This window comes from Lissotriton vulgaris, chromosome 7 (genome assembly GCF_964263255.1).
Source record: "Lissotriton vulgaris chromosome 7, aLisVul1.2, whole genome shotgun sequence".
In the NCBI taxonomy this organism is placed as follows: Eukaryota; Metazoa; Chordata; class Amphibia; order Caudata; family Salamandridae; genus Lissotriton; species Lissotriton vulgaris.
This window is the reverse complement of record NC_141695.1, coordinates 1,060,962,621-1,061,106,799: the sequence shown is the minus strand read 5'-3', so window position 1 is coordinate 1,061,106,799 and position 144,179 is coordinate 1,060,962,621.

Sequence of the window (144,179 nt, the reverse complement as noted above, 5' to 3'; positions counted from 1 at the left end):
GGCCCGCTGAACAAGAGTATCTCAAATCTTGGTTGTGGAGCATTGTGAGGTCATGCGTTAAGGATGAGTCATGCAGCTGAGGAGTTTCAAGGTCCTGGAGATGAGATGCATCACGTAGCAACAATTTTAGGAAACTGCGTGGCTGCAATGTGTGGGCCTGCATTGTCGTCTAGGATACCGTCTATGAGGGACTTGCGATGTGACATCCTCTGTTGAAGATGTGTAGCATACAGTTGAAGATGTGTAGCATACCGGCTGGTTCCAAAAAGCTGTTGGACTTGTTAAACATGGACCTGCATCCTCAGCAAGGATGCAATCGATGAGGGGAGTGCAATGTCCTGTGTCGAAGATACATCACTGGTTCTGAAGAAGCGGCGGGACTTGTGATGCAGAGACCAGTGTCGAGGATGCATTGCACAGTGGCTGTTCTGAGGCAACTGCAGACTACGATGAGCAGTCCTGCATTGGATCGCACAGTGGTTCCGATATTGAGTTTGGTAAGGGAATGCGGCATGCAGCAGTTCTGATAGGGATGTTCTGGGAGGTGATGCATCAGTTCTGCTGGCACCAAAGATGAGCTGGCAGGGAACCTTCAGACCCCCTTTCAAGGGTCCAGGACTGGAATGACACCACAGGGAGGTAGGAGTTTCAGCAGGCAGAGGCCAGATGCTGCGGTTAAGGTGGTTGGAGCAATCAGATACAGAGGCTCTTGTCAAGAGGCCAGCCAACTGGAAAGTCATTCTGGTGGTCCTGAGTTCAAGAAGAAAGTCCAGTCCTTCTCACATAGGCAAGAAGGCAGCAGAGTGGCAGCCCTTGCAGCAAAGCAGCACAGCAGTCCTTCTTCTGAGTCTTTCACAGGTCCAGATGTGTACTGCAGAGTTGAAGTCTGGGGTCCAATATTAATACCTTTGATGTAGGAAAAGTTTAAGGGGCTTCTCCCCTCCCCCCTGAGGTGTCAGGCATCCTCTTGCTCCTTGTCCTGGCCAGCATATCTCAGGGCACAAAACTGACAAAAGACTATTGCCAAACATTTTCGGGAGAGTGCTTTAGCACAGCCTTTGTGATGTGCAAGTGTGATAGGAGACAGCTCCTCCCATTCATGAAGCCAGAGACGTGCCATTTTGTTAACACTAATTGATTGGTCTTTGTCCAATGCACAAAGACCTTAAGCCAGCTACACCTAGTCATTTGATCCAGGAAAAGGCTGCAGGCACAAAATGGTTAGGACAATACATTTCTAAAAGTGGCATTTCCAGAATTGTGAGTTAAATCAGACTGTTCAATTAAAAATGACATTTAATTGCTATTCTTTAGATACCAGACTCAACTTATCCACCTGCTCCCAATTGAAAGTTATCACGTATTAAATATAAGAAGGAGACCCAATGTTATTCTATGGGAGAGGTAGGCCTTGCAGTAGTGAAAAACTACAGCGACATGTAAAACTTAAAAGTGCATGTCCAACTTGTTAAATACATTGCACCCTGCTCTCTCCCCTACCCTAGAGGGGGTTTTATAAGTATTAAAAAGAAAATGTTGGCCCTGGCAAAAGCTTTATTTTGGTGTGTCGAACTGGCAGCCGAAATCTACACACACAGGCTGCAGTGGCAGGCCTGAGAAATGTTAAGTAGCTTCTTAAGTGGGTGGAACAAAAAGCGCTGCAGTCCCAATAGTAGCATTTAATTTACAGGCCCTAGGTGCATGTAGTACCACGTTACTAAGGACATACAAGTAAATTAGAGAGAGCAGAAGCACTTGAAGAACTGGTTAGCAGTTATAAAGTGCAGAGAGTCCTAAGGCCAACAAAAGAGAGTTTCGAAAGCAGGATGGTGAAGGCCAAAAGTCTGCAGAAAGAGCCAAGTCCTACACTCACTGAACAGATTCCCTCAAATGATTGACAAGCAGACATGTGCCTTGGGTAATGTTGCAAAATGTTACCAAGTCATGACAAAGATACTCCACAAACATAATATAATGTATAGGGAAGAGAGTGCAGGACATAATGCCTTGGCCATGAACAGGATAGAGACAACAGGCAAAAGATGCCGATGTCAATCTTCATTTGTTTGGGGGATTATACATAGACACCTGCACACTCACCTGCAACCACAGCACCTTAACCTGTACCCTTACACCCCACCTGCACCCCCTGAATCCTCACCTGCACTCCTGTACCCCTTGCACTCTGACCTGCATCAACTGCACACCCACATGCACCAAGCAAAGTACAACCTACACAACCAGAATGCAATCACAGACACAAAGACTCTCACCACTAGCACTGAGTAGATGGAGTATTAGGAGATATAAGGGTATTTCCATCATTTTCTCACCTTTTTGTTAAAATAGAATTGTGAGCACCTTTAGAACCACAAACCTGTGTCAACATTTCATCTGTGGTGAATGCATTTAGCTTCAGTTTCTACATATGACATTTGTATTAGGCCTTGGCTGTAAATTTTGTTCCGCTCGCAGAATTTGGGCAAATTTGCGTTCCTTGGAGAATGCAGAATTGCCAAAATTTAAGCAATCCACTTCTACACGGAATTTAAGGCTTGTTCGCGCTTTCAAAATGCGTGTTTGCGAGATATTTCTCCCGAGCGGGCAAATAGCGTTTGCGAACAGTAAAAAAGGATTGCGAACGGGTGGAACAAGTAATTCCGCGTGTTCGCAGAACTTTTGCGTGCTCGCAGAGATTTTTTACCTTTTTGCAGAGCTTTGCATAGTGCGACTATGCAAATTCCGCCCACCCCTAATTTGTATGCATGTTTTTTCACTATTTCGAAGCAACCTATTTTGCATTTGAACAAACATATTAAAATTATTTTTCTAAGAACCAGACATTTTCATGAACTGAAGAATTCATAATACATTGTGTGTAGTACATTAAAGAAAGAGAATGTGTTTGTTTTTACATTTTGGATATATCCTTGAAACATCAACAGTTCTTGGAAAAGGAGAAAAACAAAATAAAAACAAACAGAGTTTCGAAGGGAAATACTAACTTGGAGGATGTTGGGCAAATTAAAAAAAGTCAGGATCCATCAAAGGAAACCAATTTATATACAAAGTTGAAAAAACAGTCCAAAGTCCAAAAATAGTCCAAACTGAATAACCATGTGTCAAACGGAAATACATAAATCTTGGCTTGGGACAAAATTCACTGGCCATTGTCACTGACTGTTTTAAATAGAATGTTATGAAGACTCTTCTAATGCAAACGTGTTAAGTAGCTGGCGTGGCAGGACTGGACACCCGTGGGAATAAGGAACACAAGAGTTCCATGGCAAAAAAAGTGGACAGATGAGCAGCTGCGTTGCTGGGTTGGAGACAGCAGGCACATGCTCACCGTGTCTCTGGGAGCACAAATTCACAGCACTCAGGCAAATCCTGATGCTGCTTACAAGCATGAGAGCCGCACCAGGATTGGCTGCAAGGGACACTGGGCGCCTGTGTGCTGCAGCAAGGACACATACCAGTAGATCGTCGGGAGGCTCATGCGTACTTTTTTCCATAATTGTTTTGTTTTCTTCATTGTCTGTTTCCCCCACCTCGCCATCGTCCGCCTTTTTCCCCTCCCCCACCCCGCAATTCCTCCCGCACACCTGCTGCTACTGTTTTTTCTCCTATTACTTTACGCAGAGTATTTGCCTATGGCTTCATAACTTAACATAAGGGTTGACCCGATACACTGATCAGGTAGCAAGGGCAATTAAAGTGATACAGAGAAACAATGGATTACTGAATCATAAATTCAGCAGAATGCAAATGAATAATTCACCCAACAGAAAGAACAAATCTTGAGAACATAATGTCCAACCAACGGAAATCAAATTAGTGTAAGTGTATTTATTATCATATATGATATGTATCAGCAATCAAGTGTTCGGACAAATGATCACACTGTTCAACAAATATGAGGGAGTTACATGTGTGTATACAGAAGAGAACCCTGAAGACCCTTTGCACGCAGGACATTCATCACCAATATATTATACATTAGCCCACATATAAGAGAAGGCTCGTTTGGGAAGAGACTGATACTTAAAATGTAAAAACTGTGACCTGGCCAGATGGGTGTGTGATTTCATCAATTGTCTTTTCATATACAGGGAGCATTTTAAAGTTGATATTTTCTGTGGTATGCATGCCTCTACTGCTACAAATAGTTTATACAGATACATTATTCAGTATGACGCTTTTAGAAATAGAGTTCAATTCCTCCGACTTTGCCCAAAGCTTCTCCAATCTCAGCTTACTTACGGTAGTTCTAATGTGCATGAGCCATGGCATTATGAGGGCATGAGGTGTAGCCAAAAGGTCCTACAGGGGTTCCCTATATGCTTCCAAAGCAGACAATGTCCAAAGTCTATGCCAGTAAAGCAAAGGCCTATACTCAGTTTTCTGGGAGATTTCCCTAAATGCCATATTGAAATTTGAGCGAAGAGGGACCTAATAAAACAAATTCTGCTAGTGTTAGAATGTTACAGTTGGTGTGATCCCAAACTCGGAATCATACACGATGGCTCCCAGTGCCTTAGCATTGTAGATCTCAATGGCACGGGCAGCTCTCTTTGAGCTGGTTTCTTATGGATACTAGGGAAGGTTATTGGATAGTAAATTAACCTATTCACTAGCCATTCCCTAAGTCAGATAGCCTCAAAGCGCTATGCGTTGTAACGGTATGCGTTGTAACAGATGCGTGGAAATGGTAGTGCGTGCTAAAAGATGCGTGCTAAAGGTTGTATACCACTCTTTTCGAATAGTAAAGCAAACCTCTCGCCCCGTTCCATCGCCGCTGTATTGCCGTTTGCTTGGAGGGCAGGGAGGGGGGTTCTCAGCTTACTCTGTTCCACTTTGTTTATGCTCTGGCATTTCCAGTGGGGTGCGCATTCTAGTCACCGCACCCTACTGCTTACTTAAACCATAGCAGAGCAGATGCACAGTGGGCTCGCCGAAGGCAAGCCTAAGGCAAGCCATCTGCGCCCATCAGCGCCCTTGAGGCGGCTGGCGCAGGTCATGCTGCCGCTTCCAGCTCAGGTTTGAACCATATGTTACATCATAAACGTGAAGAACTACTGAACTTGAATTCTCTCCAAGTCTACCAATGTCTAGCCACCAATATTGAGACACGGGCTAATTTTAAACGCCCCATGTGAAAGTCGACTCCTCCCAGGTTTATAGAGGTTTCTCCTTACACTCCCTCTTCAATTCAGATAGCTAAACACCAAAAGTACTTCAGAGCTATAACACTGAGTACACGCTCGCTGAAAAAGCATGTAGCTCAAATCTATGATCTGAAGGCAGATGATGGTCCAGATCTCCTATTTCTTACTGAAACCTGGTTATCCGGGTCCTCCAATCCCTCTATTGCAGCAGCCATTACCTAAGGGTATAAAATCCTAAGGAAAGACTGTTCAAACGTGTAGAGAGGTGCATCGCTATTATCTTTAAATTAGAGTTAGACTGCACCATCTCTTGTTAGACCAGCGCCAGAGGAGCAGACTGCAGCATCACACTTCAGCATCAGGAACGGAGCTAATCGGAGCTAAAAAGCCGGAAACATTTTACCATTAATTTCCCGCATTCGTACCTACCAGCTCTGAAGCTACAAAAGCTGCAAAAGAAAAAGGCAAAGGCGGCGGCTGCACCTGGTTCGAGCGCAGGGGGTTTGCCTGCGTTCCACTGTACTGGTGGCGGCCACCTTCCCTGATGACACCTTCTCTGATGACACTGCAGCAACAATAGCTGGGGGTTGGGCGCGGGTTCTGTCTCCTTGACTGTCTGGTTGCCCGGTTGTGCATGAGCCCGTTTACCTTCTCCTGCTCCTGCCCTCCCCCCCGGAGTAATATCCACAGCAAGTCTCGCAGTGGTGGTGAAGAGGCCCGCAAGGTGTTACAATGGCAGCTCAGAAGTGGAGGCTGAAAAAAAACCGGGAGAAAACATTTATTTATTTATTTATTTATTACTGGCATTTATAGAGCGCAACCAAATACCCTTGGGTGTCTCGGCGCTAGACTGCAGTAATGTCTCTCCTTAGAAGTAGGTACAGTGGGCTGAATGTCTGTGTTACTGGTCGAATAACCACGTTTTCAGTCTTTTCCTAAACTGTAGGAGTGAGGGGCTGGATTTAACGTAGTAAGGTAGGGTGTTCCAGATCTTGGAAGCTGCAGCAAGGAAGCGACGGTCGCCCCATGTGACTGTTCTACTACGTGGAGTGATTAGTTGGTTAAGTGTAGAGGAGCGGAGTGTTCTGACTGGATTGTAAGGTTTTAATTGCTCTTTAGGGAAACGAGGCCTCTGATCCTGCATTACCTTGTAGACTATACACATGGCTTTAAACTTTATCCTGTTTTGGATAGAAAGCCAGTGATAGGTTCTCAGAGTGTCTGAGATGGGGCGAATTTGGGTTTTTTGGATAGCAGGCATGCGGCCGCGTTTTGTACCGTCTGAAGCTTTTTTGTGACTCTTTTTTGTGCATTCAGAAGGAGTCCGTTGCAATAATCTAGGGAGGTAAGAACCAGTGATGTGACCAGGGTCTTAGCGGCCGTGTCAGGTAGAAAAGGCAGGATTTTCCTAATCATCCTGAGTTTAAAATGGGCCGTGGAAGCTACCTTGTTGGCATGGGCCATAAAGTTGAGCTGGTCATCAAACATAACTCCCAGATTTCTGACCTTGGAGGTGGGACAAGGTGGGGTGCCAAAAGTTAATGGCCACCAAGATGTCGGCCAGGATGGCGAGAGATTGCCGAAGATGACCACCTCCGTTTTGTCGGAGTTTAGCTTCAGGCAGTTACCTGCCATCCACTCACCTATGGCTGTCATGCCTGATTGGAACCATTCGGCCACCTCCTGACATGGAGATACAGCAGGCAATGAACAAGACATCAATGTGATACTGAGGTACTGGGTCGTTTGAAAAAAATAGTGCTCCTACACACTTTGCAATCGTATTTCTTCCTCCTTTTCACCTACCTGCTGTTAGTGCCACTACCTTTCCCCCGACGGCTGCTGCTCATGGTTGTCTATCACTGTCTGCCTGTCACCATTGTGCCTTGCTAAGCTGTGCATCTGAGGATTGACTGAGGCTCGCACTGAGGTCATATTGCCACGCTGGTTGGTCTCGGTGCGTGGTGCTATTGGCGGCTGCGGAACGAACTTGAGTAGACAGGCTGGGGAGGCAGTTGGTCTACAGCTTGGATTGATGAGATAAGGGGAGACAAGGAGCCGGAAAGACTCATCTGCCCTACGCTTGGACAGGTTGGCAAATAAGGCAGTTCAAAGTACCTATTCCAATACTTTCTGTTGAACGCGTGCTGGAAAAACCCTACATTTTATTGTAATCTAATCTTGAAAAGTACATCATTGTTTATTGCAGTAAGTATCATACAAGGTATATATGGTATCACTGACGGGTTGAATTACACACAGTTTTTCTACCAGGGAGTTTGATCGGTCCTAAATCATACTACATCGACATCACTGTACTACATAAATAACAATGCGTTCTGGGAGGGAACGGCTATCTGCCCCACCGGCACGAAGATCACGTAAATCTAAAGCTCCAAATACCATAAAGAATTCCAAGGCACAACCTAAGGAGCTGAGACAAACACTCATCTCACCAATTGCGAGAATGTTTGAAAAATCCTCTAAAATACCCCAAAAATGTGACTTTCTAAAGGATCCAACAGGAATCTTATTGTCAATGCAAGGCGACCAAGCAATAGGTAATCTACAAACACCTATTATACCTACTAATGTTATACGACACAATAACCAAGAAAGCCAGAGTAAACAACTTGGAATAAATGAGGCAAATATGGTGATCACACAATCTAACACCTCAGTGAACTCTGTAAATCAAATATTAATGGAAGCCTCGGACCAGGATGATTTACATTTAGTGAGCTCACAGGAATCTGTTATTAAAGAGAATATCAAGGACGGGATAAAAACTGGAGACTCCTTTGTTGTTGATCTCAATGAGGATTCAGGAATAGTATCCATGCCATCTAGGTTACCTATGGAAGTCAATGTTGAAATAAGGAAAAATACAGCACAAATAGGGATACTAACAGCCAATAATCAAACCATTTTAAATATGTCAGATAGTTGCATGCTCAAGAGTCAACTAAGTAAAGAGAAAATGGTCTCATTGGATATCGAAAATGCCAGACTATCATTAAGAAAGGTAAGTAGAGAACAAGGTACTCAAATAAAAGATTCATTAAACCCCAAATACGCCGAACCATCGAAACAAGCAATTAATGCAAACTCGGATAGGGAGGTAACACAACTTGCGGAAGTTAAAAGAAGACGAATCTCTAAACCGGAACAATCATTAGACTTTGAAGACAATACTAGTAACAATGCAAAAGTCTTTATTAATAATGATCTTAAACTGCAGGGGAGTGAAAAAAACAAAACCATTGATAATCAGGACTTGGCCTCGGTTTGGGATATAACTTCAACACTTACTATCGAAGCATTATCACTTCAGGCTAATAAAATGGACATCCAAATTGATATTCTAAGCACAATGGCTAAAGCAGTAACAGGAATAGATCTCAAATTAGCTAACCTCAACTCCCTGATAACCAGAGTACAGGCAGACAAATCGATATCCTATGTAGAATGTTCACACACGCCAATAATTAACAAACTTGAAACTATACCAGAGGTTATAAGTACGATGCTAGAAGATGTTAAAACAACGCTTAATAGGGGCCTAAACTGGTCAGCAGATGGGAATGAAGATATGATTTGTGCATCTGGAAGTAAAGAAATTAAAAAAGAGAACAATGCATGCCAAATTGAATTTCAAACTGATAATCGACTGACAGACCAACTAATTCCAAATACTCGAGAGATTGTTAAAAATACTGAAACTGAGAAAGTAATTGTACAAGAAATGGAAATAAGCAAAGGATATACTGAAGTGGAGGAAAAAAGTGACACAGAACTGAACCCATTTATTATGTCAAAAAGGAATAAGAAAAAGTTGCGCAAAGCCCGAAATAAAGCAAAACTAGTGGAACAAGTAAGACTAGTCCCTCTAGAGGAATCATTACAAAGTAGACCATTGAAAGGAAATATAGAAAATCAACCTAATAGGGAATTAATCAGGCAAATAAGTAACAATTCGCCAATACAGACAAATGGAAAAATTAAATATTTTGATATATTTACGCAAAAAGGAAATAATACTAATATGGATAAAAATATGGAGAATGCCAACTCCGGAGAAAAGAAACCTAAGCAATATACATCAAACCACGTAAGTGCCAATAGTTACCTTTCAAGGGTTAAAGCCGAAAAAAATCAAGACTTAAATAGTACTCAATTGTTGCAATACAAATGGGCCAATAACACGAGAAATAGGTAACACTGTACAGGAAGAAAATAATGCCAGTACAATGTGCCAAAGGACCAACATCCAGCGACTTATGCTCAAAATGAAGAAACAAATAGGAATGAACTTTTGTCAACTGATTTGGTAAAAGAAAAACAAAAATCGCCTAATAAAACTATCACAGACAAAAGACAACCCCATTGGATTGTACCAGCAAAACCCTCGGAACCTTTGGCACTGACAGATATTGTGATTGAAGCAACAAAAAAAGGATCAAATACAAATTATAAAAAGTGCTAACAGGGAAAGAGTTATAAATATCGTCAAAGGGGAGTCAAATTTCTATAATACAGGGAATACAAAAGACCATAAGAGGGAACAACCAGTATATGAGTCCAGAGGTCGACATGATACACTAAAAAGAGGCAACTTATTGTGCCTTTTTTCATCAGTTCCGTCTCTGAAAACAGTGACAACTAAAGATATTGATAGTGTTGGTTTTGAGGTAATATGAATTTTATGGTCAATTGTGTCCCCTAACGTAGACCCCAACGGCTCCATGTACGTGCTTCAAGTACATGTATGTTCCCTCCACAACCCGCTATGAAGACGCAAATACATTTGCGTCCAACGTTAACATGTCCTCTTTCAGATCCACCATGAATGGGTCGAAAATTCAGTTCCTAAGTATGCCGTGCCACCGTCTTTACATGGTGCACTTTCACGTTTTCCTGGCTCTGGCGAGCTAGGCCCTGTTTCCTGCCATCGAGCCCTTTCTGCCTTCCTGTCTTCTGTCTCTGAAAGCTGCAGCCTGGATCTGCATCCATGACCCTTGCCTTACTCCCTGTGCGGCGAGCGGTGCCTGGCTCGGCCTGCTTGCCTGCAAAGACAATTCAGCCTTCAAGTTATCTGCTCCGCTCCTCGAAAATACATTCCTGTCTAGTGATTTAGGAAAACATCTCCCCAGCTGCAGAGCAAAGGGCCCGGCCTTTCTGTCTCCGTGCAAGTAATTCATTGCTCCTGTTACCATGGTAGGCCCATGGCCCCTCGCATTACACGTAGACACGTAGACACATAGACACATATGCACGCACTAGCAGTCAGTATAGAATAGCCTCTGCCCGAGAGACCTTTCCTTCTAGATAATACAGTTCCTCAAACACAAGATATCAGATATGATTTGGGTTTAGGTTGTTCTGACACGCCAGACTTCTGTCTCCACGTATAGTGCTAAATGTCAAGTCCCCTTCACCCTCCAGTTCCACGTCAATCACACGTCATAATGCTGCGCGCGCATCTCTGCCATATATTTCTGCTGACACTGCAGGATTCCTCTATGGATCCACCTACCTGTGACACTTTCATGTGACGTTTCTAGCACACACCTCCGTGTACGCCCTCATGCACGCCTTCTGTTACGTACATGTGTTCTTATCTCTTTTCTCTCAGCTGTTACGCCTTCTGTATCCATCACCATTATATGCATTTACTATATATATTACACTCTGTTAATAAAGTATTGTCTATCTCTTCCTGAACCTTCGTGGTGATGGAACATGATGCCTGGTTCGAACCAATTCCGTTTGACGGAATAAAACCCTTATAAACTCAGATGCCACGGACTCTGCCTCTCATTTCTGATTGAGTTATTCTTATTGAACTTTACCGCATAGAAATTCCGCATAGGTAAATTTTATTTACCACATAATTTGGCGCCCGAATAGGGCCCAAGGCGACCCCGGAAATACCGAAAAATCTGCCCCCTCCACTGGTTCCGACTAAATTACGTCACAAGACCGCAGCAGATATTTTTATTTCATCCTATTTGGATGATGTAGCTCCTGCATATGCTAGTATGCCAGTCCGTGTGCAACCTGCTGACGGCAACCCGCCCCCTGATCATCGGCCCCCAGGTCCGCAACAGCTTACCCCTCCCGGTCTGCTTCCTCCACCCTTCCCTGCACCCCCTATTAATCCACTTAATCCTTTTGGGCCTGACACGGCCCTACCGACAAGTGATGCTCAGGCCTCCGCTTCAGGAGGTGCATCAGGAGGTTACCATACCCCGCCACCAGTACAGCGATTAACTATTAGAGAACTAGCGATGCAACGTACCCCGAGAGCAGTCCCAATTGAAAAGCTTAAAGAGTATCTTACAGACTGTAGATATGATCCAGTACCAGGCAAAGACGGTTGCATGATATTAGCCTCAATACGTATAAGACGTGCTGCAAATTTTTTAGTTCTATTTCCGGGAATGAAAAATTATCTAGACAGGATATATTATTTTGTTCAGACTGGGGAGGGTCAGGAATGTATTCACGAGGCCATGGCACATCAGAAAGTAGACATTCAAAGTATGATTTTAAGATTCCTCATAAACTGTTTCATAAGAGAACGAGACCGGCCTGGTGTTAATAAAGACGAGATGGAGGTATTAACTACATGGGGTCAGAATATTGCAGACGGAAAACATGATAGACAGAAAAGTATAGAGGCCATGTACAGAAAAATACGTAAAGAAATAACAGTATTTCATGAAAGACAGAAAGCTGAAAATGAAGCAGATAATGACAAGAATGAATCCTCAGAGGAGGAGGAGCCAGAACATACAGACACGATAGCTTATGTAGGAAAGGGTAAACCCTTTAATAAAACGTTACGTCCGGAAAGCAAGAGACTTTTTCATTCTGCTATGTCAAATCCGAAGACTCCTGAACATCTATTTCAGGCTACCGATAGAATACTTCAAGAGCGAATGGGGTACCATGTACTCGATTCCATGGATGAACAAGAATTAGCCAGGTCAGCAGTACAATGGGCTGACAATTCAGATAAATATAATGATGACGCATTGGCGCAAACATTTTTGAATCTTTCCCCAGACGAACAGCGACTAGCTGGTATATACATGATACAGCACCTCCTTACGTTGTATAAGAGCCAACATTCTGATCCGGGTCCCCTACCTGATGTATTAATAGAGTTACTCACGAATAAATGGAGAGGCCTGGGTACCGATTTAATTAAAATAATTTTAGAACATCGACACAGATATAGTGCCTTCCTGAATCCACAGTTTGTTTCAGCTCTACCCCCAGAAAGAAAAATGTTCTACATGGACAGACAGAATCCTTTACGAGAAGTACATCCAGTCAGGAATGCTGATGATACCCTTACACGTGTGTATGTATACACGCCTATAACTAAAATGGAATTGTTAGAAATGAAGAAAATAGTGCCCAGTCATGATAAAGACCCTGCAGGTTTTCACCGTGAAATAAAAGACATGTTACTCATGGGAGATTATACCTATCCCGATATTATGAAAATATTGAAAGTGTTATTGCCTGCCGGTATTTACGAGAAACTCAAAGAAAAAGAGTGGGAGGTGGGAGATAAAAAGATTGATTGGGCTGCATTAGAAAATGAAGAAGCGACCCGAACCCCAGGGTTGGGTCTTGGGGACAAAACTAAAGCATTACCAGGATTGTTAGTACAGGTCTTGCCAAGATTATTAGCAACTAAAAAGGAGGACTGGGATGCAATCTCAGCCTGCAAACAGAAACCCGATGAAGACACTAGTGATTTTTATTCCCGATTTGAGAAATGTTTTATTATTAATAGTGGCCTGAAAGCAAGTAGCGAGTCATACCCACACCTTTTTGTATCCAAATTAGTCGAGAATTCATTGCCCCAAGTTAAGAATCGTGTATTGAAAGTCGAGAGCACATGGCAAGCAAACACGCCTTCCCAAATGTTACAGATGTTACAGTACCACCAGAACAGAATAAGGGAAGAACATGATCACGAACAAAGACGTATGAAAGACACGAAAATGAAAATGCTCGTCGCTCAGTCAGTTCCAGCTGACGGTCAGAAAAAGGGCATGACACAGTCCAATAATTCGGCAGCTCCTGTTAAAGGGACATGCAACTATTGTAAACAGCCTGGTCACTATGTAAACGATTGTGCAGTTTTGAAACATAATATATCTACAGGTAAAACTAAAGAGAGACTACGTCCACCTAGACAAGACCAGGCCCAACAACACGTTCCACAGAATGTACAGCCTATGCATGCTCCACAACAGACAGTACAGACCGTAGCGGTACCACAGCCACAACCGATTGCCGCAACACAACATGCAACACAACAGATGTACCAGTATGCACAAACTGACTATCCCGACTATCAGCGATACACATGAAACAGCCTAGAGAGGGAGGTTGGCTTGCCTCTTATTGAGGTTCCTGTAGATCAAGAGGGTCCTTATGTACATAGTCAGGTATTAGGAAAGGATAGAAAGTTTTTGATTGACACAGGGGCAAGCAGGACAACAATCAGTCACGACGAGGTTCCAGGGGCACCCCTCTCAGGCTTACAGAATGTTTCCCTTAGTTTTTCAGGAAAGCCTATTGTAAATGAAGTATCGAAACCAGTTCCTCCTTCAGTTGGTCCGTTGTCACGAACTACAGATTTATTGCTCACGAAATCATGTCCAGAAAACTTGTTAGGTATCAAGACACTGAAACCTCTAGGAGCTGTAATTTGTTGTTCTCCTGAAGGAGTAAGATTGTTTTTGCGTGACTTTAAAGGTCACTATGTGTTGAGAGATATTGATTCCCGATTACAGAATGTTCCTGCACATTTATGGGCACAAGGCCCCACTGATGTAGGTTGTATGCACATTACACCATACCGAGTTACACTGAAACAAGGTGTTGTTTTACCACGAATCCGACAATACAAGTTACCCCCAGATGCTGTAGTGGCTTTACTGAAAATAATTGACGAGCTCATTGCACAAGGAGTGGTTGTAGAAACCGACTCGAATCTATGTAATTCCCCTATCATTCCGATTCTTAAACGCACTGATCCAAATGCACCTCCAGTTTATCGATTAGTGATCGATTTACGAGAATTGAATAAATGCATTGTACCGCAGTATCCTGTGGTTCCAGACATCTCTTCATTATTGACAGCTATTGATTCAGAGGCAACGTTCTTTACTGTAATTGATCTGAAGAACGCCTTCTTTAGTGTACCTATTGATCCGGAAAGCCAATATCTTTTCGGATTCTGTTTAAATGGCCGAAGCTTCAAATTTGCACGCGCACCTCAAGGATTCACAGAAAGCCCCAGCATCTATAGCCAAGCATTAAAAAGACAACTTGACAGTATTCACATGCCTGACAACACTGCCCTACTCCAGTATGTCGATTATCTACTGATCACCGCCCGTAGTGAACCAGAATGTGAACAAGCATCACTGACAGTCTTGTATTTCCTGGCTAACAAGGGGCACAAGGTGTCTCCTTCGAAGCTGCAATTCTGTGTTCAGCAAGTGGTATACCTTGGGCACTTGCTGTCCAAAGGGGGGAGACAGCTAACACCTGACCATATCCAGTTAATTGTAAACATGTCACAGCCCAAGACACAAAAGGAGGTACGGGCCTTTATAGGCCTCACTTCTTACTGTAGACAATGGATTCCCCAGTATGCATTTCTAGCCAAGCCACTCATACAGTTGACAACCCAGGAGGCAGCGACATCGACTGTCCTCCCTTGGACTCAGGAACATACACAAGCTTTTGACGATCTGAAGAAAGCCCTATGTCAAGCACCAGTTTTAGCAACACCATGTTACAGTAAGCCCTTTACACTTTTTGTCACAGAACGCGAAGGTACTGCATTATCAGTACTCACTCAGGATCAAGCAGGTTCACACAAACCGTGTGCTTATTTCTCTAGTACATTAGATCCAGTAGCCCAGGCTCTGCCTGCGTGCTTGAAATCTGTAGCAGCAACAGCTCTAGCAATCAGACAAAGTGATTCCATAGTGTTAGGACACCAATTGACAGTGCAAGTTCCACATTCCGTGGAAGTTCTCTTAAACCAAACCCAGACTCAACACTTGACTATAGCACGACTGACAGGTTATGAATTGACATTGTTTCAGCCACACATAGAAATCAGACGTTGCAATACATTGAATCCAGCTACACTTTTGCCACTAAGTGAGACAGACCCTTTGGCACATGATTGTGTTGAAGTCATTACCATTACGACGAAACCCAGACAAGACTTGACAGACATTGCATTACCAGATCCAGACCTGACACTTTATGTGGATGGTTCATGTATGAGAACAAGTACAGGAGAGTTAGTGGCCGCATATGCAGTGACGACAGAAACTGAAGTCATAGAAACGAATCGTATTGACACCCTGTCAGCCCAAGCAGCAGAGCTCATCGCTCTGACTCAAGCCTGCATACAAGCAAAGAACAAGAGAGTTAACATATACACAGATTCACGTTATGCATTCGGAGTCGTACACGACTTCGGTGTACTCTGGCGAGAGAGAGGTTTCTTGACCTCTCACGGAGCCAAGATCCAGCACGGTCCCCTCATTCAAGCTCTGTTAGACGCAATACATCTGCCTACCGCGATATCCATCATGAAGTGCAAAGCACATACGAAAATTACAGATACCATTTCCCAGGGAAACGACCTGGCAGATCGAACAGCCAAGCATACAGCTCAGACTCAGACTCACGCAACTGACCTGACAAAGACAATAGTTCCGACACTGACACATTGCATGACAGTTAGGGATCCCGCCCTAGATGTAATTGACATACAGACACATGCTACACCAGACGAAATCAAGAAATGGATTGAACTAGGAGGGATCCAGACAGAACAGGGATGGATGACGAAGGGGAAAGCCACATGGTTTCTCCCCGACTCAATGGTTCAAGTTATCATTAACACAGTACACAGTCCTGCACATTTAGGAGAAAAAGCCATGTTAGACAGTATCCAAAACCTTTGGTTCAATAAGCATTTACGAGCAGCCGCAAAACAGAAAGTACGTACCTGCATGATCTGTTGTCAGTTCAACCCAGGAAAAGGCATTCCCGTAGAGCAAGGTGGATTTCATCCTCCCGATCACCCTTTTGAAGTCCTCCAGATGGATTATATTCAGATGGAACGTTGTCGAGGATTCAAATATGTCCTCGTAGTTGTATGTGCACTTTCCCGTTGGACAGAAGCATATCCAGTCCCAGATTACACTGCTCCGACCACTGCCAAGCAGCTGGTACGTGAATTTTTCCCTAGGTATGGTTTGCCCCGTATCGTGTATTCAGATAATGGTCAGCCATTCTCGTCCGAGCTTATGAAGCAGGTATCACTCCTGCTAGGTTATCAGTGGAAGTTCTACTGTGTCCGACATCCCGAGGCAGCAGGTCTCGTGGAGCGACATAATCAGACCCTGAAAATACGTCTTGCCAAGATTTGTAGAGAGAAAGGCGTTGACTGGATAGTAGCTTTACCAGTTGCACTCTTTTACATGAGAATGATTGCACACTCAAGAACAGGGCTATCCCCGTACGATGTGGTCTTTGGTAGGCCACCGAATATGTGGGGGACGCCTCTGCCTCGTAAAATAACAGATGTTGACTGTAATATGCTGACAGATTACCTTGCTTCCTTGATGTCTGCACTACAATCATGTCGTTCACAGGTAGCTGCAGCCTTTCCCGACAACACCGAGGTGAAGCCACACGAGATCGTCCATGGAGAACACGTTTTTATCCGGAATTTCGACAGGAGGAGTCCGCTGGAACCCCGTTGGCAGGCGCCGAAGCTTGTGTTATTAACAACAAGGACAGCAGTGAAAGTGGAGGGCCGCAAGGGCTGGCTCCACTCGAGTCACGTGAAAAGACACTATGGACTACCGCCAAATCCAGACTCCAAGCCCTGCCCCCTTCCAGAGACTGATACTAAATTCCCTTTGGTAGAGAAAACTTCTTCCCAAGAACTTCGCTTGAAGTTGAGGTCTAGCAAGTCAGACAGTTTAATTGTTTAAGTCCTCCCCTAGGTGAATCGGTTAGACAAGTTCCTGACATGTACCCGCCAGACCCCAATAGAGAGAGAGATAGACAGAAACAGATCAAGAAACATGAATATTGTACATCTCTCCGCAGTCACTGCATTGTGACATTATTGATTATGTTTTTTCTGAGTCTTATTATTATTGCTGCAAGCATATTGCTACACATGTACTTTCCTATTTTCACACGTGCACATTCTTCTTCAAATTATACTGTCGAGCATATTTTCAGTGAATTGCCCCCGCATGAGTTATCTTACCGACTTGCGCTGCGCAACAATACATTCATCAATATGTTACATCATTCCCATCAGACCAGCAATGCTACCAATTGTTGGATATGTGGCCGACTCCCTCCCTATCAGAAGTACAAGGGAGTTCTGCCCCTCTTTCCGTACCCGTTCACACATAATGGTTCCTGTGGTGCATGGTTTAGTTTAATGAATTCTTTAGATTCTGATTCCATAGTTCCAGGGCAATTGGGTATGGGGAAACCTGAACACAGTTTTGCATAAAGTTTGTTTCCCTGACAAGGAGGGTCTTCCCCAAAGGACAGGGACCGATCTAGAAAACGAAGTATATGGATTAGGTAATTTTACACTCAACCTCATGATTCTGAATGTCCAGTCTGAAGCCGAACCAGTCTTGCCCGCTATGTCAGTATTACCAGTCAAAGGTGAATTATGTGTCAGAAAGAATGGTTCAGTACACCTAGGTCATAGTCAATGTACCACTGTGATCGAATTCAGTGATAAGGGCAAGTCTACATTTAAAGCTTCCCGTCATTCCTATTTCATTTGTGGTCATACAGCATACATACGTTTACCTCTAGATTGGGATGGTACTTGTTACATTGCATTCCTTCTGCCACCTGTTTTCCTAGCCCCTCCTGATTATCATAGGGACTCCCATCTAGTACACAATAGATCCAAGAGAGATCTCCCGATTGTCGACTACACTGAAACGGCATGGGAGCAGTATACAGACTTCAATAAAGGTTTCTTTCCCTATTTAGGTACTGTCTTTAATAGTAAACTGATACGTAAATTAACCAGAACCCTCGAAGCAGTAGTGAATGAAACTACTTCCGCCCTAGGTAACTTAACAGAGGAACAGTCTGCTATGAGACTTGTTGTCCTTCAAAATCGTCTCGTTCTTGACGTCATCCTGGCCGATAGGGGCGGAGCTTGTAGAGTCATCGGATCGAGTTGCTGTGTTTTCATTCCAGAAAACGCACCCTCAGTATATAGAGCCATAACCCGTCTCCACAAGATTGCGAGTCAGATACACCAGAATCCAGGCACCTGGACTTGGTCCGGTTGGTTCTGGAGCGTGTTATCAGCCTGGGGATGGAAAGTCCTATCCTTCCTCGGAATAGTGCTTCTCATAGTATTCAGTTGTTGCCTATGTTTACAATGTGGGCCAGCGATCTGTGGCTTGTGTGCCACATCGTGTATTCCCCATTCAAGTCCACGTTCAAAATCCCGCCAGAAAAAGGAAGAGCAAATTATGTTATATGAACAAATAGATGGACTAATGAAGATCGATATATCATGAAGGGTCCGTAGGGGACAAGGAGGGAATGAGGTAATATGAATTTTATGGTCAATTGTGTCCCCTAACGTAGACCCCAACGGCTCCATGTATGTGCTTCAAGTACATGTATGTTCCCTCCACAACCCGCTATGAAGACGCAAATACATTTGCATCCAACGTTAACATGTCCTCTTTCAGATCCACTATGAATGGGTCGAAAATTCAGTTCCTAAGTATGCCGTGCCACCGTCTTTACATGGTGCACTTTCACGTTTTCCTGGCTCTGGCGAGCTAGGCCCTGTTTCCTGCCATCGAGCCCTTTCTGCCTTCCTGTCTTCTGTCTCTGAAAGCTGCAGCCTGGATCTGCATCCATGACCCTTGCCTTACTCCCTGTGCGGCGAGCGGTGCCCGGCTCGGCCTGCTTGCCTGCCAAGACAATTCAGCCTTCAAGTTATCTGCTCCGCTCCTCGAAAATACATTCCTGTCTAGTGATTTAGGAAAACATCTCCCCAGCTGCAGAGCAAAGGGCCCGGCCTTTCTGTCTCCGTGCAAGTAATTCATTGCTCCTGTTACCATGGTAGGCCCATGGCCCCTCGCATTACACGTAGACACATAGACACATATGCACGCACTAGCAGTCAGTATAGAATAGCCTCTGCCCGAGAGACCTTTCCTTCTAGATAATACAGTTCCTCAAACACAAGATATCAGATATGATTTGGGTTTAGGTTGTTCTGACGCGCCAGACTTCTGTCTCCACGTATAGTGCTAAATGTCAAGTCCCCTTCACCCTCCAGTTCCACGTCAATCACACTTCATGCTGCTGCGCGCTCATCTCTGCCATATATTTCTGCTGATACTGCAGGATTCCTCTATGGATCCACCTACCTGTGACACTTTCATGTGACGTTTCTAGCACACACCTCCGTGTACGCCCTCATGCACGCCTTCTGTTACGTACATGTGTTCTTATCTCTTTTCTCTCAGCTGTTACGCCTTCTGTATCCATCACCATTATATGCATTTACTATATATATTACACTCTGTTAATAAAGTATTGTCTATCTCTTCCTGAACCTTCGTGGTGATGGAACATGATGCCTGGTTCGAACCAATTCCGTTTGACAGAATAAAACCCTTATAAACTCAGATGCCACGGACTCTGCCTCTCATTTCTGATTGAGTTATTCTTATTGAACTTTACCGCATAGAAATTCCGCATAGGTAAATTTTATTTACCACAGTTTCTTAGAAAACCCAGATGGTCAATTACCAACAACAATAATAACACTCGCCTCCCCTGTTATAGCTGAGCAAATTATAAGGCAAGAAGACACCTTCCGTAAATGGGGAATACTGGTCAATAGAAGTATGCCAAAAGAATATCCCACATCGCTTTTAAAAGCATTGAATCTGAATGGTCCAGAAAAAGGCGTAAAGGGCCTCCCAACTTATTCGGTTCTTAGAAATCCAAATCAACCTTGGAAAAAATACCCATTGACAAGCAAAAGATGAACAAACAATTAAAAATACAAATAAATTCATTACGGAAATAACGATTTGTTCTTGGAACGTAAATGGTATAACTAACAAATTAGACAAAATAATTGAGCTACTCAAGCACTATCAAATAATTTTGCTACAAGAGACCTGGGCAATAACCCCGTTTAAAATACATGGTTATAAAGGATAGTACATACCTGCTATCAAGGAAAGCACTTATGGACGCCCCTCAGGCGGGCTCGCAATTTTCGTCTCAATCGATCTCAATGCGGAACATTCTGAAATATTTACAAATAGTACGAAACTTCAGTCTATTTTAGTGAGGAATTGGATGTATGGACAAAAAATATCATTGAGGCTGGTTAATATATATATCCCTCCTACATCCATTTCCTGGAAAACTATGTACGTAGAACTTTCCACGTACCTGCTTGAGCAAAAGATTGAGGACCCCTTCATGGATTTTATTATTTCAGGAGATTTCAATCTCAATCTTTTAATACCATTTACAAGGGACGAAGTAACGCAATCGCAAGACCACCAATGGCCAATCCCGGTTCAGGTAACAAACCCTTTGAATAAACAAGGTCTTCGACAATTGGGTACAAATTTTATAAAGGATATGGAAGCCTTGGAGTTACGAATACTCAATGGAAGATTTCCAACAGACTCACCACCGGCATGGTCCTATTATACCCACAGTACTAAATCCTGCATAGGTTATACTATGGTATCACTGAATATCTTTGGCAATTGTACATCATACCATCTAAAGAAAGTCTTGGAGAGTGATCATAGTCAGCAAATCATTACTACAACATTCAAAAATAAAAATCACCAAATCTATCTAACAACTGAAGGTTAAATTGGAACCACTAATTACAAAAAGTTAATTTGGGAAACAGAATCTCGACATAACAAACTAACAAGCGATCTGGCATTAAAACAGCTACGGGAATGCAGTGAAGAGGCACCATTCGCATCAGCAATCGAACAATGGGCCAGTTTCACCTCCAGATTGCCTACTAGTAAAGGTAATTCCAATATCTTTAGAGATAGCCAAATGACTCAGACAATAAAAAGGGTAACCAATATTAACCTCACACACGCCGTGCAGAAAATGAAACTAACCAGAAATAGATTAAGGAAAGAGCTGACTAAATTCCCAGATAAAGAAGAAACTAGAACTGCCCTGAAAGTGGCAAATAAAAATTTAAAGAAGATAATATAGAATGAAAAAACTGAGGCCAATAACGCTCTTTGGACTCGTATTTTTTTATGCAAGTAACCTAGGAAATTCGAGGGAGTTCTGGAAGATGGTTAACACCTTAAATAGGCCGGATAAAGCGGTAGACTCATCAATATTGACAGAAACTGAATGGGTAAAGTTTTTAAGCCATCATCTAAATCCACATCCAGCAGTACAGGGATTTGAGGACCATAGCCCATGGAAGGAAACTGCGATAACAAATCAAGAACTAGTCATAGAAATAACACAGGAGCAGATTGTTAAACTAATAAAGAAGCAGAAAGATGGAGCACCAGGACCGAACGGGATACCCTTTTCCGTATATAAAGATGATCCGGAAATATGGTCCGAAGTACTTGCAAAGGTCTTTAAAGAAATAGTTAGTAAAGGGGAGATACCTGAAAGCTGGCGAGGTTCCTTAATATCCCCAATTTTTAAAAAAGGAGACTGGGCGCTTCCTGAAAATTATCGTTTAATAACGCTACAGGACACTGATGCAAAACTCTTTGCAGCCAATCTGCTAACAATCTTATCCGACTTGGTGAAAAATAATAACATTCTTCCGCCAAACCAAACCGGCTTCATTAAAGGACTTGGTACATCCTCCAATATCCTGGCACTATCTATTTTAATGGAAAAGGCAATCTTAAACGGCGAATCACTGTTTCTATGTTTTGTTGATTTTAAATCAGCTTTTGATGTGTCAACAGAGATCTTTTATGGAAAAAGTTACAAGCTCAAGGGATTCCTCAGCCTTTATTATACTTGATCAGTCTCTTGTACACAAAAACTTGGGCCAAAGTTCGCATTGGGAACGGCAGATCATTAACTAAGGAAATACCAACGTTTGACGGTGTGAAGCAAGGCTGCGTATTGGCACCTTTATTATTTAATCTGTTTTTAACTGATCTAACTGAAGCATTGAACAAGATAAATGCCCACCCACCAAAACTTGCAGATAAGCACATATCAAATTTGCTATATGCAAATGATGTTATTCTTTTAGGCAGAACAAACGTAGGCTTGCAAAGGTTAATTACATGTACACAGGAGTACGCAATAAAAAATAAAATGGTAATAAATGAATCAAAATCTAAAGTTATGGTTGTCTCAAAAAATCCAAGAAGGAAATATAATATGAAATGGTTCTTAGGTAAAGAAAAACTGGAGCAAACTAAAACCTACAGATACCTAGGACTGGTTTTTGATGACAATGGTAGCTTCAAACCCCAGAAATTGGACATCGCCCGGAAGGCAAGCTCCCTAACAGGTGCATTTGGTATGATAAAAAAGTCCACCAGCAACTTAACCTACCAGCCACTACTCAAAGTCATATCTGCAAAATTGTTATCCTCCTTAACCTATGGCAGTGAGGCATTAAACGGAAAGGACGCAATAACAATAAACAAAGAAATCTCGAAAACCATCCGATCCCTTTTCTGTTTACCTAAAAATGCCTCACAGTCCCAAATTAGACTAGAATTTGGCTTGAACAACCAACTGCATGCACGGATGGGTAACACAATTAAAGTATGGTATAGGGTAAAAAATGACAAGGACAATCTAATCTCAGAGCTTTTATGGAAAGAAGTAGAAGGCAATAATAAATTATCTGTTTGGAACTATCCCGAGAAGGCTTTGGATGAATTTGGGCTTAAGGAGACTTGGATGACCACTATTCCACAGGAATCTTTAAAAAAAATTGTAAATAAAGCAACTGATATTCTATCTGTGATAAGTGACAAAGAGTCCCTGGTCAAAAGAAAACATGCTTGGTCTATAATAAACAGTTACAAAAAAAGAGTCCTCAACAATATTTGAATATAGCTTGGACTTGGAAATATAAAAATATATTCATGAAAGCTCGATTCGGAATCCTGCCCGGAGAATCTCATGCACTGCCATGGAAAAAGCTTGAAAATATTATATCATGTCGGCTTTGTAACACAGGAGAGGAAAATATTATACATCTATTGTGCCTCTGCCCAGAACTAAAAAATGAAAGATTAACACTTTTAAAGAGGCACTTCAATAAAAGATCAATAAGGACATGTAGACAAGCACTAATCCAGTGTCTTTGCCTGGAAGATATACATATTAACTCTGCCCTCTCAAAATTCTTAACAAGTGCATGGAAAAAACCTGAATTTTTATAACATTAACTATTATATTGTTTTCATTTCTAAATTTTTAATCTTATGAAATTATCGCTTATTTTTTTTAAAGAAAGTCACTGCCCTTTTACTGTATTATTATAATTGAAATGTTATATTGTGTATTCTCAATTGGTAAAGATTTTGAATAATCAATCAATAAACATTATCTATCTATGCCCCCAACAATGCTTAGCTGGGATACAAATATACAGAGTGCCAGGAGCAGTTGACATTTTCATGCCCTCATTGAATGAAGTTATTACCCCCCTCGCTATAAAATATGATCAGTTCCTCCTTCTGGGTGATTTTAATTTATAGATGGATAAGGCAATGGATCCAGGCATAATTTCCTTGTCTGAAATTACAGCGGCTTGTAATTTGATTCCGTCCATCTCCGCTCCAACAAATAATTTTGGCCACACTCTTGACCAGATATTCTGTAGTACAGAATTAGTGACTGACCTTTCGTCCCACATCACCTGGTCCTACCACTTTCTTATCAATTATCAATTTTTAAATTACTGAGTCTTGGTTCGCGCCCCCAGCCCTTGTCCATTATGACAGAACACAAATTTAGAGCCTTCCATAAAATTCCGTCCCCACTCTGATGGAGGCTCTGGAATTGTCTGACCAATGCCTTCTGGTGATCTTGACCTTGACGCCACTGCATTGGAACACTGGCTGGGATTCAATCTGGAAGCCGCATCCCCGATATCCTTTTGTACCTTAAGGAGGATCCACTTGTCAGCTCCATGGTTTAATGAACTCCTGAGAGTAAGCAAGAGGATATACAGAGGAAAGGAAATGGTGCACAAGTTATTCTCTAGAAGATAGGAAGAACTATAGGACTGTCCAGAAATCCTACTACCTTCAGGTGAAAGAAGCTAAAAGGAATAATCTACAGGCAAATATAGAAATTGTCCAAAATAAGGGAATGGAAATTTTCAACATTGTTAAATCGTTCACCTCCCCTTCGGCTATGAAGAAAGAATCCCCCAACTCAGCGGACTGGACTAAGCAAGTGGCACTATCCTTTCTATAATAAGATTGCTTTAATTCAACAATCTTTCTTGGATAAGACGGAAGAACATCAAGTGATAGAGCAACTTTTGTTCAGAAAGGTTGACGTTCCGCTGACTCCGATCTTATCACAGCTCCCAAAAATGCTATTAGCCGACCCGCTCACTTACCTTAAAGGTCTCAGGTCCGGCTCTCCAATAGACGCCTGCCCCGCTAAATTACTGGCTTGCCTTGCCCCCACGATTAATTTTACAGTAAATAAGGTACTGAATTCTTCTCTCTCTGCTGGTAAAGTGCCATGTATTTGGAAGCAGGCTAAAATCTTACCACTTTTAAAAAAAACCTTCTACAGATCACAATGATCCTCCCATTTATAGACCGATAGCTCTCCTTCCAGCTCTCGCTAAAGTCTTAGAAAAACATGTGAACAAAGCCATTTCAGATCACGCAGAAAGGTATAATCTGCTGCATCCATCCCAATCTGGCTTCAGGGAGAATTTTAGCACTGAGACTACCCTGTTGGAAAACATCACAGAAAAATTGGATGAGGGTGGAAGAGCTGTCCTGATATTACTTGATCTGTTGGCAGTATTCAATACGGTTCCTCATGAGAGACTCAATGACAGATTGAGGAATCAGGGAATTGGTGGGACAGCACTGGCCTGGCTGACCTCTTTTTTGGAGGACAGAGCCCAAGAAATATTGCTTCCCCCTTTTTCAGCCCCATTGGCCTGCATGAATGTAGGAGTCCCCCAGGGCTCTATTCTTAGCTAGACTCTTTTTAACTATATATGTCCCCCTTTGAATCCTTGGCACAGGCAATTGGTGCTCAGATTATATCCCACGCGAACGACACACAATTGATTTTCACCTGTGAAAAAGGAACTGATTTAACATCAGAGCATGTCTTACAAAGGTGTTTCAGTGGTTCAAGGTGAATCAGCTGAAATGCAATCCGGAAAAATGTGAGATCATCTTGTTTGGCCAACCGGCAGTTAGTAATTTGAATGTATGGTGGCCGGAAAAATTATCACCGCCTCATGTAGAGCAGACATCCATGAGAAATCTAGGCGTTTTTCTGGATAACCCCCTTTCCATGAAGACCCAGGTCCAAACTCTGGTTGGCACCTGTTTTGGTATTTTGTGTATCTTAAACACATTTTTTCTGCTTTTGACAATAGATACTAGGAAAATTGTGGTCCAGGCCATGGTGACGTCAAGACTGGACTAGGCTAATATCCTGTATCTGGGCCTTCCCAGCTACCTTATCCAGTGCCTACAAGTAGTGCAAAACTCTGCGGCTAGGGCAATCCTTAGACCCAAACCAAGTTCTCATATGTCCCCCCCTTCTTAAATCTCTCCATTAGCAGTGATTGAAAGAAAGGATCAGAGTGAAAGCCCTGCTGTTGTTTTCAAAGTCCTTCATGAAGAGGGAGCAAGCTATCTTAGCAAACGTCTTAACTGCCACACCCAGCTTGATCTTTAAGATCTGCCTCCTTGGGCCTTGTCTGTAACTCCATAGTGCAGCTGGCCCGAATGGGAGGCCGGTCATTTGGTTTTCTTGGTGCACATACATGGAACAGACTCCCTGTTACACTGAGAGCCATCTCAGAACTTTCAATTTTTAAGAAACACCTGAAAACGTGGCTTTTTAAAACTTAGCTGTGTATCTAGAGCCCTGCCACTAGTCTTCTGTCAGCACCGGGATGCTCTTTTTGAGTAGGTGCTGCGCTATAACAAATACTTTTCATTCAATAATTCATCAGTGATATGATTTGAGATGTTTATCACATTATCCTAAAATACAGATATCCCCTTGATACTTTTCAGCATGTTTGCCATTACTCACTGAAAGATCGAGGCTGCAGAAGCCAACCCAAAAGGCATGCAGCAGTACTGATTGGTACCAATAAGGAAGACACTAGCTGTTAAATTCCTCAATTCTGGCTCCTAATCAATTTGGTGGTAGGCACAAGCCAGGTGTACCTCAGTGAACACCATAACCTCCTAGAAAATAGCTAAAAGTTTATTTATGTTGGGAACAGAATGGGATTCCACACAGATGTATTTATTAAGACTGTGTAAGTCTACTCAAACCTCAGTACACAACTTTGCTTGCTGGCAACCACCAGGGGAGATGACCACAAGGATGAATAGATGGCCTCAATTATCCCACTTCTGGCCAATGACTCTAATTCTTTCTCCAAATCATTCTGTATACTGAAAGGTACATTTATCAGTTTATGTTTTAACATCTGTGGATCTTCCTTCACTATTATTTTGTAATTCTGGACCTTCCCTAACTGACCTGAGAAAACATGGAGATGATTATTCATAATGTCTTCCAGCTCTATGTTATCTCTCACAGCCAACACCTGTTCTCTTGCTCCTGGTCTGATAATCATTCAAAATAAGCCCTGGTGGAACCACCTTAAGATATTCAGTCCTTTGTATACTACATAAACCTTCCCAGGTAATCTTTGATCCTTGAACTCCAGTACGTATTCAATGTAGCCACACAAATGTATATAACGTCCCTCATAAGATACTGCTCTCTGATTAGGTGGTAAAAGTTGGCTAGAATGCCAAACACTGCCATACAAGTGTTGGGTGATCATAGTTATCCGTGTCCTGTAATCCATGGAAACAGGAAATGAGGATCTCAAATTTGTGCTTAATTTGAGTCAGAGGTTACAGTTGGGCTCACCAGCGCTCATGTTTGGGCACTGGCACTTATTATTTTTCAACACACTTTGATCCAGAGCAAGAAAAACAAAATCACAAAAGGGAAAAGAAGGAGAAAGAGAGAAGAACAGCAGCCAAGTGATTAAGCAGGGAAGAAAATGAACTTGCAAGATTGAGATAAAAAAGCATGAAATGTCTGGTGGTGGATTACAGAGGCATGAGGTGGAATCAAAATTATACAGCCTTGGTATTCGGCACCCCGACCATTGAGAATGATAATCGTAAGCATCTTTGCTAATTTTTGGGTTTCAGCACTGTATCATTTACAAATTAAGCACTAGTTTCCTCCTGATACCACTGATTTTTATATCTAGTTGTGAGATAATTTGAAATCTTAATTTGGTACAAGGGTTTATCTCATACTGGTTCTTCTGGCGTATGTACTGGACATAGATAGAGTTGAGTCATGTCATTCTCTTACTAGAAATACGTTTCAACCATTCCGTCCCTACTCATTAAGACCACAATATGTTCCCAGGAAAATACTACAATCTCCATCGTCTAGCCACTAGTACTGCATGTTATATTAATAAACCATCCTCCATGAGAAACAGGCCCCCAGCCCACCCCCTGCATTGTCCTTAGTGAACTCAACCTAAACATGATGATTCACTCACAAATGCCCTCTTTTATCAGCTACCCAAAAGCCATTCTCTTTCTAAAGTTGAATCTATGCCTTGACATTCCCTAGATCTACCTCAGCCTTACTACTTTCCTTGACTTCATTCCTTCTAACTCTTCCCACCTCCCATCTTATTAGAACCCAGCACCTCCTCTTAGAGTCACTCTCAGATTGTATCTCTGCTCTACGGTTCAGCTAGTTTTGTGCTACATAAATACAAAATAGATACAAACAAAAATACAAACAAAGATACCTACATGCATACATGAACTTCTGCTTGCGTTTGACCTTTAATTTCTTTTCTGTTCTTCTCTAGTTACTTCCTCAAGACCAAGATGCCCATTCACATGTGAATGTAGCATACATTTCTTGAAGTATACAAGTACTCTCCCTGGACATGTTCAGATCAGCAACTATCACAACCTCATCATTCGCTCCAAACCCACCCCTACAGGGATTATCTTATCCCCTCAAGCCGGAGACATCTCAATCAAGGTGTTATCCAGCAACATCACCTCCTGTTTGTCCTCCAAGATAAAACCTTTCAGAAACAAAATCTACATTCTTTTTTTAGCTTTCCTAATTAACTTCTCTCCTCCTCCACTTTCCTGCACTTTGTGCATCCCATCTCTTTTCCTCCACCTCTGTAGTGGAACGTTCTACTTTCTGATCTTCTCATCCCACAAGTAACACCTCAGATCACTCAGGAATACAATCCATCAAGCCACTGGCAGCCTCTCTCCTTGGGCTAACCCACCTGATCAAATTTGTCAACCATTCCCTCCTCTCTAGTGCATATTCCCAATTATTAAAATCTGCAATGGTTATGATATTGCTCAAACAACCAATGACTCCTTCCCGCTATCAATTTGTCTCCCAGCTCACCTTTTGTTACAAGATGCTTGAAAAGGCTCATTCTGTTTAGTCCTCAAATAATCGATCCAACTTCCTAAAATCTGGGTTTTGTAACTTTACTCAATGGAGGCATCTCTCACCTTTGTGCCCATCTTTCTCACCATGGACATTTATAAACGTTTTCCATTATTTTCAACCTACATTAGCTCATTGACCTTTTAGTAGCTTCAATGGTTAACCTTCCCATACTTTACACACAGCTAGATATCAATGACACTGAACTCAACTGGTACCCCTATTTCTCTTATTGCTCCTAATCTGTCCTTTGTAGTCCTTGTAACACCTATTTGCATGCCAGGTTCCTAGAGTAATTCAGAAAAGGCGGTGGTGATGGACAGAGTTTCTGAATAAAGCAGAATACTCCTACCCAGTCAACAGATCAGGGCTTGATCCATCACTGTTTTTTAGCTCACTGCACCATCCCAGCTCAGAACCTGGCTACATGCAAATTAGTCTGTCCCTGGCCCAGTGCATCATAAGAACAGGGCAGACCAAACTACCAAGCCAATTCTTATACTGGAAAGGAAACAAGCTTCCGGGGACCGGTTTCTGGCATTACAGCCGTCTTCGGCCGGGCTTGCTTGAATCCTGATGGTGCAAGTGAGCAAGGGACTCATGTCTGAGTATACCCTTCCACGCTTATGGTGGACAAAATGATTCAGAAAAGGGGGTGGTGATGGACAGAGTTTCTGAATAAAGCCGAATACTCCTACCCAGTCAACAGATCAGGGCTTGATCCATCACCGTTTTTAGCTCACTGCACCATCCCAGCTCAGAACCTGGCTACATGCAAATTAGTCTGTCCCTGGCCCAGTGCATCATGGGAACAGGGCAGACCAAATTAACAAGCCAATTCTTATACTGGAAAGGAAACAAGCTTCCGGGGACCGGTTTCTGGCATTACAGCCGTCTTCGGCCCGGCTTGCTTGAATCCTGATGGTGCAGTGAGCAAGGGACTCATGTCTGAGTATACCCGCCACGCTTATGGTGGACAAAACGATTCAGAAAAGGGGGGGGGGTGATGGACAGAGTTTCTGAATAAAGCAGAATACTCCTACCCAGTCAACAGATCAGGGCTTGATCCCTCACCGTTTTTTAGCTCACTGCACCATCCCAGCTCAGAACCTGGCTACATGCAAATTAGTCTGTCCCTGGCCCAGTGCATCATGGGAACAGGGCAGACCAAACTACCAAGCCAATTCTTATACTGGAAAGGAAACAAGCTTCCGGGGACCGGTTTCTGGCATTACAGCCGTCTTCGGCCCGGCTTGCTTGAATCCTGATGGTGCAGTGAGCAAGGGACTCATGTCTGAGTATACCCTTCCACGCTTATGGTGGACAAAACGATTCAGAAAAGGGGGTGGTGATGGACAGAGTTTCTGAATAAAGCAGAATACTCCTACCCAGTCAACAGATCAGGGCTTGATCCATCACCGTTTTTTAGCTCACTGCACCATCCCATCTCAGAACCTGGCTACATGCAAATTAGTCTGTCCCTGGCCCAGTGCATCATCGGAACAGGGCAGATCAAACTACCAAGCCAATTCTTATACTAGAAAGGAAACAAGCTTCCGGGGACCGGTTTCTGGCATTACAGCCGTCTTCGGCCCGGCTTGCTTGAATCCTGATGGTGCAGTGAGCAAGGGACTCATGTCTGAGTATACCCTTCCACGCTTATGGTGGACAAACCGATTTAGAAAAGGGGGTGGTGATGGACAGTGTTTCTGAATATAGCAGAATACTCCTACCCAGTCAACAGATCAGGGCTTGATCCATCACCGTTTTTTAGCTCACTGCACCATCCCAGCTCAGAACCTGGCTACATGCAAATTAGTCTGTCCCTGGCCCAGTGCATCATGGGAACAGGGCAGACAAAACTACCAAGCCAATTCTTATACTGGAAAGGAAACAAGCTTCCGGGGACCAGTTTCTTGCATTACAGCCGTCTTCGGCCCGGCTTGCTTGAATCCTGATGGTGCAGTGAGCAAGGGACTCATGTCTGAGTATACCCTTCCACGCTTATGGTGGACAAAACGATTCAGAAAAGGGGGTGGTGATGGACAGAGTTTCTGAATAAAGCAGAATACTCCTACCCAGTCAACAGATCAGGGCTTGATCCAACACCGTTTTTTAGCTCACTGCACCATCCCAGCTCAGAACCTGGCTACATGCAAATTAGTCTGTCCCTGGCCCAGTGCATCATGGGAACAGGGCAGACCAAACTACCAAACCAATTCTTATACTGGAAAGGAAACAAGCTTCTGGGGACTGGTTTCTGGCATTACAGCCGTCTTCGGCCCGGCTTGCTTGATTGCTGATGGTGCAGTGAGCAAGGGACTCATGTCTTAGTATACCCTTCCACGCTTATGGTGGACAAAACGATTCAGAAAAGGGGGTGGTCATGGACAGAGTTTCTGAATAAAGCAGAATACTCCTACCCAGTCAACAGATCAGGGCTTGATCCATCACCGTTTTTTAGCTCACTGCACCATCCCAGCTCAGAACCTGGCTACATGCAAATTAGTCTGTCCCTGGCACAGTGCATCATGGGAACAGGGCAGACCAAACTACCAAGCCAATTCTTATACTGGAAAGGAAACAAGCTTCCGGGGACCGGTTTCTGGCATTACAGCCGTCTTCGGCCCGGCTTGCTTGAATCCTGATGGTGCAGTGAGCAAGTGACTCATGTCTGAGTATACCCTTCCACGCTTATGGTGGACAAAACGATTCAGAAAAGGGGGCAAGCCGGGCCGAAGACGGCTGTAATGCCAGAAACCGCTCCCCGGAAGCTTGTTTCCTTCCCAGTATAAGAATTGGCTTGTTAGTTTGGCCTGCCCTGTTCCCATGATGCACTGGGCCAGGGACAGACTAATTTGCATGTAGCCAGGTTCTGAGCTGGGATGGTGCAGTGAGCTAAAAAACGGTGATGGATCAAGCCCTGATCTGTTGACTGGGTATGAGTGTTCTGTTTAATTCAGATACTCTGTCCATCACCACCCCCTTTTCTGAATAGGTTCCTAGAGTAGGTTAACGCTTTTTCCAAATGTCCTTTTCCTAGACCCTTGCTAGATACCTCACTGAAGCTGAATGCGAACAGCTTATTGCTGAAGGCTTAATGCTGTTTTTCTGCCCCTTCCCTACCCGATTTGCTGGATGCAGTTGCTACTGCTACAGCAGGATTATTTTGCTTCATTTCTGAGACTTATTGAGCTGGTGAACCTTTCTTTACTGGACGTTTAGCCATTATTGACTGAAGGATTTATGCACTCTCCTATTTTTGCCTCTCGAACTTGGAATCTTTATGAGCTTCTGCTAACATAATTTTCACCCCATTCTCTAGAATAGGGAATTCTTTCCTTTATGGAATATGCTTGATGCATTATTTCTTTTGATTGCTCTAACCATTTCTTTTATCATTATTTATGTAATCTGAATGATACTTAAACTAACTGAATAAAGAATAAAAAAAGAAAAGGAACGAAAACTTACTAAACACATTTAAATGAAAATAAAACCCCTAAAACTTACACCCAACTCTCATTATTGACTGAATTTATAAATAGTATTGTGATTTTAATTTATGTGGTCTATAGCTCCTGCTATTCTCATAAATGACAGCAAAGGTCTGTCGCAAAGAAGTAAAGAGAAACACCGCAAGCGGGGATCAACCCTGTTGGTGTGAGATAAAGTTGTTAAACCATCCTATTTAAAATGATTCTCACTCCAGCAACAGCTCCCAAGTTAATGTGTCTTTTCTAAATTCTTAAAACCATATTGGCATAGTTTGCTATTTTGTAAATCAACTCTAATATGGGCTCAGATGATGCAAGCTTCACAAAAGTCACATAATAAATGTAAGCCTACGCAAATGTTTACAGCACTTGCATTTAGAGCAAAAACTCTGGCTTAAGCACAGCCATGTATAAGCACAGGTTGGGCTGGAATTTTAAATAGTTAAAGCAATTATTCATTTTACATGATTTCAAACATTAGGCCATTAGGCAGAGCAGTTAAGAGTAGTGGTATTAAGACCTTTTTTTCTGCTTTGCACTCTGGAAGAAGGAACAGGCAAAGGGCCCCTAAAGTAACATAACCTGTTAAAATATTTAACAGTGAATGTTGAATAGTGCTGGTATTGTATGTTAAAGGTTAAGGGGGCTTAGCACAGGTTTGTGCATGCCCCTGGCCCATACCTTCAGACCTCAAATGTTAGAGCAAAAGGACAGCAGCATTGCAAGCTTTCCTCGTGCACAATAAAAGATGCAGCGCACGCAGGAGCAACAGTGCACTATTCCCTCTCACACATGAAGATGGCACAACGCAATTTAGAGCAGTGTATGAGTTCCTTATGTTGAAACACCAAGTACTGCATGTGCAGCATCACCGCAAAGTGTCCCGCAAACACAGCAAAGACAGCAGCAGTTGGGGTATCGTTCAGGTGAAGCATTAGCTGCAGCAATGCAAGCTTACCTCACAAATTGACCAGGGCAGCCGAATGCCAAATCTGTGGCAAGGCCTACTATAGGGATTTCCTGATCTCTACAGGTATGCAAGCTGATGTGGGGGAAGAAATGTATATTTTTATGCCAATATATACCTGACAGTGTGCTTTTGTGATTCCGGGAAAGGGTAGGACCAGAGATCTAATCTAAATTCATCCACTCCAACAGTACATGCTACAGCCATGGGAGAGGCAAGAGTACTCTGCTGGGGCTTGCCGTATCCCAGATATCATCGATTATCCCAATATCTATTAACCTCCAGAGCCCCTTTGCAGGCAATTCCACCTCCATGAGTCCCTCAGCATCCCTTCAGTCACCCTCAGCCAGCTCCAGGGCATGGGAGGAGTGACTTGCCCACTGTTGTGGGTGCTGACTGTTTTGGTTGGTCCCAGGACCGACCAAAGCACTCATTTGCACTCTGTCTATTCTCCATGCAGCCTACATGGAGAAAAGGGCCACCCCATAGGCGCCAGTGTGGTTGACATCCCAGCCCATCACAATGCTGCCATTACAGCGTTGTGATTGGCTTAGGGGAGGGGAGGGAGGCTGCCTGCTTCCTCTGTGGAGCAGAGATACTCAGTTCAACACAGGACCACACTGGACCGGGCAGCGAAAGTAAGTCAACATTTTTTTTATTAATTTAACATTAACCCCCCCACACAACACCCTCCCCTTGTGACTCCCTGCTCTCCCACCCGCGATTCATGCCCGCCGCGACTGGTGTTTGTGCAAGGGCAAGGTGGGCTGATCAGAGGTTCCTAAATGGTTGGTGGATATGCAGGCAGTGGTTTATGTATAAAGGTTCTTGGTAAACAAGTGCTTTGTAGGTGTGAGTCAGTAGTTTGACCTGGCATCTTTTCTGGATGGGGAGCCAGTTGAGGTCTCTCAGGGGCAGGGTCATGTGGGTCCTTTTCGGTAAGCTGAGAATCAGCCTGGCTGCTGTATTCTAACACAAACAACAACGGACTAGAACAACTGACCCTCAATCATAGTTGATATATTGGATAATGTCCTGCGCACAACCTTTCCATCATCTGCCACTGTTCGGTGCCACTGTCCAGCAGAACAAAGATTAAAACAAAATGGGAAGCGGCCCCAGAGAGTAGTGAGAGTCCATTGTGAATTTGCAAATATATCCTTTACAGTATTTCTTCCGTAACAGTCAAATAAAAATCAAGCCAAAGCGTTTCTTTCCAATTTACTCCTGGAACTTTGTCAGGACCTAAGATGATTTTAGGCAATTGTTTGCTTGGAGTATTATCACCTAATCATCCTTCACAATTTTTACAGTATGAGAGTCTTTAGTATCTTCTTGTTATGTTTATAATGTCAACTGTAATCCCTTTCCCAGCAGCTCAGCCAGTGTGAGCGTTCTGCATGGAATGTTGGTGTGATGGACATGTGTGGGATGCTTGGGTGCCTGGTGGGAGTGTTGACAGTTGGAAGATGGGCTGAGCAGCAGGCAGGCTGCTTCTGGTGGGCTACATGAAACAAATTAAATTGAGTAACAAGAAGCAAAAGAATACTGGAGTAACACGCCTCACAGCCCCACCAGTGTCCCTTAAATTGGACAGCCCCAGCCCAGGCGTGTTGTGCTCTGGTGCATGTACCTACATCTTCTGGAAATGTGTTTTAAATACATGCTATAGCGTCAAGTCCTACTGCAATGAGGGTTACTGCCATGTAAGCTTCATAAAATACTGTGGTTAGCTAGTTATCTGCCTTCAGTGTGGAGTTAAATTTTTTTCTTTAGTGTAGTGCTTTTCCTGCACAAGCATCTCGTTTTATGACATTTTTACAAGCTGCACAGTCTATAAAGCGTATGCATTGGAATGGATTTTGCACTTGGGGGGAAAAAAAGATGGAGGACTGAAGACGCCACTGTGGTGCAGCAGAGTCGGAGCTCCCTCTAACCATCACGTAGATACTAATTCATGGCTTCTTGCAGACCTGGCTTTTCAGCACTAATTCGGATCTGAAAGAATTGTGTTGCTGAGCTTTTTCTTGTTCTCTTACCTTCTAGCTGGCGGATGCTGCAGTTCTTTCTGCTTCGTGGCGTTACTGGGCGAGACGCTTTGTGCCCTGGGACGCCGTGTTGGATTCGGCGGCTGCTGCTCTCGTGGCTCGGCTACTCTGGCCTGTACTGTTCCACGGGTACAGGGACGAAGGAAGCTTCACGCTCAGTTTGGACTATGGCCCAAAGAATCTAACTCAAGGTTCCCGGACAGCGAGGGGGGCACAGGCAACCAAGGGCAATTCAGAGCTGGGGCCGGCTGCCCCGACTGTTCGGAGTGAGGATGCGAGCCTGCAGGACTCGATCACTGGGTCCGGGTTGCAGGTGTCAGAGACGACGGCGAAGCAGGATAAGTACAAGGATAAGATCCTACTGCCCAGTAAGCCCCAAATTATCCGCCCTTCTTTGTTTCCCGCTATGGACAAAAGCGGGGATAAAACTCTTGTCGGTAAAATAAAAGCAGCTCCGGTTATTGCTACTGTTACCGGTAGCTGCACAAGGGACAACAATATTGCAACTGTTCTGACAACTGTGGGAATGGTGCCCAACGAGGGGATGGATCAGAATAAAGACACAGTGTTTGTATCTGTGGCCAGGGCATAAGCGCAGACGGGCATTGACCAGGAATTGGAACGGGAACTGGGACGCCTTGAGAAGTATAAGGTGCCAAATGAGGAGCGCTCCCATGCTAAAGGTGCTATCAATATGAAGCAAGATGGGGCTATACAGGATAAATTTGAAGGCATTGGTGCTGGAGGTGGTGCGGAAAATGTTTCTGAAACGGTGGAAAGAACTGAGAGAACTCTAATGATGAATACGAAGAAATTGGTGAAGAGGAAGAGGATGAGACAGCCGGATTCCCGATGACAATGATTAAACAGCTATCTAGGAAGTAAGGGAGGGGGAAGGCTAAAGGCAAAGTTAAAAATTAAAAGAATATCAATCCATCTACTCTGTCTACAGTTATATCGTTTTCAAACACTAGAGGCAAACCTATTTTGGATGAAAGTCCACTCCGAAAGTGGATTCAGGCAAAAGGAGGGGTCAAAACGATGGCGCTTAGATTATCAGGCATGAGCCCAATCGAGACAATTCCGATACCTCAAAAAGGGAGGGGCAATGTTACCTCGTCTGATTTATCACTTACAGCAGAGATTCCAGATGTAATTATGACAGAGGGGGAACCTTCCCCATCTGACACTGATGGGGCAATATCTTCTGTGGGCTCTGCTGCTGACTCTGCCGATTCAAGGGCTCCAAGGGCTGAGGCTAGCAGAGAACAATTAACTGAAGTGCATACAGTCCGTGACGCCCCTTCTGGTATTTCCCGGTGCTATGATAACTCACCAGGGTCCGCACAAACGGAGAACTCTTCTCTAGCACTAATACTTCGCACATTGAACAGCAGCAGGAAGCTCAGCAATATTTTTTACAACTGAAAGAAGACAATAACAAAATGCAAAACTGTCTCTTGGAAGTGACAAGTAAGATGGGGGTATTACACAAGAAGTGGAAGAATTGCAGCAGAGGGTCGTTTTAGTGGAAGAACAATCTGTCAGTACAGAGCTACGCTCTTCTCGCCATGAAGCTGAAATTGGAGAACTGCGTAATAAGCTCGATGACATGGAGAACAGACAGCGGAGGCAAAACCTCAGACTTTTTGGAATTACGGAGGGCTTAGAAGGCTCGGACCCTCGTGCCTACATAGTTAAACTATTTCAACGTGCTTTCCCGGAGCTCGCCAACTGGGATTGGGACTCACAATTACAAAGAGTTCACAGACTGCCTTTGATAAATAGAAATAAAGGAAGTAAATTCCCCCGGTCATTCCTGTTTTTTTTCGGGAATTATTTGCTTAGACAGGCAGTCGCTCTGAAGGCACTACCCAATTCTTCGGTTGTGACAGAAGATGTTACTTGTTTTGTAAGGTCCCATCTATGCAAGAGTACAATGGACAAACGTTGGAAACTACGACAGCTCATAGATCCTTTCAAGGCTGCAGGAGCTCAGGTTTTTCTTCAGGAACCGGCTTGTTTAAAAGTTATCAAATCTGGGCATACATATTATCTAACTGACCTAAAGGAAGCGGAGTACACTCTCAAAGATTAGTGCAAAATAATGGAATGTATAATAAGAGATGCTTGAATAAGAAAACTTTTCTTGTAGCCAGGGGACTGGTAACTATGTGACTTTGACTTTTCTTAGCGGAGTGATTTAAGCCATTATCTCCTTTTTTTTTTTTCGTGATGGAAGGGGATCTTTAGACCGCTGCACCCTCAGGTGGCTGCCCCTTCAGCGGCAGCGGGTTTAGAGGGGGGGTCCCTTTAGGTACTCAGGGGAGGTAGGACGGGAGCCGGGGGGTTTGGGGGGTGAGGAGGGGGAAAATGCAGAAAATGACATGACAAGCTTGAGGGTGATTTTTGCTATGTTTTTTAACTTGGTTAATATGTTGGAACTAAAGGAACTAAAGGAATGTACAGTTTGCTTAGATTTATCAACTAGTTATAATACTGCCAATTAGGTGCTTAGCCTGGAACGTATCACGCCTGAATAATAAAAATAAAAGGCGTTTGATTTCTGTGGAGTTGAAAATCTGCGATCCACACTTGGTCATGCTAACAGAAACACATATCTGCTACAAAGATAAGAAGCTGCTGGGTCAATTAGGGTATGATTTGATGGTGTGTACATCGCTGAATGTTCCTTTGCGGGGGTGGCAATTTTGAAGAAGAGGCAATTCCGGGTGAAAGTGATTCTAACCTCATCAAATTCAAATTCAAATTCAAATTATCTTTATTCGGTACTTAAAAAGATACCATTAAAGAGCATGAAAAAATACATACATGCGGTGTTTAAAAACAGTTAAAAGAATATTTAAAAAAAAAAAAAATTCAGATAAAAAGTTCATATATAAGAGCAGTACATTGTTCATTCATTGGGGGTCTCAGACTGGGTTCGGATCAAAATGTACAGTTATTTCCCTGGTATTCCTCAGTCTTATGGCCACTTTGATGAAACTTATGACACATAACAGAGTATATGGGTCTGATGCTTTTTGCAAAAAAAGGAGGGCTGTTTTGGCATGCTTCAGTTTTTGATTTTTCAGAATCCTAACTAAAAACTTCCTTCTTGGCTCTGAGTAGAAAGGGAAAAATAAAACAAAGTGAAGGGTATCCTGCTGAGACCTAGTGTCGCAGCTGCAGGTACCCTTCAACTCTACTGTGAGTGTGAAACCTGCAGGAACTGCCAATAAATGGTGAAGTAGATTCAAACGGAACCTGGTCATATAAAATCTTTCCTGCGGATTGTGCATTACCGCTAGGTATGGTTCCATTTTTAAATTTGTAGATACCACTGAGCCATGTGCCACCACCGAGGGTTTTTTGTTTTCAGTGAGGGCCCTCCTTGTTGATGCCCATGCACTGAATGAGTTTTTGGCCAGGACTTTCTTCTGTGTGGTCATCAGCTCTGGATCAGAGAACAGGTCTTTACAGCCAATACATTCCAAGGTGTCCTTTACATATTTAAGCCATGGGATTTGTTCCCCTTTATCCCGGCTCAGGCAATCCATAATAATCTGTCTGCTAAGGCAAGCCTCTGGGTTTGTCCAAATCTTGATCCAGGCCATGATAGGTCGGATCGTGATTTTGTCCTCAATATAGGGCTTGCCCAGTTCCAAGTGAGTTATATGTGCGGGGGTGCACTGAGGAACCTTAAGTAGTTTTTTGAAGAATTTATTTTCCTCAGCTTGTATCTGCTGTACATGGTTAGTTTTGCAGCCCCACACTTCTGCTCCATATGTCACCTTAGCGCAGGATACTGCTCTGTATAGATTTAATATCTGTTCCGGGGACCACCTACCTAGCCTCCTTCCAAATGCCATTATAGCACCCATTGAGACCACCAATTTGGAAGCATGTTTTTCCGCCAGATTCTTGAATTCTAGTTTCTCGTCGAAGAGAACGCCTAGGTAGGAAAATGACTTGACTCTTCCCAGCTTATGTCTGCCTATGCTGTGCGAGAAAGTATTTTTTGAGTTCAAGCCTGTGACCATAACAAAAGACTTTTCCAGATTTGCTGAGAGGTCCAACGAGTTCATAAAGTTTACAAACCCATCAATTAGCTTTTGTAGACCAAGTGGGGTGCGGGCTAGCAGCACCGCATCGTCCGCATATAGGAGGACGGGTATCGGACGCTGGCCAATCTTGGGGCAATCCACTCCCAGCTTCATAAGTTCTTTATCCAGGTTGTTTATATACAAAGAGAATAGGAAGGGCGCTAAAATGCAGCCCTGCCGCACACCACTTGTGCAGGGAAATGGTTCAGTCTTCATCCCTTCATTATTGTAGCGAACTGTAGCCGTGGTCTCCCAGTGTAATGCCTTCAGGGTATCTACTAGCTCATAATCCACCCCCAAAGAGATCATCAGGGCCCATAGTTTCTGTCTGTTAACGCGATCAAAGGACGCTGAGAGATCCATAAACCCTATATGGATAGTCCCCTTAGCTGCAATGGTGTATTTGGCTGTAAGGAGATATAGGTTTAAACATTGATCTGTTGTGGATCTCCCTTCCCTGAATCCGTACTGTACGTCAGTTAAAATATGGTTGTCCTCTGCCCAGGTTTGTAGGCGATTTAAAATTACACGTCCTAGAACTTTGGCCGAAACATCTATCAGGGAAATAGGACGATAACATTGGGGGTCGTCCCGGCTGCCCTTCTTATAGATTGGGACAATGGTTGCGGAGGACCAAGAGCGAGGCAGTTCTGCCACTACTGCCTCGTTCAAAACCCTGGTAAGAACGGGTGCCCATAAATCAATGTTACTCAAATAAAGGTCGGGCGGAATGCCGTCGGGGCCGGGCGCTTTATTTTTTGACAGCCCTTGAATAGCTGATATTGTTTCTCCTAGCGAAAACTTTAAACCTACAGGCGTTGCTGGATTTGCCCCTTTTTCTTGTGGTGTGGTCCCCGTATGGTTATAGAGACCACAATAATGATTTCGCCATTGTTCAGGGAGAATGGTGTTCATTATGTCCGGCCCTCTTGGATCTTTAAAACATGGGTCATTTATGATTTTCCAGAAAGCCGACATGTCACCCCGCTCTGCTGCTTCCCTTAAGTCCTCCCATGCTCTGTTTTGCAGGGATTTATTGCGCGTTTTCAGGGCTTTTTTGTAATTGGATCTGCACCCTGTTATCTTGGTCTTATCCTTCGGTTGGTCAGTAAGGCTTTTTTTTAGATCTTTCAATGCCTTGGTACAATTGTAGTCAAACCAACGTGGGGTCAGGGGCTGTTTGGATCCTGTTCGGGGTGAAGATTTCAGCAAAGTGTCTACAAGTTTGGCAATTTCTTCGAAAGCCCGTGGGCGTGGCTTGGATGCCGATTGTGATGGCGGCGTGAGCTTGCAGCTCCGCGCAGGGTCCCGCTATTTCTCCTGAAAACTACACCCGGGGAGACCCCTGATCGGCGCAACTTGTCTGCGAGGTGTTGGGGAACCACCGGAGAGCGGCTGAGAGCTCTTGGGAGACCGCTTGTGCCGCCGAGACCTTCAGAGACGAAGCCTGAGGTGTTGCTCGGAGTGAGAAGAAAATGGCGGCGGAGTGGGACGGTGGTCTCTGAGCTGAAGCCGAGGTGGACTGGCATCGGCCTGCGGGGTGACCCGCCTTCTGCGCGATTGGTGTTACGGGGGCGTGCCCGCACGGACCTGTGGGGCGAAGCTGGGGGTCTGGAGGTCAGTGTTGGACTGGTGTACAATTTGTACGCACCCGTTTATACCTCCTCCCTCCCCGCCCCGACCCGGCCCTGGCGACAGTGGAGCGGGTGGCCCTGGCACTCCTGGTTCTTTGAGTTGCCGGCACAGCAGAGGTACTCCACCACGATAACTGTTGGTGCGCACGTACCCCGGGCAGAGGATATCGGGATTTGGAGAGGACCGGGAGCGCCCGTGTGACGACGCCATAGGTACATAAGATGGCGGCTGCGGGCGGGGCAGCCATTACGGAGCAGGGCCGGGAGGACTCAACCGCGCTATCTCAGGTCGGTGAGGCCCGAGCCTCCTCGCTGATGATGGAGCAGGAGCAGAGGTTGAACCAGCACCTGGATACTATCCTAGAGGCCATATCCTCGACTAAGGAGGCATTGCAACAGGACATTGCGCAGGTCGCCACGGGGCTGGGTCTCCTGAGGGCGGATCATGCCAAGCTGGCGGACAAAGTGAAGGACCATGAGCAGCTGCTTCTAGACCTGAAACCAGCGGTGGTGACCGCGGAACATAAAATTACGGACATCCTCAACCGTTTGGACACGCTGGAGAGACGATCGGAGGATGCCAAAGGCCGTAATTGACGGAACAACGTACGGGTCGTAGGCCTGCCGGAGAGAATCGAAGGGGATGATGCAGTGGCTTACATGGAGAACTGGTTCCGGACGGTAGTGGCACCGGACGGCCTCTCATCCTTCTTCTCGTTGGAACGGGCACATAGGGTGCCAGCTCGCCCACCGGCGCTCGGCCGCCCTCCTAGACCGATGGTGGTGAAGCTCCTACATTATAAAGATCGGGACCTGTTAATCCAGAAGGCTCGAGCATTGGGCCCATTTGAGGTGGAAAATAGCCGAGTCATGATCTTCCCGGACTATACGCAGGAAGTTCAAAAGAACAGGGCATCCTTCCTGGCAGTGAAAAAGGAGCTGAGGGAGGAGGGCATCCAGTACTCATTGCTCTTCCCGGCTAAGCTGCGAGTAATCCTGGATGGGAACACTCAATTTTTCCAAACTCCTGATGAAGCGTGGTCGTGGCTAGAATTGTATCGTGCCGGCACGGACAGGACTGGCAAAAGTCAGCGAGAGAGGCTGTACCGACCGGATTTTCGGACCAGATGGAATCAGCTCCTATGAGCCCCTCTAACCCAGCCGGAACGTAATCACCTCCCTCCTTAGAACGTATTTACAATGGGTATGGATATATGTATGTACATCTCGTACCTAAGGATGGGGAAAATCGCAATAAACATGCATAGGTTTTCTACAATATCCTATTCACACCAACTAGTCTCGCGGCCACTTAGGCCCAGACTAATCTGCCCTGGGGCAGGTCTGATTATATACTCTCACACACTGATCTCCCTCAGTGCTCACTCGACACGCAATCCAGTGTGTCTACACACATGGGCCTGCAGTCCCAGTGCTCTCATACACACACGGTCCGCAATCCGGCAGATCTCCACACCGTATCCTTCCGGTGCTCTCATTCACACACGGTCCGCAATCCGGCAGACCTCCACACCGTATCCTTCCGGTGCTCTCATTCACACACGATCCGCAATCCGGCAGACCTACACACCGTCTATCTTAGGTGCTCTCATTAACGCCGTGTACCAACGACGATCACTTTCCTATGAACACTTAGGGAAGAAGTCTCTCATTATCTACTCAGGATAAAACTACGATAATAGAAATTAGTATGGCTTTCCAAATTGAAATATGTACCTTCTGCTCCTGATATCAAATGTTCCCTTTCTCCCTCATTGCTCAATCATCTCTTACCTGATCGGGATTCGCATCCGTTCATGCAAACAATGTTTGACTAGAAGACAAGGTTACCCTGATTGAACAAGAATACAAGGCACATGTCGGTTCACTAAGAACTGGGGTGTTTTATTACAATAAAATGAATACAATACTACACGATATATATATATATATATTCTGCAAAGAAAAGTAAAGGTTAGAATGCGCGCTTTGCAAGGGAAAGGGCGGAGGTCACCTGGTTAATATGAAGTCGGGGTTCGGCAGTCATCTAGGTTCCCTTCTCGTCTGTGTCTTGGCTCGTCTCGGAATCACACCTTAGCAGTCACGGGTACACGTCTGCACCGCTATGCTCGATCTCCTCTGCTTCCCTCCAAGTCACTGGAACCTTGCTCGCTATTAACTACCGTCTCTCTCTCTCTGTCTCTGTGCGCTTCGCGCTACTTCTCCTTCAGTTTTTCTCAGAGAGTCTCGGTTTCAAAATCTTTCTCGGACTTCAAAATTGCGACTGTCTGCCTGGAAAATAATTAATGGCATAGATGCTAACCGCTAGCTGCCGCCTACAGACTGACTGACTCATTGCCTAACACTTTCGCTAATATCAAAACCTGTCCCTTCATGGAAAGTTACGGCCAGTAACCTGCCGCCCACCAAATTCTTGTACCTCTCCGTACCAAGGACACGTTCCCAGCCGGCCGGCCTGAAGTTGTGTCTTCGGAGTGGAGAAAAATACAGTCTTTCGATAAGGGCCAGCCTGAACCGGTTCTCTCCAAGCGAACAACACCTCGAAACTAAAACATTACACTTGACCTAGAAAGCCTCTCAAGCTACCAGGCAGAGAGCAAGATGGAGTCTGTCCCGTTTGAGGCCTACAAGGCCCAAAATAAGCATAACTCCATGGAAGATATACTAACACTCTTGCAAAAGGATGGATCATCACTAATACTTATATATCTATCCCCTAGCTTAAATTTATAAGCCCTGATCTAAAGAAAAGGGTACGAAAATGCACTACTGTGCCTCATGGATAGGTCCTACCTATAGTCCTAATCCCTATACTATAAGGGTAATAGGCTGGAGTCATCTTCCATCATTCTCCCTCTAAAGAGGGCTGAAAAAGTCGGTCATTACACTTCACCCTTGACTCCAGTCTATTAACCATGTTCTATATGGAACTAACATCAGTGGAAGAATAATAAGAAACAAAATTAACTGATCTATATTTCTTGCCAAATCTACAATATTGGAATAGAGAAGGAATGCATTGAATAAAGCAGCAAGTGGCCACTAAAATACAAATAGAAATCATAACACCCCCTATAATCTGTCGTAAAGAATGTAAATCAGGTAACCAATTAAAGAGCCAGTCAAACCAGCCCTGATCAATATGCTTTCTAACTTCTGCAGTCAAGTCGTGAAGTTTGTCAATATGGGCCTGAATCGATTTAGAGTGGTCAGACAAATTAAAGCAGCAAAGGCCTTCAAAGTCAGAACAGTCATGTCCATGTTTCAACAGAAGATAGTCAATTGCTGCACGATTTTGCAAAATTGCCCTGCGTTCACCCTGGGCATCTAATAACAGGTCAGATAACACGGTAGAAGTCTCATTAATGGATTTAACCATCCAGCAAGCCATCTTGCCAATTGTCTTAGCATTGTAAACGGCCAAAGCCGGGACACCAATAAAAGAAAAAGCTAAACTAAGATACTCAGACTTAGAATAAAGATGAATGGAAGAGTCACAGTCCTCATGTAACGTCATAGAGTTGCGGACCACACGGGAATGGGAACCAGGGTGCGAAGAAAACATTAATAAGCTTAATCTAGTGATAGCACATGGACCTCCAGAAATATTTGCGGGAATATAGGGCCAGGAGGAATTCCCACAGGAGAATAACCAGCCAGAGGGCAGCAACATTGCACGGTAATAACTAGGAGCAACTAATATACGTGTACATGTCATATTATTTTTAACAGAAACACATGAATTTGGAAGTCTTTGTAAGCACAGCAATCGTTGATGAGCTGAAAAAGAAGTGGCAGCTTGCAACTTTAGTTTAACACATTCAGTAATAGCCTTAGGATCACAAGTTAAAATGAAGCATAAGTCACCCTGCGAAATGTTGTAGGTGGTAATTCGGGAATTAACCGGGGGAATGGAGTCTGAAAGGATGGTACACAAAGGACAGAATTCATGGGCCGCAAAATCGCCCAGAATAATATTGGGTCGGGCACTTGAAATATTGAAAATATGCCGCAACGTTTCAATGGAAGCAGGGACAGCAACCAAGCAGGTCGCCAGGATATCAGTCACAGACCTCATGGGAGTGAGGCAGAAATGTGGGGAGTTAGTCACTCGCTTTGCCAAAGTAATCCAAAAATTTGCTGAAGAATCCCACGCAGCGAAGGAACGCGGAACTCGGGTTCTCCAATCAACCGAAGCCGGTGGGTTCTCTCCTCTCCCGGCGTAGCAGACCAAAAGGAGTCCAACGCCGGCACATCCTGCAACAGCAGTCCAGAGAATGATCTGAAAGAAAACAAATACAGGCCTTACTCATTCTCGTAAATAACATTTGTCAGCCGGGACAGCTTCCCAGCTATCTTTCCCTGGTCTCATCACCAAAATGGTATTATCATGACCGGTCGCAATGACTTCAGCTTGTTCAGGGGGATGTTTAGGCGATTGCACCCATATTTTCGCACCAGGGTTGTCCGAGGACCCGAAGCCTTTTTGGCCTCGTATTGTTAGCAAAGTCGGGGCAGTGCCTTTCTTAATCTCACCACTGAAAACAAGCATAATTAGCAACTGAGCAACACGGTCAGATTTTTGAATTGACAAATCAATCTCACTGCTATTAAGCAGGAGAACCTTAATCTCTCCCTGATAATCGCTGTCAATCACTCCTCCGAGAACTTGAATACCTTTCAAGGCAAGGCCCGATCTAGGGGCAATCAGTCCAAAGCTACCGGCTGGTATACAGACACCAACGCCAGTTTCAACAATTATTCGGTCTCTACCTTTCAGGACAGTGTCATTCATAGCATGCAGATCCAAGCCTGCAGAACCTGGGGTTGCTCTGCATGGAGCCAAAGCTCCGGGGGTAATTTCCCAGTACATAACAGTATTAGCCATGGTGTTGAGCTTTGCATCAACAGTTGGAGGAAACAAACGCATTAAAGGAGATTCAGCATGCAACAAGGGACGATTATTGTCACGATTCAGAAACATAGAGGGTGACTACAGGTCCCAGAATGCCTGTTTCTGTGTCTGTCTTCTTTGTTTACTACCTATCTCCTCTTCCTACTATATCAGTCGTCTGGGTGCCTTCCTCGGTGCTTGTCACCTGGGTTCTAGCCGCAATTCTGCACTTCTGTATTCCTGGATATTGTACGCTTTGGGAAGCGTTTCTGCATCTACGCGATCAGTGCTCGGAGAAAGACGCACTGCACGCCGAGGAGAGAGCCGCGCTGGGAACTGAGGAGAGAGCCGCGCTGGACTCTGACTTAAAGGTACACTAAGCCCGTGGCTATTGTAGAAGTCTTAGTGTTCTTCCCTACTAGTCTCCTCCTAAACGGACCAGTGGCTAGCGGTCTGCTAGCGTAGAAGAGTGTTCTTGTGACTCTTCTTATTTTTTGTTTGGAACTTTGCCGTTGTGGTTTTGGCATATTGGAACTGCCGAACATTTTGTTTTCTTCAGAGCCGTTGCGAGGCTCGGATTGAGTGGTTCCTGAACTCTGGGTTACACGAACATTTATGTGTCAAAGAGGAACATTCACATTACTCAGGAGAGCTGAAGTATCTGCGCACTAACTGTGGTTGCCTAAGGGAAACTTCTGTCTCTCTCTGGATTAAGGGTTCTTGGGCAGATCCCTGTTTACTTTTTCTTTTTACTTTATTTTTTCTATTTTGCCTTCTTCTATCGGGATGACTGTGGAAGCCATAGGATGTAAGTGTACTTCCTTTTCTTGTATAAGGTAGAGGTGGTAGTGTACCTAAGGGAAGAAAGTAACTTTCCTATTCTTGTGTCTCTGTGCAGGTATCCACTTACAACTCCATTTTGGGTATTCTCCTGCTGTCGAGTCCTGTAGATGGTTTATGGCTGCCACTCCTTTATATTTTCTTTTGTCCATTTTTCCCCTTCCCTGGGTGCAGTTCTCATAGGCGAGTGTTTGCCTTATACTCGTGTGTGGTACCATATCGAGGGAGGAGTGAAACTAGCTACTGCATCGCTCCTGCCGTTCTGGATCACACAGGTTAGTCAATCTGCATGAATCACGACAGAGTGACAAGCCCACGTTTCACAGCGGCCTGAGCGATGGAGACCGACACTATCCTTTCCTCCATGTTGGAAGCCCTCAATGCATTACGAGTAGAGGTAGATGCCGTTAGAGGGGAAAATCATGAGATGAGGAAGGAAATGGGTACACTTCGACAGGAAGTGGCGGGAATAACGCGAGCAAGTCCTACGGGTGCCAGAGGAGCCCATTACATCAGGGAAGCCACGTTGCCCCCTCCTATGTCGAATCAGACCCCTATAGCTCAGGGAGGGCAAGGCCCTTCTACCATTCAAGTTGTACAACCAATCCAGTTACCCCTAGCACCCCCAGAAAGGTTCATGGGGGATCCTAAGAAATTCAGTACATTCCTGGGTCAGTGTAGATTACATTTCATGTGCAAGCCCGCTGTTTTCCCTGACGATCATTCCAAAACAGCTTTTATGTTGTCTTATTTAGGGGGTAATGCAGCGAGTTGGTCATTTCCGCTTATTGAATGGAAAGATCCCGTATTGAATGACTTCGAAGAATTCTGTGAGGAAATGCGTAAACTCTTTGATCGCAAAGCCCATATGCTGTCTCTAGACAGAGAACTGATTACATTAAAGCAAGGATCACAAGACTTGTTGTCATACATAACCAATTACAATCGTCTTGTTGTCGAAACTGATTGGCCGTCCAAAAAGAGAGTCTCCTTGTTCTATCAAGGATTAAGAGGAGAGTTAAAGGACGTTCTGGCTCAAGTGGTAACCTTGCCCACCACTTGCGAAGAGCTAATTGACCTCACCGTTCAGCTGGATCATCGACTGCAAGAACGAAGAGGCGACAAACACCGGTATGAACTCCGGTTTCCCACATCCAAACCCAAAGCAACCGCAGAAAGTGCTACTACCTCCGACACTTCCGAACCTATGCAAATAGGAGGGATAAGGGGCCCCTTATCTCCAGAGGAGCGTACCTGCAGGCGCAATCAAAAACTTTGTATGTATTGTGGCAAATCCGGACACTTCATCAGAGACTGCAGAGCTAAAACCAAAGGTGCTCGAACTCTTTCTGTGGTGGATTATCCTCTCAACGCTTCGGGAAACGAGAACGCTCAAGCGAGTCCCAGACCCCTTGCTTGAGCCCAGAGACAGAAAAAGAGGTCTACCATGCTGTAGCTAACACAATGCAACCTGCTGTGCCCCAGATGAACTTATGTGTTTCCCTACGATGGTCAGGGGAACAACCCGTGATGGTACATGCAATGGTGGATAGCGGAGCCACGGGCAATTTCATAGATCTGCAATACGCCAAAAGATTGGGAGTCCCATGTATTCAGAAAGAAACGCCTGAAGCAGTGAAGGCGGTGGATGGGTCTGATTTAACACCCGGGCCCGTATGCTATCATACAAGCCAGTTAGTAATGCAAGTGGGACAAAATCATCACGAATACATTTCATTTGATCTAATAGACGCCCCCCAGTTCAAACTAATATTGGGAATGCCCTGGCTAACGTTACATGACCCTGAAGTGAAGTGGGCTGCGCGTACCATCACTTTAAGTTCAAATTATTGTGCTGAACATTGTACCCTTCCTTGTCTTCAAGAGAATATACTGATGGAAACCCCCGCAAGCACTCTGGCAAGAGCAGGACGACTTCTGGAAGTGAACGCCATTTCCACCCTTCCTGAAGTCTATAGAAGGTACCATGATGTCTTTGATGAGAAAGAAGCCAGCAAACTGCCCCCACACAGGGAGTATGATTGTGTGATAGAATTGGAACCAGGGGCCAACATTCCATGTAGCCGAATCTATGCCCTCACAGAGGCAGAAAACATCTACCTTCAAGAGTATTTGAGGAAGCTCCTAGCCTCTGGATTTATACGTCCCTCTATGTCTCCGGCCTCGTCTCCTCTGTTCTTCATTCCAAAAAAGGAGGGGGGTTTGCGTCTATGTATCGATGACAGAGCCATCAATAGGGTAACCAGAAAAAACAGGTACCCTCTTCCTTTAATACCAGTGCTATTAGACCAGTTGAAGGACGCAACCATATTCACTAAACTTGATTTGCGGGGGGCATATCATTTGGTGAGGGTTCGTCGTGGTGACGAGTGGAAGACTGCCTTCCGCACTAAATACGGGCTCTACGAGTACCAGGTAATGCCTTTTGGCCTGTGTAATGCCCCTGCGGCGTTTCAGTTTTTATGGATGAGGTGCTAAGGGGCTTACTGGATGTGTCATGTATCGTCTATATAGACGACATTCTCATCTACTCAGCCACACAGGAAGACCATGTTAAACATGTAATGGAAGTGTTGGAAAGGCTGCAAAGACACGAATGATATGCCAAGCTAGAAAAATGCCTCTTCCATACCACAGAAGTGGAGTTTCTTGGATACGTTATTGGTCCAAATGGGTTACGGATGGACCACAAGAAGATTCAAGCCATTATACAATGGGAAACGCCAGCTAGTGTAAAGGCGCTACAGAGCTTCATAGGCTTTGCAAACTTTTATCGCCGATTTATACAAGGATTTTCTAAAATCATCCAGCCCTTAACGTTTCTCTTGAGGAAAGGAGCCACTTTTAAGTGGACTGACACTGCGTAGCAGGCTTTCCAAGCCTTAAAAACCCGTTTCGTTACTGCACCCATTTTACGTCATCCAGATGCCAGTCAGCTGTTCGTGCTAGAGACTGATGCCTCTCATTTTGCTATAGGAGGCATTCTTTCGCAAAGGAATCCGGATACTGGCCAACTTCACCCCGTAGCCTACTTCTCCAGAAAGCTGTCCTCCAGCGAAATTAATTACAGCATATCAGATAAGGAATTGTTGGCCATCAAGCGTGCCTGCGAAGAATGGAGACATCATCTGTTGGGGGCCAGACACACAGTTGAAATCTTTACTGATCATCGGAATCTCCTTTTCCTGAAAAGTGCGAAGGCGTTAACCCCTCGTCAGCTACGGTGGTCGTTATTCTTCTCGGATTTCGACTTTGTAATCAAGTACCGTCCTGGCACCCAAAACGGCAAAGCAGACGCCTTATCACGACCGGAGTCAGTATTACGGGAACAACCTGTGGAGACGGAGAATCCCCCCTTCCTTTTGCACAAAGCAGCTTTCCATCAGTTTATATCGGCCATCACCAGTCCTACTGATTTCTAGAAACAAGTGGAGGAAAAGAGTAACCAAGTAGATGTGCAATCTTGGTTAGCTAAAGAACCAATGGAGAGACAGAATAAAGGCAAACTCCTCTTCAGAAAGAAACAATTGTATCTTCCAGAACGTGGAGTACAGAACCTGGTTTTGCAATGGACTCATGATTCCTCATTGAGCGGACATCCAGGAATACTCAAAACCTTCCAGACTACCTCCAGATACTTTTGGTGGGAAACGATGCGGAAAGATGTTGACGACTACGTAGCCAAGTGTCCTATATGTATCCAAGCAAAAGCACAGCATCAAAGAAGCAGTGGACTGCTACGACCCATACCAATACCTCCCTCTCCTTGGCATACAGTATTGATGGATTTTATAGTGGAGATGCCTCTCAGTTTCGGCAACAACACTATTTTGGTGGTGGTAGATCACCTCACTAAAATGGGTCAGTTTATTGCATTAACCAAGTTACCTACGTCAGGAGAATTGGCTATGGTCTTTTTACAGAATGTGGTCCGTTTGCATGGAATTCCTTCCGTTCTTATTACGGACAGAGGAACTCAGTTTACTTCGAAATTCTGGTAGGCTCTATGTGAGGTGATGAAAATTGATGCTCGGTTATCTACGAGCTATCATCCGCAGACAGATGGCAAAACAGAAAGGCTAAATCAGACATTAGAGCAGTATCTGCGATGCTTTACTCTACAACATGAGGAGGAATGGAGAACGTTGTTGTGGATGGCAGAATTTGCCTACAATAACACGACTCATTCTTCATTAGGATGCTCACCATTCTTTTGTCTTACAGGGTATCACCCCAATTCCTTGCCATTCGACCAATTATGCCCCTCTTCTCATCCCACTATACAACAACATCATGCTCATCTTCAGTCTGTTTTACAGGATGCCAAAGAGCATCTGGAGTCAGCCAGAAACCGTGACAAAACACAGGCCGCTCTATGCAGTGGGAGATAAGGTGTGGTTGAATACAAAACATTTGAAGTTGAAGGGCAACACACGTTTGCAACCCAAGTTTGTGGGTCCCTACCCCATCCTAGCTGTAGTTAATCCTGTAGCCATGAAATTGAAACTACCTGCCTCATGGCACATTCATCCCGTATTCCATGTATCCCTACTAAAACCATATCTACAGGGAACAAGAGCTGCAGCAAAGCCCCAGCCTTTGGAAGTAGAAGGGGAGCTTGAGTATGAAGTCAGAGCAGTGCTGGATTCCAGAAGGGTGAGGGGGACTTTGCAATATCTGATTGATTGGAAGGGGTATGGCCCTGAGGAGCGCTCTTGGGAACCTCACAGGAACTTGCATTGTCCCGGGTTGTTGAGGCGTTTCCACAATAGGTACCCTTTGAAGCCTGGTGGACCGCCTGGACGTCGGGCATTGAGAGGGGGTTCTGTCACGATTCAGAAACATAGAGGGTGACTACAGGTCCCAGAATGCCTGTTTCTGTGTCTGTCTTCTTTGTTTACTACCTATCTCCTCTTCCTACTATATCAGTCGTCTGGGTGCCTTCCTCGGTGCTTGTCACCTGGGTTCTAGCCGCAATTCTGCACTTCTGTATTCCTGGATATTGTACGCTTTGGGAAGCGTTTCTGCATCTACGTGATCAGTGCTCGGAGAAAGACGCACTGCACGCCGAGGAGAGAGCCGCCCTGGGAGCTGCCGATCAGTGCTCTGAGAACGCCGCGCTGCACGCCGAGGAGAGAGCCGCGCTGGGAACTGAGGAGAGAGCCGCGCTGGACTCTGACTTAAAGGTACTCTAAGCCCGCGGCTATTGTAGAAGTCTTAGTGTTCTTCCCTACTAGTCTCCTCCTAAACAGACCAGTGGCTAGCGGTCTGCTAGCGTAGAAGAGTGTGCTTGTGACTCTTCTTATTTTTTGTTTGGAACTTTGCCGTTGTGGTTCTGGCATATTGGAACTGCCGAACATTTTGTTTTCTTCAGAGCCGTTGCGAGGCTCGGATTGAGTGGTTCCTGAACTCTGGGTTACACGAACATTTATGTGTCAAAGAGGAACATTCACATTACTCAGGAGAGCTGAAATATCTGCACACTAACTGTGGTTGCCTAAGGGAAACTTCTGTCTCTCTCTGGATTAAGGGTTCTTGGGCAGATCCCTGTTTACTTTTTCTTTTTACTTTATTTTTTCTATTTTGCCTTCTTCTATCGGGATGACTGTGGAAGCCATAGGATGTAAGTGTACTTCCTTTTCTTGTATAAGGTAGAGGTGGTAGTGTACCTAAGGGAAGAAAGTAACTTTCCTATTCTTGTGTCTCTGTGCAGGTATCCACTTACAACTCCATTTTGGATATTCTCCTGCTGTCGAGTCCTGTAGATGGTTTATGGCTGCCACTCCTTTATATTTTCTTTTGTCCATTTTTCCCCTTCCCTGGGTGCGGTTCTCATAGGCGAGTGTTTGCCTTATACTCGTGTGTGGTACCATATCGAGGGAGGAGTGAAACTAGCTACTGCATCGCTCCTGCCGTTCTGGATCACACAGGTTAGTCAATCTGCATGAATCACGACAATTATTTAAGATTAACAATGCCTGGAGTAAGAAATCTCTCCAGTTCTTGTAGTGTTCATCAGTTAACTTACGTAGCTGTTCTTTTAGCAAACCATTCATTCTTTCTATAAGGCCCGAGGCCTGCGGATAATATGGAATATGAAACACCCATTCAATGTTATTTTCCACACAGAATTCCTGCACCAATCTTCCACGGAAATGGGATGCATTATCAGATTGAATTTGAAATGGAACACCATAGTATAATGTAAGCAATTCCAGAGTTTTAATGGTATTGACTTGGGTAGCTTGTTTGCAAGGGAAAGCAACCAATAGGCCACTATAAGTATCAACAGCTGTGCAAACATACTGACAATTTTTGCTCATAGGGAACGGGCCAATATAATCAATTTGCCAAATTTGAGCGGGCATCTTTCCTCGATGTAAATGGCCTTTAACAATATGAGGCACTGTTCTCTTTCGAGCATGCTGACAGATAGGACAATGCAGAATGACATCTTTAATCAAATTTAAAGGAATATGACTTCCTCGATCGGCAGCCCACCTGCTCTTTCTCCAAAATGTCCCGCTTTCTGGTGGGCCCATTTCGCCAATCCCGCCAAATCAGAATCCTGCATGTCCACCACTGCCTCAGAAATTTTAGATTTTTCATCTGCAATGTTATGAAAAAATTTGTCAAGGGAGTCTATCGGGGTGTGAGCATCCACATGAAAGATTGACACAGTACTCTGTGGGAGCAATTCCCAAATTTCTTGCCATAATTCTTTTCCCCACAGTTCTTTTGAATGCAATTCCCAATTATGAGAATGCCAAGTCGGTAACCACACCGCCAGTCCATTAGCAGTGGACCAGGAATCAGTGAAAATGTGACATGTGCCAGGTAGTTCCCGCTTCAAAACTTGGTAAACTGCATATAATTCAGCATATTGACTACTCTTTCCATCACCAGTTGTACTCAATAATTTTTTAGTGATCGGGTTATAGGACACTGCTTTCCAATGCCGTTTCTCACCAATGAACCTCGCTGAACCATCCGTAAACCACACATGTTGTCTGTCCTCCGCGGACAAATCATCAAAAGGCTTACCCCACTTCACAGGAGATTCCTGCACTACAGGTACAGAACAGTCATTTCCAGTCTCATTTGATGGCGCCTGCGCCACTCGCTCATGCAACACAGCCACACCTTTTGGACCCACACGTGCTCTGTCCTTAATGTACCATTTCCATTTCATCACACTCGCCTCTTGAGCATGTCCAATTCGATGGGATTTTGGCGAACTCAAAACCCACTGCATGATAGGAATTTCAGGTCTCAAAATCACAGCATGACCTAGAGTCAATTGCTCGGTATCCACCAGAGCCCAGTAACATGCAAGCAATTGTTTTTCAAAGGGTGTATAACGCTCACCAGCCTCAGGTAACTTTTTAGTCCAAAAACCTAATGGCACTTTTTGTCTGCCCTGCTTTTGCCATAGACTCCAATTGGTATACAGACCTTCCACAGAAACATTCAAATCCACATCACCCTCGCCCACAGGCCACAAATCCAAGGCGTACTGAATCGCTTCTTTCGCCAAATTAAATGCATTTTGTTGTGATTCACCCCATGCAAACGCATTCTTGTTACGAGTTACTCGATACAAAGGAGCCAAAATCTGACTCAAATGGGGAATATGCTGACGCCAAAAACCAAACAAGCCAATAAAACGCTGAGCCTCTTTTCTATTCCTCGGAACCGCAAAATCCAAAATTTTCCGCCTCACCTGCGGGATCACTTCTCTGTGACCTTCATGACAATTAATGCCTAAAAATTTAACATTCTGGGATGGGCCTTGTAATTTATCAGGATTAATCTCCCAACCTTTTGCACGTAAACAGTCAAGGATCTGATCTAAATGGGACTGGACCTGATCTTGCGTTTCACCTTGAATCAAAATGTCATCAATATAATGACACACCTGAATTTGTGGATGTACGGGTACCTCAGACAAATGTTCCGCCACCAGCCGGTGACAGATCGTAGGACTATGTACATAACCTTGAGGAAGACTCCTAAATGTCATTTGACGGCCATTCCATGTAAAACTGAATTGTTCCTGACACTCGGGGGCAATCGGAATTGAAAAGAAAGCATTAGCAATATCAATGGACGCATACCATGTACCTGGATGCTTCTGAATTCTCTGAATCAAAGTAACCATGTCTGGCACAGCAACAGCTAAACGAGGTGTGTGTTTGTTCAATTCTCGATAATCAACAGTCATGCGCCAAGAATTATCACTCTTGCGCACAGGCCAAACGGGATTATTCCAAGCAGAAGTAACCGGAGTTATAACTCCTGCGTCAACCAAATCCTGAATTGTGGCACTAATTTCTTCATGACCACCTGGAATACGGTATTGCTTCTGAGAAACCACTTTCGTAGCTTGGGGAATTTTAATGAGGGGGCATCCGCAAACGGCCAACCCGAACGGGTCTGGACGAAATGTAATGCTTGGTTCCAAATTGATAACAACCATCATCCAAATGCAAAGTCATTCCTTTTAAAATATCAATTCCAATAATATATTCCAAAAGCGGTACAACCAACACAGAATATTCTTTACGGGGAATTCTGCCAATTTTCATCTCAAGTGTAGTTTGCACTGCGGGGGTCTCTTTACCACCTAAACCAGTAATCCTAAAAAACTGTCCTTTAAATTTCTTCGATTTACCATGAATTAAAGTGGCTTCCGCTCCAGTATCTACTAATGCTCGGGCCTTTTGGATATTACGATGTTTCCAAAAAATTTCAATATCTACATAGGGTCTATTGTCTTTGTGAGCCCACCTGCGTACCAGAGCTTGACCTATTTCCTAGTCATTTTTACTGTGGTCAGTCAACCAAGACAAATCAGGATAAATGTTTTCAACTTTCTTAGGAATCAGAATGTCTTGCTCATATCCATCCCTATTACGAAATGGATTATTGTCATTTTCAAAGAAATGAGAATTGCGGTCAGAAAGCTTGTGACGATCATCCCTTCTCCTCAAGTCAGGGGAATAACCTCTTTCATCTCTGTGTCTATTAGAGACACGATCATCTCTCCCCCTGTCTCTCTCTCCCTCTCTCACCCTTATGCTTTCACGGCAGGGGGAAACATCACGTTCATAGCGCCGGTCATCACGGCGATCAGCATCCACACGACGCCTCTCATCACCACTGCCATCGGAACCACGATCACAATCATTCTTTCGTACACGACGGGCACCCTCCTTTCGATCTAAACCACGCTTACGAAACATGTCCCATAAGCGATTATTAGGTTCACCGTCAATGTCCTCCCTTTTCACACCATCAGCCAAAAGTGCAAGAAACATATCACGTCTAGAGAATTTATAATCCCCAGCGGTACGACCTTCAGGTCGAGATTGTCTCTCAGGTTTAAACCATTCACCCAACTCACCAAGCTGACGAACAGATTCAAGCACCATAGACAAAGGATTGCCAGTTTGATTGATCAACAAAGTCATCATAACCAGCTTATAAGCAACAGGCGAAGAACGGATAATGCGATTACGCACAGAAGATGTTAAAAGACCATCCAACAATCTGTCAGAAGTACTGAGAAAAATCGCAGTTTTCATCACTTCCTCCTTCAAACGTTGCGACGCATCGCGCAAAGTGTACCATGGCTTGTCATTGACAGGCCAATCAGATTCAGTAGGGTATTTATGGTTACAGCCATCATTCGCAAGCTGGAGCAAACTAATTTGGCCAGCGCCATTATAATTCCGAAAATGATCTTGTACAGTAGAATCGGAACTCAAAGAGCAAAATCGTAAACAATCACCAGCATCAAGCATGATACCAGCAGCACCCAGTTCATAAAGGCGCACCATCCATGTAAGCAAAGTTTCACCGGGCCGTTGTCGAAATCGTTGTAAAATGTCACTAACCTCCTGTTGAGTAAAATCTTCAATACTATCCAAATGAATACCATTCGGCATACCATGAGCCTGTTGTAATTTGCGTTGAAACACAGGGTGAGCAGAAACCTCCGGAAGAGCCTCCGAGGAAGCCCGGTCCTTAGATTCAGAGGAACAATCAGGGCGTGATACGTCATCAGAACGGGTAGAGCGACCACGGTCGCCAGAAATGTCATCTTTATCACAAGAAGCAGATTTACAATCACGTCCGGAGCGAGAAGACTCGCGCTTGTCACTCTCCTCAGCCGAGGAGCCAGAATCATTCGAATCCCAGATATTACCATCCCACTCGTCGGGGATCCAATCCAGTCCGGCTTTCGCCACGACCAGACGCACTTTCCACGTAGACACACGACCACGACGGTGTCTGTATTTATATTTCGCAATGCGAACTGCAGCCCTTTCGGCTATAGTTTGATAAGTCTCAAGTTTGTCGGCAAGCAATTTATTTTGACACCGCAACAGGGTATGCGCATTTTGCACTTCAACAAACTTTTCTTCCATATCCACAAACCGTTTTTGCAACTTAACAAACCTTTCATGAAGAATTCTGTATGCAGTTAGCACAATCCAACCTCTGCGTCCTAAAATAGGAAGCTCATCACCCTTCACTACTGGTGCTTTTTGCAAGCAAGAAACCACATCAGCAGGCTCCGCCTGCTCCAAACAAGAAGTCCAATTCTCACTCAAACCAGTAGAATCGGCCCACTCACGGGCCAAGGCCTCGGAAGGCATTGATTCCTAGCCGGGAATATCAACAGGCAATTTGAAAGCAGATTTCGACTTACGCGAAAACATTTTGACACACAAAAAATATATACACAATTATCAACAAAGAAAATACGTACGAGCCGAGCGCAAACCAACAAGATCAAAACAATACAGCGCACACAGGCTTCGTAAACAGTTTGTGACGCCAGATGTACCGACCGGATTTTCGGACCAGATGGAATCAGCTCCTATGAGCCCCTCTAACCCAGCCGGAACGTAATCACCTCCCTCCTTAGAACGTATTTACAATGGGTATGGATATATGTATGTACATCTCGTACCTAAGGATGGGGAAAATCGCAATAAACATGCATAGGTTTTCTACAATATCCTATTCACACCAACTAGTCTCGCGGCCACTTAGGCCCAGACTAATCTGCCCTGGGGCAGGTCTGATTATATACTCTCACACACTGATCTCCCTCAGTGCTCACTCGACACGCAATCCGGCGTGTCTACACACATGGGCCTGCAGTCCCAGTGCTCTCATACACACACGGTCCGCAATCTGGCAGATCTCCACACCGTATCCTTCCGGTGCTCTCATTCACACACGGTCCGCAATCCGGCAGACCTCCACACCGTATCCTTCCGGTGCTCTCATTCACACACGATCCACAATCCGGCAGACCTACACACCGTCTATCTTAGGTGCTCTCATTAACGCCGTGTACCAACGACGATCACTTTCCTATGAACACTTAGAGAAGAAGTCTCTCATTATCTACTCAGGATAAAACTACGATAATAGAAATTAGTATGGCTTTCCAAATTGAAATATGTACCTTCTGCTCCTGATATCAAATGTTCCCTTTCTCCCTCATTGCTCAATCATCTCTTACCTGGTGGGGATTCGCATCCGTTCATGCAAACAATGTTTGACTAGAAGACAAGGTTACCCTGATTGAACAAGAATACAAGGCACATGTCGGTTCACTAAGAACTGGGGTGTTTTATTACAATAAAATGAATACAATACTACACGATATATATATATATTCTGCAAAGAAAAGTAAAGGTTAGAATGCGCGCTTTGCAAGGGAAAGGGCGGAGGTCACCTGGTTAATATGAAGTCGGGTTCGGCAGTCATCTAGGTTCCCTTCTCGTCTGTGTCTTGGCTCGTCTCGGAATCACACCTTAGCAGTCACGGGTACACGTCTGCACCGCTATGCTCGATCTCCTCTGCTTCCCTCCAAGTCACTGGAACCTTGCTCGCTATTAACTACCGTCTCTCTCTCTCTGTCTCTGTGCGCTCCGCGCTACTTCTCCTTCAGTTTTTCTCAGAGAGTTTCAGTTTCAAAATCTTTCTCGGACTTCAAAATGGCGACTGTCTGCCTGGAAAATAATTAATGGCATAGATGCTAACGGCTAGCTGCCGCCTACAGACTGACTGACTCATTGCCTAACACTTTCGCTAATATCAAAACCTGTCCCTTCATGGAAAGTTACGGCCAGTAACCTGCCGCCCACCAAATTCTTGTACCTCCCCGTACCAAGGACACGTTCCCAGCCGGCCGGCCTGAAGTTGTGTCTTTGGAGTGGAGAAAAATACAGTCTTTCGATAAGGGCCAGCCTGAACCGGTTCTCTCCAAGCGAACAACACCTTGAAACTAAAACATTACACTTGACCTAGAAAGCCTCTCAAGCTACCAGGCAGAGAGCAAGATGGAGTCTGTCCCGTTTGAGGCCTACAAGGCCCAAAATAAGCATAACTCCATGGAAGATATACTAACACTCTTGCAAAAGGATGGATCATCACTAATACTTATATATCTATCCCCTAGCTTAAATTTATAAGCCCTGATCTAAAGAAAAGGGTACGAAAATGCACTACTGTGCCTCATGGATAGGTCCTACCTATAGTCCTAATCCCTATACTATAAGGGTAATAGGCGGGAGTCATCTTCCATCATTCTCCCTCTAAAGAGGGCCAAAAAAGTCGGTCATTACAGAGGCCTAAACCGCTTCAGGTCCGGAAATCCCAACGGATCCGCTCACGCAACAAGCTTTAAAGAGCGAAACGGGAAGCTCAAATGGCTGCAGACAAAAGAGGGGCGCTGGCAGCGACGGCGAGCATCACACGGTCGCAACAGGAGAGTGACCTGGTTGTATCGGACTCTGGCGAGGATGGAGGCAGGACCGGAGAGGAACTATCGGAGGCGGAGAGCTCGAAGGGCCCGGCGGTCACCCCACAGACGTCCGACGGGATCTTTAATGGCTGACTCTTATATGGGACTTGTGACACAGTACTTCTCGCAGACAAATTTTAAGTTGGTACTAGAAGGGCTGGCAGGTAGGGTGTGGCATTAGCACTGCGGGATGGAAGGCGCGGGCTCCACCTGCCCGGGGTCGGCGATAATTCACCCCCTCGGGGCCCTTAAGGCCTTCTGTGGTGGCGACCACAGATTAGTCTGATGTGTGTTATGTTTAAGGTTTGGATCAGGGCTGAAACTGGGTTTTTAGGCTCTGTCCTGGGGTGTGGGGTTCAGGGAGTTTTTTTTATAATTCTCTTGGGGGGGGCAACTGCTACGATGTGGGTAATGATTGGCTGCACCTGAACTGGATCGTTATGGTTTGGCATGGGGACGTTACCTAACTTGAAATGCCTAACATGGAATGTCCGAGGACTGCGAACTATGGTCAAACGCCACAAAGTGCATGCTTATTTGGTGAGGCGGGGGGGCCAGATCGCAATGTTGCAGGAGACTCATTTACCTAAACAGGAATGCACTGCGCTACAGAAGAGATGGCGAGGTCAGGTCTTTGGAACCACTTATTCCGCGTTCGCTAGAGGGGTTCTGACATGGGTTCGAGCGGGAGTACCGTTCCAGATGTTGAATCAGCTGGTAGATCCTGAGGGTAGATATGTGGCGGTGGAGGGGAGGTTGTATGGCCGGGATGTGGTTTTGTGCCGTGTATATGCCCCGAATATTTACCAGGCTCGCTTCTTTGATGGCCTATCGTGTTCACTGGCCTCTTTCTTGGCGGGTCCTGTGCTTCTGGGAGGGAACTTTAACTCAATCACTGATGTGGCATTGGATAGGTCTCACCCACCACTGGTTGACTCCCCAGTACGTAGACTAGCTGCACACAGGAAGGATTGGCAGGAAAGGTGGGGACTGCTGGATGTGTGGCGGGAGCAACATCAAGATAGTAGGGATTACTCCTTTTTCTCGGCCCTCCATGCTCTACACGTCAGGATCGATTCGGTCCTGTGCAGTGGTTCCCTAGCTACAATGGTCACCCATACGGAGTACCTGACCAGGACCATCTCGGATCATAATCCTTTGTTGGTGCACGTACAATGGTGCGAGATCCGCGATTCCAACATGGCGGCTTCGGCCCGACACCTTGGAAGATTCGGTGTTTAGTGACGCGGTCCAACAGGGCATAGACCAATACTTTGACGAAAATGAGGGAACAGCTAATAGTAGGTCCACTGAATGGGATGCAATGAAAGTGGTGGTGAGAGGAGTGTGCATGGGTAGGTTCTCGAATGCCCGAACGTCAGTGTTGAATGTGCTTGTTAGAGCGGAAGAGAGGCTGAGGGGTCTGGAACAGCGTAGACCGGACCGTCCGGACTTACAAGCCCGGTTATTGGAAGCCAAGGAGGTAGTAGCGACCGAAACGGAATGGCTGCCGAGCTATGATTATAGACAATATGCCATCAAAGCACATGCTGAAAGGGACAAGGTGGGCACGCTCCTGGCCAGGCTTGCTAATCCTGAACTCAGAGGCTGCCCAATCATGAGCATAAAAAATGCATCTGGGGAGATGGTTTATTCACAGACAGCGGTGATGGAATGTTTTCGGATCTATTATGCTAAGTTGTATGAGTGCCAACTGGGGGTGGAGGCCTGGGAGATCAGTGATTACTTGGAATCGGTGCAGCTTCCGGTGCTGGATGACGACGATGCGAAGGACTTGGGAGGGCCTATCACGCTCGCCGAGATCAGGGCGGCCATTAAACATATGGCGAGGAACAAAACGCCTGGGGTGGATGGCCTGCCGATTGAATTTTATCAGAAGTATGTAGACAGTTTGGCGCCTAGATTACTGGTGGTGTACGGGGAGGCTCACAGGTTGGGGAGTCTACCCAGATCAATGAGGGAGGCGTTGATAGTGCCATTGCTGAAACCGGGCAGAGAGGCGTCAGATGTAAGGTCATATAGGCTGTTGTCCATGTTGACAGTAGACTACAAGATATTGAGCCGTATTCTAGCCACCTGGTTGGCCCCACATATGACCAGGTTGGTGCACAGGGACCAAGCGGGGTTTATCCCTACGAGGAACACGGCGCTTAATATTCGTCGTCTAATTGGGATATTGGACGGCACGACGGAAGCGGACGGTGACCCAGCGATGTTATCTGTGGATATTGAGAAAGCCTTTGATAGCCTGGAGTGGGTCTACTTAGAAGAAGTCCTGGTGAAGTTTGGCCTTGGAGAGGGGTTTCGTAGATGGACGAAGGTGCTGTATTCTTCGGCCACGGCGAGGGTACGCCTGGGCACTCTGGTATCCGTGGATTATCCAGTTTGTAGAGGGACGAGACAGGGGTGTTCGCTATCCCCATTGCTGTTTGCATTGGCGATGGAGCCGTTAGCAGCGCGCGCCAGGTCGGGAGTCATGTACGCGGGGATCTGGAGGGGGCGATGGATATGTTGTCCGAGTTTGGTCGGTTGTCGGGCCTCATGGTTAATTGGACGAAGACTTGTATCTTCCCGCTCAGGGCGGACACGCCGTGTCCCCCTCGTGCTATAGGGGTGGTCTGGGAGCCATCTTGCTTCACTTATTTAGGAGTACGCATCTACCACGAGGTCGCGAATCTATTGAAGGGTAATATTGGGCGATGTATAAGAGCACTGAGAGGCTGTATGTCCTTTTGGGCTTCCCTCCCTTTGTCAGTATTGGGTAGAGTAGCTCTACTGAAGATGGTGGCGCTCCCACGGTTACTTTATTATTTTCGCACGTTGCCCATTTGGATCCCTCAGAGGACCTTTAAGGACCTGCGGACGATGATGATCGACTTCCTCTGGGGGCACGGTCGACGTAGAGTGGCATTGAACACCTTGCTTCGACCCAAGCTTGAGGGGGGGATGGCAGTCCCCGACTTTGAGTTGTACTACTTGGCTGCGCAGCTTCAGGTTCTCGCGCAGCACGTGGCTAGGGTATTCAGAGGCCTGGAACACGAACGAGAGCATGGTAATCAACGTCATGTCCTGGCTTACATTATCATGCAGCAGAAATTGGAGTTACAAGGCCTCACTATGGAGGAGAAGACGCTCAGGTTGTGTTGGCATAGGAGCTTGAAGAGAGCGAAGGCGTCCCGACCGTATGCGCCGGAGATACCGTTGGGAATGTTGACCGCGCTGCTGCATGGGGGCGATTGGTCTCCGCTACTGGAATGGGAAGAGCTGGGATTGCAAGTGGTGGGTGATCTGTATATTGATGGAACGTTGGTCCCCTTCCAGATGCTGCAGGAACAGTTTGGGCTGCCGGAGGGGAGCTTCCTCTTACATGCGGCTGTGGTAGCAGCAATGCAGAAGCACTGAAAAGGGGGGCTCCTTGAACCGGAAACGACTATGGCTTGCCAGTATGTCGTGATGGCCGCAGGTACATTTAAAATTACAAAAAACAATTTGATGGACAGAATGTAGATCAATGTCTTACATTCACCCCAGTACAAGGATCTGGGCCTAAATCCATCGTTTTTTGCACTCCACACCACCCTGGGTCAGATAATGGCTTTATGCAAATCAGCTCTGACCCTGTGCCCCATGGGAACAGTCCAGTCCGAAGTACAACAGCCATATCTTTCCCAGACCGGAATCAAGCATCCGAGGACCGGACCGGTTTCGAGGTAACACCTCTCATCAGCCCGGCTAGCTTGACTCCAGTGGTGTGGAGGCTCTGGGACCCACGTCTGAGCTACCCCAGTACACTCAGGGAGAAAATTACAAAAAACAATTTGATGGACAGAATGTAGATCAATGTCTTACATTCACCTCAGTACAAGGATCTGGGCCTAAATCCATCATTTTCTGCACTCCACACCACCCTGGGTCAGATAATGGCTTTATGCAAATCAGCTCTGACCCTGTGCCCCATGGGAACAGTCCAGTCCGAACTACAACAGCCATATCTTTCCCAGACCGGAATCAAGCATCCGAGGACCGGACCGGTTTCGAGGTAACATCTCTCATCAGCCCGGCTAGCTTGACTCCAGTGGTGTGGAGGCTCTGGGACCCACGTCTGAGCTACACCAGTACACTCAGGGAGAAAATTACAAAAAACTATTTGATGGACAGAATGTAGATCAATGTCTTACATTCACCCCAGTACAAGGATCTGGGCCTAAATCCATTGTTTTTTGCACTCCACACCACCCTGGGTCAGATAATGGCTTTATGCAAATCAGTTCTGACCCTGTGCCCCATGGGAACAGTCCAGTCCGAACTACAACAGCCATATCTTTCCCAGACCGGAATCAAGCATCCGAGGACCGGACCGGTTTCGAGGTAACACCTCTCATCAGCCCGGCTAGCTTGACTCCAGTGGTGTGGAGGCTCTGGGACCCACGTCTGAGTTACCCCAGTACACTCAGGGAGAAAATTACAAAAAACAATTTGATGGACAGAATGTAGATCAATGTCTTACATTCACCCCAGTACAAGGATCTGGGCCTAAATCCATCGTTTTTTGCACTCCACACCACCCTGGGTCAGATAATGGCTTTATGCAAATCAGCTCTGACCCTGTGCCCCATGGGACCAGTCCAGTCCGAACTACAACAGCCATATCTTTCCCAGACCGTAATTAAGCATCCGAGGACCGGACCGGTTTCGAGGTAACACCTCTCATCAGCCCGGCTAGCTTGACTCCAGTGGTGTGGAGGCTCTGGGACCCACGTCTGAGCTACCCCAGTACACTCACATTACAAAAAACAATTTGATGGACAGAATGTAGATCAATGTCTTACATTCACCCCAGTACAAGGATCTGGGCCTAAATCCATCGTTTTTTGCACTCCACACCACCCTGGGTCAGATAATGGCTTTATGCAAATCAGCTCTGACCCTGTGCCCCATGGGAACTGTCCAGTCCGAACTACAACAGCCATATCTTTCCCAGACCGGAATCAAGCATCCGAGGACCGGACCGGTTTCGAGGTAACACCTCTCATCAGCCCGGCTAGCTTGACTCCAGTGGTGTGGAGGCTCTGGGACCCACGTCTGAGCTACCCCAGTACACTCAGGGAGAAAATTACAAAAAACAATTTGATGGACAGAATGTAGATCAATGTCTTACATTCACCCCAGTACAAGGATCTGGGCCTAAATCCATCGTTTTTTGCACTCCACACCACCCTGGGTCAGATAATGGCTTTATGCAAATCAGCTCTGACCCAGTGCACCATGGGAACAGTCCAGTCCGAACTACAACAGCCATATCTTTCCCAGACCAGAATCAAGCATCCGAGGACCGGACTGGTTTCAAGGTAACACCTCTCATCAGCACGGCTAGCTTGACTCCAGTGGTGTGGAGGCTCTGGGACCCACGTCTGAGCTACCCCAGTACACTCAGGGAGAAAATTACAAAAAACAATTTGATGGACAGAATGTAGATCAATGTCTTACATTCACCCCAGTACAAGGATCTGGGCCTAAATCCATCGTTTTTTGCACTCCACACCACCCTGGGTCAGATAATGGCTTTATGCAAATCAGCTCTGACCCTGTGCCCCATGGGAACAGTCCAGTCCGAACTACAACAGCCATATCTTTCCCAGACCGGAATCAAGCATCCGAGGACCGGACCGGTTTCGAGGTAACACCTCTCATCAGCCCGGCTAGCTTGACTCCAGTGGTGTGGAGGCTCTGGGACCCACGTCTGAGCTACCCCAGTACACTCAGGGAGAAAATTACAAAAAACAATTTGATGGACAGTATGTAGATCAATGTCTTACATTCACCCCAGTACAAGGATCTGGGCCTAAATCCATCGTTTTTTGCACTCCACACCACCCTGGGTCAGATAATGGCTTTATGCAAATCAGCTCTGACCCTGTCCCCCATGGGAACAGTCCAGTCCGAATTACAACAGCCATATCTTTCCCAGACCGGAATCAAGCATCTGAGGACCGGACCGGTTTCGATGTAACACCTCTCATCAGCCCGGCTAGCTTGACTCCAGTGGTGTGGAGGCTCTGGGACCCACGTCTGAGCTACCCCAGTACACTCAGGGAGAAAATTTACAAAAAACTATTTGATGAACAGAATGTAGATCAATGTCTTACATTCACCCCAGTACAAGGATCTGGGCCTAAATCCATCGTTTTTTGCACTCCACACCACTCTGGGTCAGATAATGGCTTTATGCAAATCAGCTCTGACCCTGTACCCCATGGGAACAGTCCAGTCCGAACTACAACAGCCATATCTTTCCCAGACCGGAATCAAGCATCCGAGGACCGGACCGGTTTCGAGGTAACACCTCTCATCAGCCCGGCTAGCTTGACTCCAGTGGTGTGGAGGCTCTGGGACCCACGTCTGAGCTACCCCAGTACACTCAGGGAGAAAATTACAAAAAACAATTTGATGGACAGAATGTAGATCAATGTCTTACATTCACCCCAGTACAAGGATCTGGGCCTAAATCCATCGTTTTTTGCACTCCACACCACCCTGGGTCAGATAATGGCTTTATGCAAATCAGCTCTGACCCTGTGCCCCATGGGAACAGTCCAGTCCGAACTACAACAGCCATATCTAACAGATCCACATTCGGTCCATCACCTGTTGTGTTTGCAGGTACATTTAAAGCTTTGACCTGCCTCCATAATAGGATGTTGCATGAGGGGTTGGATCCGCTCCTAGGCCTGAAATCGAAATGGGAATTTAGCATAGGTAGGCCCATTCCGGACACGGTGTGGGGTCATATCCTGAAGCGTACGTGGAAGGGAACAAGGATTGCACGCTTTCAGCAGGTACATTTTTACATTCTGCACAGGGCTTACCTGACCCCGGAGAAGATTAAACGGTATTTCCGGGTGCAGGAGGCGCGATGCCCGAGGTGCCTGGCAGTGGAGGCTGATATAGATCATTTGTTATGGGGCTGTCCGAAGCTGGAGACTTACTGGATGGAGGTTGGGGAACTCCTAAATGCAGTGACCGATTGGGAGGTGGATTTTGACATGGCGGCATGTTTGTTGCTCTGGTTCCCACACACGAAGAATACAAAGGTGACGAGTAAATTCATTGATCTGGGGCTGATACTGGTGCAGAGGGAAATCACTTGGCATTGGAAGTCCAGGGAGGGACCGTCAGTAAGGAGATGGGTGAATGAACTGTTGAGGTGGTCTGAATGCGAGAGTGTGCTCCGTATGAGACAGGCAGTCAAGCTTGACAATGAAAAAAGCCTAGAAATGGCAAGAGCGTGGGAGATGATAGTCCAGGCGTTGCGTGATTCCATGGTGGAGGACGAAGACTGAAATATTTGTGTGTGCGGGCTCCATGAAGCTTATGAGTATAAAGGTATCAATTGATCTGTAGCGAGACCCATAGTAACGTTAGGAACATGGCCCACATTGTTAGCGGTTGCAGGGGGGAGGGGGGGAAGGGGGTTGTTCTTTTTGGGGTTGTTGGGGGGGGGGTTAGGCCCCGAGGCCCATATCGGGAGGCAGCAGTTATTCCCGGGGTTGGCACTGCCCCCAGCGTGCCGGGAGAGCCCGGATAGGTGGTGGGGAAGGGACAGGGACACATGGAACTGATATGATAGGGGCCCACCATCGAATGGACTGGGGTTCAGGATTATGAGTCTCGCCTGCGTAACTGGAATGTTGGTGCCTGCTAGTTGGTGTTGGGGGAGGGTTAGGTGTTTGGGGGGTAAAACGCAGATACATAAAGCGATTATTGACCAATTGTCCCTCAGGGATGCTCACTGTGATGTTCTTGCTGGAAGTTTGGATTACTACGTCGCCCGGCCTCCGGGATACGGGCTGAATGGCTGTGTACGATCTATGGTTTATGTTGTCCATGCGGGGGGACACCATGAGTGTGCTGGTTGATTTATTATATGCAATGGTTTCTAATTCTGCAATAAAAACAAATTTAAAAAAAACAAAAAAACATTTCTTCGAAAGCCCTAACCACAATTGGACCACCCGTGTTTTCGTCCAGGCATATTTGCAATTGTTTTTGACCCTTCGTCACAAGGTCAAGGTAGAACTTGTCTCCATTTATCTTGGCCCATTTCAGCCTTCTCCCTTGTGATGTCACCTTTTCTATGGCCTCAGGTACACCCTCTGCTATTCTAAGATTCATACATTGGATTGTGCCTCAGTGGATTGTGATCACTAAAGGGGCTGAAAATGATATCAAAGTTTGTAATCCATTTTTTGAGTGTTGGGGACACCATAATGAAGTCTATATAAGAGTGACAACCTCTTCCTTTGTACGTTGGGTTGGGTTCCCTCTTGTTATCTATCTTTATAAGATCCATTACGGGCAATAGGTTATGCCTCTTAGTGAAACTCTCCATCTCCTTTCCTTCGATGGTATGGGCAAAGTGGGGCCCTTTTCCTCCGTGCACCGTGACCAGTCCTTGTTTATAGGTCTTAGTTTTTCACAAAGATGGCAGTTGAAATCCCCTGCTAAAATGGTGTATGGTGAACCCTTGGCATAATTAGCTGAGGACACATTTTTAAAATAGTCGTCCAGTTCTTTCACAGTTTTATTTCTGCCTTGTGTACCCACTGAGTTATACCAGTTTATCAATATGATTTTTAGACCTTTGTGCGAAAAACCAATCGCTTGCATGTTTGTGGAGTCACAGTTTAGGTTTGACCAGTGCCCCTGGATTCGAAGGTCCACATATGTAATTAGTCCACCAATAGCTCTTGGAGATGGCGCTTTTGCTGCAGGGACCTCAAAGCTTTTAAACCCTTCCAATGAAAATTGACTGGGGTCGACAGTCCAGGTCTCCTGGAGACAGATAATATGGAAACTGGTTACAAACTCTCTCCACTCCTTCACGTTATATTTAGCTGCTATCCCTGCAATGTTCCATGACAAAATTCTTATGCCTTGCTCAGACTCCGCTTTATGTGTGCCAGCAGCCATGAGGCAGTTAACTAGTGCCTCTCCCGATGCCACTGTGGTGTCCATTTCGTTTGGTAAAGATCCTCCCCTTGACACAGTTTCCTGCCCAGGCTTTAGTTTGTCATTAGTATTCACTACTAGAAATTCATGGGTAAATACAATGGGAGCACTATTTAGCTCTACTAGGGTGGTAGAAGGCGAGCGACCTGGCGTTCTTTTCATAGAGCTACCTTCACTCAGACGGAGATTACACTCCCTATTCTGTTGGAGTCAGTCAACATTGTCCAAGGTACAGAACCTATTCCAGTGTGCGTGCATTGCAACTATAGGATCATAGAAGGGGGATGCCTGCCAGGGGGTCTGCCAATTATCTACTCTATGGAACTGCATGGGGTGTGGAGCCCTATTCACTCGTGCCCTGTTTGAATATGTTAGTCCATGTTTCGGAGGCAAAGGGTAGAAGTAAGATAAAGGAAAAGGGTATATGTTTGTTTGTGGTCCCAGCGAGGGAGAGTTGCATATATGGGTAACTACCGAGGTGTCCTAAAAGTTAATTGCAATAACATCCCCCGCCACGGTTTTAACACCATTTTCTATCCATTGCCCCCTTCTCACAGATAATATTTCCCCGGACATGTGTAAGGGCAATGGTTTGTTGGACCTTAGCCATTGAACGCATTTGTTCCTTAGCTCCCCTTCATGTTCTCTTTTGCCTTCCTTTAGGGGAGGTACTCCTGTTAGCACCACAACATAAGGTAGTGCTTCTGGTGGTAAATTAATGGAGTAAAACCGCGCTCCAGTTTTTGCTCTAGGTGCGGCTGTAGGGGAGGTAGTTTTTGGTTGGGTAAGATTCCCTATTTTAGCGTTGCTTTCACTGGCCTTATCTGATGGTGTGGAGCTTTTTCCTTGATTTTTGCTTTTCTGTGGTACTACGCCCTTGGTATTAGTCGTTGGGTGAGTATTAGTTTTCACCGGTGTTTTATTTTGTGGGACTGCGTTATTTATTAACTTGCCGGAATTTGTGTAAGATGCTGTCTTTCCCTTGTTTATGGGCTCTTCAACCCCTAATCCAGTATTTTTAGGGTTACCTAAGGCTATTGCTGATACTTGGGGCGCCTGTCTAGTTGGTCCTATCACTCTGTTGTTTATCACAGATGTTAATCTATCCAGTTTGGCCATTAAAGGCTTAAGCTGAACCCTGATGGTCTCTTCTAGTTCTGCCTTTAGGTCTGACACCATGTTGGCTGCCCAGCATGGTATGCCAGATACGGTGTTAGCCATCGGGGTTACCAAATTGTGATTGGCCTTTGAGTTCTCTTTGCCCCCTTTGTACTATTCAGCTTGCAAACACTTTTCTTCCTAGACTTTTGGGCAGGTTTGCCTGGATTTCTAATTTGTGGAATTGCCCGAGGTGACTGCTCTAAGTTTACAGAATCTGTGACTCCAGCTATGTTATTTGGCGAATTTGGAATTGGCTGTGCACAGGGGAGCTCTACATAAGAAAAGGTTAAAGAAAAGCTTTTGTCTGGGTTATCTATTAGGGATATCACCGGGCCCTCCTCTGTGTCATGGATAGCTACTGTAGGTGCTAACGAGAATCGCCTTTCTGTGTTCTCAATGGCTGTTGCCACGACCCCAATAGTCTGTTGCAGCATTTTATCTGTCGCAGTTAGAGTTGGAAGAGGCTGCGACCGGGAATTGTCAGCTTTCTGTCTAGTATTTGATCTTAACATGGGCATTTTGCTTGTTTTGGATCCTCTCTTCATGTTTTAGTGTAACGTCCTCTATACGATATGAGCCTGATGATGACTTGTAGGGTTATGACGAGAAAGGGTAGAGTATTTAAGTCCAAAACCAAACCAACGAGCCCAACAGTACCTTAAATGCAGCAGGTCGATGTAGGCCGGCAGATGTTAATACTGTGGCCCAGCCCAGCCTTGTCTGGCCTTGGACGGCCGCAGACGGCCCCGCCCTTGTCCCGGGCTTCTCCCGGGCGCGTTCCCGCGTGCTTTCCGCACAGCGGTACTTGGCCGTTGATTTATGGGTAGTCCGGAAGGAGAGTGGGCAGGCCTCTGCCACTGGTGTGCGGTGCACGGACTCCTGGGGATTGGAGTCCCGTGCTGGCGTGCCTCAATAGCCCCCACTGCTGTCTCCGTCCCAGGTGAGATTGCGGTTCTCCCCGCCGCGGTCTTCTGGCCACACAAGACCCCTGGTGCTGCTGCGGTAAACTGCCGATGAAAACGAAGCGGGACCCGCGCCAGCGGGTTCCGCGAGCAGTTTTGTGAGTGAGCTGGGAGGGTGGGCGGGCCTCTGCCACAGGTGTGCGGTGCACGGACTCCTGGGGATTGGAGTCCCGTGCTGGCGTGCCTCAACAGCCCCCACTGCTGTCTCCGTCCCAGGTGAGATTGCGGTTCTCCCCGCCGCGGTCTTCTGGCCTCACAAGACCCCTGGTGCTGCTGCGGTAAACTGCCGATGAAAACGAAGCGGGACCCGCGCCAGCGGGTTCCGCGAGCATTTTTGTGAGTGAGCTGGGAGGGTGGGCGGGCCTCTGCCACAGGTGTGCGGTGCACGGACTCCTGGGGATTGGAGTTCTGTGCTGGCGTGCCTCAATAGCCCCCACTGCTGTCTCCGTCCCAGGTGAGATTGCGGTTCTCCCCGCCGCGGTCTTCTGGCCTCACAAGACCCCTGGTGCTGCTGCGGTAAACTGCCGATGAAAACGAAGCGGGATCATCAGATAATGGTGGCCGATGGGCTATAGTCCAATTGGAGTTGGAAAATTGTAAAATTGTTCTATGTGCTATTTACGGGCCCAATAGTGACGAACCACAAATTTTTGATTGGCTGAATATTGAGTTACTTGCTTGGGATGGGGAGCTGATTTTGATGGGGGATTTTAACTGCGTGATGAATTATGACCAGGATGTTACCAAGAGGGGTTTGTTCCGGCGCATGCGCAAAACTAGAGCTGCTATTCTGAAGTTAGCTAGGATTCATAACGTTAAAGATGTGTGGAGGAATCTACACCCTGGATCGCCTGGTTACACGTATTATTCCTCACCCCACAAACTGTATTCACAAATCGACCTGGCGTGGGCATCAGATAAAGTTATGGAGACAGGGCATATGGAGATTTTTCCCAGAGTTTCGTCTGACCACACTCCTATACTTTTCTCATTTAGTATAGATCAAAGAGCACCAGAACTCCGACCTTTCACTTTTCCCAGATATTTACCTGCAGATGTAGTTTTTATAGCTATACTTAAGGAGCATATTAAAGAATTCATTGTCATTAATATAGACACTGCATCATTGCTCTCGGTATGGGATGCTTGTAAAGCCTCTATTCGCGGTGTGGCGCAACAATATATATATAGGCAAAAAGCAGAGCACAAGAAGGAGACTAAATTGATCACAGGGAATATTTTGCTTTATGAAAAACAACTTGCTGATGTACTAAGTACTGATGGGCCGTGTGCGCAAAATATAGGGCAACTAGAAACTCAGTTAGTTACTTTGCGCGCTGCGCTTAAAAGCACACTTAGGGAGAGAAACAGCTTCAAAATACACAAATACAAGCTGCCCCAATATGAATGTGGGGATAAAGTTGGAAAGGTCTTGGCGTATAAAATTGATGACGAGCGCGCAACTACATTAATTAAATCTATTAAAGGCCCCAATGGTACGTTGATTACTCAACCCATACAAATATTGAGACAGTTTGTCTCATATTACGAAAAGCTGTACACTCCCGAGCGTTGCTGTACTGAGGATAATATACAAGCGTATCTTAACAAGAATTTGCCTGCAGGAGATTATTTAGACCAGGAACATATTGGCCTATTGGAGGAATAGGTTACAATTACGGAGTTGTATCTCACTATTATGTCTCTCCCTTCTAACAAGGATGCAGGTGAAGATACACTCCCTATAGAACTTTATAAAATGTTTGCAGAGGAGCTTTTGCCACTTTTTTGCCGAGTTATTAATTTTATAGGGACTACAGGAAAAGCTCCAGATTCTTGGAAAACAGCTAAAATTATGTTTAAAAAAAAAAAGCCACCTGTGGAGTGTGGGTCTTATAGACCCATATCTCTGATAAATGCTGATGCAAAAGCTTACTCCATAGTTCTGGCTACACGATTAGCCGCATTCATGCCACGGTTGGTTAATGAGCAACAACAACACGGGTTCGTCGTAGGGAGGGACACCACTACTCATGTCAATATGGCAATAACTGCCTTTGACGTGGCTGCAACTAATCTCACCCCGCTAGGTATGATTCTCTTCGATGCAGAGAAAGCGTTCGACCGAGTGGGGTGGGATTACTTGTGGGAGGTTCAGAAGCGGTATGGCCTAAAAGGTCACTTTCTGAGAAGTATACAGGCACTGTATAGGGACCCTAATGCAAAAATAAGTTATGCGGGGACAATGTCATCTAATTTCGCAATTCTAAGGGGTACTCAGCAGGGATGCCCGCTGTCACCTCAGCTTTTAGCTTTGTCTATGGAGCCATTTATCAATGCTCTTCAAAGCCAAACTAAGATTGTACCTGTCCGACATGTTGATAAAACTCTTAAAATTACAGCTTATGCTGATGACTTAGCTATTTATACTCCAAACGTGGCGGACGCTTTGTTGGGGATTACGGAGGAAGCTAATGACCTCGGGGCCATTTCTGGCTATAAACTAAATGTTAATAAAACCCAAGTGATTATGAATTATCAATCTAATATTCCAGTGTTGGGGCTGTGCCAAGCCGCAGTATATCTTGGGGTTAAAATCTCGGCCAAGATTAAAGAAATAAATGACCTTAGTTATGACCCTATGTTAAAGGAAGTGGCAGGTCTTTTGAAAAAATGGCACAAGATCCCGCTGAACCTCCTTGGTCGAATTAATCTTGTTAAGATGAATATCTTGCCGAAATTTCTATACCTTTTCAGGTCTATTCCTTTCCGTGATAACAATCTTTTTTTTTTTTTAAATTAGATGGCATTATCAGTAGCTTCATTTGGGGCTATAAAAATTCCCGTAGATCCATGGCAATTTTAAAACTTTCAATTGATAAAGGCGGTCTTAATATTCCTGACTTTCAAACTTATTTTTTTGGCTCTTTTCTGGGTCGGCTTCGCAGTCTGTATGATGCTAATCATCAATACTTTTTTCACCAATTTATGCTGGGCAGAGACGCGAAACAATTCCTGGCAAGGATTCAAGACCCAAACTATTTTAAACGGGTTAAATTTAAGACCACGAGAGATGCAGTACGAATCTGGAGGATGATATTGGCTAGCTGCGGTACTTCGTTTTTATATGACTCTGCCAATTTGGGGCAATCCTGGGCTCCCTGATATTTTTAGAGATAGAACAGGGCGAGACTGGGCAAACTATGGCATTAAGATACGTGGGGATCTTTTTGGTACGGGCGGGCTTTTACAATTTGAAACGTTGAAACTTTTGTACAAATTACCTGAAATTATGTATTTTAAATACTTGCAAATAAGCGACTTTTTAACGCACAGGTTGAGGATGCAAGTGCTGGGTGACTCTGTTATTTGGACTTGCTTTTACTCGGCAAACAAGAAATCTCTAGTTAGCCTGGGATACAATTGTCTTAGCCAAAATAAAATAGACGATTGCCCCAAACTGGCAATGAAATGGATGGACAGATTAGGCTTTAATGTAACCACCCAGAATATCTCAGCTGCCTTAGGGAACATTAACAAAGGGGCGCATTCCTCAAGTTTAATGCTCCAGTCCTACAAGACAATATGCCATTTGTACTATACACCGCTGAGAATTTCGAAATGGTCACAAAATTGCTTAGGTAATGATCGCACTAATTGTCCTAAGTGCGGTCTGATGGCAGCGGACCTAAAACACATGATTTACTCCTGCCCTTCACTAACTAAGTACTTGTCAGCCATAGAAAATATTCTTATACAAAAACAATTGATTAACTCTGCATTATCGGCTGCCGCAGTTTTATTGGCTATATATAATTTCAATTGTACTAACAATGTCCTGGTGAATATTCTTTTGTCTTGTGCCAGACTGGTTATAGCGAGAGCTTGGATTTCTCAAAATCCTCCTCATACGATTGAGTGGTGGGCTCTGGTTAAGGAAATACATACTATGGAAGGCTCACTGGCCAAGATTAGAGGAACTAAAGCAATGGCGAAGTTTGTGAAGATTTGGGGTAACTTTATTTGAAACATGCTCTTCTGTAATATATGCTGGTAGGAGGGAACAAATTTGTTAATGCAATGCAGGCTTTCATTCAGGGGCGGGAAAGACCCCAGCTTAATCTATTGGGTTTTTTTCTTCTCCTCTTTTCTTTGGTTTCCCCCTTTTTATTTTATATAAGATGTACACGAAAAATTGTATGCAATGTTCTGACTACGATTTACTGTACATAGGAATGTATTGACATTATATTATTTTGTAATTTGTTTTTGCTAAATTACCTTGGCTTGTTTGTCAATAAAAATTTTTTTAAAAAAAGGAATGGATTTTGCTGCACGCTATGCCATCTACATCCACTACTGTCACGGGGGCTCACTGTTGTTGCTGTACCTTCAGTTCCTTGACTCGCGGCCGGGCTTGGCTCCGCCCCTCAACACCACGAACGACCGGCCGGGCTTTGCTCCGCCGGTACTACGACAGCCTACAACCCCCAGGATCCCTCGGGGCAAACGCCGACGCCACCACTGAGCGCGCCAGGAGGCGCATAAAGCAGCGTCAGGGGCCGAGTCCCCTGAAGTTCACCATCTCCACTACTGTCACGGGGGCTCACTGTTGTTGCTGTACCTTCAGTTCCTTGACTTGCGGCCGGGTTCGGCTCCGCCCCTCAACACCATGAACCACCGGCCGGGCTTTGCTCCGCCGGTACTATGACAGCGTACAACCCCCAGGATCCCTCGGGGCAAACGCCGACGCCACCACTGAGCGCGCCAGGAGGCGCATAAAGCAGCGTCAGGGGCCGAGTCCCCTGAAGTTCACCGTCTCCACTACTGTCACGGGGGCTCACTGTTGTTGCTGTACCTTCAGTTCCTTGACTCGCGGCCGGGCTTGGCTCCGCCCCTCAACACCATGAACGACCGGCCGGGCTTTACTCCGCCGGTCCTACGACAGCTTCCAACCCCCGGGATCCCTCGGGGCAAACGCCGACGCCACCACTGAGCGCGCCAGGAGGCGCATAAAGCAGCGTCAGGGGCCGAGTCCCCTGAAGTTCACTGTCTCCACTACTGTCACGGGGGCTCACTGTTGTTGCTGTACCTTCAGTTCCTTGACTCGCGGCCGGGCTTGGCTCCGCCCCTCAACACCACGAACGACCGGCCGGGCTTTGCTCCGCCGGTCCTACGACAGCCTACAACCCCCAGGATCCCTCGGGGCAAACGCCGATGCCACCACTGAGCGCACCAGGAGGCGCATAAAGCAGCGCCAGGTCCCTCATCCCATGAGGACGCGCGCAGGACGCGCGCGGGACGCGCCGGACGAAGCCCGGACAAAGGGCGGACAGTCTGTGACAGTCCGTGACTGACCGTAACTGGGCTGGGCCAGGATCCCTGTCTGTTCCTGCTGCGGTCTATCACTGGTACGTCTCAAGTAAGATTTATCATTGTCACCATATCCTTGGAACCTTTGTCTATCTATCCAATTGGTAAACGCTTTTTTGCCTGGCTGTTGGGTGGCAGTCCTAGTTGACTTCAATCCCACTGTGTTCAACATGTCCAAGCAAAGGTCTGTACCTAATACTATGGACAATCACCTGGTCCAGGTTGTGAGTAAAATCAATAGCACAAGACGGATCTCGCTGGGCTTGAGCTCACCACCTGTCATCTCTACACAGAGCTCTGTGCTAGAACCTACTGTGTTAGAAGTTCCGATACAGGTACATAGCAGTGATACTTCAGTAACCGAGATATCCCCTGATGTTAATATCAATTTAAATATATCCTCTGCTGTTAATCTAGACAATGATCCAGGTGACCAGTCAAATGCGACAGAAGATAATTCCCCTTCCCCTGTGTCTGTGCCTGCAACTAGAGCTATTAGAGCATGCAGAAAGGGTCAGAGCAAACAGGGTGGGTTACGCTCTAGTAGGAAAAGAACAGCATTTCCACCGAATAATACAGCCACAATAGAGGCGAATGGGGAACAAGGTGGGAAGGAGATATTAGGTGATGAACTGATCAAAAAGCTAGTGAGTATGATTGACTCCAAGATTAAATCTATAATTAAACCATTGGTAGCCAAAATTGACCTACTAACAGCTGAAGTAAATAGACTAGGGGGACTGATAAACAAGACAGTGGAGGAGGTGGGTAACATACCAACTTTAGTAGCAAATAGAGTTGAATCATCTACAAACATTCCTAGGGGTGTGACAGGGGGTAATGAAGAAGTGACATCAGATCCGCCTCCCATTCAGCAGTCAGTAGACAAAGGTGCCCAGGTAACAGTCAATGAAGATTTACCACCAAATTTCACAGGGATGGGTATAGACAAAGGCCCGGTTCAACTTATTGTAGAGGCCTCTCCTCTTGTTCTGGTCTTGGCCAATGTACCTCCCCTAAAACCAGGTCAAGTTAAATCTACTTCTTCTTTGATTAGCAAAGCATACCACTGGCTATGTAATAATATGATGATATCTCCGAGGGGGAAACAGCAGCTAGCTGGGGAAATTACCATGGCAAGAAGGGTGGACTGGATAGGGAACAGCGTGAAAAAACTAAAAGGAGACTGCGTAGTTCTGCATTTCCTAAGTCCAGAAGTACTCCCCGAGTTTCTAAGATACATATTTCCCCCGCAACGTAGGAGTACCGAGATTGTTCCGCTAACTTTGGATTTTTTCTATAGGAGAGGTAGTACAGTGAATCCAAGTATATTAAAGACAAAGTGGAATTCGGTAACAAATAACTGGGGTAGGGGTGTACAACCTAGCGAATGGGGAACCAGCGTTGAAAATAGATTTGCGGCACTGTCAGACCTGAATGAATGCGATTGACTTGAGAGGGCTGGCAGTGTTGTGCTTAATGATGTGGCTGAGCTAAGCATAACATATATTCCTACTGTCGAGGATTTTGGTTTTACAAATGTTACTAGCATGTCTCAAGGAAGATTAACATGTGACACAACTTCTCTAGCAAATAGTAAGGACAATAAATTAACCGAGCTACTGTCCTATTCCACTGCAAAGCCTGAGTCTGAAGTGTGTGTTGTGCTTTTACAGTGGGTACTAACCTTGAGAATGCCTCTGTGAGGGTAGATGTCACTGATGTTATCTGTCACAAAGGCATGCTAACTGGAACTGAACAAGAACTCCCAGAGGATAATATTGCCAATCCTTTATTGATGGACCTGGATGGTATCGTGGACAATGTGGGGAAACTGTTTTCATGGAACATTGCAGGCCTGGGCTCTAAACTGGACTCTGGAGAGTGGCTTCGATTTGTTAATTCTTTTGATCTATGTATATTCCAGGAGACTTGGTCATGCGAACCATCCTTTGCGCAGGGATACTTGAACTACTCTGTGCCTGCATTAAAAGGCCCAAAAGGAAGACCAATGGGTGGTTTAACCATATGGGTTCGACAGTCCCTAAAATTAGATGTTAAAGTAAAAGAAACTAGCCACAGAGACATCCAACTAATTACAATGAATTCAGATATTCTGGGACCATTAGACATCTACAATGTTTATGTGAGGAGAACCAGGGGTGGGAGGTCAGAGGTTGTGGCGGCCTTGGGCTCCCTCCTTGATACTTACTCTCAAGATAATAATATTGTCATTGCAGGTGACTTTAATCGAACATTTGAACCCTTAGCCACCGACAACGATTTCCTTGGGGATGAAGAGGATTGGCATTGGAGGGTCCCAAAACTAGAGTTGAAACCAGTTGTACGCTGGACCGAGGATGTGATTAGTATGAATGCTTTATGTTTTGAGAAAGGTTTAAGAGCATTAAACGGAAGGACGTCAAGTGACAAAAATGGGTCTATGACATTTGACAATGGGCGGCACAAGAGCAGAATAGATTATGTACTCTGTAGTCTGAAACTATGGCCGTTGTTATGTGACATGGAGGTTGTGTGGAAGAGCGAGAGTGACCACAACCCTCTGTGTACCCAGCATAAATGGTGGTCATCGCCCAACAGGACCAGCGGCCCTACTGCCCTTGTTCCACCCTTAACTGTCCCCACTAACGATATGCGTAGGTTGAGATGGATAAATGTAGCAACTAACCAACAGACCATTGATAACATCAAAAATGAAGCTGACAAATTGATATTAGCCATGGAACATATTAATTCTTCTAGTTCTGAGCTGAGTAACCTGCCTGAAATCCATGATACCCTCTTTAGCGTAATTAAAAAGCACTTCTTGAAGCCTGTGAAGGGCAAGGGTGAGAGAGTTCCCAAGAACGCAAAATGGTATAATTCCCATTGTAGGGATGCATGAAACGCCCTAGGTAATGCTCTAAAGGGTAGAGACATCATGGCTATTCAATCCGCTAGAAAGGAATATAAAGCCAGTTTAGCGAACGCAAAAAAAGCTTGGGACGAGCATCATTGGTCCGAACTAAAAAGAGCTAGTGATAATAAAGATTCTAGACTGTTTTGGAGCATTGTTAAGTGGGGTGGTGAGGGGAAACCTGAACCCCCAAATAACAATGTTCCGGAAGAAGAGTGGGTAAAATGTTTTAGAACTCAGTATGCTGAGGCAAAACAGGTTACATCTACAGCGGACATAAGTTATACCCACTTCAAAGATAATTTCTTCAGTCTACAAGAAATTCTGGTGGCTTTGAGTACCGTGAATAGCGGACGTGCCCCAGGCATAGACGGTGTTCCTGGCGACGTCTTTATTAATGATAAAGAATGTTCGTGTAAGTACATTTGCCTCCTCATTAACAATATAGCTAAGGGTGCAGAGGTACCGACATCCTGGCAGGGAGCAGTAATTATACCAGTGTTCAAGAAAGGTGACCGATCTCAGCCTGGCAATTACAGGCCGATAAGCCTTATTGACACCATACAAAAGATAATAGGGCGTGTGATTGTGAACAGGCTTCTTGACTGGGCTGAGGATAATGATGCTCTGTCACCGTTTCAAGCAGGATTCCGTAGGTCCACAAGTACTGTGGATCAGGTTTTCCGCTTTAACTTACTGCAATGGAAGACCGTGGTGCTGGGAGTGGGCAGCCTATACGCGGCTTTTGTCGACTTGCGGGCTGCCTTCGATCTAGTGCCGCGGTCGAAGCTGTGGTCTGTTCTTAAGAACCTGGGTGTACCTGATGATCCATTGACATTGATAATGCGGCTCCACGAAGCAACTTTTGGTAGAATCCAGTGGGGGGGACAGGGCATGGTGACAGCGGACTTCCCCATTGAGCGGGGCGTCCGGCAAGGCTGCTCAATGGCCCCTACTCTTTTTACACTGTTTATTAACGGTGTTGTATCCCGCATGGTAGCAGCGGAGTTGGATGCTCCTTCATTAGCTGGTACGAAGATACCAATCTTAATGTTCGCGGACGATACGCTCATCCTATCAAAGACCCCAAGTGGTCTAGAGCGTGCACTGCTTATCTTTGATCTATTCTGTGGTGAGCATGGTCTGGAGGTCAATGTGACCAAATCAAAACTTATGATTTTTAATCCCCATCTGTTATGGCAGAGTTTTTGGCTTTATTTAGCAGTGATATAGATCATTAGTCTTGCTCGCATCTAGTATAGGTATTCTTAGCCTGTGTTGGCCCTTTTAAGCCCTTTTTTCCAGATCTAGAAGAGGATAGCTGCTTAATATGCCTTTATTCTTGACTTTCACCTGTCTATTGCCTATTGGCTTTGACATATTAGACACATTGGTATGGTTTATCTGACAGAGCTAAGGAGCATTTCACCCCTTTCAGGCCTACAGGCCTAGAGCTAGAGGGACTCCATCTTGATGAAGCTGAGAGGCTTTTCAGGGCAAAGGCAAAGTTTATAGTTAAGGCTGTTTTTCACTTGGAGAGAACCGGTCTGGGCCAGCCCTTATCGGTAGGCTGTATTATTCTCTGTGTAGAAGACACAACAAAAGGCCGGCCGGCTGGGTGTGTGTCCTTGATGCGAGGTGATGCAGAGACCTGGTGGGCGGCAGGCTGATGGCTGGAACTTTCCATGAGGAAACAGCATTCTATATTTGTGAAGTGCAGAGGCGGAGCCAGTCGGTTGAGCAGAGGGTCAGTCAGCCAGAGAGTCGAGCAGAGGGAGTCAAGCAGAGAGGGTTCAAGCTGGAGAAGATGCTGAGTTGAATAGTGAACTGGAACTGAAGGAAGCAGTCAGAAGCAGTTGCTTATCAGGAGGAGGTGTGAATAGCTGGAGTCTGAAGTAATGCCTTTTAGAAGAGATAGAGGAGAGATCGTGGACTAACCTATGGGAGCAGATGGAGTTAATTGGACATTGGCGCAGAGACAGAGTGAATAAGCTAGTGGAATGAACGGTGATCAGAGCGGCAGGAACCATTAAGATTGAAGACGGAAGGTGGAGATAGTTCGTGTGGGGAAGAGGAGTCCAGAGACAGAGTGATCAGCGCAGAGGTGTACCCAAGAGTGCAGGAGAGAGAGAGAGTCTGAGATGAGCCAAGGCACAGACGAGAGAGGAACCCAGATGACAGCTAGAACAAGACTTCACACTAATCAGGTGATATTGTTTTCATCACATTAGCTACACTTACACTTTATGTCTAATCTTTTCCCTTTCAGCGGAGTGTTCCTGTTATGTGTAATCCTTCTCTTTCAAGCGGTGTGTTCTACCTATAGTCTTTGTCAGATCTGTGTAAATGTTTATATTGTTGTAATAAAATAACCCCCAGTTTATAACAAACTGGTGTGTATTTCCTATTCTTGTTCACTGAAGGTAAATATATCTCCTAGGTAGTTGCTACGTGAATGGATGAGTAATCCCAATCAGGTAAGTGGTGATCACATAAAGAGGGAGTGAGTGGACCTTTGATGCCAAGAGCAGGGAGTACACTATATAATCTGGAACTATATTCAAAGTTATTATTGTAGTTTCATCCCGAGTAGACAACTGAGATATTCCCAATAATTGTTCATAGGAATGTGGTCGTCGTTGATATGCGGCGTTAGTGACAGCACTGGGTGGGAGACCAGTGTTAATACCCACTGGATTGTGGCTTGAATAAGTGAGAACACTAGGAGGTCGAACTAGTGTGTAGTTTCGCAGGATTGCGAACAGTTTGGAAAAGGGAGCATTGGGTTCTGCAGGCCCATGTGTAGACACACCGGATTGTGTGTCATATCTGCCCTAGGGTAGAACGGTCTGGGTCAGGGTGGCCGCGAGACCAACTGATGTGAATAAGTGTGGTGTAGGGTATGGATATCCCTAGTAATCAGTGAGTATTCTTAGTATCCCTATAGATTTAGTGGTGTTCTTAATAATATGAGCTTGTATATTGCGAGTTCCCCATCCTCAGGTAGGTACCAGGTGCCTGGATAGAGGAGTCCTGAGGAGGGAAGGTGAGTACGTTCTGGCTGGGTTGGAGGGGCCCCTGGGGGCTGATCCCACCTACTCAGAAAATCCAGCCATTACATTTTGGCGTAGTCGTCATCTTACGAATCCTGTGTGACCTTGCCATGTGCTTAGAGAGTTTTCCATGTGTTCTGAGGGAGTGCCCTGAACGCTGGTTCCATCTGGCGTAATGTTGCAGTTTATGTAGCCTGTTAGACCTATGGGCTTGAACAGTTGCAGCGTGAGGAGAGTGCATTACATCATGGCATTTGGCTTATTCAGGGTGGAAGGAATGGTTTTCATCTTGGTGTTTAAACTGTCAGAGTTGAAGGATGGCATTACATGAGGTAGCCAGTTACATCTATGTGATGGTCCAATTGTATAAATGTGTGTAAAAATGCTTTTAAATTGCCCATTAAATTGCTTGCTGCATCTGCTTATGCTGTGCAATGTGAAATGTGTTCATTGTAATATGATCTGTGGAGTTCTTTGAATATAGCTCCTTGTAAATATGACTTGTGAATAGCGCCATATTAATGTGGCTTGTGAGGTGCATGTTCTCATGTTGATCTATTGTGTTCCTTGTGCATTGCGCCTTGGATACATTGTTTGTGAAAAGCTTGTCTTGTAAATATGGCTTGTGAATAGCGCCATATTATTGTGGCTTGTGAGGTGCATGTTCTCATGTTGATCTGCTGTGTTCCTTGTGCATTGCGCCTTGGAAATGTTGTTTGTGAAAGGCTTGTCTTGTAAATATGGCTTGTGAATAGCGCCATGTGGTCATGGCTTGGACAGGGCATGTTATCATTACGTTTGGCAGGAGAGAGCTGGATCTCTCTCGGGTGCTTGGGGATAACGTTTTTGAAAATATGTGTACGTGTCATCTGTAAACGTGAAGAAATGTGATCATGATTTTCCCATGTATCAATGGACATTGGGAAATGATTCTGCTTGAGCTGCCAAAGGGTTAATATCTTGAGTTGAGATGGCAGTCTTTATTTTTTACATGCTGTCAACATGCATGGTTATCTGACCTGACTATAAAAGTCAGTGGATTATTTGATGGTTTGATTTTGACTTTTTTTGATTCCTTGGTCTGCCTATGTGTTTTGTCAGTTTCTTGACGGAAAGGTACCATCTTGTGTTTTGCGAAGGGTTCTGTTCATTTCACATTCTTTTTGAAATGCGTCTACGAATTTTTGTGTGGGTTTGCCTTGGAACTGATGTGGTTATAAATCAACCAGTCAGGTTACGGAGAGAGCTGTGTTTTTTTTTTTTTAAATGAGTGAAATGTTAAAAAGATGGCCCGTTAGAGTGCACGCTACGGAGCTGTTTTCATTAATTATTTCTGTGAGGGGTTCCCATCTAGACAGGAATGTGCTGGTTGCAATAATGACGGGTTCAGTATAATGAATCTTGCCCGATAGTGCATGGTAACATGTGCTTTTAATTAGTGGAAGGCAACCATGTGCCTTTGAAAGAAAAAATGTTAAAATGTAACATTATTATTTTCCCAAATGTAAATTAAAATGTATGCTTTTATAAATGTGTCAGCAAAACATTAAATTAAATCCAATGTTGAAATGTATCTGCATTTTATGTTGTTTTGCAAATTATTTCTCTTTTACAATGGACCATGTTATTTCGTTTTTTCTCAAATGCAGAATGTATAATCTTGTGTGCCAAAGGTAGTTGCCCCTTTCTAAATAAGTGCCCATATTTTAAGTGTCTTGCCTTTAGCTGAATTAGTTGGACAAAAGTCTTTTTAAAAACTGGAGCTTTTTTAATCGGCAGTACACTGTAACAGAATTGTTTTTTTTAAATGCTAGCTTCCGTTAGTTAGAAAATAAGGCATGAGAAATTTGTTTTTCGACCTTGGCAGACCAGCTGGTTTGTGCAGACGAGTTTTTTTCCTTCATTCTGCAAGTTTCGATCACGTCCCTGTTCGTTATGATTGGCTACAATCCAATTTTCTTCCGCGGATGGCTTGTTTATGTAAGGGAGGGGCTGGTTTAGAGAGGCTCATCATATTGCAGTGTTTAAAGTAGCTTCCCACTGTAGCGTGGCTCCTGCTCTGAAGGGAGGGGCTGGCTTGGGGAGGATTAGGGTATGTTAGGCCCTGCTAATATTATTGAAAGTTAAATTTTGAATGTTTTTAATTAATTAGGATATTTTCTTTTCAATAATGAAAGGCACCCGGGGTGCTTTTTAAATGGAAAATTTTATTTTACAAGAATAATGATACTTGTTCTCTTGTTCCTAGGATTGCTGAAGTTGTGGTTGTGCGTGGGTCCCTCCCCCCTTCCACTTTTTTTTTTGTTTTAGCTTTTTACTTTCATGTTTTTATTTTAGTTTATTATTTTTGGATGATGGAACCAGACCAGACCAGACCAGACCGGGTGATGGATGGCCGCATTGGAGGAAATGTCCGGATACCGAGGATGCAGGGTGGTGGCCTACACTGAAGACTTTTGGACTAAGTTATTTAATTCCTTAGCCTGCAATTTTTTCTTGACATCACTACGAGCAGGCCCCACTTTTAAAAAACAAAAAACTAAAACATGTTTTATTTGTAACAGTATTATAAAAGAATTTGATGCATAATCCCTTGGACAAGCAGGCCCCACTTTTTAAAGCATAAAAACATGTCACCTATTATAGTTTTTCTGTTTTCTTCAAAACAGTTTTTGCCAATGAAGGACTTTTTTGAATGGTGGTGCGCACATGTGTTCCACCGTGTGATTTAAAATGTTTTTTGTTGTTCTAAGCTTGATGTTACACCAGCTATCTTGTAGACATGGGGTTTTTTTTACTGTTCTTACATTTTCACCTTGATTGATCAAAGGGTGGTTACCTTAAAATTTGGATTGTTCTGGGTGGTGTGTCTTTTAGTATGATTATGTATTAATGTTTGCCCAGACCTTGAAACAGTACTTCTCTGATTTCACTTTAAATTGACAAATGTCAGCAGGTAGGCCTCATTTAGGCCTATTGTTATTTTCATCCCACAAACAAGCCCCTACACCAATAGTTTCATGAGTCATCATTAGCTTAAGTTGCCTATAGTACGTAGGGCTCATTTAGGCCCTTTCTTGTTCTCTCATTAGGAGTTGAAACACATTTAGTTCTTAAGTTGACAATAGTAGGTAGGCCTCATTTAGCCTTAAGTTGTCCGAAGTAGGCCCATTTAGGCCCCTTGCTGTTTTCATTCAACACATAAGTCCCTACACCACTAGATTTCACCAGTTATCATTAGGAGTTGAGGCACATTTAGTTTGAGGATGTTTCAGCATTCAAGTCAAGGGTGCTTTGATTTGTTTTTAGGTTTCTATTCCCTACAATTGAGTTTCAGGTGGAATTTCCTTGAGTTGTCATTGTTTTTAGGGAGTTTTTTAGGTTTTGATTTGTTGATAGATTGTGTTGATGTTTGTTTATCTAGATGTTATTGTTTATAAGATGTTCGCAAGATAAGGATCTAAGGGTGGATGGCAGAGATATTTAGCAGTGATATAGATCTTAATCTTGCTCACATCCAGGATAGGTATTCTTAGCCTATGTTTGATAGATTATGTTGATGTTTGTTTAGATGGTTGTTGTTGTTTACTGATGCTCGCAAGATAAGGATCTAGGGGTGCAATGTTATGGCAGAGTTTTTGGCTTTATTTAGCAGTGATATAGATCATTAGTCTTGCTCGCATCTAGTATAGGTATTCTTAGCCTGTGTTGGCCCTTTTAAGCCCTTTTTTCCAGATCTAGAAGAGGATAGCTGCTTAATATGCCTTTATTCTTGACTTTCACCTGTCTATTGCCTATTGGCTTTGACATATTAGACACATTGGTATGGTTTATCTGACAGAGCTAAGGAGCATTTCACCCCTTTCAGGCCTACAGGCCTAGAGCTAGAGGGACTCCATCTTGATGAAGCTGAGAGGCTTTTCAGGGCAAAGGCAAAGTTTATAGTTAAGGCTGTTTTTCACTTGGAGAGAACCGGTCTGGGCCAGCCCTTATCGGTAGGCTGTATTATTCTCTGTGTAGAAGACACAACAAAAGGCCGGCCGGCTGGGTGTGTGTCCTTGATGCGAGGTGATGCAGAGACCTGGTGGGCGGCAGGCTGATGGCTGGAACTTTCCATGAGGAAACAGCATTCTATATTTGTGAAGTGCAGAGGCGGAGCCAGTCGGTTGAGCAGAGGGTCAGTCAGCCAGAGAGTCGAGCAGAGGGAGTCAAGCAGAGAGGGTTCAAGCTGGAGAAGAGCTGAGTTGAATAGTGAGCTGGAACTGAAGGAAGCAGTCAGAAGCAGTTGCTTATCAGGAGGAGGTGTGAATAGCTGGAGTCTGAAGTAATGCCTTTTAGAAGAGATAGAGGAGAGATCGTGGACTAACCTATGGGAGCAGATGGAGTTAATTGGACATTGGCGCAGAGACAGAGTGAATAAGCTAGTGGAATGAACGGTGATCAGAGCGGCAGGAACCATTAAGATTGAAGACGGAAGGTGGAGATAGTTCGTGTGGGGGAGAGGAGTCCAGAGACAGAGTGATCAGCGCAGAGGTGTACCCAAGAGTGCAGGAGAGAGAGAGAGTCTGAGATGAGCCAAGGCACAGACGAGAGAGGAACCCAGATGACAGCTAGAACAAGACTTCACACTAATCAGGTGATATTGTTTTCATCACATTAGCTACACTTACACTTTATGTCTAATCTTTTCCCTTTCAGCGGAGTGTTCCTGTTATGTGTAATCCTTCTCTTTCAAGCGGTGTGTTCTACCTATAGTCTTTGTCAGATCTGTGTAAATGTTTATATTGTTGTAATAAAATAACCCCCAGTTTATAACAAACTGGTGTGTATTTCCTATTCTTGTTCACTGAAGGTAAATATATCTCCTAGGTAGTTGCTACGTGAATGGATGAGTAATCCCAATCAGGTAAGTGGTGATCACATAAAGAGGGAGTGAGTGGACCTTTGATGCCAAGAGCAGGGAGTACACTATATAATCTGGAACTATATTCAAAGTTATTATTGTAGTTTCATCCCGAGTAGACAACTGAGATATTCCCAATAATTGTTCATAGGAATGTGGTCGTCGTTGATATGCGGCGTTAGTGACAGCACTGGGTGGGAGACCAGTGTTAATACCCACTGGATTGTGGCTTGAATAAGTGAGAACACTAGGAGGTCGAACTAGTGTGTAGTTTCGCAGGATTGCGAACAGTTTGGAAAAGGGAGCATTGGGTTCTGCAGGCCCATGTGTAGACACACCGGATTGTGTGTCATATCTGCCCTAGGGTAGAACGGTCTGGGTCAGGGTGGCCGCGAGACCAACTGATGTGAATAAGTGTGGTGTAGGGTATGGATATCCCTAGTAATCAGTGAGTATTCTTAGTATCCCTATAGATTTAGTGGTGTTCTTAATAATATGAGCTTGTATATTGCGAGTTCCCCATCCTCAGGTAGGTACCAGGTGCCTGGATAGAGGAGTCCTGAGGAGGGAAGGTGAGTACGTTCTGGCTGGGTTGGAGGGGCCCCTGGGGGCTGATCCCACCTACTCAGAAAATCCAGCCATTACACCATCCCAGTTTTAAATATAAAATCATTATGAATGGTCGTGCTTTAGAAGTGGTGAACATTTTTACTTATCTGGGTATCCACATCTCAAATAAGAACGGATGGAGCAAACATATAGATATAGCTAAATTGAGGCACAGGCAACTATCAGGTGCTATCAGTTCCGATCATAGAAAGTCCCTGACGAAACCTATAAAGCCTGCTTTGCAGGTATATGAGGCAAAGGCTCTTCGCTCCGTACTATAATGTGCTGAGCTATGGGGTTTCTAGAAGGTGGCTGCCCTACAAATTTCGGAAAATAAGTTCTTCCGGGCAATAACTGGTGTCCCGAAAAGTACTCCCTTGCTGCCCCTCAGGTACGACTTGGGCAGAAAAGCGGTTACAGACTTGGTCAGACTTCGACCGATTCTGTACTGGAGAAGGCTCTGGACTACGTCTGAGCTTTCCCATTATGCTGAGGGGTTTCTAGATATCATCAAAGCAGATATATTCCATAAAAATGGGTGGCTTAAATCATTGAAATCAATCTTGAATGAGCTTGGAATGAGTTTGCTTTGGTCAGACCCAGCTGGAGCAATATTCCGTACTAAAAGTGCTCTGAAAGAAATTTATTGGCAAAAGGTAGCCTCTCGGGACTGGAGTAGCACTAGTTTAGGATCAATGACTGAAGGATTCTTAGAGGCTAAGTTGTACCCTTCCCTGGAACCTTACTGGGATAGTATAACTAGGCCTGGAGACAGAAAACTTCTCTTCCAACTGAGAGCAGGTTCACTCCCCCTCAGATTTCTGACAGCTAAATGGGAAGGTGGCTTGAATGTTAGTTGCCCTGTTTGTGGTTCCACTAATGAAACTACAGGCCATTTTTTATTTTCTTGCTCAGCCTATTTGGATCCAAGACGTGTATGGTTAAAACCGATGTGCAAGAACTTAGGGACTACCAGTAGCACAGTTGCCTTGCGTATTATATGCACCAGCAGTGAGATATGGATATCAATAGCAACTGCCAAATACCTTGGATGGGCATGGTCGATCAGACCGAGACTGGTAGTCATTTGACTATTCTCTGTCTGTGTAAACTGCCTGTATGTTTTATATATATTTCTATTTCAAATTTGTCAGACTTGGGTGTTTCCTAACTATTTAGTACAGTTATCTTGCGTATTATATGCACTAATAGCGATATATGGATATCAATAACAACTGCTAAATACTTCGGAAGGGTATGGTGGAACAGACAGAGACTGCTAGTCATTTGACTATTCTTTGTCTGGGTAAACTGCCCGTATACTCTATCTATATTTTTATTACAAATTGGTTAAACCTGGGTGCTTTTTAACTTTTTTAACTACTTTTAAAACGGATAACTTTTTATGTATGAAATTGTTCAAAATTGGAATTGCATATTGAGTCATAAACTGTATATAGTATGCTTTAGCTTTTTAATATAATTAATTGACAATCTAATTGTATTTTTTAGACTGTTCTTGCTTTTATAAGTGAAATCTCGAATAAAGCATATTTTGACTTTGACTTTGACTTTGACGCTATTGTTTTTTTTTCTTCTCCTCTTTTCTTTGGTTTCCCCTTTTTTTTATATAAGATGTACGCGAAAAATTGTATGCAATGTTCTGACTACGATTTACTGTACATAGGAATGTATTAACATTATATTATTTTGTAATTTGTTTTTGCTAAATTACCTTGGCTTGTTTGTCAATAAAAATTTTTTTTTTTTAAAAAGGAATGGATTTTGCTGCACGCTATGCCATCTACATTTAGACTGTCAGGGCATGGCTTTGTGAATATTGTGGCTGACTGCTGTGTCCAATGCTTTTGTAGCATGTTTGTTATGCCGTTTGCTGGGGCAGCTGTTGCCACTTTGTGTTTTCTGCAGGCACCATAAAGAAGTTGGGTAAGCGATGTCCAAGCCACTTTCTTTATTGTGGAGTGGCACGTTACAGGGAATTACAAGACATGCTTTCACAGAGGGACCTGGCACCGGTGGACGAAAGTGGTTATCAGTGTCACTGATGAGAATTGTGGTGGGTTTATATTTGTATTATGCTCTCCACTACAATTAGTCATCTGCAATGAAGCCGGTAAAACCGTTACGCAAAGGTTTAAATTTCTAGAGTGCGCGTGTTTCTTACCTTTGTTATGGAGTTGCGCGTCGCTCCTGACAGAACTTCAGTGACGACTTGGCAGTACGCAGGTTTTTGCTGATTTGGGACACATCCAACTTGGAGGCAACGGGAGCAATACGACACAATCAGATAGATTCATGAAGCCAAATTGCGATCGCAATAGCTGCGAATTAGCAATTGCAATCGCAATTTGATTAAAAGGAATTCATGATAGTGAAAATACCAAAAATACGAATTCGCTAAATAAAAATTGCGAGTTCGCAAATAAAATCGCAGAATCCTCGAACAAGCCCATTAGCGATTCTGAAATAGCGAGAAACCATAGATTCTGCGAAATTATTGGCGAACTCGCAAAATAATCGCAATCGCCATTCAAGAAAAATCGCTGATTGCGAAAAACCCGAAAATCGCAATTTGCGACGCGCAATTTAAGGAGAACCCAAACCAGGTGGTAACCAGTAAGGAAAAAAAAAAACCTTTAGCTAACTACAAACAGGTGCAGGCCTGACCAAACACACTTAAGGACATGCAGCTGGAGCCTGAGGACTCTCGCAATGCCAGGACTCTACATGGTGGTCATGCGGCGAAGGCTACAGCGAGCAACACGGAACAGACGTAGGATCCAGAAGTGGATATTCCGTCAGCGGGTCACCCTTCTGGGCCAAACCAGGGAGCAAATCTATGCTAAGTACCGCCTAAATGGGCAATGATCATAAAGCTGATCCGGGACCTAGACACCCTGATGCAGCACCCAACAAGGAGGACCAATGCCGTTCCCACCCATGTGCAGGTATTGTGCAGCCTGCACCTACTGGCCTCCGAAAGCTTCCAGGGGATAGTCGCTGTTGCAGGGGGATATCCAGGCCCACCATGTCCCGCTGCCTAAGGAGTTTCCTGGATGCAATGCTGACCCGGCTACACCACTACATCTCATTCCCCACCACCCAACAGGACTTGAATGACACCAAGCTGAAATTCTTCAACATTGCACGATTCCCACATGTAATTGGATGCATTGACTGTACCCACATCCACATCTGCCCACCAGCACAAATGGAATACATGTACCGCAACCGTGAGTCCTACCACTCCCTCAATATCCAGACGGTGTGCAACGCCAAGAATTACATCACGGACATAGTGGCACAATATACGGGCAGCACACATGACTCCTTCATCTTCCGGCACAGCAGCATTCACACACGACTGGCCAGGGGAGACTTTGGCGAATGACACCTACTAGGTAAGTACACATGCCACCAAATAGTACACTATGATCATGTATCTGCGCAGAACAGGCACTCACCCTGTGCTTCTTACCCTCAGGTGACAGCACCTACGGTCTACGTGAGTACCTCCTCACCCCATACATCAACCCTGCCACACCACAGCACAGCAATGCTGCACACATACACACAAGAAATTGCATTGAGAGGACATTCAGCCTATTGAAGAGCCGTTTCCGCTTACTGCACAAGACTGGTGGGGCCATCAAATACACACCTGAGGTCTGCTGCCGCATCGTGGCCGTGTGTGCAATACTCCACAACATTGCTACCAAGCGCAGGATACCAGTGGAGATATCTGGCAGTGAGTCGGAAGGGGACAACCGTCCGCCTCCACATGTGCGTCATGCACGCGGAGAAACACAGGCGCCACAACCACATCACTATTAACTGTTTCTAGTGCACCCATTCCCCTCACAAAACACTGCACTCATGCATGACAAATGTAATAATGACATGAGTGTGAATCAAGTCAGACCATAAATCTTTATTGTTCATGCGCAATAAATTGGCCTTTAGGTATTTTAGTGTCTCATGAAGAGAGTATTACTTCATACCTCCCCATGCTGGGGTAGTGGGCTTGCAGGGGTGTACTGCATGGCCTCCCTGAGAGTGTCTGAGTTCTCACTGTCGGTTGCGACGAGACGCACCAAGTCGTCTATCTGTGTCCCGAGGGACGGTGTTGGCCCTAGTTGATCCTGTTGGCCTGCTGCTGCGGCGACGTACAGGCACAGGTGGCAAGGATGCGCTGCTGTTTGTTGACGCTACCTCGCTCACGTCATCAGGCCCCCCTGGTTCTCCATGGGCAGTGGACTGGCTGCCGAGCACTGCTGCTGTAAGCAGATTTAGGGACCTGGCCACATCCTGGCAACACTGCACCATCTGGCCCTGCATGGCAAGTGACCTGCGTGCCAGCTGTGACGTTGCATTCCCAACTATGTGGTTCGACCTGGTGTAGGCCGATAGGCGGGCCAATAGTTGGCGGTGGCACGGCGGGTCATGTCCTGCTGGGCTACCAGCAGCTGGCTGTTCTCTCTGACAGCAGCGGTCATCTGGGCGATATTTTGGCCAGTCGCCTACAGCTGTGTGTGAATTGCTGCCAGGTGACGCGCCTGGGTACGGTGCACCGCCAGCATGCGGCGTTCAATTGCCAGGCCAGGATCTGGAAGTAGGAGTGCCCTGCCCATGCCTGCTGAGCCCTGACGCTGCTGGCACCTCAGTGCGCTGGTGTGTGATCTGGCTCCAGCTGTGCGCCTCGTATGCCTCCTAGGCGCTGGTGGTGGGGCCTGTACCACTGCTGTGGGTGTTTGTTGGGGTGTTGGCTGCACACCTGAGGCTGAAGGGGTGGCCCTGTCCGCACGGGGTGGTGGTGGTGGAAGCACTGCAGGTGGCTGTGATGGACCGGGTCGTTGGTTGGACTGGCCCTCACCCTCAGTGTCCTCCTGGGTATCAGCGATGTGCAGGGCCTCGCTATCTGTGCTGGGCTGCTCAACTGCACCTGTAATGTAAAAGGGTGCATGATTAATGTTATGTATCTTGCTCAAGCAATGTTGATACATGCATGCAGGCTTGCTTTCCCTGACTGGCTTTTGGATTAACTTTGATGTTACAGCTCTGGCTGTGTTCAGCTAACTGGGGGTATATGATTTCACTACAACTACCACAATGCAATGGGGCATTTCAGGTGTGCATGGGCTGCATTGCTGGGGATGTCATGTTGCTAGCGAAGGAGTCACGGGCATTGTTGGGGGACAGGGTCGCAGTCGCATGGCACTTACCTTCAGATTGTTGGCTGGGTCTGGACGAGTCCAGCTGGACTACCCCCACTCAGGCTTCTGGTGCGATGGTGTCCTCTATCAGGTCCTCCAATGGAGTGTTTGGTGTGGCTACAGGTTCCCCTCCACCGGTGGCCAGTCGCTCCCCAAGCCTCTCGGCAATACGCTCCTTTGAACGACCTCTCAGGTCGTACCAGCGCTTTTTAAGGTCATCAATTGACCTCTGGGGCACCCCAACCGAATTTACTTTAGCGTGGATGCGCTGCCAGATCGTGCGCTTGTCTGCCTCTGGCACCCTCCGGGAGTCTTTGCCAAAGAGGCATGCATGGTCCTTGGTGACCCCCTCAATCAGATGCTCGAGTTCAAGTTCTGAAAACTTGAGTTTTCGCTTCCTCTCCTGCCCACTGCTCCCTGCTGCATCCTGGGACATGTTGGTGATTTTTGTCCTGCTGGGGTGCTGCACAGTCAAAGGTTTGGAGCTCTTCAGAATCCTGCTTCCACTCTCTGGCTCTGTGTTCTGTTTGTGGGTGGGGAAAGCCTACTTCCTGGTTGTGATGTCATCAGTGGGTTTGAAATGCGACTTCCCGTTTTTGCGATCTCACAGTTAATGAGATCGCAAAATGCGATTTCAGTAATTGCGAGGTCGCAATTTCTACATGGAAAAATGTCGATTCTGCGATTATTAAGCGACTGTGGCAAGATCGCAATCGGCAATTGCGACCGATTGCGATTCGCTTTTTTACATCGCATTTCTACATGAATGCCATTCTGCGATTTTCAAAATGCGAATTGCTATTTCTCGCAATTTGCTAATCGCAGAATGGCACCTTCATGAATCTGGCTGTTAGTCTTGTGCGTGCTGCCATTTTACTCAAGCTTCTCTTCATCCGGAGGTCTCGGCGCTCTGTCATATTATGGTTGTTGATGTAGCGTTTTTTGAGTTAAGCGCAATGTTTCGTTCTGGCTGAAATTCCTTTGGAGAAGTCTGGAGAGTTTGGCTAGTGAGTTTGAATTTTTTTTTTCATTGCTACAATATCTACGGAGGAAACTGGACTTTGCCTACAGTTCTATTTGTGACTTCTGTTTTAATTCAAGCATTGGTGCCATTAAGATTATTTTCAGTGGGCGTCTCCTGTGCGACAATGAACTTTTGTCTCTCAAGTTTTGTGGATCTGCCGCTATTCAACAAAGTGTTGTAGGGTGGCAAGGAAAGTGTTTTGGTTAAACATTTATTTTTTTGCTGTCATCGCACAGAGTGAAGATTGTCTCAAACTTCGTCCTGTGTCAAAACTTCACGGTGACAAGCACATTGACATTGTCTCCTTGTTGTTGTTTTATAAAGCTAACAGAAATTCTATCTTTCAGGTACATTTTTATATAATATGCTTGGTATGCTGTACTTAAAAGTGATATTTATTTGTTTAGCGGGACATGTTTTAATTGTATGCCAGCTTTTGTTGTTTCTCACCATTATCTCTTTTGTTTTACTGGCATTGGATCTTTCGTAATCCAAATTCTATATGTTGGGTGGGTGTATCAAGCCTTACAGGAGGATGGCATTTTGTTACTTTACATGTTTTGGGCTTGTCTACTGCAAACTTTGTAGTCACGTTGTGTTTCACATTTTGTTCTCGTAGGTTTTAGTCCCATCTATGCAGGTTGTAAGGGGTGTTAGTCCCACTTAACCAGTTTGTAATGGGTGTTAGTCCTATTTAAAGTTCGCATTATGGGTCGTAGTCCCATTTTTGCATGAATGGTCCCTTACATGAGGGGTGGCAAGTTGGGTCATAGTCCCTTCTCCACATTTTTTCTTGGTTGTGTTCTTTCGATAGGAGTACGTACATGGGTGCGGTCCACCCATAGTGTTTGTGTCAATAATAAGGAGTATGTACATGGATGCAGTCCACCCATAGTGTTTGAGTTCTGGGGGTGCGTTACTCCCATGTGTCTCGCCTCAGTGTTAGAGTCTTTCTCTTCACAGTGTTTCACATGTATTGTCATGTGGTGTTATCTCGCTATTTGTCAGTGAGCTTATCGTTCTCTTTACTTTCTAGTTGTTTCTATATTAAAGGAGGAGAATGAGTGATTTTCATGTGTATCTTTTCATTCTTCTTTCCTTTTTTGTTAGGCTTTGTTCCCTCTCGTGATGTGGGTTTTACCATTCATCTCTGGATTACAGAATATTGCCTTCATTTATACATTGTGTGTATAGTCGTATTTCATTTTAGTATGGTTTAATTAATTTTCAATTTTAAGGGGAGAAGATAATGTAGTATCTTCTGCTCAGACAGTGTGAGTGTTCTGTATGGAATGTTGGTGTGATGGACATGTGTGGAATGCTTGGGTTCCTGGTGTGAGTGTTGACAGTTGGAAGATGGGCTGAGAAGCAGGCAGGCTACTCCAGGTGGGACTGCTACCTTTGATGTTATGGACTCAAATAAATAACTTAAAAGACACTACTCGGCTACATCTACTATGTCACCTCTACGCATGGAACATACCTATTATATAGTACTTGTTCAGTACTTTGCCAGTCAGATTTGATAACCTCTGGTGTTTACCACAGAGGTTAATGAGCAATTCTGTTTGATACCACGCTATGCATCTTGTGTGTCTGAAAGTAATGACCGGTAACTGGTGGCTGTATTCTGTTTAATCTGGAGTCTTCTCATAAGTTCACGGGTGGTGCCTTCATATAATGTGTTGCAATTGTCCGGACGGCTGGTAATGAGGGTCTGCGTTAATCTTTTTCTGTGGATTATGGAGAGCCATTTGAAGATTTGGTGGAGCATGTGGAGAGTGTGAAAGCAGACTGAGGAGACGGCATTGGCTTGTGGTTTCATGAAGAGTTGTCTGTCCAGGATGATTCTGAGGTTGTAGGTCTGGTCTTTCAGTGTGGGGGTGGGTCCGAGGTCCAATGGCCACCAGGTGTCGTTCCAGAGGGAGGTGTGGCTGCAGAAAATCATCTCTTCAGTTTTGTCAGTGATGAGCTTTAGACAATTTTCCTTCATCCAGGCTGAGAAATTCTTCATGGAGTTGGGGAAGTTGGCCTTCGTAGTGGTGAGGTCGGCTGAGAGTGATAGCACAAGCTCGGTGTCATTGATGTAGAAGTCGATGTTGTGGGTTTTTTAGATGTCTACTACCGGTGATATGTAGATTTTGAAGAGGGTTAGACAGAGGGATGAGTCTGGAAAGGCCCAGCAGACTGTGTGCTTAGGATGTGAGGTGAAGGGAGGGAGGTGTATTCTCTGGGTGTGTCCCGATAGGAATGATGCCATCCATCTGAGAACGTCGTCTTTGATTCTGACCTGGTGCAGTCGTCTGCTAAGTAGGTGGTGAAAGACATTGTCAAATGAAGCGGAGAGGTCAAGAAGGATCAGGTTGGCTGATTATCCTTTGTCGAGGAAGGTGCACATATTGTCTCTCATGGTGATCAGAGCCATCTTGGTGCTGTGGTTGACTCTGAATCCTGATTGGGAGGAGTCTAGCAGGTTGTTTCTTTCCAGGTGATTGGTGAGTTGGAGGTTTATGGTCTTTTGGAGGATTTTGGCGGGGAACATGAGTAGAGCGATAGGGCAGTAGTTCTGGAGATCACTGGAGTCTGCGGAGGGCTTCTTGAGGAGGGTCTGACCTCTGTGTGTTTCCAGTCACCGACATAAGTGGCTGTGGTGATGGAGGCATTGAGGACGGTGAGCTAGTGGCTGATCTTGTCGCTTCTGAGGTTGAAGAGTCGATGGGGGCTTGGATTTCGGGTGCTCCCAAGTGGATGGAGTTCATTAACACAGTGGTGTTTGGTGTGCTGAGCCTTTCCCATGTGATGAGTGAGTGGTCGGTGGCTGTCTGCATGGGAGTGGGGAGGCTGACGAGGTCGGTGAGTTGGGAATCCAAGTTTCTGTATATGGTGGCTATATTGTTTGGAAGTATTCTGTAGTGTGTCACAGAGTTCCTGCCAGGAGAGGATCAAGTTCTCAGTGGCTGATAGGCATGTGAACCCTCAGTAGATGGTGAAGATTTCCATGGTCTCGTTGCTGCTGGTCTCGATGTGGTTTGTCAAGGCCTCTTTTTTTCACAACTTTAAATTGGCAGTGGTGGTTGTTGAGGGCAGACTTTAAAGTGGCTCAAGCGGTGTAATATCCGCTTGTGCCCCAATTTATTTCTAGTTGTTTGCATCTGCATTTCATTGTGCTTTGTTCTGGGGTGTACCAGCTGGCTCGTTTGGTGGATCTGTGCGGTTTGTCTGGTTTGGGGGTGGGGGTGATTTAGTTGGCAGAGCTGGTGATCTAGGTGTTGAAGTTCTCTACTGCATGATTCAGGTTGGTGGAGACATCAGGCCATGTGCTGCTGAGGGCGTTGGTCCATTGGGGCTGTGCGGCCCTGGTCCAGCTGCGGAGGGCGGTGCTGTTGTAGTTGGGGTGGTGCGGGGTGGTCTAGTGATGTTGAAGTGGACGATGAAAGGTCAGACCAGGTGAGTTCCGTGGAATGGCTATATCTGACTTTGTTGCTGGAGGTGAAGATAGGGGCTAGCGTGTGTCCTGCTCTCTGTGTGGGGTCTGAGGCAGCTGTGTGAGGCCGATGTTGTCCATTCTTTCCAGGAGGTTGGTGGAGTTGGTATCTGTGTGGTTGTGCAGGTGGAAGTTGAAATCTCCCAGGAAGATGTCATTTTCTGATTCTATGGCTAGTGGGGAAAGTTCTGTGATGTGTCACTGAGGCCGGTTCATGGTACTGGGGGTCTGTATGAGGGTGTCTTTGATGGTGGCTTTGTCATCTGTGTGGAGTTGGAGGTTCATGTGTTCCATGATCGTCATGGTTTCGTCGTCGGTGGTGGTGCAGGTGATTGATTCCTTGAGTATCCATTATATATGGGGTAATCTGCCCCATGAATTATCTATGCACCATCTTGATATTAGGACCATTCCCAAATGCAGCAAGAGGGAGATCACCAACAGATACCCTTAATTATGACTATGATTCCCCTATGGCCTCTTTATTTAACTAGCGCTCACATCAGGACCTGGGGCCTGCAGCCCCTGTTGCGCTTGGTGGCCCCCACATTCCTTGTGGGGGGGTCCGATCAGCCCGATCCAATAAATAATACTAAGCTATGGAAGACACAGGGGCCCCTCTTCACATTCTGAAGGGGGGCTCAGTTTGCGTCATGCCACTGCAGACTGATCAGGACGGTGGTCGCTTTCCTGTATTTAACAATACCATTTCCTAGAAGCATCCAATCCCACCTTTCCTTCTATAATGAGAAATACCTGCTTCTCACCCTGTTTATAAGATCATTTGCTCACTCCAACATCCCTCTCCTTGTACAGAACATCTCCACAGCGGGACAAATTAAATTAATTAGCTTTGTCTCCCTCACACAAAGGAGTCATGTCAAAAACCACCCCTTTATTTTTCAAAGCACCACATGCACCTCCCCACAAGCCTTCCCGCTATGTCCGAACATTAAAATCTGCAAACCTTAACCAGCTTTCCCTTCCCCACCTGCCTGTCATGTCCATTCAAAACACTTTCACCACTGTGCTACACATTGCACAAAACACTACGGGTCCAGCCTCATTCACACATTATTTTTCAAACAAGGGTGCGTACGAATAGTCCATGAGGCTTGTAAAGGTGGTCCCTGCCACTGCTGATGGAATTTGGTACAGCTTTATTGCCTATAGAAAACACGTCCCTATCACAGCTGAACATAGCTCTAACTTCAGTTAGTAAAATATGCAAATGTGCTTCAATGAATATGAAAATTATAATAATGCTTTCTTTATAAATGGACTCTTAACCCCTTCGATGCTGATGACGGAACGGTTCCGTCATCAGCGTCGGTTGAGCTGTGCGGATGACGGAACCGTTCCGTCATGACTCCGCCCGCGCAAGGCGGAGTCATCTTGGGCGGGGAATTCGCGCTGCACGGAAGCGGTTAATGTCGAGATGTTCCTGTATAAGTGAATGTGGAAGTGAATGAGTCCAACTTATGTGATAATTTAGTTTTCGTCATTTTGTCGTCAAGGGACCTAGGGCCAGATGTAGGTAAATCCGATTTACCGACTCTTAAATACCGACTCATACCGATTCGGTATTTAAGAGTAGGTAAATTGGAAGGAGGCAGATGTAGGTAAAAAATTACAGAATCTGTAAGAGTCGGTATTTACCGATTCTGTAAATACCGAATCTGTATTTCCCATTGATTCCTATGGGCCTTGAAGCCCATAGGAATGAATGGGAAATACAGATTCGGTATTTACAGAATCTGTAAATACCGAGTCCTGCAAGGGTGCAGGGGGTGTCACTTTGACACCCTCTAGCACCCCAATTCCGGACTTGTGTGCCATGTGGCACACAGACATGCCCTAAGGTGCCCCACAGGTGTGCATGCACAGATGTGCATGCACATCTGAATTCGGTATTGTACCACCCAATAGGATTGGGTGGTAAAATACCGATTTTTAAGGGCCTGTGGCACTCTTAGGAGTGCCACCTACATGTGGTTTTTCCGAATCAGTAAATATTCCGATTCGGTAACTTTACAGAATCGGTAAAACATAGGCCCCCTACATCTGGAAACCCTAATACCGGTCGGTAACGCCCGAATTCGTCCGTTACGGACCGGTATTAGGGCTCCTACATCTGGCCCTATATGAATAATGTACAATGCTGAGTACCTTTATGGTTCTGTCTGGTGCTAGACACACGGCCTGCTAACATGGCGTGTGTGGCCCACAGGAACTATATTTGTTCAAAGAGGGTCTCTGACCCTCTTAGAAAAATCTAGGACTAGCACTGGACTCAGAAGACGCTCCCCAGGTCAGCCATGTTCGCTCATGACTGAGGATGTGAAAGGGCTTTTCAAGACCTATCCTTCAATATGTAGTGTCCTGCTGGGTAAGTTCTAGTGACTCAGCAGGCACAAGTTACCAGCCGGTCCCTGGAGAGCTGGCCACACACCCACCCCACACCCATTCACCACCGCCATAACCAGTGATGTGGGCCTGTTATTAAAAGTGCCCGAGTGCATGTGCTTGTGGCCAGTTCACTAAGCATTCCCGGTGTCTGCGGCAATCATTTCTAAGTATGCATACCTTCATCCCTGCAGTGCAGCGGCCGCAAGAAGACTTCAACATGGCTGAGGGATGTTGTGCGCCTTCTAGTGATGATTTGCTACCACTACAAGCAAAGTAGAAAGAGAGAGTAGAGCTTCTGGTGCAGTGTTGGAGGATGAAAAGCTGCTTGAACAAGCTAGCCTGCAAGGACTGAAGAGACTAACCTAGAGAGTGCCAAACACACCTAAGTGGGCAGCCTACATTTTGAAGGACAAGAGACTGCAACGCCCACACAATAAAAAGCATCAAGTGGCCAAGCAAGGTCCAGTAATCTTAATAAGAATGAAGACACCAAGTACTAAGCAAGCTCCGGGAAGATGCAAGAAGATCATGCGCTGTGTGCATGCCCCCAGTCGCTATCTGAAGCCACCACTAGCAGGGAGATTGTTCCACACACCCCTGGGATGCTCTCAACTGTACCAGTCCACTGCTGTCCTGTGGACTGCCCCTCGAAGCTGAGAAAATAAGTGGTGTCTTGTGTGCATATTTTTATTTCCATAGGTTAGACTTGTTTTGGTATTAATAAAGTTTGGGCGGAATGTCGTGTCCTGTTGGACACATTCTAGTGTTCAGCAGGCACAAGGTTACCAGCCACTACCTTGATGGCTGGCCACACACCTCCTCCACACCCATCCACCACAGGAATCACAAGTGACATGAGGCTGATAATCATCAGTGCACCTGAGTACACACTTTGCAGCGTGAACATATCATGAGCGCACCTTGCCCACCTTAGACATGTGAAGACATGTGAAGTCACCACTACTGCATATATGGGTGCCTTCCTTGGTAAGAAGCAGCATATACATGTGCACAGCCGGCGTTATGCATATCCATAATCAGTGAGCCTGATCCGTCATATAAGGAGAAACAACGCAACAGTCCTGTAACCCAAAATGACCAGGACTCCTCTAGACCGGGCAGCTACTCCCCCGTAGGGGTGGCGGAGATCACTTTGACCCCGCTACAAACACGAGGCTTCCAACTAGCCCCTAGATGTGGCACTGGTCCGCAACAGGACCTCGGCCCACCGACACGGGCCCAAAGACTTGTGGGGCGGACTGTCCAGAGTCGTCGGGGGCCACGTGGGCGGCTGCGGGAATTTGCACATAGGGGCCCTCACCTTTGCATTCCAGGCGAATTCCACTACAATGCCACTCCCGCGGTCGGATCGCTCGGGCCAGGGAATGTTGGGTCCTGCCTTATGGAGGGCCGTCAGCACACAGAGCGAAGCCTCCACCAACTTGGCTCCTCTTTCTCCCGGGATGCACATGAAGCCTGAGAGGCTCCATCTCGATAGCACTGCTGGCCCTGCCCACAAACAGGTGCAGATGTCTGGCGGGGCTCTCTTCATCCTCACAGGAGCCCCGCCCATGACCAGATGTCCTCCGCCTGACTTCTGGCCTCTAGAGGGCCAATAGCATACGGAGGGAAGTCTCAGCCAACTCAGCTCTTTTTCTTCTTCCATGTGGTGTGGTGGCTCGGGGCCATGCAGCAGAGCCTAGGGTGACCAACTGGCATGGGGGCAAATTCAGGATGGTGAGTGTAAAAATTCAGGACAAATGGTCAAAATTCATGACAAAAATTCAGGACAAAAGGTCAAAATTCAGGACAAAAGTTACGTTTTACAGAAACATCAGAGGAGGTTTGCCAATAGTATATAAGTAAGTAAATAGACAACCAAAATAAGTACAAGTCTTACATTAGGTTGAGACAATCGTGCACTTCTTGGTTTTTTTTTGGTATGCACAACTCTGCAGGTCTTAGCCCCCTTAGTTCCCTCATCGCTAGCCTTTTCATGGCCAGCTTACCGCCATGAAAAGGCTGGCAGTTAAGAAACTCGTAATATGCTTGGTGGTGCTGCAGCTGCACCACCAAGGTACATTGAGAAGGGGTCCCAGGACACTTTTACTTATAGGAGAAAGATAAAGTAAAGATTGAAAAAACATAAATGCAAGCCAAGTCAAGTAGTAATGCAGGTACACTGTTATTTAATCACAATGGACCTGGCATGAACAATATATTGCTTATTTAAAGGTACACAAATTTGTCCCCCAAGAGGTGAGGGAGAGGTAGGGAGTGCGAGTTGGTGTGATGGCATGCAAGGATGGAGGATTTTTGCAAGATCAAAAGTGATGGTCAATTAATTATTGGTTCGAATACAAATACAGATAAATTGCTTCCATGTGGAGCCAGAAGACAAACACATCAATGTTAAACAATATTCATATTGCCATGTTTTAGGTGGCCCTCTTGAGCATATTATAACTGAGGAATGTGCTTGCGGAATAATAGTGGTCGACGTTTCGACTCCAATGTGGAGAAGGATCAATGGAGGCCTTACAGGGGGTCTTCCTAAGGACGGGCCTAAGGACGGGGGGAAGCGGGTGGGGTGAGGGGCAAAGGCTGTGATGTAGATTACCACAGTGTAAATTACATGGAACTGCGGTCACAGTGGGCTCAGCAGTTTAGAAAGAGAACGGAGGCGGCAAAGGGGATAGAAGAAATCAAATCTTCAGTGCGTGGTAAAATACTTCATGACAAAAGCCGCCGTGTTTGGTCAGCCAACCTGGAATTGTATTGAGGATAGCAGATATCAAGGGCCAGATGTAGGAAAATGGCATTTACTGATTCGTAAATACCGAATTTTACCGATTCGGTATTTACAAATCGGTTAATGCTATGTAGGTATTTTTACTGATTTTTTTTACCGAATCTATAACATTAGGTAATTACTGAATCGGTATTTACCGATTCGGTAATTGCCATTGATTCCTATGGGCCTTGAGGCCCATAGGAACCAATGTCAATTACCGAATCGGTAAATACCGATTCGGTAAAATTTCCGAATTTACAAGGGGGACAGGGTGTCACTTTGACACCCTGTTGCACCCCTGATTTTGGCTTGTGTGCCATGTGACACACATACATGAGGGCATGTATGTGTGCCACATTGCACAGGTGTACATGCACAGATGTGCATGTACACAGGAATTCGTTATTTACCATGCAATAGTATTACATGGTAAATAACGAATCGGTAATGGCCTGTGGCACTGTTTGAAGTGCCACCTACATCTGGATTTACCGATTCAGTAAATTTACCGATTCGGTATTTTACAGAATCAGTAAATTTACAGAATCGGTAAATATACCGATTCTGTAAATATAAGGCCACCTACATGTCAAAGCGCAAATACCGGTCCGTAGCGGCCGATATCGCCCGTTACCGACCGGTATTTGGCGACCTACATCTGGCCCCAAGTCTCCAATATATGGTAGATTACTTCGCAAAGTAAAGCCGCCGAGGACGGTCAGCCAACCCGTATAGTTTCTTGAAGTGAACTGTGGTCTGATTCCCGACAGCCGTCAACGCGCTCAGTCAATGCTGCACCACCAGCATATTACTGCCTCACACCGCTGCAACACCACTAGGTACTGGGGGTTCCCCGGCGGTTGCAGAGGGCCTGCGGCAGTCCGACCACGTAACTCAAAATAGGGCGGTAGGACCACTGGTGTGGCTCCTGCAGGTAATGAGGGAGAAATCCATCCAAGGCTGCAGCACTAGGCACTTGCCTGGCAGGTTAGCATGGCACTAGAAGATTTTGGGATTAGTGCACACTAGTCATGTTATGTTAGACATTTCTAATTGCGCTCTTTGTTCTCCATTAACTTGAAATATTGAAATAAAATGAAATCTCATTGTTCATAGACTATTCCTTACTACTAACCCTGGGCGTAGTTCGCGGAGTCGGACTCCGCGGAGCTACGCGAAGACGCAGTTGCACTCCGCGAACTACGCGTAGCTCCGCAGCCATGCGTAGTTGCTTGCTAGGCCCATTCGCGCGCCGTTTTTCGTCTTCGGGAGCGCGGTGCGCGTGTTCGGGGCGTTGCCTGCATGCTCGGGATGGCTAGCGCGCTAAGTTACCCAAGAGGTTTGTCCCGCCCGCTTGCGTTCCCTTATTTCCTGTTCCGGGTCACAAGTAACGTGGTCGCGTTGTGCAAGACATGTTCGGGAACTCATCTTCTCGTTCGCACTACAAAAGTGCGTGATCGCGCTAAATATCGCGCGAACCTACCCATGCGGTCGCGATGGACGCAGCCATCTTGGATCACACACCCTGGCTATGGTTTTGGGCCTACTTTTGCATCTTGGTGAAATCTCTTCAATCCTGGTCTTTTTACCCACTTTTTCAAACTTTCTTTAGTTATTACCTATCTCTCTCTGTGCCTAGGTTTATATTTTTCATTTTATTTCTACTTTTACAACTTTTCTATTGTTTTATTTTACTTCCTTCTTTTACCTTGTGTTAGAACCGGCTGTCTCTAATTGGCAGAGGTATACACTTCTGACAAATAGGGACACTCCTTTTCTAGTCAGGGCAAGGGGATCACACCCTTCGATAACCCCTGCTCACCCCCTTGGTAGCTTGGCAGAGCAGAACAGGCTTATCTCAGAGGCTGTGTGTTAAGCAATTATGACCACATACAGTAATACAGTGAATACACTACAAATGGACACGACACCGTAGTATTATAAAAATAAGTATCTTTATATAAGACTTAGCACAAGACCAAATAACGGCAAAACTGTACACAATCGGAATAAATACGTTCGGGAAGGAAAAAGGATAGTTCAAAGGTAGTTTCTTCTTTAGCACAAGAGTCTTTAGTATCAAGCAATTCTTCTTCTTGGAAACACAGTTCTTAGCAACAGGGTAACTCACACGGGAGCTACACAACGCCGGGGCAAAGATAATCCACAGGTTCGGCGTCGACCGCGAGGAGCGCTGCGCCGGGCCTGGAGTCACACGGACCCCCAACAACACAGTACCTTAGGAAAATGAAGCACACGATGATCAGCGGCGTCGAGCAATCCGGCGTCGCGTCTTCGGTGTCGATCAGGCCTCAGCAGGCGTTGTTGATGATGCAGTTGCACGGAGTGAGCAGCGCTCACGGCGTCGAAGGGCACACGGTTGATGCGATCAGCAGCGGGGCAGACACGAGGTCTGCTGGAGTTAGAGCCGTACTCCTACTCACTGGCGTTGCTGCTGGCGTCGGTTGGGCCCAGCGTCCGATCGTCGTGATTGCTGGTTCTTTCAGAGGTGCTGGATTCACAGTTCCAGCAAATAGCACTTTCAGCAGATGAAGTCCTTTAGCCCTGTGACTTCAGCAGGAGACTGGCACTCTTCCAGTCCTTGGAGATTTTCTTAGCAAGCGTGAGAGTACACACACAGTTCCTCTCTCCTGGTTCCTTGGCAAAAATAAAGAAGCACTGCAGGATTCCCCCAACAACAGCACACTGGCAGGAGGGGTAGGCAGTCCTTTAGATCAGCAGGCTTCTTGTCCTTGGTTACAGGGTTCCTTGTCAGAAGTGATCTGATTTCCTAGTTCAGGGGTCCTTCTCTTATACCCCTTTTCGTCTTTGATCCCTTTGTCTATGCCGGGGGTTTCCCAACATCCTGGGTCTGCGGTGGGTGGAGCCAGGCAGTCACACCTGGCCTATTCATTGAGCCGGGCCGGGTCCTCAGACGCCCCGCAGGAGGTGGAGCCAGCATTGATACTGGCAGGAGCAGAGCTATCGCCCTCCTGGCAGGAGGTGGGGCTAGGATCGTCCATGGCAGGCACAGAGCCATCAGTCGCTTGGCAGGAGGTGGAGCCAGCATTGTATCAGGCAAGGCAGGCTATCAACAACTACTCTCCCCCTACTCTCAACGTAAATGTCCCACTCATCCCACACTGACTCATCCAGACCTCTTGGAGCCACCCAGCTCCTGTCACACACACACAAGACCAGCAGAGACCAGATATGGTTAGACAAGAAAGTAGACACTTTCTAAAAGTACTACTTTCGAACCCAGAGTCCAAAAACCATCCATACCAACGGATGCGTAATTAAACCCCGAGCTCAGGGATACCAAACTCGGCATTGCACCGTACTCTCCGAGCCAGCTAGGATCATAGCATTAATAATCCCGGCGGCCCATTCTATCCAACGGAGAGCAGGCTACCTCGCAATAGTGAAGCACTAAGATGGACAGGACATGCCAACTTGGTCAGGCTTGTCCTACCTTACACTTACAATGCACCCTGCCCATGGGCCTACCATAGGGGTGACTAACATGAAGGTAAGGGAAGGTTGGAGGGCTGGCAGGTAGGTATACCTGCGCAGCCGACGTGACAGTGCAAGACTGCACGTGGGTCTCGCAATGACCGACCCGTAGACATTCTTTTACAAGGCCGCTCCTGTGGGTGGCACAACACGTGCTGCAAGCCCACGAGCGGCATTTGTATTTACAAGCCCCGGCACTCCTGGTGCACTAGACTAGGGACTGACAGTAAACCAAATAAGCCAAACATGGATACAATAGATACATCATTTTAACAGAGGGAGCACTTGCGCTATGGCACTGATCAGCAGTGACACGGCGCCCAAAGCATATACCAGCAAAACATCGTAAAACAGTAGAGGCAAACCGAAAAATGGAGGAGAGACTCAAGCCAATGATGTCAGGTCTTACACGTGTCCCCTCCAGCTGAAATGTGGGGAGAACTACCCTTAACCTAGGGAGTCCTCATCACTAAGGCGGAAAAATCTGGACAGACCATCAGCATTGGCGTGATCTGTACCAGGACGGTGTTCCACCGTAAAGTCCATCCCCTGTAGAGCAATGGACCACCTCAACAGTTTTGGGTTCTCACCCCTCATTTGCATCAACCATCTGAGGGGCCTGTGGTCTGTCTGAACCCGGAAGTGAGTCCCAAACAGGTAGGGTCTTAGCTTCTTCAGCGCCCAGACCACAGCAAATGCTTCTCTCTCTATCGCACTCCACCTCGTTTCCCTGGGAAGTAACCTCCTACTGATGAAGGCTACCGGCAAGTCTCGGCCCTCTTCATTCACCTGAGCTAGAACAGCCCCCACGCCATGCTCTGAAGCGTCCGTCTGGACAATGAATTCTTTCGAAAAGTCGGGTGCCTGGAGTATAGGTGCTGTGCACATTGCAGTTTTCAGGGTGTCAAAGGCCGTTTGACAGGCATCAGTCCAGATCACGTTTCGTGGCTGCTTCCTGGAAGTCAGCGAAGTCAAGGGGTGCACAATGTTACCGTAATCCTTGACAAACCTCCTGTAATAACCTGTGAGTCCTAAGAAGGCTCTCACCTGTGTTTGGGTTTTGGGCGGTGCCCAAGCCAGGATGGTATCAATCTTGGGTTGCAGGGGGGCAACCTTGCCGCTCCCTACTTGGTGCCCCAAGTACACCACAGAACCCTGCCCAATCTGGCACTTACTGGCTTTGATTGTGAGGCCTGCTCTGCGCAGGGCCAACAACACTTCCTGGAGGTGGCGCAAGTGTTCCTCCCAGCTGGCGCTGAACACTGCGATGTCATCCAGGTAGGCGGCGCTGAATTCCTCCAGTCCAGCCAAGACCTGGTTGACCAACCTCTGGAAGGTGGCAGGGGCATTCTTCATCCCAAAGGGCATCACCCGGAACTGGTATAGCCCATCTGGTGTGGAAAAAGCTGACCTCTCTTTTGCCCCATCAGTCAAGGCGATCTGCCAGTACTCAGACGTTAAGTCAAACGTACTAAGGTACCGGGCAGCCCCCAACCGATCGACGAGCTCATCAGCTCTGGGGATGGGGTGCGCGTCAGTCTTCGTGACCGAATTGAGTCCTCGGTAATCCACGCAGAACCGGAGTTCTGGTGAAGCACCAGGCGCTGCAGCCTTCGGGACCAAGACCACTGGGCTGGCCCAAGGACTGCTAGAGGACTCAATCACCCCTAACGCGAACATTTTGGAGACCTCCTCCTTAATGTACGCTCTGACCTTGTCAGTCCCCCTGTAAGCCTTGTGCTTCACAGGAGGGCTGTCTCCGGTGTCAACGTCATGGACACACCAATGCGTGACACCCGGAACCAAGGAAAACAGATCCGGGAATTGTCCCAACAGGTGGCGACAATCCTGTTTCTGCTCAAGGGTCAGTGTGTCAGAGAGGACCACACCATCCACTGACCCGTCTTGCTCTTTAGCATACAGGAGGTCAGGAAGAGGCTCGCTCTCCTCCTCCGTTCCACCACGTCTTCAACAAAGCCGACGCTGTCATCGCACCCCACCTGCGAGACATCATCAACACATCCCTCGACACCACCATCTTCCCCGAGAGCTGGAAACACGCCGAACTCAGCGCCCTACTCAAGAAACCAACAGCGGACCCCACCGACCTCAAGAATTACCGCCCCATCTCGCTCCTCCCGTTTCCAGCCAAAGTCATCGAGAAGACCGTCAACAAGCAGATGGCCGCTTTCCTCGAGACGAACGGATCCCTCGACCCCTCACAGTCCGGCTTCCGAGCCAACCACAGCACCGAGACCGCCCTCATCGCCGCCACCGACGACATCCGAGCCCTGATGGACAATGGAGAAACAGCGGCCCTCATCCTCCTAGACCTCTCCGCGGCATTCGACACGGTCTGCCACCGCACCCTAGTACGGCGTCTCAGCAACGTCGGAATCCAGGACAAGGCGCTGGAGTGGATCACCTCCTTCCTCGACGGGAGAACACAGAGAGTCCGCCTACCACCGTACAAGTCAGAGGCCACCGAAGTCATCTGCGGCGTCCCCCAAGGATCATCTCTGAGCCCCACCCTCTTCAACGTCTACATGAGCCCCCTCGCGGCCATCGTACGCAAACACAACCTCAGCATAATCTCCTACGCCGACGACACCCAGCTGATCCTCTCCCTGACCAACGACCCCGCCGCCGCCAGAGCCGACCTGCACGAAGGGATGAAAGAGGTAGCCGAGTGGATGACGACCAGCCGCCTGAAACTGAACTCGGACAAGACGGAGGTCCTCATCCTGGGCTCCTCTCCCTCCGCCTGGGACGACTCCTGGTGGCCTCCCGCCCTGGGCACCGCACCCAAACCGACAGACCATGCACGCAACCTGGGCTTCATCCTGGACTCCTCCCTCTCCATGACCAGGCAAGTCTACAACGTCTCCTCGGCATGCTTCAACATCCTACGCATGCTACGGAAGATCTTCTGGTGGATCCCCACCGAGACCAGGAAGACCGTCACCCAGGCCCTCGTCACCAGCCGACTGGACTACGGCAACGCCCTCTACGCCGGGACCACCGCCAAGCTCCAGAAGAGACTCCAGCGGATCCAGAACGCCTCAGCCAGACTCATCCTCGACATCCCACGAACCAGCCACATCTCCGGACATCTGCAAGACCTTCACTGGCTCCCCGTCAACAAAAGAATCACCTTCCGCCTCCTCACCCACGCACACAAAGCCCTACACGACCAAGGCCCGAGCTACCTCAACAGCCGAGTCAACTTCTACGCTCCCAAACGCCACCTCCGATCAGCCAACCACGCCCTCGCCGCCGTCCCCCGCATCCGAAGAGCGACTACAGGAGGAAGGTCCTTCTCCCACCTGGCCGCCAAGACCTGGAACTCCCTCCCGACCGACCTGCGCCTGACCCAAGACCACCTCTCCTTCAGGAAGAAGCTGAAGACCTGGCTGTTCGAGCAGTAGCGGCTCCCCCCCCCCCCAGCGCCTTGAGACCCCACGGGTATGTAGCGCGCTTTATAAGTGTCACTGATTGATCATCTGTAGCTAAGAGCATGCCCACTTCGGACCTTTCTAAGTGGGGCTTCAAACGGTTGACATGCAGGACCCGCAAGGGGTTCCTGGGAGATTTCAAGTCCACCAAGTAGGTGACATCGCTCTTTTTCTCCACAACCTTAAACGGTCCAGTCCACCTGTCCTTGAGCGCACAAGGTTCCACAGGGGACATGACCCACACTTCCTGACCAGGCTGAAGCTCTACCAGAGTGGCATTCCGGTCGTACCATCGCTTCATCTCCTCCTGGCTGGCCTCCAGATTTGCCTGAGCAAGTTCTCTGAAGCGCCGAGTCTGGTTCCGAAAGGCCAGCATGTAGCTGTATACATCCTGGGGAGGTTTCCTGGGAGATTGCTCCCAGCCTTCCTTGACCAGACTCAGAGGTCCTCTTACCGGGTGACCGTATAAGAGCTCAAAGGGGCTGAACCCTAGAGCTTTCTGCGGCACCTCACGGTAAGCAAACAACAGGCATGGCAAGAGGACGTCCCATTTCCGCCTCATTGGTTCTTCAAGACCCATAATCATGCCTTTCAGGGTCCGGTTGAATCTCTCAACCAGCACATTTCCTTGAGGGTGGTAAGGAGTGGTGAACTTGTAGGTTACCCCACACTCCTTCCACAGAGACTTCATATAGTTCGAAATGAAGTTGGTGCCTCGGTCGGACACCACCTCTCTGGGGAACCCCATCCGGGAGAAAACACCCATCAGTGCCCGTCCCACCACGGGGGCCGTCACTGTCCTGAGAGGGATGGCTTCCGGGTACCTTGTGGCATGGTCCACCAAGACCAGGATGAACCTGTTGCCCAGGGCTGTCTTGGGGTCCAGGGGCCCAACAATGTCAATACCCACCCGGTCAAAGGGGGTGCTGACCACCGGAAAAGGTTGGAGGGGAGCCTTCTGCTTCCTTCCGCTTTTCCCACTTGCCTGGCAAGTGCGACAAGTCTTGCAATGGATGTCTACATCCCTACGCATCTGAGGCCAATAAAAATGGGTGACAAGCCTGTCATAGGTCTTGTCCTGCCCCAGATGTCCAGCTAACTGTACGTCATGAGCCAAACCCAGTAGGAAGGCTCTGAAGCGCTGGGGTACCACCAGCACACGGGCTGACCCAGGCTCAGCAGCCTTAGGCTCACTATACAGGAGGTCGTTCTCCCAGTACCCAAAATGTGACCCTGACTGATCACCTGAGGATTGGGCTGAGGCCTGCTGCCTCATGCCCACAAGAGAAGGGCACACCTTCTGTTCCGCACAGAATTCCTCCCTGGAGGGACCACCGTCCTGCTGCCAGTGGGTCAGCTTGGGCAGATCTCCCAGTTCGGCAATTTGTTCCCCTGTGGGCTCCAGGGCATCCCCCTCAGGGTCTACCTCCTTCTGGACCACGGGAACAACGGGGGCCGGTTTCCCGCGCCTCCTGCCTCTTCTCTTCACAGCTGGGTCCTGGGCCGTACATTCAGGCTCCGGGACCCCATCAACACCCTTACTCACTGTCATGGATCGAGTGGTTGCACACACCCACTCTGGTACACCCAACATTTTCAAGTGCGCCGCTCGCTCCACCTTAGCCCAAGGGGAGTCTTCCAAATCATTGCCCAGGAGACAGTCGACAGGCATGGCGGGCCTCACAGCAACCTGAAGAGTACCTGAAACTCCCCCCCATTCAAAGGAAACCTGAGCCACCTCACACTCTTTCTGGGAGTTATCGGCAGCTATCACGGGGTAGAATGCGTGGGGAACCACCTGCTCTCTGGACACCAAGTGACACTTGACAGCTGTCACACTCGCTCCGGTGTCTCTGAGAGCTTCCACTCTATGGCCATTAATGGTCACCCACTGCCTATATTTACTAGTGTTACTAGGCAGAGGGGGTCGAGGGACCATTTGCATGTCTCCTAGCGAGACCAGGGACATTTCTGCGGGACCCCTCCCACCATGGACAACCATCTCCTCCCCTCCCAAGGCTACACTTGCCAACTGACGAGGGGGTGCACGCGGCGGTGCATTCGAATCCTTCTTGGGACACTGGGGGTCATAAAACCGGTGTCCCACCTGCCCACAACCGTAGCAGGTTAGGGGGCCCCTATGAACAGGTTTACCCGTCGGGGCCCCTGGCTTCTTCTCAGGGGGAGGCTGGGAACCTTTCCCTTGGTTCCCTTGGGGATTACTTTGGGGCCCTTTCTGAGACTCCTTCTGTTTACCCTTGTCCCCCCCACTCTTCTGCTGGGGACCCTGCCCACCTTTGGCTGAGTCTCCCACTGGACCCTTGTGGACCCTGGTACTGACCCAGCGGTCCACCTCCTCAGCAAGTTTTCTAGGGTTAGATATCTTGCTATCAATCAGGTGCTGGCGCAGCTCTGGAAAACAGTTATTTGACAAGTGCTCCCACGCAAACAAATCATAGCGAGCTTCATAACTTTCCACTTTGCTGCCCTTTACCCAACCATCCATGGCTCTGCAAAAATAAGACACATATTCAACCCACGTCGTACCAGGCAACTTCTTACATTCTCTAAAAGCTTGTCTGTACTGCTCGGGGGTTAAACCATATCGCAACATTAAAGCATCTTTCATATGAGCATACGACATCCTATCCGCAACAGGCATGTCTAACAGGGTATCTCTTCCCTCATTCACAAAGCGACCCCACAACCCCGCTCCCCAATTTTTCTCAGGGACCTGGTGGGCCAACAATGCTAACTCATATGCTTTAAACCATTGACCAATATCTTCATTCTTATTGTAATCTTTGATCACATCTTTCGGGAAGTAAAACTTACTTTCTGCAGGCTCGGATGGGATGCTGCCACCAGAGGGATTCAACTCTAACTTCTTAGCTTGGATATCCAGTTCCCTCAACCTGGCTTCACGCTCCAAAGCTAACTTCTCTCGTTCAAACTCCAACTTTTTGATCTCTAAATCAGCTTCCCTTCTACCTCTTGCATTTTCTAACTCCAACTGCCCATTTATCTTTAGCCTTGCCATCTCCATGTTGTAAGCTCGCTCTTTCGCCCTTTCTTCTCTTTCTTCAGGGGAAAGACCTTTGGAGGAAACACTGCTTCCGGGAGAGGGCACAGGTCCATTCACTGGCACCTCCTCATCCCCTTCCTCTGTGGGTACCACCACCACATCAGAGGGATTTCTGGATTCCCACCAGGCCTGTAATGCTTTATAAAAATCATCTTTTCTCGAGAGGCCGGTGGTAGGAACTTCAAACTGGTTGCAAAAGTGTTTCAGCTCATCTTTCTTGTATCTTTTTAGCTTACTCCTCTCGAACTCTTCAACAACAACGATAGCAGGGGCAGTGACTCTGTTGTCACTCATGGTTAAACTGGCAGTGTTCAGAAAATCAAGTTTCAGGAAGGCAGAGAACAAAAATAGGATCCTTCCGAATCAGATTGTGACTGCGTTATGGTCTGCTTTCACTACGTAGCGCACACTAATCACTGTACATGGGTCATAAATGCAAGGTCCAAATCCTCACCGCTGCATCCAATGTTAGAACCGGCTGTCTCTAGTTGGCAGAGGTATACACTTCTGACAAATAGGGACACTCCTTTTCTAGTCAGGGCAAGGGGATCACACCCTTCGATAACCCCTGCTCACCCCCTTGGTAGCTTGGCAGAGCAGAACAGGCTTATCTCAGAGGCTGTGTGTTAAGCAATTATGACCACATACAGTAATACAGTGAATACACTACAAATGGACACGACACCGTAGTATTATAAAAATAAGTATCTTTATATAAGACTTAGCACAAGACCAAATAACGGCAAAACTGTACACAATCGGAATAAATACGTTCGGGAAGGAAAAAGGATAGTTCAAAGGTAGTTTCTTCTTTAGCACAAGAGTCTTTAGTATCAAGCAATTCTTCTTCTTGGAAACACAGTTCTTAGCAACAGGGTAACTCACACGGGAGCTACACAAGGCCGGGGCAAAGATAATCCACAGGTTCGGCGTCGACCGCGAGGAGCGCTGCGCCGGGCCTGGAGTCACACGGACCCCCAACAACACAGTACCTTAGGAAAATGAAGCACACGATGATCAGCGGCGTCGAGCAATCCGGCGTTGCGTCTTCGGTGTCGATCAGGCCTCAGCAGGCGTTGTCGATGATGCAGTTGCACGGAGTGAGCAGCGCTCACGGCGTCGAAGGGCACACGGTTGATGCGATCAGCAGCGGGGCAGACACGAGGTCTTCTGGAGTTAGAGCCGTACTCCTACTCACTGGCGTTGCTGCTGGCGTCGGTTGGGCCCAGCGTCCGATTGTCGTGATTGCTGGTTCTTTCAGAGGTGCTGGATTCACAGTTCCAGCAAATAGCACTTTCAGCAGATGAAGTCCGTTAGCCCTGTGACTTCAGCAGGAGACTGGCACTCTTCCAGTCCTTGGAGATTTTCTTAGCAAGCGTGAGAGTACACACACAGTTCCTCTCTCCTGGTTCCTTGGCAAAAATAAAGAAGCACTGCAGGATTCCCCCAACAACAGCACACTGGCAGGAGGGGTAGGCAGTCCTTTAGATCAGCAGGCTTCTTGTCCTTGGTTACAGGGTTCCTTGTCAGAAGTGATCTGATTTCCTAGTTCAGGGGTCCTTCTCTTATACCCCTTTTCGTCTTTGATCCCTTTGTCTATGCCGGGGGTTTCCCAACATCCTGGGTCTGCGGTGGGTGGAGCCAGGCAGTCACACCTGGCCTATTCATTGAGCCGGGCCGGGTCCTCAGACGCCCCGCAGGAGGTGGAGCCAGCATTGATACTGGCAGGAGCAGAGCTATCGCCCTCCTGGCAGGAGGTGGGGCTAGGATCGTCCATGGCAGGCACAGAGCCATCAGTCGCTTGGCAGGAGGTGGAGCCAGCATTGTATCAGGCAAGGCAGGCTATCAACAACTACTCTCCCCCTACTCTCAACGTAAATGTCCCACTCATCCCACACTGACTCATCCAGACCTCTTGGAGCCACCCAGCTCCTGCCACACACACACAAGACCAGCAGAGACCAGATATGGTTAGACAAGAAAGTAGACACTTTCTAAAAGTACTACTTTTGAACCCAGAGTCCAAAAACCATCCACACCAACGGATGCGTAATTAAACCCCGAGCTCAGGGATACCAAACTCGACATTGCACCGTACTCTCCGAGCCAGCTAGGATCATAGCATTAATAATCCCGGCGGCCCATTCTATCCAACGGAGAGCAGGCTACCTCGCAATAGTGAAGCACTAAGATGGCGGCACTTCACTATCAGGACATGCCAACTTGGTCAGGCTTGTCCTACCTTACACTTACAATGCACCCTGCCCATGGGCCTACCATAGGGGTGACTAACATGAAGGTAAGGGAAGGTTGGAGGGCTGGCAGGTAGGTATACCTGCGCAGCCGACGTGACAGTGCAAGACTGCACGTGGGTCTCGCAATGACCGACCCGTAGACATTATTTTACAAGGCCGCTCCTGTGGGTGGCACAACACGTGCTGCAAGCCCACGAGCGGCATTTGTATTTACAAGCCCCGGCACTCCTGGTGCACTAGACTAGGGACTGACAGTAAACCAAATAAGCCAAACATGGATACAATAGATACATCATTTTAACAGAGGGAGCACTTGCGCTATGGCACTGATCAGCAGTGACACGGCGCCCAAAGCATATACCAGCAAAACATCGTAAAACAGTAGAGGCAAACCGAAAAATGGAGGAGAGACTCAAGCCAATGATGTCAGGTCTAACACCTTGCTTCTTCTTTCCCCTACCTTTTTGTCTTGAACTTTTCTTCTCCCCTCCACCCAGAACCATGGTCAAGGGCGCCAGCAGCAGCGGCGGCTCAAAGGGCAAGGCACCTGTGCCCCAAAAAACCCAGCTGCCTTGCGGCAGAATGCGCCCCCTAGGGGTGAGGCCCGCCAACTTTTTGGGGAGGAGGAGGTGGCTGCCCTGGTGTTTTTTATCCAGCGCCACCTCCCCTTGATGTTGGCAGCAGGCGGCAGGCCCGGCTCCGGCTACCACCATATTGAAGAGCGTCTCCGGCGGTGGGTGAAGGTGCGCCGGGCAGTCTTCCGCTGCTCCGGTATCCGGCGTACCCACCATCAGCTGACCCACCGTTGGGCAGACATTTTGGACCGGGAGCAGGACCTGTTGGACCTGCTTGGCGTCGAGGTCGTGGGTCTTGGTGAGTGGCTACCCAAAAAAAAAAAAGTGTGTGTATAATATATATCTCTATAGTAGTATAAGTATTGTTATTGTATCTTTGTAAATCTTGGCTGAATAAGTAACGCGATGACTGGTGCTCCTAGTTACATTTCCGATGTATTCCGTTATTATATCTACTGTAATTGTATGACACTGGTCTGTGCTGCGCTTCTTCATCTTCACTGACTCTTGCGTGTTCAATTTAGCGCTAGCTTTTGCTGTTTATTGGTGTGAGATTTTCTTTATTGTAGAGAACTGAAGTTAGTTAATGCTATTAATAGAGTCTTGTCCTTCCTTTGTCCGTCAGTGAAATAGCCGTTGATGGATAATTGTACGTGTCATTTTTTTTTCACGGCCTTCTCTTCTGCATGAATCCTCCTCTGGCAATGAATGCAAAAGTTACTTTGTTCTTCTTACCTCAGCCAGGGCCGGCTTTAGGCATGTGCAAGCTGTGCAACTGCACAGGGCCACCAAACGCCAGGGGCCACCCCACCAATATATATCCTTAATTTAATAATCCTCAGAGGATGGATACATATTTGCGTGGCGGCCCCTGGCAGGGATTTGGTGCCTCCGGCTCTGTTCCACTTCCAAACACCCTGACTCCCCCCTCTTCACTGGCCTCCGTGCTCCGCCCCGACCTCCTCTTCCGGGCCTCCCACCTACGCTCCCTGGCCAGGAGTCCAGGACCACCATGAGCCTAGAGCTGCCCCTGCCTCAGCCCTCCATAGAACTGATGTAGTTTGTTTATTGAGTGGGTAGGGCAGCAGTAGCATTCAGTCAGTAGCAAAACAAAATATGATGCAATGAACGTACAATTTCGTGTTAGTATGCACAAAGTTAAGCATGTCTCCTCCTTGTGATCTATGCATTTTGCTGGCAAAAAAGTAAAAAGAAATGGCTACTTACAGATAATTGATTACCCCATTCTTGAATCGGTGGTGTTGTTCAGGTGTTACTGCCTCTGTGTTACTTAGTAATCTGCAATCAGAATGTTTATGGAACATTTGATTTGTTTTCTCCAAGTATATATACACTAGTCAGTGAATCATGCAAGGCAGTAGTCATTTGGTAGACCAATGTTTGTTTCTTTTAATGTTGTAGCAGTGGTTTTTGAAATGCTGTCTATGTTTCACAGCACTCAATGTTTTTCTCTTTCTTTATTATTTCTTACATGAACCACAGAACCCAGGGGCAAGCAGAAGGCTGGGACCGAGTCGGCGGGTGAACGTGAACCACAGGCACAGAGCTCCTCTACTGAGGATCCTGCTGCTGTCCCCAGTAAGTCCAACAGTGCTTTCTTTTGGAACAATGATATTTCCCTAACTTTGTAACTGAGCTTTTTTTTCCAACCGATTAATGACATTTCACCTAACTAAATTTTGACAAATGCTTGTTTGATTTTGATTATGTTTTCAAAATTTGGGGTATTACTATCTGTCCCTGCCTTTCTGTTCCTTCAAAGAGCCTCTGCTATGACTCTCTGTGCTCCTACTAGACTGTCTGTAGGTAAGCTTGCCCTGTTGCCCACTCTTTAGTTAAGGTATTAATCTTTTCAAAAAATCTGTGATAGAATAGCGGAAGGCACAGGGTCCACTCCTGTCTTATGCTTTTTCCTCTGTAATGTCTCTTCTTTGCCAATTGACACCAACCAAGTATGCATCCAGATGTTGGTCTAGTATTTTGTAAGCGTTAGTATACCACTACTACTCTTGCGGGTATTCTTCTATGCAGTCACATACATACCTGTGTATGCACCACAAAATTGGATGTTGGTGATAGGCAGGTTGGACCTTACTTACTTACAGTCTTACACCTCAGTCACAGAACTCAGAGGAACCCACAATTCAATGAACGACAACCTATATGGGCTCAGTCATTGGTCAATTATTCAATTACCCCTTTCCTGAACCCCAATACGAAGATGCCAAATGCTTTTATTACACAATCCATAACCTAAGTAACCCCCTTTTGCTCACTCTCTCGTGTAAGTCTACAAGACAACAGACACTGAAAATATACTTCCGAGTCAATGTGGTACTTCAAAACCTTTATTTTGTTAGAAGTAACTAAGTAAGTAACATCAATGTTTTTAAGTTGTTCCGTGAAATACGTCAAGGGCCACCAGAAAAAATCCAGAGTTGAAAAATGCTGAATAAAGTAATCTACATTTGTACAGCTACCAGTGCACGATAGGGAAATGTGGGAAATGTCGGAGACCCCTCACCATTGAACGTATACTGGTTGCATATGCCTCTTTTTGGTAAGCTCTGGAAATCTTTGCTTCGTAGAAGGAAATCTTCTCATCTGCCGAAAAATAATGACAAAAGTGGTGCACGTTAGACAGTATGAAAAAATTAAATACATTTATGCAAGTTTTTAGCTGTTATGCTAAAAAAAAAGGTGCAACCTGAGGCTGTAAGCAAACTCGATTCCACAATCCACATTCAAAAAGTAAATACGGGCCTTTTTATTTTCCAAACTCTTCAGGTGTATGCTTTGAACAATCATGTGGCCTCAAAGGCGTCTTCTCGTACTGCGCAACAAGCTGCGAGGTAGCATGCGCAAAACTGTAGACATTGATGTACAAACTGGTTAGGTTACATGGTTCAGTCTAACTTTCCAAGGACTAGATTAGCAGTATAGATGAGATGAGCTTGGGTAACATACCATAACAAATGAATGCTAATATGTGTAGTGAGTTAGTTACTCTGCTGTACTAGGCAATGTGGACTACTACTGATTACGTTGTACTTAACTGTTTTGCAGAACTCCATTCTTGGTGAACAAGTACAGTGGGGGCTGTGCATCCATCTAAAAAGGTGTACTTATTTTTATTTGTACAGAACCGGTACCATCCACCAGTGCCGACGGGGACAGCGGCGCTGCGACGGCGTCAGCAGAGGCGATCCCGGAGGGGAATGGAGGACCAGAGGCACCTACAGCAGCACCGGCAGCAGTGGGGGAGGAGCCAACAACGGTGGGCGATGGTAAGTTACATTCAATAGTGATCCGCATTACTTGGTGGGTGGGGAAAACCTCCTCACTGTACTCTGATATTTATAATGAACTTGAAGTTCTACTGGACAATATATGACGCCACCTTTGTCATTACCAAGCTTAGCAATAGCATTACCACCGGCGAGAATTGATAAAATAACAGGCCTCTTCTATGTGACTACAACTCAGCTGTGAAAGGTTGGTGGCAGACTAAAAAAGTCTTATCCACAACATTACATGACCGCGATGGATTAACACTAAGGAGATTGATTTTAAGTATGATGAAAGGAACAAGGAAAAAGCACCAATCATATAATATAGAAGGATACTTTGGAATCAGCAATGCAGGTGGCTGATAGCAGTCGGATGCATGGGTTGTTGTGGAAGCATAGAAAGGGGAAAACACAGCTGCCTGCGTGGGTGGGAGACACATCCAATATTGGTGGGTAGTGGATACTAGTGTCAGCAGCGGTGTTTTGGTTAAACCCAAAGGCAAGGGAAGGAGGGGACGACTGGATGCATTCCGGGTCGTTGCTGGCGAAACACAAACCACCTAAGGTTTGTTGCGCGATATAAAGAATGATAGTCTCTACTAGACATTTACTAGTACTAGCTGGCCCCTGTTAATTAATGTTAGTTTGAGACTGTCACTGTTCCCGGAAGCACAGAGTATATGATATAAAAAAACGAGATATGAAAAAGACAGGTGTTCGTATGTGTGTGACCGTTGAAGTACACCCATGCTATGCTACTAGGGCAGGCATAATGCCGTGCCAAAAAGTCAAACAAATTAAGTATATAAGCCGTAGAATGTTCAAGATAGATAAAACAACATTTTTTGTACTCAGCTTGCTTGCTAATGCTACTGTACTGTGCCGCCCTCTATGTGTTGAATAAATTTTGTGTTCTTGATTTGCTGGGATTTTGGATTACAACAATTCTGTCTCTTTCTTTATAGTTACTCCTTCAAAACCAACGAGGAAGGAGTTGGCAGTCCGGGCCCGGCAGCGGAAACTGCAGGCCATCGTTGAGGCCTACCGCCGGCTGGTGGCTCAGGCCGAGGAGGAGGAGGAGGAGGCGGCGGCAGCAGCTGCTGCCTCTTCCAATGCCCCGGCCCCCAAGCCTGCAGGAGTACGTCGGCGTGGTCAGGCAGCCGCCCGCCGCCAGATTTTTCCAGCATCGGCCACCCCCCCCACAACAACATGCATGCCAATGTAGGTGCCGCCAGTTCCAAAGAAAGATTCTCCTCCGGGTAGCCAAGCTGGAGGCTCAGAGTCAGACAAATACTCAAATAGAGGAGCGTGTGAAGATCATGGTTGATAAACACTTAAAAGCCCGCCGGCTTTGAGATGGACCCTGTTTGTTGTTTGCCCCTTTTTTAATCCTTTTGTTGGTGGGTGGGAATTGGGTGTTGGGGTTTTTTACATTACATTGAACGTGGGAATTTGGTTGGGGTTAGGGGAGGCGGGTAGGGACAGCTGTGGGGTAAGATTTATATATATTTTATTTTTGTATAATCTTTATTTATATTATGTTAAAAATAAACGAGACACAAAGTTATGTTCAAAAGAAAACATTTGAAGTTCATTTGCGTTTCTTGGGGGGTTGGAGGGGGGACCGTTTCACCAAATAATGTATGTTGTGCAACATCGCAAGGTTTAATTGGCCATGCAGGTCGGCGGACAGTGCTTTCTAATAAAAAAATATATTGCCCACATCTTTAACATGCAGACAGATAGATGCGGTAAACCCTCACCGAGTTATATTTGTAGTATTAGAAGAACTACCAGTCTGTCTTGCGTTATACCTCACTGCAAACTTATCTTACCTGTGATTGCTGATGATGATTTATGATGAAGTGTGGCACTGCAAGGGCTGCATTTGTTTCCAAAGACAATGGCGAAGAATCTGTGGTTCTGAACTTCTGTGATAGTAGTAGTAGACAGACCCTGCCAGTAGCATTTAGAGACAAAGAGAAAGAGGCAGTCATTTGCGTGAGAGACAATGTGGGGGTAGTATAAGTAAGTACAGTACATTACACGGCTGACCCAATATTGCAACTGCTAAACTGAAACAAAACAATGGTTTTGGGGACTGGAAACTAAGTGCAAGAGAAGATAAGAAGTTCAACTGTAGTTGTAGTACTCACGACAACATCAAACTTTTCTAAATCATAATGCTTTAAACTTAAACCCAAACAATTACGCCAATTCATTAGATGTATTCGTTGTTTGATGTTAATGGTAAATTATTTGGCATTATACACAGAGCTTGAGTTGGGAAGCCGAAGAAGATCCTGGCCATGCCTTGCTGACATTTCACTATTGTTGCTTTCACCACATCTGCCCCAGCAAGCGCGTGATCAAATTGTTGGTGTATATTTAATGTAAGAAACATCACACCTCAATGTAACCACGCAGCCCGGGGGAAGAGGGTTAGGGTTTGTTGAATGGATGGGTACGGGGGTTTTGGGAAAGGTTTGAGAAAGAAAAACAGTACGCATGGAGATTGGAGACAACAAAAGCAAAACAATGAAGACGATGATTTATGATGTTGATCCGCTAGCCAATGAATGTAAGGAATAAACGTAAGAAAAGGACACGCTGAATATCATTCTTGGTTTCCCGCCATCCAATTGCTTGATGATGAGGATTTGTGGTAAGGGTGAGTTGATGCTCATAGTATAATAGCAGTGGGTGAAAAACGTCCAGCCTGAAAAAGAAAAGGCAAATACAAAAGAATGTGAATGACCTAAACAAATTGTAATACAGTGAAGATAAAAAAAATAATACAAGAGGAGTAGTCGTATGAGAGGACTTTCAGACTGAGGCGGCTTGGATACAATATGTATAAATCTACTAGTTGCACATCATTATTAATCTAGAAGTACAAAAAAAGACAGGAGCCAGCACAGAACAGGCCCACGACGACACAGGGTCGCCCGTAATACAAACTGCATTTCCCTAAAAATTTCACAGAGCCACAGAAAGGTGAATGAAATTGAAAAAGCAACCTAGCATTTACAAAATTAATCAACAAAATCAATGCGTCATTCTCAGTCATCAATCATACCACTATTGTACTCTACCACAGCACAGTGCACAAACATGTAGTAGCCTGGGTCTACTGTGCTGTGCCTCTTATTTGTATTTATTATTACCTTGTATTCCACTCCAAGAAACATCGTACATCAATCAGCTCAGATCCAACTGCCTGACAGCAAAGATATGGTGGTCACCATCATTATCAGCAACAGCAACTCAGTCTGTAGTGAGTGACTACGATAAATTAAGTCCTGACTGCATCTGTAGTAGTAGGAACACAAGTGCGTAAATAATTTATATTATTAAATAACATGGAAAAATTGGCTATCACGTGAGTCTGAAGTTACTAGTATACTTCAACTCCATGCACATTTGCTCAGAGTCAGCAAAACAATACATCCAATGCAATGCATGGCATCATTCATTTAATATACCTGTTTTGCTCTTCTCTTTCACTGTCAGATGATTGATCACAGATGCTGCCGAGCCTTTGTAATGCGAGTCACAACAAGTTGACTTCAGTTGTGGATGCCTGCTCAAGTATCTTTTGACACTGAAGAGTCGTCTATGAATGCCTGCAGACAGAGGTGGTAGCCTTAAGACTCAGTAAGGCAGTGATGAGTTGCAGATTTCAAATGAAATAGAGGATGGCTGTAGTCATGTACGGTTCACTTGTTATGGAGGGACTGTTAGAGGCTACATTATTGTTATTGTACTATACTCCATCTACAACATCAAATGTATGGCTGACAAGATGGAATTGTATTGACTTGAGTGGGAGTCAAGAAGATGGAGCAAGACTCTGAGGAGTGCAGTCAACATGGAACATAAATGCACAGGCGTGCAACTCCAGGAGGTAAATAAAAAAATACAGTGAAAATAAATGCACAGGCGTGCAACTCCAGTAGGTACATAAAAAGAATGAGTGGTGGGGATGGATTTGGTTGTGGTTTTTAATATTAGCAGTTTTGCACCAGAAAGTCATTTTTAATAAGAAAATAAATAACACAAATAAAAGAAGGGAGAAAGTAACAATTTAAAAGCCTATTGGTCAGGGAAGAGGAGCTCGTCCTCAAACTCTGGGGGTTCGGACAGAAGTAGGTCATGTAACACAGTAGTGATGATATCTTCGGGCTCGCTTTCTTCATCCTGCTCTGATTCACGTACAGTATAGTCTGGTGGTATGAAGTGTTGATTCATTTTTATCATTGTCAGCCTCTCCACGCTTTTGGGGGAGAGACTGGTCCTTTTCGATGTCACAATGGCACCAGCAGCAATGAAAACCCGCTCAGAGGCGACACTGGCTACAGGACAAGCCAGATACTTTATCGCCAGCCTGCTCAGCACTGGCCACTGTCTCCTTCTTTCATACCAATAGACCAATGGGCTTTGCTCCATGAACACCTCTGTTGTGTCATCCAGGTAGGCCTGAACCATCCGCTCAGTGTTCATTGGTGCTCGGCTTTGCTGGTCCTCTTCCCCCTTTGCAACAGCAACGGACTTACCCATCCCCTTTTGTAGAAAAAAAGCAGTTATGCTTTTGGTTGTGTCTGCTGAATCAGATCGTGTAGGTGCTGCTTTTGGTACTGTTGGTGCCTGCTGGGAAGCGGACGCACTGCTCTCATGCTCTGATAAACTTGCCTCAGGAGGATGGCCTGGAGTACTTTGACTGTCCTGGGCTGGCACTGGCAGGCCTTTTAGTAACAGCCGTTCAGTTTCTAAATCATTAGCTTCCACAGCTATGGAAGTTTTGGAATTGGCAACATCCCCATCTGAAAAAGGAATTACTGCGCTACTGCTGGCAAACAATTTGTACCGTGGATCCAACATTGTTGCAGTTATGTAATTTTGATCTGACACAATCATTTGAAGCCTTGCATTTCCAGATGAGCGGTTGGCTACGGCCTTGGCCAAGGTATATGCATCAACTTTTTCTTCGTCACCTTCGTATGTTTCACAGACCTCCTTCAGCTGTTGCTCGAGAATGTACAACAATGGGATGGCTTGGCCCATAGTACAGTCCTCCCTGCTAACTGCACGTGTGAAGACCTCAAAAGGTTGTAGCATCTCTGTCAAGCATTTAATGATGTCCCACTGCCACATCTCAACGGTCAGGGTTTTAAGATTAACAGTAGGATCCACTAATCTTCTTGACATTACATAAGCATTCAGTGGTATGTACTGCTCAAAGAGACGCTCAAGCATGACATAAGTAGAGTTCTAACGTGTTGGGACCTCCTGGATCAGTGCTTTGACTGGCAATTTATGCTCCCGCTGAATGACGCGTAACAGCTTCCGCGCTTTAAAAGAATGGTTAAAATGCATGCATATTCTTCTGCAGATGGTCAGTATGTTGCTGACTTTGGCTTCAGTTTTCAGAAAGTCTTGCACGACTAAGTTAATGCAGTGTGCCAAACAGGGTACCCTGAAATACTGTCCATCTCTCATTGCCTTCACTACATTACTGCCATTGTCGGTGGCAACAAAACCAATCTTAAGGCCTCTTGGTTTCAGCCATTCAAAGACCTTTCTGTTAAACTCAGACAAAATGTTTTCAGCAGTATGATTTTTCTCCATACCAAACATGGCTACAGTTGCATGTCTGCGAGTATCATTAAAAATCCCAGCAACGTCAAGAAGGCCTGAAGTTAACTTGTCTTTAACACCTGCAAAAGAGATCCAGTGTGCGGTGATGCACATGTAATCTGCTGTGACTTCGCGACTGCTCCACATGTCTGTTGTCAGGTGGATACAATGGACAACACTCTGTTGTAAGGCTTTCCCAATCAATTCCAGCACGTTGTGGTGTAGTGCTGGAATAGCAACTCTTGCAAAATAGTAGCGACTGGGAATGTCCCATTTTGGGGCGAGTGTTGCCACTAATTCCCGAAATGCCACTGCCTCAACAAATGAAAATGGGAGAAGGTCGAGTGCCAACATTTTTGCAAGTTTCGCATTGTACAAACGTGCTATTGGGTGGTTCCGCTCGTACTTTCCCTCCTGCCTAAACATGCCAGTAATGGTAAGCTGCTTGGTAATTCTTTCTGTTCTGCTAGACGGACCACCTTTCAACGCAGACTTTGCACTCCTTGGTGTCTCCGGCTGACTCTGGTGCCACTGAGAAGTTGCTGATGCGGAGGATTTGGACTGCACCACTCCACTGCTGGCGACAGGGCTCATTTGTATACCACTCCCAGATAGAAGGTCATCGTCTCCCTCTTCTTCCATGAGTGGACCTTGTAGTACTGTATCCCCACCAACACCAGTGCTTACATTTTTTAAGCTTGCAAGGTGGTTCTCCCACTGAATTGCGTGTGTTTTTTTCAAATGGGTCGTTTGGCCTCCAGTACCATAGTTTGTACCAATCTTACCACGACTAACATTGGTATGACAAATGGTGCATATAGCAATGTTCTCCTGATGTGGGTGAACCGTAAAAAAATCCCAGACTGGGGAGCTAAACTTTTGTCTCCTGCCATAGGAAGAGGACCCACTTCCAATGCCGGATGAACTGGAGGATTTTTGTTGAATTTCCCTATGTGACAGCTCAGTACTAGTACTGCCACTACCTCCTTCTGTTGAGGTGGCGCTTGTGCTGGATGTCGCACGCTGCCGGGCCTTCGCTGATGAAAAAATGGGAGCTGGTGTTACTTTGGGTGCTGAGTGTGTAGGAGTTATACGTGCTACCTGCACATCACTAATCGCAGCCCTTCTGGATAGGGTGAAAATGTTGGTCTCTACATCCTCTGCACCAGGAATAACGCTCGTGATGATGACATTGTCAGACCCGTCTTTATCACCAGCAGTATCCTGCTCACCTACATCGACCTCCATAAGTTCAAGCCTTGAAGGATCCTTCCTTTTTCCTAGCCTGGTCTTGGGATGTCTCTCCTTTGAATGCTCAGATACTAGTGGTGGATGCCATTCCTTATCAAGGTCATCTGAAGGGATGCTTGGCGAAGAACTCGATGCACTGCCACTAACCCTCCTTTCTCTTGGTAAATTGAAAGACAGTAGATCACCTCCAGAAGTGGCTTCCTCTTCTTCTTGCTCGGAATGAGGCTCTACTTCCTGAACTGCCCCGACATCGGGAGGAACAACTACTACTATTGCTTGCGGAGATGGTGGTTGTTGTTCTTGAGGAAGTACTATAGCGGGCTGTGGTTCTTCAACAACTACTATTGTGGGATTTGGTTGTTGTTGTTGAACAACTATTGCGGGCGGTGGTTGTGGTTGTTCAACAACTATTGCGGGAAGTGGTTGTGGTTGTTGAACATCTACTGCTGGCGGTGGTTGTTGAGCACTTTCATCTTGCGTGGATTGTGTACTACTTTGAGACAGCGATAATTTTAGTTCAGGCTCAGTATCACTGCTTTGTAACACTAGGCTGGCTACCTCTTCGACCCTCATGTGCTTGGCCCTGGGTTGGTGGCTTGCCCCCGCTAATGCGGATGTGCTGGCCCCAGCTTGCACCCCGGACACCGCTGCTGCAGGCGTACCTTTTGGGGGCCCAAAAAAGGTTTTGGGGTCCATACCAGACTTAAGTGACACTTCCTTCTTCTGTACCTTCTTCTCAGCAACTTTCTTGGTGGTGGAGGACCTGGTACCTGCTTTCTTAGGGCCCATCTTCTTCTGATGTCAGCACACAGCAGCACTCAGTAGCACAAATTGCAGAGATGTGTGGTCAGATGAGTCACACACCACACGTGGCGTACAACTGAAGGACGTCCGTCTGGCAGTAGAACGGGCGATGGATGAAAACAACCAGCACCTCCTCAGTCTTTTTTTGTGCACCTACAAGCAAAGAAGACAGAACAACATCAGTCAAACAAGCAGTAAGCCAACATGAACAATTGAAAGACACACAGGCCAATGTATAAAACACAAAACAGAAGACTAATACTACCAGCACCACAGCTCCCAGACACATGAAGTCCAGAAATAACCAATAATAAAGTCAAGCAGGCCTATATACCAATATGGACAGAAAAAGGAGGATGCCTGCTACACATGACAGGTTAATGCAAGGAAAATACCCCATGGCTAAGAGGTTGGAAACCTACACTGCAAAAACACATACAAGGCATAACATTATTACACACACAAAAAAGTTACCTACACCCCTGCCCAGACAACAAATTTGGGAATGCAATGGCATACACACATGCCCTAATGATGGTAATTGAATAGACCGAATAGAAACAGCTACATAAAGCAGCCCCGCTAACTACTACCTCTGGGACTCTGGCCTACTGTCAGATCAGACCAAAAGCAGGGAGGCCAATGATAAATGCACAAAGGAAGTACCTACAAAATGGCCGCCACCACATGGCCTGTCCACCAACAACAACATGGCAGAATCTGTCAGGGCCTAAGTACGCTGTCTCTTACCTTACAAATGACAGGAATCCCTGTAGACAGCGTAGAGGTTTTCGCAGAGACGCAAGGGACCAACTTCCCAAAAACTCTAACTAAAACTTGCTGACTAGATTTACAGCTAAGCATTAACCAGAACTTTCGGGAGGAGGGCTGGTACTGGACGTTGACTGGAGTGTTATGCCTTTGACTGTCGACCTGCGAATTAACAAGAACAATAAAGCTTACTATCAACTCTACTCTTAAAGTATTCCTACTAAAAGCTGATCCACCCTCTTCCCTAAGTAAGAGCTAGTTCACTCTGAGCTGCTTCCTACCTGCGAGCAGTCTGGTTCTATCCACCGTCCAGTATTTCTTTGTCTTGTCTGGAATTTAGTTTTGGGAGTTGTCCTTTTATGATGTCTTGTAGCTTTACTAAATAGAAGTCTGTGAATTAAATAAATAAAACATTAACACTCCAGTCTTTCCCTATTGTTCTCCTTTCTCCTTGTTCTATCCTCCCTTTCTGTTACCAACAACTTACTTGATAAAAACTTCCTTTCAGAATTAAATGATGGATTCTGATGAGCTCTAGTGTATTTTACCTAAATAAAAGGGAAATACACCAAGAAAAGCAACAACTCGAGCATAAACAATTCACTATGACCTTCTTGTGAATTTTCCTAGACAGGAATTTAACCTAAATTGTCTAAAAAACATAAACTGTATTTTACAATGAATTTCTTGTAAATACCTACAAACTGAAAACAGAATTGTGCACAATATAAATATCACGAATCAGGTTCCAAAGAAACCTCTGCAGTCAAATAGCCCCCAAACGACTCTAATAATAGTCAAGTCCTATTTTTAAATAGCTTTCTTTCTTGCGTCGGGCGCCTTGAGAATATCCAAAAAACTTAGCTTTAATGTCTTTTAGCAGATCGTCAGGATTGTAGAGCTGCTTGCCAAGTTCTCCAGTCCTTGCGCAGGATAATCAGTTCCTAAGGCCTTGGAAATAACTCCCACGACGTCCTCTTTGAAGAGCTGAAAACCGGGAACCTGCAGATGAAACTCGCGACGTTGTCCTCTTGGGAATTCAGAGGCAAAGCGAGTTTCCTGAGTGTGGGTGCGGTTTAAATACTGTCCGCACCAAATGACAACGTGCGCTTGCACGTGGCAACAGTCTTCAGCCTTCCGCGTGCAGCGCGAACGGAAGGCTTTCTGCCTTCAGACGGCAGACGGCAGAATCAAAGCACACGCGTCTATCTTGCCTTCTGCCTTTCGCGTGTGAAAGCTTTCTGTCAAACAATGTCAAACAAAGTAAAATACTTCAAATAATTCACGGAAATGCCTGAACCGAGGTCACAATGAGATTTAAACATAGCATTCATACAACTACATCAATTATAACCATCCCTTTTTAGCAAACGTAATAAAAAGCATTTTACAAAGACACACATACATAAGAGGTGCTGGTGCACGGGAAAGGGGTGGGTTTTTTCAGATGGGAAAGATAACAGTTATGTACAGGGTGTACATCACTGATGGGTATCTTGCATGTTTCCATAGGAAGGAACAGGCGGGACTGGGGAATCGTGACAGTACTCCCTCCTCAAGATCCCCCCTAAGACCGGTGCAATGGGTTTGGGTTTCTCAGGATGTTGAGTATGAAACCTCTTTAATAATTTGGGAGCATTTTTTAAATGTTCCAAAGGTTCCCAAGACCTTTCCTCCGGGCCGTAACCCTTCCAATCAATTAGGTAAAGCAATCTTCCCCTAGACCTCTTGGAATCTAAAATCGTCTTAACTTCGAATTCCGGACTTCCTTCTATATCTATGGAGGAAGGGGGTTGGACAAATCGAGTCTGGGCATGAAAAGGTTTGATTAACGATACATGGAACACTGGATAGATCTGAAATTTGGCAGGTAAGGTCAATCTTACACATACTGGATTTATGATTTTCTCTATGGGAAAAGGACCTATGTACCTAGGATTAAATTTACGATTCCCTTTTAGTCTCAAATTCTTAGTGCTTAACCAAACTTTATCCCCAAGTGAATAAAGTGGAGGCTCAGATCTATGTTTGTCAGCAAACCTTTTTTGATCTTCTTTCGCTTTGGCCAAATTGAAAGCTGCTTGCTCTTGAATGGAAGATAATTTGGAAACATACTCCGAAATGGCTGGTACATGATTAAGTTCTTTTATCTCTTTAGGAAAAGAATTAGTGTGATAACCTAGATTACAAAAAAAAGGTGACATACCAAGGGAGGAATGGTCTACATTGTTATAGGCAAATTCCAGTTGACTTAGGAGTGCTGACCATTCCTCACCTACATTAGTTAGCATACAGCGAATGAATTGCTCAATAGTTTGATTGGTGCGTTCCGTAAGACCATCTGTTTGAGGATGATAGCTAGAGGATAAACGTATATCCATATTCAAAAGAGACCTTAAGTTTTGCCAAACTCGTGAAATAAACTGGGACCCCCTGTCCGAAATCACCACTGATGGAATCCCATGCAAACGAACTACATTTTCCATTATTAAGTGTGCCAATTCCATGCTAGTTGGTAGCTTCTTAAGCGGGACAAAATGAGCCATGCGTGAAAACTGATCCACAATAGTTAGAATAGTGGTAAACCCCTTTTTGGTGATTGGTAACTCAACAATAAAATCCAAAGAAATTGTGTGCCATGGTTGAGGTGGTAAAGGTAGAGGGTTTAACAAACCACTTGGATTTTGATGAGATGATTTGTTCTGAATACAAACACCACAAGTTTCAACAAAAAGTTGCACATCTTTAAACATTGAAGGCCACCAGAAGGCTCTTTTGATTAAGTCATAGGTCTTAATCTTACTCGGGTGAGCTGCTAAGGCAGTGTCATGATGAAAGTGTAGAATCCTTTCCTTTAGCGTGTCAGTGGGTACAAAAATGAGGTTTTGCATAAAGATCAAATCATCTCTTTCCTGTAAATAAGGGTGTGATTCTTTCCAAACCTTGAAATCTTTCTTTGCCAATTCTTTCTTAATGTCTGAAATAACATCACAAACCGTTATACTTGCTTGAAATCGTGATATAGGTATCACAGGTTTTACCTCAGACGGAGCATCTATAAAAGCTTCTCCCATTCTAGACAATGCATCAGCTTTCAAATTTTCTTTACCTGGTCAATAGGTAATAACAAAATTATAATCATTAAAGAACATTGACCATCTCAATTGTCTAGCAGATAGAGCTTTTACAGATCTCAATGCTTGAAGGTTTCTATGGTCCGTATATATTGTCACTGGATGTCTTGCTCCCAACAAATAATGGCGCCATTCTTCAAAAGCTGCCTTTATCGCCAGAAGTTCTTTATCTGCAATTGCATAATTCAACTCTGCTTCAGATAATTTTCTAGAGAAATATGCAATTGGGTGCATTTGTCCTGTGTCAACATGTCTTTGAGACAAAATACCTCCTACAGCAAATTGGGAAGCGTCAGCTTCTACAATAAAAGGCTGGCTGGGATCTGGATGAGAAAGAATTGGAGCTGAAATAAATTTCTTTTTGAGTTTCTGAAAAGCTTCTTCTGCTAGTTCTGTCCACACAAATTTTACACCTTTTCTCAACAATCTTGTGATAGGAGTGATTGTCTTAGAGAAATCTTGAATGAACCGACGGTAGAAATTTGCGAACCCCAAGAAACTTTGAACTTGTTTTACAGAAGAAGGACTGGGCCAGGATTCTACCGCTTCCACTTTCTTTGGGTCCATTTCTATCCCCTTAGGACTGATGACATATCCCAAGAACTCTACTTTTGAAGTGTGAAACAAACTTTTTTCCAACTTGACATACAAAGAATTAGCAAGCAGTTTCTTAAGAATAGCTCGGACCTGTTGCACATGCTCTTCTTCCGAATTTGAAAAGATAAGAATGTCATCTATATAGACAACACAACATACATCTATAAACTCATGCAGAACTTCATTTATAAGAAATTGGAAGGCTGCGGGGGCATTGCAAAGACCAAAAGGCATGACTTGGTATTCAAAAAGTCCAAATTTTGTACGAAAAGCTGTTTTCCATTCGTCACCCTTTCGGACTCGTACCAAATGGTAAGCTCCCCGCAAGTCCAATTTTGTATAAATGGTTGCTTTTTTGACCTGGTCTAACAGAGTGGGAATCAAAGGCAAAGGATACCGGTTTTTTACTGTCACATTGTTCAAGGCTCTATAATCTATGCACGTGCGCAATTCACCTCCCTTTTTCGGAATAAAAAAGAGAGCTGATGAGACAGGAGACTTGGAATGACGAATAAAACCATTTGCCAGATGCTCATCCAAGTACTCTCTAAGATGGACATTCTCTTTTTCCGTTAATGCATAAATTCGGCTACAAGGCAGAGTAGCCCCTGGGACAAGATCTATCCTACAGTCAAAGTCTCTGTGTGGAGGGAGAGTGTTTGCCTTTTTCTTGTCAAAAACGTCTTGAAGATCCGAGTAAACAGATGGAACACCTTCTATTGCTAAAACTCTAGATGAATCGGAAGGAAAGTTAAACCCTTGAATAATTTCTCCTGATCTTTCAAGAAGAAAACATCTGTTAATGCAATGTGATGACTGAAAGGTTATAGTCTGAGACACCCAATCTATACTTGGGTTGTGTTTGATCAACCAAGGAATTCCCAGAATCAACTTGAACTGTGGGGCGTCTATGATGTCAAACTGTATCTTTTCACGGTGAATAGGCGAACAGTCCATCTCAAGGATTTCAGATTGTCGGCTAATCGGTCCTGAAGTTAACTCCTTACCATCTACTGCTCTAACTATCTCTGGATGATCTTTTAAAATAGATTCAAAGCCTAACTGGGAGAAAAACTGAGTATCCATAAAGTTTCCCGTAGCTCCTGAGTCTATTACAGCTTCTACCTTTCTAGTTAGAGAGGAAGGCGATTGACTTCTTAACTCGACTAGAATACCAAAATGCTTACATCCCAAAGGTGGAACAGTAGAGGCCAAACTGGAAATTACACTCGATGAACCGACCTCTTCTTTCATCGAGTTTTCTAGTTTTCCGACGATTCTTGAGTTAGAGCAAGATCTGAGGATTTTGACTTAAACTTATTAGGTTTAGTAGGACAGTCTCTTACAAAGTGTCCAGTCTTACCACAGTAAAGCATTGATTTAATTTTCGTCTTTTTTCCTTTTCATCCTTAGAGAGCGGACCTCGAACTGTTCCTATTTGCATAGGTTCCACATGATCGGTTTTAGGGCCTACCTCCTTGCCTGACGATGTATTTCTATCCTTTACAAATAGGATTTTATGGTCACTCTTCCCTTTTTCACCCTTTCTCTCACTAAGACGATGGTTCAACTTTATCACAAGATCGATAAACTCACTGATATCATCCGGAGGTTCTAAGATTTGAGTTACCATATCTTTCAGATCTTCCCGAAGACCTCTATAAAAAATAGATATTCTTTTATCATACGGCCAATTAGCCTCAAGTACCAAACGATTAAATTGGGAAATGTAATGAAGCAGATCTGAAGACCCTTGTTTTAAACTTAATAACTCATTGTCTGCAGACTGCACAAACATATGTTTTGCAAAAATCTTCTTTAAGGCCCGTTCAAAATTCCTGAAATTATACAGAATAGGATCGTCTCTTTCAACAAAGGGAATGGACCAAAGAGCTGCATCACCTCCAAAATATGATAACATAAAAGCTACTTTGGAGGAGTCATCTGGGAAGGCTGACTTCTTGGCTAAGAAATGTAGATGGCATTGTTGCAAGAATATGGAAAACTTGTTACAGTCCCCATAGAAACGTTATGGTGGAGCTAAGGGTGTTGGAGTTGGGGTAACCACCTGAATCTGAGTTCCCCCCCCTGAGTCTGAGGATGAAGTCTGCACTCTAACTGGGCTCTGCTGAATGGCTGCTTGTAATGCAGTCATATCGTTTCTTAAGGAAACATTCTCATCCCTGATGTCCTTTAGAACTGCTGCTATTTCCTGTAAGGAAACCTGGTCCATTGCGTCTGGGCGAAATAATCTTCTTAGGCTTTGCCTTCTGTCAGGGCCTAAGTACGCTGTCTCTTACCTTACAAATGACAGGAATCCCTGTAGACAGCGTAGAGGTTTTCGCAGAGACGCAAGGGAGCAACTTCCCAAAAACTCTAACTAAAACTTGCTGACTAGATTTACAGCTAAGCATTAACCAGAACTTTCGGGAGGAGGGCCGGTACTGGACGTTGACTGGAGTGTTATGCCTTTGACTGTCGACCTGCGAATTAACAAGAACAATAAAGCTTACTATCAACTCTACTCCTAAAGTATTCCTACTAAAAGCTGATCCACCCTCTTCCCTAAGTAAGAGCTAGTTCACTCTGAGCTGCTTCCTACCTGCGAGCAGTCTGGTTCTATCCACCGTCCAGTATTTCTTTGTCTTGTCTGGAATGTAGTTTTGGGAGTTGTCCTTTTATGATGTCTTGTAGCTTTACTGAATAGAAGTCTGTGAATTAAATAAATAAAACATTAACAATCCAGTCTTTCCCTATTGTTCTCCTTTCTCCTTGTTCTATCCTCCCTTTCTGTTACCAACAACTTACTTGATAAAAACTTCCTTTCAGAATTAAATGATGGATTCTGATGAGCTCTAGTGTATTTTACCTAAAAAAAAGGGAAATACACCAAGAAAAGCAACAACTCGAGCATAAACAATTCACTATGACCTTCTTGTGAATTTTCCTAGACAGGAATTTAACCTAAATTGTCTAAAAAACATAAACTGTATTTTACAATAAATTTCTTGTAAATACCTACAAACTGAAAACAGAATTGTGCACAATATAAATCACGAATCAGGTTCCAAAGAAACCTCTGCATTCAAATAGCCCCCAAACGACTCTAATAATAGTCAAGTCCTATTTTTAAATAGCTTTCTTTCTTGCGTCGGGCGCCTTGAGAATATCCAAAAAACTTAGCTTTAATGTCTTTTAGCAGATCGTCAGGATTGTAGAGCTGCTTGCCAAGTTCTCCAGTCCTTGCGCAGGATAATCAGTTCCTAAGGCCTTGGAAATAACTCCCACAACGTCCTCTTTGAAGAGCTGAAAACCGGGAACCTGCAGATGAAACTCGCGACGTTGTCCTCTTGGGAATTCAGAGGCAAAGCGAGTTTCCTGAGTGTGGGTGCGGTTTAAATACTGTCCGCACCAAATGACAACGTGCGCTTGCACGTGGCAACAGTCTTCAGCCTTCCGCGTGCAGCGCGAACGGAAGGCTTTCTGCCTTCAGACGGCAGATGGCAGAATCAAAGCACACGCGTCTATCTTGCCTTCTGCCTTTCGCGTGTGAAAGCTTTCTGTCAAACAATGTCAAACAAAGTAAAATACTTCAAATAATTCACGGAAATGCCTGAACCGAGGTCACAATGAGATTTAAACATAGCATTTATACAACTACATCAATTATAACCATCCCTTTTTAGCAAACGTAATAAAAAGCATTTTACAAAGACACACATACATAAGAGGTGCTGGTGCACGGGAAAGGGGTGGGTTTTTTCAGATGGGAAAGATAACAGTTATGTACAGGGTGTACATCACTGATGGGTATCTTGCATGTTTCCATAGGAAGGAACGGGCGGGACTGGGGAATCGTGACAGAATCATCACAAAGGAAGTACACACAAAATGGCCCCCACCACATGTCCTGGCCACCCACAACAACATGAAAAGAAAGAGAAGACAGACAATAAAAGCCTATGGCAAAGGGACAATGCTTAGCTTCACAAAATGGGCACACCACCGCCCATATTGGTCACCCCACCCATAAACAAGAAATCATTACATAGAGGACAGAAACTGGAAGTGGTCCATGCTCCAATAACAGAAAACTACAACCAAATGACACATAAATGAGGACTTATTGTAGCACAAGAAACACATTAAACATTTTCGAGGAACTTTTATGCAACTCGGGACATATTGTTCGCGAGATTGCAAAATCGGCGTGTTCGGCAGCGCGAATCGAATGAAACGTCGTTATCGCGTTCCCGAGCCAGTACATTGAGCGCGCGAACAAGACAAAAAAGGTAATGTCGCGTGTCCACACTGTGCGACATTACCAAAAGTACGCGAGCAGTATTCCTAAGGTTACCTACTGGCAGGGAGTGCCATATTAGTCACACACAAGCAACCAAAAGCTGAAAGTACCAACATAAAAAAAATGTGAAGCAATCCAAAGCCATGCACGATGTAATTAAAGATACACCACAAAAAGAGTTGATTAACTTGAATGCACCTATGGCTGTGAGTAGTAGTACCTCTGCCCTACTGCCAGAATAGTCAAAAACCTTGGATGCCTATGGCAAAAGCACAAAGGAAGGACACACAAAATGGCCGCCACCATAGGGCCTGGCCACCAACAACATGGAAAAAGGATGTACCCAAAATGGCCTCCACCACATGGCATGGCCACCAACAACATGGCAAAATCAGTCACAAAGGAAGCATACACAAAATGGCCGCCACCACATGGTCTGTCCACCAACAACAACATGGCAGAATCATCACAAAGGAAGTACACACAAAATGGCCCCACCACATGGCCTGGCCACCCACAACAACATGAAAAGAAAGAGAAGACAGACAATAAATGCCTATGGCAAAGGGACAATGCTTAGCTTCACAAAATGGACACACCACCGCCCAAATTGGTCACCCCAACCATAAACAAGAAATCATTACATAGAGGACAGAAAGAAAGTGGAAGTGGTCCATGCTCCAATAAGACAAAACTACAACCAAATGACACATAAATGAGGACATTTTGTAGCACAAGAAACACATTAAACATTTTTGAGGAACTTTTATGCAACTCGGGACATATTGTTCGCGAGATTGCAAAATCGGCGTGCTCGGCAGCGCGAATCGAATGAAACGTCGTTATCGCGTTCCCGAGCTAGTACATTGAGCGCGCGAACAAGACAAAAAATGTAAGGTCACGTTCTCACACTGTGCGAAGTTACCAAAACTACCCAAGCTGTATTCCTAGGGTTACCTAATGGCAGAAATTGACAGATTAGTTAAACACACCCAAAACCTGACATACCCCACACATAAAAATAAGATTTTCTAAATCAAACCAAGCCATCCATGATTTTCTAATTAGGGGTACACCACAAAAACTGTTGATTAACTTTCATGACCCTATGACTAGTACCTCTGGCCTACTGGCAGAGTTGGCCACAAGTTTGGAGGCCTATGGCAAGAGCAAAGTGGCTGGGAAACATAAAATGGCCGCCAACACATGGCCAGGCCAACCACAGAAAGTTAATACAATGAACTCAAACATGCCTACACACTAACTACTTGGAGTACTAGGGTCAGCTATTGGCTTAAAAAAAATAAAAAACATTTAAATTACACAAACAGAAATTCCACAACAGACATTGCTATTGCATAATGATGACCATAATCCAGTGCCAGCCATGATGTTTGTTTACAAACTTGAATAAAAATTTAAACACAGACCACAGAATTATGATTTTACCCATGGGTACCTCTCTATGTAGCCTGGATGAAATTTAAAAAGAAATACAAGTTGGGACCTCATAAAAGTACAGGCACCCATCAATAATTTAAATCCAGGAATGAATACTGTAGTTAAAAAATCTAAAATCAAACAAACACAAGTCTACAACATCATACTCACTCATACATTACTGAAACTTACTTGAAAAAGAGAATTCAAAATCCAAAAGTCCTCAATAAATAAAAAAAAAAGCAGTAATGCAGCCAACACACACAGAAAGTGATCCTGCCAGCTCAAAATCCAAATGAAAGTGAGCACCTCATGGACAAAGCACTGGGAGGAGCCTGGTGGACAGGAACAGGAAGTTGTAAACTCCAGAGCCCTTCCTCCTTAATCTTCAAAAATAGAGTAGAAACAGAAAGAGGACTCCTTCCCCCCCAAAAATACAGCCAAAGGTACAACTTTAAGGGATTTCTCACTTTTTTGCAAACCAAAATGGTAATTTATTATTATGGTTTAACTTTTAACATGCTCGCGAGTTATTCTGTGCAAAATTGCAGGTTCTGCATGTTCGGCAACTCGATCTTACCAACAAGCATCCTCGCGCGTCCTTATGGCGCTATCGCGCATCCAAATAACGTCATCGCGTTCGCACAGTCGCACGGGAGGGTTTACAAACATGGTGGCACACGCAACCGGGAAAAAGCGAACGCAGAACCAAGGTAAGCCATTGCCGCGCACGCGATTATGTTATTCAGCGCGCGACAACTACGCTACGCACCGGATCGCGGAGTAATTGACAGCTACGCGTACTCCGCGGAACGCGGAGTTGACGCAACTCCGCAAACTCCGCGAACGGAGCGTAGTTCTTCGCCCAGGGTTACTTACTACCAGTCTATACCACAATCAGCTTCTGAAGTGCTTTTTTCTTAGGGCTTGGAGCAATGCATAGGCTACAGGAATGATAACTACGCCCCTGGCAGCGCCGGCTTTACTTCTGGCTCCACCTAGTGTGCCAATCTTCGTTGGTCCCGCCCCCCCCCCCAAAGACCTCATTCTTCAAGGATTCTCTCAGTACCACTATTCAACAGTGTCCCTCTTTCCTTCATGTACTCTCTCCCATGTGTATTTAATCATTTCTTTTATAGTGGTACTCATCCCACGCACCAAGTGAGCTCTTCTTGGGCTCAGGACAAATTCCAGCGCTCACCAGAGCAACGATCTCTCCAGCCCGGGCCAGAAAACAGGGCACAGGCAGGCCAGCATGCATGGCCCCTTTAGCAGTGGGGAGTCCATTCAACCCCCCCCACAGGCTGTGGATGATTCCCACAGTGGTTCCTCCTGGCACTTGGCAGTCCATGCAGTGTGGTAATTCCCAGTATGCTCAAGTCACATGGGATCACAGCCCCAGTACTTATAGTTCATATGTCTTTGTTCTTTCCCCTGGCACAGGGCCCTGAGCCCAGTCCAAACCAGTACTGTGGGCACTTAAAAATGTAATTACAGTGCACAACACTCCCCATTCAATGTGCAAGCCCTTGCTTCAGACACACCACTGGGGGCGGAACCATCATTGTGGAAGGCAGGCACAGCCCTATTCAGGTGCAGGTGCTACTCCTCCCACCACTCCAAATGCAGATCAGGCCTATTCAGCCTAGCACTGAGTCAACCAGGCAGGGCAGGACAGACCTCAACCCATGCATGGGCTGGCTGGAGTGAATGCACCTCCCCTCCCCTCTCCCCGGTCAGTCAGAATCAGAGAGTCAATTAAAATTAGGAAGGCATAAAGACACGCAGCACACAGAAATGCCCATTTCTAGAAGTTGCAAAGAACACAGTTGATGGACAGAATGCAGAACAATGTCTTACATTCACCCCAGTACAAAGATCCCATCGTATTTTTGCAATCCACACCACCCTAGGTCATACAATGGCTATATGCAAATCAGCCTTGACCCTGTGCCTCATGGGAACAGTCCAGCCTGAACTACCAAGCCATGTCTTTCCTAGACCGGAATCAAGCATCCAAGGACGGAGTTCTGGCTATCAGCCTTCTTCAGCCTTCAGTGCAAAAAAACTATGGATTTAGGCCCAGATCTTTGTACTGGGGTGAATGTAAGGCATTGTTCTGCATTCTTTCCATCAATTGTGTTTTTTGCAGTTTCTAGAAGTGGCATTTCTAAAATATTAATAGTACATCTGCTTTCACCAATAAGCAGGATTTATCACGACTATTCCAAACATACCAACTTGATCACGCTACCCCTCTCAGATCAGGAATTACCACTGAAGCACATATCAGGGACTCCCCAATGCAAACCTATGAGAGGGCAGCCTCACAGCAGTGAGAAACCAAATAGGCTGTCACTACCAGGACATGCCACACAGTTAAGTCCTACCTTTTACCTACACCGCACCCTGCCCATAGGGCTAATAAGGGCCTAACCTTAGGGGTGACTGATATGTAGTAAAAGGGGAATCCGTGGCAACCACTTTATGTGCCACATCAAAAAAAAAATGCCAGCATTTGTAAAGCGCACAGCTACCTCCAACGAAAGTGTCCCGGCGCTGTCTGTATACTGCTTAGGAATCCTTCCTGGCTTTTCTCCTGGGCACCCCCAAGGTGAAGCCAGGCATCCCAGTGGGGTCGATGAGGAGATTAAGCAAGCTATTGCCCATAGTTGCAGAGTGGGACCCATGATTAGAATAGGCACCGAGGCAAGAATTATTAGGTCTGAGGAAATTGAGACCAAGACCCGCCGAGGCAGGGTATTGAACCCTGGTCCGAGGCCAGACCTCTGCATCAGGGTCTGCCACTCTAACCATTTAGCCACACTTCTCCACATCACAGCAGCAGGAAACAGAGCGCCCAGGCCCTGCAGTGGCAGGCCTGAGACAGGTTTGAAAGGCTACTTAGGTGGGTGGCGCAAGCAGCGCAGCAAGCCCACAAGTAGCATTTAATTTACAGGCCCTGGGTAGATGGGAGACCACTGTACAAGGGACTTACAGGTAAATTGCATATGTCGAACAGGTGTAGACCAATCTTACCAAGTTTACTATAGAGAGCACATGCACTTTAGCACTGATATGCAGTGATAAAGTGCCCAGAGTCCCAAAAGCACCAACAACAGGTCAGAAAAAATACAGGAGGAAGGCAAAAAGTTCTGGGATGACTCTGCGAAAAGGGCCAAGTCCAACAATGTTCCTTTTACTTTGGGAAAACAAATAATGGTAAACCAAATACACTCAGGGATCCAGACCATTTTCTTTGTTTATTCATTTATTTTTAATCTGGGGCTTGCGTTATTATGGGTTCAGGAGTCGGACTACAAGTCCCAGAATACTTTGTAAAGCTGGACTGTACAATGTAGTGCTGCTTGGACGTTGGAGACTTGGGAGCACAATATGTTTGCTGGGGCACAAGCCTGAAACGCAGACGACAGTGTGAAGCAGTAGCTCGCTAAGTGACTGTGTAAATGGTTATGTGCAATTTGGGACGGAGAAAGTGAGAATGTTACCTTTTATCGTGTTCTCCACGGCTTTTTTGTTTTTGTCACAATGTTTATTATATTAAACGCAGCACTTGTCTAGTAAACGTTCCTAAAAAGCCTCGCACCTCAAATGGTACCTGTTACGTTACACTGTGCAGCGCTTTTGATAAATTAAACAACAATACAATTTAAAATAAAAATGGTATGTCAGTTACCTGTCTTTGGGAAACGTAGCATGACAAACAAAGACACAAACATGAACGACAGCCATTTTGACGGTGAAATAAAAGGGCCCTACTATAATCGATGAAAGCCAGCACACCAAGCTAAAAAGGTATGCAGATTAGCACAGTCTCCAATTGGAGGAATGTTATGTTCAATCAAATATTTGGAGCTTTAGACACTTTTTTTCTGGTGTATTTCAAATGCTATGCTGCTGAAACAGCTGCTTAATTTGTGCAGAACTGTGTGCTCGGCTGGGCAATTGAAGAAAAGTCGATTGAATCCGAGCCTATTAGTTTCAAGGGTCTGGCGATTTGGGTTTAACAAAAACAAATCTAATTAGGTTTTGGGAATTTCAGATTGGTGGCGCTAGGTGTCACTTATCAGCTTAGTCTTTTAAGGGGGATTGGGCAGAGCTGGCCTCTGGTTTTGGGATTACTTTATTGTCTCAGCAGAGAAAAGACTCTTAAGCGTATTTAAGAGACAGAGTTTTAAAATGACAAAGTTTAAAGATGAATGGCATTTTTTACATAGAAAGTGTGTGTAGCGCTTTGAAGTCGGTTTATATTCCCCACACACACACAGGCCAGGGGATAACTAAAGGGGAAAGATCTCCTTAGAGTGAGCGTCAGACGTGCGCAGATTTAGTCATAGATCTGGCCGGATTAGAGGGGGAATAGCCTGATCCTCTTGGTGGACGATTGGTTTGTGCCATGATATATTAAGGTTTACTTCTCCGTAAATACAGGTCGATTTTCTAATTGCAACTCACCCTTAAAATCGTAAAAAAAAATGCTAGAGGGCTTTGCCTCCTTCGGAATGAATTTTAAATCTGCTTTTTATGAGTCCTTTGAGCTAAACTGTATTTAAATGGACAACATTTTGTAACTATATGGTATTTTTTCTATTTCCTTAATACAGCAGCCACTCGAAAAGCAAGGCATCGGCTGTATTTTGGCGGCTCGCACTGCCTCGCCATTGAAGTTCATGATATAGATCAGGCTGCTACTCTCTCATTAAGTTGTGTGGTCGATGTTCATCGCATTAAAAAAAATAAAGGTATATTGTTCCATTAAGTCCCATTATAGACATTTGTCTATGTAATGCATTCCAATGAAAACGTTAGTTGTGTTGCTTTCTGGTGAAGGCTAGTAGCCCCAGTCACGTGTGACACCTTCCCCCGGCCCTGGTCTTTTAGCTCACTCTGCGTTGCACTCAGCGAGCTGCAGTTTTCCTCTTGACATTGTAAGTTTGTTCTTCCAAATCCCAGCATACACAGAGCCTGCTGGATGAAAAACATGGACTGTGTGAAGGCACTACAGCAGAACATGTACGGCAGGGTAAACCTGTAAATTGTATTAGAGTATTTGCCACACTTTACCATGAATAACAGATGCATGCTTTTTTAATGCTAAATATTGGTCTCCGGGCTGTTTTTCTTTCATGTATATTTATGAGCAGTGTCAACCCCATGATAAGAGTCTTCAGGTACCCATGTAAGATTCCATACTCTGGTTAGAGAGAGAGATGCCCCACAAATCCAGCCAATCGCCCCATTCCCCCTACTGTGGTGGAGATGCTGAGCTGCCTTGCTTGATGGTCAATTGAAGCTTTGTGCAACCTCGTAGGGTGGTGACATGAACCAAAAGACCGCTTAGTGAGGGGGATCATGATAGCCTAACAAGTAGCGTTAGGGTTGATGGCCTCAATTGTAATTTGGGCAAGTTGTTCTTCTCAGCACTGGGTAGAGATGAGACCTCGCCTGTGAAAGGTCACGGACACCAATAGGAGTGACTGGAATGCTGCACTCCTAAATGTTCTGTCGACACAGCACAGGGCCAAATGAATGGCAATAGAAGAGTGACTCCAAAGTGGGTGGGATTCTGTTTTCTTACAGATATAAGTACACCTTTGCAATATCACTCTTCATATTACAGCTGACAAGTGATAGAGCACCTGGAGCGAGGGCCGAGATGTTACAGGGAATTGAGAGGGAGCCAAAGGGATGAAAGGGAACTAAAGAGAAAGTATTTGACATCTTACATGGATGGTGATTCACTTTCAGGAGATGTTTCTTTAACAGTTGTGTACCAGCCAGTGATGTCTTCGGAGGTTTAAGAACCTTTTAGTTAGCAAATCTTGGAGTGAAGAGAGTGTTCCTATAGTGAGGACTAGCAGTGTCACTGCGGGTTGCAAGCCAAATCCCACAGCTACCAGAAATGCTTATAAAAATATATTTAGAGGGGCATTATATGGGACGCAAGGTCAGCTGTGATTGGGTAGGAGGTGTCCTGTGACACTAAGCAGTAGCCTCCTTTGGCCAGCATGCGACTGCGAGTAACACATGGCTGCTTTGTGTGTGGTACCATTGGCTAGGGCTTGCTGACCTGTGAATACTATTGACAGCAGTCAGGCTGCCTCCTGTTATGAATCAAAGCGTTGTGTGTCAGAAAGGTGTCAGGGGCTCGGTTGCGAGTTGTGGACACACAGAGTGTGGCCATTCAAGAGGAGACTGGAAGAGGGTACCTCAAGCAATGTCGCATTGGCATTGGCCGTGCATGGCGATAATGGTGTTTGACGGCATTGACTTCTGCTGAGCTGACAAGAGAACACCGGGGTGTCTTGAGTGGTTCACACAGACAGGTCAGTCCAGTTGTGGAAGGATTCCAGAATAGCATGAGTTCCTCTATCATGTTGTGCATATACATGTGTGGGGGAGGGGCAGGCATGTGCATAGACCATAATAGCCACTTACGGCCAGAGTTGCACTTGATAGAACAACAGAAAGGAGAAGGGATAAAGATAAGTGTAGCAAGGACTAAAAGCTGCATTCTCCTTGGAATATGTATGAATAAGTCATACGTATTGCAGATTTTTAGGTCTTGCCTAGCTAGCTTAACCCCTTCGCTGCTGATGACGAGCTCAGCTCGTCATCAGCCACGGTGGTCGTGTGCGGATGACGAGCTGAGCTCGTCATATAACGCGGATTTTGGAAAAAAGCTGCACAGCAGAAAAATTACCGCCGCAGCAATGTGGTTAATGACTCTGAAAGACATCATGGTGCCAACAATTTAAACCTTATACACATCTAAGTAACAGCACATAGAAAGCAGGCTTTGGATCCTCCCACTTTAGCCATTGGCCGTCAGGTATTTTTAAGATTTGCCATTGTTTGATGGGCTGTCCTTCAAACATATGGTATTTTATACAAGGTTACATTTTTAGATGTAGTTTTTTCTTCACAACACTGCTCCCTGCTCTTACTGTCCTTTCACAAACCTGCAAGGTATCATACACCTCTAGTTAATTTATTGCACCGGGTAGTGTGATCTTCAGTCTCTATTCTCTGTCCCAGCCATGACTGTGCATAGTTCCCACTTGCCCCTCCTCTCTCCTCATATTACTCTGATAGGCTGCTGATTCCCATGTGCCAGCTTGGTAGGGCCCATCATGCTGCACCTCCTCCTTCTGGGCCACTCCTCCCCGTGCTTGGAAGCCCCCAGAAGTAAATGTCCC